General features: G+C 36.0%; 4 protein-coding genes and 1 pseudogene across 5 annotated transcripts; 3 read left to right on the forward strand and 2 right to left on the reverse strand.

The window, feature by feature from the left end:
- Nucleotides 1–5,490: 5,490 nt before the first annotated feature.
- On the forward strand, nucleotides 5,491–5,927 carry LOC140795958 (uncharacterized). Its single transcript, XM_073148789.1, has one exon. The coding sequence runs from the start codon at nucleotides 5,594–5,596 to the stop codon at nucleotides 5,795–5,797; it is 204 nt and encodes a 67-aa protein (XP_073004890.1). The 5' UTR covers nucleotides 5,491–5,593; the 3' UTR covers nucleotides 5,798–5,927.
- An 8,115-nt stretch (nucleotides 5,928–14,042) lies between these two features.
- LOC140791437 (zinc finger CCCH domain-containing protein 40-like) lies at nucleotides 14,043–25,561 on the forward strand. Its single transcript, XM_073142009.1, has 4 exons — nucleotides 14,043–14,256; nucleotides 16,597–16,866; nucleotides 19,308–19,531; nucleotides 24,536–25,561. Exons 1-4 carry the CDS (start codon nucleotides 14,152–14,154, stop codon nucleotides 25,356–25,358), a joined length of 1,422 nt encoding a protein of 473 aa, XP_072998110.1. The 5' UTR covers nucleotides 14,043–14,151; the 3' UTR covers nucleotides 25,359–25,561.
- Nucleotides 25,562–47,003: 21,442 nt separating this feature from the next.
- LOC140784545 (calcium-transporting ATPase 5, plasma membrane-type-like) lies at nucleotides 47,004–95,849 on the forward strand. Its single transcript, XM_073132026.1, has 35 exons — nucleotides 47,004–47,176; nucleotides 47,273–47,424; nucleotides 51,315–51,431; nucleotides 51,511–51,553; nucleotides 51,913–52,025; nucleotides 52,118–52,249; nucleotides 52,360–52,449; nucleotides 53,224–53,293; nucleotides 58,905–58,975; nucleotides 59,087–59,170; nucleotides 59,260–59,337; nucleotides 59,425–59,496; nucleotides 69,993–70,076; nucleotides 70,167–70,249; nucleotides 70,322–70,430; nucleotides 70,510–70,565; nucleotides 70,656–70,698; nucleotides 70,776–70,859; nucleotides 71,009–71,146; nucleotides 78,496–78,561; nucleotides 78,640–78,738; nucleotides 85,165–85,275; nucleotides 85,347–85,514; nucleotides 87,154–87,213; nucleotides 89,088–89,252; nucleotides 92,221–92,337; nucleotides 92,445–92,543; nucleotides 92,621–92,758; nucleotides 93,070–93,170; nucleotides 93,690–93,735; nucleotides 93,845–93,979; nucleotides 94,646–94,753; nucleotides 94,830–94,921; nucleotides 95,269–95,366; nucleotides 95,472–95,849. Exons 2-35 carry the CDS (start codon nucleotides 47,299–47,301, stop codon nucleotides 95,501–95,503), a joined length of 3,228 nt encoding a protein of 1,075 aa, XP_072988127.1. The 5' UTR covers nucleotides 47,004–47,176; nucleotides 47,273–47,298; the 3' UTR covers nucleotides 95,504–95,849.
- LOC140784569 (uncharacterized) lies at nucleotides 74,678–76,009 on the reverse strand (annotated as a pseudogene).
- Nucleotides 95,850–97,067: 1,218 nt separating the features above from the next.
- LOC140784554 (uncharacterized) lies at nucleotides 97,068–115,676 on the reverse strand. Of its 2 annotated transcripts, none has more exons than XM_073132038.1 (13): nucleotides 115,256–115,676; nucleotides 113,403–113,515; nucleotides 113,181–113,296; nucleotides 109,860–109,889; nucleotides 109,585–109,727; nucleotides 106,406–106,582; nucleotides 106,185–106,248; nucleotides 105,978–106,085; nucleotides 105,384–105,537; nucleotides 104,166–104,255; nucleotides 100,209–100,264; nucleotides 99,040–99,097; nucleotides 97,068–97,676 (listed from the first exon to the last, which is right to left on the reverse strand). In XM_073132038.1, the coding sequence occupies exons 2-13, from the start codon at nucleotides 113,482–113,484 to the stop codon at nucleotides 97,384–97,386; spliced, it is 1,371 nt and encodes a 456-aa protein (XP_072988139.1). In that variant the 5' UTR covers nucleotides 113,485–113,515; nucleotides 115,256–115,676; the 3' UTR covers nucleotides 97,068–97,383. The 2 variants fall into 2 exon arrangements, with proteins under 2 accessions (XP_072988139.1, XP_072988147.1); XM_073132046.1 differs by having other exon boundaries at nucleotides 106,406–106,577; nucleotides 115,256–115,612.
- Between the last annotated feature and the right edge of the window lie 28,503 nt (nucleotides 115,677–144,179).

Genomic DNA, 144,179 nt, shown 5'->3' on the forward strand with positions numbered 1-144,179 from the left:
CAGTGGTGGTGAGTAGTCTTATCCCCTAGACGTCTTTCTCAAATTAGGATATATTATATCTTATGTACACGCATGTTTTAGCCTCTAGCATGATTATATGACTTTATATAGAGATGATTTCAGTCAAGCATATTTTATCATGCATTTGATTACGCTGATCTGAGATATGAGTGCATTGGTGATATATATAGAGATGATGATACTGTTATGGTTTTATGTCGTGATAATCTCTATCATGAGTATGCATATGATAGACTAGCAAAAGTATACGTGTTAGATACATGGTTAGAGTCGGCATTGCATCATTTTTCTCTTGGCTTCTTTACCACCTAAATTCTTGAGTTGCATGATCTGTTACAGTACTGGATATATGCATATGATTTATCATGTATAGGAAATCATAAAAGTACATGTATATGTGATGTGATGTGATATGATGTGATGGCTGGAACGGTGATGGTTGATGGTTTTACATGTGTATGGTGATGGTTGATGGTTGTACTCTTACCGTATGATAGGGTATAACTATTATTGATATACCCTTAGCGTATGATAGGGTATGATTACTTTCTTCTGAGATACCCTTAGCATATGGCAGGGTATGATTTATCTACAGAGATACCCTTAGCGTATGACAGGGTATGCTTTATCTATAAAGATACTTTTAGCGTATGACAGGGTATGCTATGAGCTTGTGACATGATGTGTATCGAGTTTGGGGCCAAGTTTCGTAGTCCAGCATGGTGGATGATATTTAGAGTTGAGACGGATGATTGTGATAGTGAGAGATATGTGAATTATATTTGGCTCTGACATATACGATTATCTAGTGGTTGGCATGCATCATGCATCATCATTGATGTGACTAGTATCATGGGATCATAATCGTTATACATGATATGTAATCGGTGATGTTATATGGTAATTTTATCATGTGATATATTTTTAGTTGAGGATATAATATGCTCATTTATGAGAATTGATTTTATTTATATATAGGCATCATGCTGCTTCCTAATTCATATTATCCAGTACATAATTTATTCTTTGTTTAGCATTATTGATTCGGGGTAAAGTCTAATCACTAAGCCTTTAGCTCATGACTCTCTTTGTCTTCTCTTTTCCAAAAACCCAAGTGTACGAGTGGAGCAGGATACTCCCTTAGAAACCTTGCTAATAGGTGAAGAGTAGTGTGTGGTTAGTGTTTTACGCTATATAAGTTATCTTATTTGATGTATTAGTAGACATTCTCCAAAGTGTGTCTTTATCCTTGCTTTATGTTCTAGCAGGTGACTTTGTACTTGTATAATGATGTATATATCACTGTTGTGTGTATGTTACGGTGAAAAGCTCTTGATAATATGTTGTGGCCTGTGTGGGGCCTAAGTAGGGTTATCCGTGTGTTGTTGACAGTTAAACTTATTTTATTCTTAGTTTAAATGTCGTGAATAATTTATGATGTTGATACAGGTTTGTTTGATTGTTAGTAACTAAGCAAATGGTCAGGTGCCATGCACGTGCCATGTGGGCTCGTGCCATGCACATGTTTAGGGTTGTGGGTGTTACACGTTGCATGGTGGAGTAGCCGAAACTAAAGAAAGCCTATGAATTATGAGGTTTTCTCAGTTTGACGGGTACAACAATCACTTTGTGGCTGGATATGGGAAGATAGCCACTCTATTGACCACTCTATTGAGGAAGGATGGGTTTTTATGGGGAGAAAAGGCCATGGCGGCCTGAGGAGCTCAAATCAGCCATGATCATAGCCTGTGTGCTTGCCTTGCCGGACTTCTCCAAGCAATTTGCCATCGAGTGTAATGCATAGAGTGCTAGAATAGGAGTAGTGTTGATGCAAAAAGAAGATCAGTGGCATATTTGAGCAAAACCTTGTTCGAGAGACCAAGATAATTGTCTACTTATGAGCGAGAGTTGGCGATACTTCACATGATCACCAAGAGGCGTCCTTACCTCATTGGATAATGTTTTGTGATTCATACAGATCAATAGAGCCTTCTGTATTTATTGGGGGCAACAAATACACACTCCCGCAGAATAGAGATAGGTATCTAAGTTGATGGGATACGACTATGAGATGGTGTATAAGAAGGGGATCAAAAATCTGGTTGCTGATGCTCTATCACGTAACTTGATGCCGGCCGAACTTGCAACGTTCTCTGCTCCTACATTTTCCTTTTTGGAGGACCTAAGGCATGCAGGTACAATTGACCAAGATTATTTTGAGCTATTACAAGAGATCATGGTTGACTTGATGCAACATCCGGAGCTTAAGGTGCGCAATGTGCTAATTTTGGACCGTGGGCACATTTGCATGCCCGCAGGCTTGGAGGCATGCCGCTGACTGTTGGAGCACTTCCATGACACTCCAACAGCGGGCCACGAAGGGGGTGTTAAAGTCCTATAAGTGGCTTTCCCAAAGTTGTACATAGATGGGAATGAACGCATATGTAAAGCGCTACGTCAAGGAATGCCAAATTTGTTGACAAGTGAAGACGGAGTCTCTGAAGCCAGCTAGAAACTCCAACCATTGTTGATTCTAGAGCAGATTTGGGAAGACATTTTATAGAGTGGCTGAGGTTAACCCTCCATCGCTTCTCTCTCCTTACTCCAACGACCAACGATACCTGGAAGCTCCCTTCTCCACCCTTATCTTGTTCAAGATACCATTCCACTCACCATAGCCATTATCCTCTTCCATAACCCTAACTACATCACCAACTTTCATCATCGACGTCCATCCTGCCATCTTGTGAATTTTAGTAAGTTGGATTCCTCACTTCTAGAGAAACAACATATTTGAATCTTATGTCATTCCAACGATTAGATTGATCTCTATTGCCTTTGAAATGTCGGTGTTCAGCTCTATCCAGCACTATGACTCAGATCGCAATCTTCTTCTGCAAGGGTGATTGCAACACTATTTTAAGGTTGTGATTTGTATAATATGAGATATTGTACATATTGGGCCATATTTTAATTCAAGTATTAGTTGTGAACTTAATGATTTATCAAGAGCTACGAGTGTCATGTCAGATTTTGTAGTTATTAGTATCGTTGATATATATATATATATATATATATATACACTCACACACATATACATGGACTCTTGTGCTAAAAAGTCTAATAGGATCTTAGTATAATTTACTTCTAAAATAGATTGTTTTGAGTATAGATTTATTTTTATACGTCCAACCTCTCTGTCCTATCATATGCGTGCGTGTGCATGTGGCTGATGGATATTTCAACATATGTCTAAATAGGACCATGTGAACTCGCCTAGTTTTTACTAAATTGGGCCTCCTTAAAAACTTATCTACTGATCTCATTTATGAACGAAACTTAATAACCTAGAAGGGTCTCTTTTTAGCCACTTTACATGGCATGTCATAAGCTGTCTACAAAATTGTTTGAATTGTTCATCATTTTTAGATAGAAGTGAAATTTTGAAATAGTCATTGATTTACTCTTTTTGGTAAATTTTGAACCGTTCAGCATTAGGTTGCGTCACACTCTTTGCAGAAACAAGCAATTAACCTTTGCATGTACATCAACCCCATTACAACTGAGATCTACTCGTCATCCTTGCCATGTTTGCTTCGTCGGACCTATTTTGTGTTGGTAATTTCATGTATTTGACATAAATTTTTATTAATTTTGAGCTAAGTTTTAAGTGGGGGGCCCACCCATTATTAATGATAGTTTAATGGTGGAATTAATTTAGCTCAAAGTGTACTTTATTATCAAATATTCACTTAGTCAAATCCATGAGAAGAAGTGAATGAAAATTGGCTCTAAAGTGGGTATCATGGCAATGAAAAATAAAGAAAAGTGAGTTTAGTACTATATTGGATATTTGAGAAATATTAGTATAGTATATAAGTAACAAACTTCTTATGGGCTTTGGGCCCCAAAAGGGGTACCTATTTTATGGGTAAATGTTACTATGCAACTTAACTCACACACGCGTACCGCCCGGCCCGGCTCGGTGACTTTTTGCGTCTTTTCGTCGAGCCTGTGCTAGGAGGCCGACGTCCACTGTTCCGGAAGCAATTGGTGGAGGACGAATTGGTCTTAAGGAGATAGTGTCCAACACTAGACTCGACTATTCAGAATTTTATATTCTGTAATATGTAAGTTTATTTAATTCATTTTGATCGAATTTTTTGTAACTTTTTAGAATCATATTGTAACCTCCAACATTTTGAACTAACCAGATCTTGGCGAAGACTTCATCAGTCCTCAGATCGACCATGAACTTTACAGCAGCCACCATACCAAGATCTTGGCAAAGTTGACGAAGTTGGCAATCCCCTAACTTTACGTGGCCCTAAGGAAAGTAGTAGACATTAAAGTTCACAGCCGCCATCTGAACCATTCCACTGGCATATGCGTGCCAAAGCTGGGAGCTAGTCCAAGCATTTTGATCACAATGTCCTTCAAAGGAATATTTTTAACAATATACTCAGTAACAGGAAGGCCTTGAAAGGCTCTTGTGCCATCTGCAACTTGCAACTTATAAATGGCTGATCCAAAGCTCTCCCCTCTATTCCAACATCCTTCATTTAGTTCCTTTGTCGGTTCACCATATATGATCATGAAGAAATTCTCACCATCTTTTCAAAGAATGCAGCAAGAAAAGAGTTCTCAAAGGATTAAAAAATGGCAGTCCCACAAATAATCTAATGCCACCACCACCACCAAAGGAGGCGTACTACCTTTAACTTTAAGCGATTTTTGATATATTTAAAACGCTAACTAGTTTACCATTTATCTTAGCAGCTTATGGTTTAAAACAAAAAGATTCAGGTATTGAGTACCGATAGAAAAATAAGATTTATGTCGTACGAAGCTCAGATATATATCGGATCGAGTCCGATATTATTCGACCCGTTTTCACCCATCCAAAGAGATCTTTCCAGAAGCTATCAAGCAGTTAATAGTCTTGATTGCGACTATTTTTGCACCAACTCGTTTTGAGGATTTAGAAATGTCGATAGTCCGATTCAGAGAAGTCGCTTTCTAGAATGCACTAGACGGCTTGAGTTAACGGCGAAAATATCTAGTTCTAGAAACTCATGAGATAGAAAGGGATCCTATACTCTACAGACAATCGACTACCCCAATAACTACCCAACCAGGGGTTTGCCCATCAAACTCTATTTGCTCATGGGTCAACGTTGGCCACTTGGCATTAAAATGAAATATATATATATATATATATCTGTAAAAATAGTAATACGGCGACGAGTTAGATAAGACTATCATGATTTAAATTGAAAAAATATATAAATATATACGTTAAGAACTGCAAAATTGCTACAACGAGTTAATCTTTAAGGTGTAATATATATATATATATATATATATATTTTTTCAGTTTTCAGTTTTTAAATTAATTAGCTCTGTTTAATTTTTTTAATTAATTAGTTAAAGAATATAGTAGAAGGAGCCATGCATAGGATCCCAGAACTTTCCTTTCCTATATAAACTTCCGCCGAGGTGAGATCACCGAGCGAGCGAGAGCGAGAGCGAGAGCGCGAGCGCGAGAGAAGAAGGGAATAATACTGGAAAGATGTGCTTGGTGGTGTTGTGCGACGAGGAGGAGAGGGTGCTGGGGAGGCAAGAAGCACCGGGGCGGTGCCCATACTGCGGGGGGACGGTGGTGGCCACCGACGTGGAGAGCTCCTGCCTGTTCTGCTTCGTGCCGCTCTGTTTCAAGGCGAAGAGGAGGTTCCACTGCACCCTCTGTTCTCGCCGTTTGGTCACTAATCCTTGATCAATCTTAATTAAATAACTCTTGTTATATATGTTCTCTTCTTGCTTTTCTTTAATTTTGGATCCCCTCCTTTGTTTCTGTTTGATTGGGCATGGGCGTGAAATAATTTGCTTCAAGGATCAACTCATCATACACCTACTTAATTTGTTCTGGAAAGCCCAAAAGAAAGAAAAGAAAGGAGGAGTACAAAGAACATCGGCAAGAGACTCCTCCTCTGGCCTCCTGACTCCTCCTCCTTTTGAGATGGCCTCATGGAGCAACAAACATCACAGCCGTGGGATTAATAGGAGAGGGAGTATCGCCACCGTTATCATACCTCTTACTGTTGGCCTGCTTCAATTGCTTCTCTCGCTCCATGATAGATCCACTGTTCTATTTCTCCCTCTCTATAACCAAACAAAAAAGAAAAAGAAAGGAAAGTTAGTATACGTACGTAACCATGGTTGGATTCTTTCTAGGATAGCTAGTTCTAAGCACGCACGTGTACTCGCCATAAGACACGTGCCTAACAACTGGGATTGCCTCATGGACGTGTTAAAAGCTAGGGGGGTGTTAGTGTTATCGAACCGAACAGGATCGACCCGAGCTCTATTCAAGCTGCTTGGAATTAGTTTCGAGCCTTGAATTGATTAAATTTAATTCGAGCTGAACTCTGAGCCTATTTTGAGATGCTTTGATACATATAATTAGTCACATACGGTACTTGTAAGCTCTTTTTTTTTTTGCCCCAGCAGTGTAATACATAAAAATAAATAAAAATAAAAAAGCACAAGCCAATCTGGTGCTCTCCGGTCTCTTTTTTTTCCTCACTCTTCTTACGTCGTCTTAAGCCAAACAAATCCTAACCTCCGCTCTCATCTATAGATACAAAAGTTATTATCTTGTACTCCACTATCCTGTATAGATACAAAAGTTATTATCTTAGTGACTGACTTTCACTTATCTGTCAATCTTCTGTTTACTCTCTCTTATCCATAGTTTTTGATGATAATTACTTATCCCCAGATCATTATTAGATGACGCCACCATCAGACTCGTCGATATAAGCTTTTCATCCTTGCTATTTTTATTTTATTTTATTCTCATGTGTTTCACTTAGACGTGATCATCGGGTCCAGCCCGCCCGTGCTCGGCCCGGACTCGGTTTAGACCGGGCCAAGCCTGAGCCCGAACTACCAACGGGCGGCACGGGCCAACCCTCTGCCCGCCCGGCCCGGCCTGAAAGCCCACTCGTTAGGCCCGCTCGTTCGGCTCGCCTGCTAAAGTGAAAACTAATGGGAAATTTTGTACATGTACTGTTTTATAATTTTTTTAGCCCATCTATCCCATTACATATCAGCCCAAGTATAACTCTTTAAAATTTTTAGCCCACCTCTCCCATCACATATCAACACAACATATACTATTTAAATTTTTTTAATATACTTAAAAAAACAGAGAAGAACATAAATATTTTTAAAAAAATATGTAACGGTAAAAAATATTCTAAAAATAGCTAAAATATTCTAAAAATTAGCAAAATAGGACCTCCACTTTTTTTTACCATTCTATCCTTTTAACTGAAATAAACAACTAGTTTATAGGGGTATTTTGGTAATTTTAATTTATCATGCTTATAAATAGATGATAAATTTTCTAAATTCATCACACATTCTCAAATTCTCTAATCTCTCAAGTTCTTTCCAAATTAAAGGTTTCAAGAATTTTAATATTCAAATTAGTAAATTCTCTCTAATATAGATTCTTTTGATAATTATATAGAATCGCAATTGGAGGACGAAAATTCAATTAATCCTACAACCGCATCTCAACCTCAATCTGATCTGAAAACTCTGGCTTCGGCTTCATCATCAGACGGTTCTAAGAGATTAAAGTCCGAAGTTTGGAAGTATTTCAAAAGGATTGAAACGAAAGATGGTAAAGGTTATGTTATAGATTATAGAGCTAAATGTCTTTAATGTAATCATAATTTTTCTGCATTAGCTAAAAATGACACTACTCACCTAATAAGACATATTAAAGACAAGCATAAAAAAGTCAACTTGATATTGGTGAAATGTTGCTCAATCAAGGTGCTTTTGGAAATATTTCTAATTTTTAATGGAATAATAAAAATGCTCGTAAAGAAATAATTAAATATATTATTTGTAGAAATAAACCTTTTGCTATGGGTGATGATTCGAAACTTGAAGGTTATTTACAAAGAGGTTTTAATTAGGCTTTTAAAAGAATTTCTTGTCGTACAATTAGAAGAGATGTTTTAAAATATTTTGCTGAAGAAAAAAAAATTATTTTCAAATTTTGAAAAGTTAAAATCTAGAATTTCATTTACTAGTGATATTTGGACTTCATGCCAACGTTGGTCTTTTATGGAAAATATAAAAATAAATAATTTCTTTTCGAAAGCTTGATGAGAGTCATACTAGTGAATATCTTTCTCGTATTATTATTCAAGAGTGAATAAATTATAATATCCAAAATAAGATTTTTTTTTCTTTCACTCTTGATAATGCATCTAATAATGATTCCACAATTTTTAATCTTCAACGTTGTCTTCCTTTACTTTGTAATGGTGAATTGTTACATAATAGATGCATGTGTCATATTATAAATTTAACTGTATAAAGTGGTCTAAAAGAAATTGCTGAGCTAATTCATAAAATTAGAGAAATTATACATCATATCATTTTTAATGATAAAAGAGTTAGAACATTTGTAAATATGTATAAAAGTGTGGATTAAAAGCTAAAAAATTTCAATTAGATGTACAACATAGATGGAACTCTACTTATGAAATGTTAGAATTAGTACTTGAATATCAAAAAACTATAATTTCTTATGTTTCTTTAGATATTAATAATGAACTAGAATGTCCTACTGATTTAGAATGGAAAATACAGAAAAAATAAAAGATTTTTTAAAATTATTTTTTGATGCTACTAATATGTTATCAAGCTCTTATTCTCCTACAATTACAATCGTTGGTATGTAACTTGTTAATATTGTTCAACTTTTTATTGCTTTTAAAAATGATCGGACTTTATATAATGTTTTACAAAAAATAGAAACTAAATATGCTAAATATTTTGAACATTTTCCTTTACTTATTAGTTTTGGCATTTTATTAGAACTTCAACTTAAAAAGACCGGCCTTTTTGATATTTTTAATGGTTTATATGAAGATAAACAAGATGACTATGTTTTCTGTGCGGTGAGGCTTTCTAATGATTATTCTATTATATATGGTTCTTCCTCTACTCCTACACCTTTTATTATTCCTCCTAAAATTGGTAGTAATAAGAAGTCATTGTTTGCCCGACTTAAAATAAGGAGAACTTCATCAGTATTGGGGGGAATCACTAAGCTTCAAGCATATTACAATCATTCCGTAAGTGAGGATGAAATAGATACTTTAGTATGGTGGAAGGCAAATGAGAGAAGATTTCCAATTGTTGCTGCCATGGCCCGTGATATATTGACTATTCCTATGTCTACTGTACCTTCAAAATCTGCTTTCAATATAAATAGGCAATTGATTGATCAACATAGATCATGTTTAGGAAAAAAAAACAATTGAAGCGCTGATGTGTCTACAAGATTGATATGCTGCCAAATCTAGATCGCAAATGGACGACCAGTTTGCAATAGAAAATATAGGATTTGTGTTTTTAAATCTCAATGACTAATGTAATTTTATTTTATTTTTTATAATTAATGGATAGATTATGCAAATGATAGATAGGTGGGTAGGTGCCAAGTGCCAACCTAGTTGGGATGTGCTCATTTTGTAGTGATGCAAAAAAAAAATCCTCCTAATTTTGGTGTAACTATTTGTTTAATTATAAAAATATTTCTATTTACTCATTTGTTTAACTATTTTTTTTACATCTGCTTATTTATTTCTATTTATTTTAATTCTAATTTTTCATTTACTTTATTTATTTTTTTGTTAAGAGTTATAGTGTATAAATTTGGATGAATAATAATAATGGTGAAATATGGGGTGTTTTTTTATAAATCTCTTAAAAAAATCCCTTTTATAAACCTCTAACTCTTAGATAGTCAAACTATCAAAGACAAAGGCCAAGTGGTTGAGTAAAAAAAAAAAGGCCAAGTGGCCACAACCCACAAGTAGTGGCTGTAGCCAGTAGCTTGCTTGTAGTGCACCAGCGTAGTAAAGCGGTAGCGCCTATTATGGGCGCTGGCCAGTGGCCACAAGCGGCGCCCCAATAGCTGAGCGCTAACCGCTGGCCAACAGCCAAGTAAGTGGCGTCGAGCCAGTGTTAGAGGAGGAAAGAACCACCATCGCCACTCGAAGCGGCTAGTTGTGCTCAAGAATGGCGTCAGAGACATCGAGGATGTGCAAGTTGCGCACTACTGTCGACATTGAGGATGTGTAGCACCCAAACCCTAAACACGTGCATGGCATGAGCCTACATGGCACGTGCATGGTACTTGACCATTTAGTTAGTTACTGACAAATAAATAAACCTGTATAAACATCATAATTTTATCCACAATATCTAAACTAAGAATAACTCAAGTCTAACTGTCAACAACATACAAATAACCATACTTGGGCCCCACACGTGCCACAACACATCATCAAGAGTTTTTCACAACTACATATACACAACGGTGATATATACACATAATTATATAAGTACAAAGTCACCTGCTAAATATAAGACAAGAATACATACACACTTGGAGGATGTCCACTAATACATCAGACAAGATAACTTATCTAGCATATAACACTAACCACACTCTACTCCTTACTCACCGGCAATGCCTCTAAGAAAGTATCCTGCTCCACTCGTTCACTTGGGTTATTGGAAAGGAGAAAACAAGAAAAGTCATGAGCTAAAGACACAGTGAATAGACCTTACCCCGAATCAGTGAAGCTAAATAGAGAGTAAATCATGTACTGGATAATATGAATAAGAAAGAGCATCATGTCATGAATGAGTATATGAATGCATCCTCAATAATATATAAGTGAAAAATAGATAACATGTCATAACTAATAAAAATACATAATCCTCGACACTAAATAAATATGTCACCACGTCATACGATCATCATAACTCTCTCTCGAATATGACACATGGTGCATGCCGACCATGACGATGCTATGACATCAAATGCAACTATATATGATGTATATTGACCACTCAATAATCAGGTAATCAGATGATAATAAAATTATATGCATTTCTCAACATTACGATAATCATCGACATCTCGGTATAATATCATCATACTAGACCACTGTGCATAGTCAACACCTCGTACCCGGTCTCAAGATCATGTCCGAAGGCCCAGAGCATACTCCGCCACTCGCAAGAGTACATCAAATATAACCATACTCCGCCACCCGCTAGGGTATCAACATCCATCCAAACCGGGCACCCTTCCTAGCTGATGGAAACCTCGTGAGGATAACTCGCCACATATGCCCTAGCGAATGGCATATGTCCGAATGTCTGCTGCGCACACATACTAACGATCTTGGACATAAGGCCAATAGGATTGTGACTATGTCGAGCGATCAATCATCCACCAAGCGCGTTCTAACCCTCACGCCCACTCGGGTATCCTCATGCTTTCTATCAATTATCCTATCAATCACATTTTATGCTTTCCTTCTAAATAACAGATCATATGCATATATTCAGTATGATAATTAGTTAATGCATAACAGGAATTTAGGTGGAATAGGAATCAAGAGAAAATGATGCAATGTAGTCTCCAATTGTATCGTCAACACATGCATACTCATGCTAATCTATTACATGCATACTCATCCTATAGATCAACTCAGTATACAATCATAACAGTAGAATAATCTCCAATCATCTCTATATATATCACCAATGTACTCATATTCCAGATCAGCATAATCAAATGCATGATAAAATATGCTCGATTGTAATCATCTCTAGATAAAATCATATAATCATGCTGGAGGCCAAAAACATACATGTACATAATATATAATATAACCTAATTTGAGAAAGATGTCTAGGGGATAAGACTACTCACCACCACTGCAAATACCAAACAACCACTCATTCATGTTGTTACGACAACGATCAAGCATCGATAGCTAGGTCCACAGGGTCTTGAACAGGGCGGTCGGGATCTAAAATTATTTATAACAAATAATATCAGTCTTTCTATTCATTAAAATTAACCCGACAAAAAGATAGTTTCTTGTTGTAATTATGTACTCTTCATTTTTATATTTGTTTTGTTATTTATTAACCACAATTATATTATTTAATAGTGTATTTAAAACATAATTATATATCTATTATTCTCTTTGATAATTAAGAAAGTAAGAATTAAGTTGCTGTAAATAATTACGTAAGAATATACGTACATAACCCTAATAATTATTATTACTTACCTAGGATTAAAATAGTAATTTATATTGCAGGTCTTTTGCTAAACATGATATAATTATAATTATATACTAACTATGATATAATTATATTTAATTTATATAAATTAAATACATTAAATTAACTAAACTAATTGAATAATTAATAACATAATCAAATATAATTAGAAATAAATAATGTGCATATATATATATATATTTATATATAAAAATAATAATACATATTGCTGGGTTGAGCCCAGCACCATGCACAACAGGGCGCTGGGCCGAGCCCAACACCACTTGTACGATGCAGTCCAAGAGGAAAGAAGGGAAGAAGGAGGAGGAGGAGAAGAAGAAGAAGAAGAGGAAAGAAGAAGCAGGAAGAAAGAAGAAGGAAGAAGAGGGTTGGGCCGTGGGGGAGGGGTGCGGCCGCTGGTGGCCACTCAGTGGTCGGCCTCTCGCCGATAGCTCAATCCTCCGGCGGCCGGCCTCTCGCCGATGGCTCAATCCTCCGGCGGTCTCGGGAGGAAACCGACAAAGAGAGAGAGAGAGAGAGAGAGAGAGAGAGAGAGAGAGAGGGAGGGAGGCTCACCTGTGTTAGTGGAGGTGGCGACGGCAGCGGCAGGGCGACGAAGTGACGGCGGTAGCGGGTAAAGAGAGAGAGAAAGAGTCCGAAAGAGAAAGAGAGAGAGAGAAAGAGTCCGAAAGAGAGAAGAGAGAGAGAGAGAGAGAGAGAGAGAGAGAGAGAGAGAGAGGAAGAAAAGGAAGAGAGGCGGTGGGGAGGAGGGAGGTTGCGGCGGCGGCGGCGGTAGGGGCCAACTGGTTCGGCCAAGTTGGCCGGGCCAGCGCGTGGCGCCCTTCCCCGCTACCACTGCATGACACGAGTTGTCGTGCCATGTAGTGAAGGAATTTTTTTTGGTTGTTACAGGATGTGTGCCACAAGGTTGCCATCATGCGCCATTTGCCTCGGAATCCTAGTATCGTGAGCTTGAAGGAGGCATGCGAGGACTGGAAGACGAGAGCGCGGTGCATTTGGTCATGGAGCTCTACGAGGGCGGCGAGCTCTTTGATCGGATCGTGACGAGGGAGCATTACGTGAAGAGAGCCGCCGTCACCATCACGAGGACCATCATCGAGGTTGTGCATCTCTGCCATCGGCATGACGTAGTCCACCACGACTTCAAGTCGGAAAATTTCCTCTTTGCGATGAGAACTCGTCGCTGAAAATCTTAATCAGCAGAGCTCGACCCGGCCCAGATAACTCGATATCTCACGGGCCGACGGGCGGTAACAGGCTAGACTTAAAAAAATATTAGGATATTTTAAAAAAAAATATAGTGGCAATTATGATATTTAAAAAGTTTTTAGGGACAATTATCTATGAATCCCCCCACCCTGCGATGCCCCCGATCCTCCCTACCCCAAAACTTTTATAAAAGATAAAAGAACAAAAGAGAGTTTTTGACCCAACTAGACTTGTTCTAATATATTTTTATCAAAATAGACAACTTCTTAAACTTATTACCAACTGTGGTCTAATTTACTATAGCTCTAATAAAAATACTGAACTAATCAGCATTTTATCTCTAAATAAAAATGCTAATCAGTTTAATATTTTTGTTTGGTTCTAAAACGCTGAACTGATGTTTTATGTATATAAATTCTTTTAACTTAATCTTTTAGTAGTTAATAAAAAAATTGATAAATAATAAAAATGCTGATTAGTTTAGCATTTTTATTAGAGCTACAGTAAATATGACGTCATAAATTTAGGAGATAATATATTTTGATAAAAAAATAAAAATAAATCTAGTTCGGTAAAAAAACTCAACAAAAGATGGATAGGATCGTTCGTGTAGCCGGCTGAGCAGTGATCACGCGGGTACCTGACCACGCCCTTGTTTCAAATAGAGAAGACTACAAGTTTCAGTGTTTTAACCCTCTAGTGTTTCTCTCTCGTTCGATGGCTCATCGGCTGCTCAGAGATGCGCAAGCGGAAGGTTGGGAGCGGTCGGATTTTCCCCTAATCTGCGAGTCCTGCCTCGGCGACAACCCCTACGTCCGGATGGTGCGTTATCTCTCTTTCCCCTTTCTACCATCTCTTTCTTGATTCGCGAATCGAAGTTTATGAGTCGAAACCTTACTCTCTTCCTCAGGGGAATCAAACCCTACCCTTAATTTGCTTTGATATGTCCTTTATGAGGCGAAACGAGACTTTTTGATTGGTTTCCGCGTCACTGGGATTTCGTGCTTTGTTTCTGAGTAATTTGTTCTTTGCGAATCAAAATAGGGGGATTTCGTGCTTTTTTCCGTGCTAAGGGAGCATTGCATGATTACTTATGATGCCGCTAAGAATGATCAACAAACCTAACGGAAGTTAAGACAATAGATAAGAGAAAACCCCTGAACTAAGATGATATGACTTGAATTACTTAGATAAAACTTAAGATTCATTTATGTGATCAATCCACACTTACTTAATATAGCTTGGGACACTCTTCAATCATAAATATTGTTCATATATTAAAAGGGTTGTTATGAAAACATGGAAAAGGAGAGCTGCCCTTGGTTTGTATAGCTTGTTAAGCATCCATGGCTGAATGGTTAAACCTAAACTAAGGATTTTTTGGGGAAGCTGGATAGCCAAATGTACATACTTCTTCAAATTCGTATAACATTTTAACCATAATTCTGACCCAGATGATCTTGGACTTGTTGAAAAGAATATGGGAGAATATCCAACTGTTATTCTGGTGGTTTTCCCAAATTCTATCATTTAAGAATCCACAAATCAAGCATCAGAAGTGGTCAGAAGTTACTCCAGTGCGGAGATAATTTGTATTATGCAATTATCTGACAGCTTCAGATGGATCACATATCAACTTCCTTTCTCTGAAGATGTTGAAGAAAAGAGTTTTCGCATGGATAGCCAAACTAAGATGAGATTTGAGATTCCATGTACTTAAAATTATTCTGCAGTGATTAAGCCAGCCTTATGACTTAGCAGCTATTTATTGAAAATGCTTGAATGGCTTCCAGTAAGTTATTACAATTGCATCACTCAATGTTACTTTTGACCATTAGAGACATGTTAGTGTTAACGTGGTGATTTGAAAACTTCTATCAGTGACATTGGTTCTGCAGTCTAGATGACATGACATCCTTATTTGAGAGACTCTGCCTCTTCAAGCGGGTTATTGTTCAAGCAGAAGATAATCTAGGAGATTCATGCATTCTTTATTTTAGTAAACCCATATATCCTTGCTTTTTAGGGGCAAATAATAATTTGTCCTCAAGTACGGAAACATTTGTCTGCAAGAACTGGTTGCATTCGTTCTGATGAAATCTAGAACCAGTTGACAACATTAGTAGTTTCCCCAATGGCATAGATTGCACCCTTGCCCCATAATACCTAGCTAAAAGGTGCCTTTTTATCCAGTTAATAGTTAATACTTCTTTTGTGTTTCCTTCTCTAGTTGAGATTATTCCAATTTGTTGTAAATGGTCACAATTATAATTTCTACTACTTTAGCATGCTGTCTCATGTTCTGTATATGGTTTGAGTTTCGGCCGATCCTGATCTAGGCCAAAACCAGTTTGCTGGTTTCGACCGTACAGGCGGCTGCTAGCTGTAGCTGTCAGCTGCTGCTGATAGCAGCAGCTAGAGAGAGAAAGGGAGCAGCTAGAGAGAGAAAGGGAAAGAGGAAGAGAGAGTGAGGGAGAGAGAAAGGGAGAGAGAGAGAGAGAGAGAGAGAGAGAGAGAGAGAGAGAGAGAGAGAGAGAGAGAGAAGGAAAAAGGAAGAGAGAGTGAGGGAGAGAGAGGGAAAGATTAAAAAAAAAGAGGGTGAGGGAGGGAGGGAGAGAGAGAGAGAGAGGGAGAGATAGAAAGAAAGAGAAAGTGTGGGAGAGTGTGGATACTTTAGACTAACAGTTAGAGGGATAGGAAAGAAGAGAGGGAGGAAGAGAGATTTTTACTTTTTAGGTTTTATATGTGAGTAATTATTATTTATTATTTTCTTACAAATTTTTCTAAATTTTTAGAAATTTCTCAACATTTTTAAATAATATTTAGAATTTTATTTAATTAAAATAGTCCGATCCGATACAGGCGGTCGATATGGCCGATACGTATCGTTTTTCCGGACGGCCGATCCCGATCCCAATACCGATTTTTGGAACCTTAGTTTGGACCACTGGTCATTATTTCTAAATGGTCATAATTATAATATTCCTGCATTTCATTGTCTTTTCTAAAGCTTGAAGTTTTGGGGATTTGTCCTAGCATGATCTGTAATTGGGAGTCTAACGCTTGTGTAGTGATCTTATAGTTTTTAGTAAGTTGATTTGATCATTAAGTATGTGATTTGGGAATGGTTTTTGAATTTTGATCTTTTCCTTGATTTCTCAGACCAGGGCAGATTATGACAAGGAGTGTAAAATCTGCACCCGTCCATTTACAGTCTTTCGCTGGAGACCTGGTCGTGATGCAAGGTACAAAAAGTCAGAGGTCTGCCAGACATGCAGTAAGCTGAAGAATGTGTGCCAGGTCTGTCTCTTGGATCTTGAATATGGGTTGCCAGTTCAGGTTCGAGACACTGCTCTAGCTATCAATTCCAATGATGCTATCCCAAAGAGTGATGTGAACAGGGAATTCTTTGCTGAAGAGCATGATCGGAGGGTATGTTGGCATTACTTACCTTTATCTTTTACTCATGTGCTCTATACATTGTTGTTATACACCTCATTTCTATTCTATTAGTTTCTGCCATAGACAATTTTGCTCCTAGCTTTGCTGTCACCTTCACATAGCAGTGCACATGCAATCACATGATAGTCAAATTATAAAAGCAGAAAAGATGGAGAAAGAAAGACCAATGAGTCTTTTCAGCTGCTACTAGTGATGGTTGGCTTGTTGTTAAAGCAAGAGAGACTTTTTTGTTAGTCTATTTATGGGTCAAAAATAGGAAAATAAACTTGATAGTAAAGATTGCCTTGCCGCTGGCACGTGCCATGCCAGTTGGCACGGCTAAGAAGAAAGAAAAGAAAAGGAAAGGATAGAGGAGAAAAAAGAGAAAGAAGAGAGGAGAATAGAGAGAAAGGAGAGATGGAGACTACTTACAGTGCTGCTGTCCCCCTGCCCTCGCTCGTTTTCGCTTCGCCGTACCCTAGCATCGGGAGGAAAAAGATGGATTAAAGTTTCTATTAGGTTCTCTTTATTTGAGTTCACTTGATAGGCTTAGAAGATTTTAGCACTTTTAATGTGATTAAATAAGACTACCACTGAGCAGTCTGTTCTATTATTGACTTTCTATGAGAATACTAGAGTTATTATTTCCTCAGGTATTTATCCATTGAATTTGATCCGTTTGGAAGGTCATCTTAAGATTTGAGCCCTTTTTTATAGCCTTGCAGAGAGTTTTGTGATCAGGACCTTTTCTTCATTGGAGAGTTTAGGTTTTCAATTGGTGTCCTTGTTTTGCAGTAGCCATATTTCCTACATTATAGGAATGGAAAGGTGAATGAAGTGATGCTTTGATAATACATTCTTATAATCTGTTGGGACCAAGGTTCAAAAAATCGAGATTGGTCTTCCGAAAAAACGATACGGAGATTGGCCATATCGGTTGCTTGGATTGGATCAAAATTTTTTTAATTACATAAATTTTAAATATTATTTAAAAATGCAAAAAAATGAAAATAAAGTAAATAAAGAAAGAAAAAATATGGTGTAGTGAAAACTGAAAAGAAGAGATTAGAAAGAGAGCGAGTGGAAAAAAAATCAAATAAAAAAAAAGAAAAACTATGGTGCAATGAAGAAGAAGAAGAAAAGGAGATAGAGAGTGGAAGAAATGAAAAAACTGAGAGGGAAATAAAAAAATTAAATTAAAAAATTACATACCGGAGTTCACGGGAGTTTGTTGGAGCTAGATCTCTCCGTAAAAGAAATAATGACCATATGGTAAGGAGAGAGAGAGAGAGAGAGAGAGTCGGCTGATCCTGTGAACATAGTTGGGACCGCCAAGCTATTTTCAACAACTATCTTCCATGAAACAAGGTAGTGGATTGAGAAAAAAATATATTTTACATTGTCAAAATCAATGTGGGAAATTAGCATGATGCCTATTATTTTGATAGAAAGCTAGGAAGATTAGGATGTCCAAAGATCAATCATTAACTACAGAGATTACATAATTTTTTCATAGACAAGTTATACTTTTTATCGATGTTCTGTGGCTTTTTTGTTCTTGAAAGTTTCTGATCTTTTAATGAGACTGATTTTCTGAATTACAAAAGGCCCTGGAGAATCCTTCTGAAATTGTAGATAGCTTCCTGATTTTTCATATCCTAGAGTTCACCACTATCTTGCACATGGTTAGGGTTAAGTTAGAGGATGTGAAACAGAGAATACCTGAACACCTCAGAACCCAGACCATGCATTACTGCACTATAATGAGGCAGCTGGAAGGCACTGCTGAGATTTGAGCTTTGCAGTTGGAAATGTGTTATGTCCTTTAGGAAAGTATGTGGTCCATTTCAGATTCTGAAGGAGCTTGCCGCCAATGCCTACATCTTTTCCTTAATGCACATCAGAGTAATGATTACTATACCTGTCCTGTAGCTGTTACTTCTTGCATTTAACTTCCTACTGTCTGGTGTTACAGTGAGCACCAAATCAAAAAGAATTGGGTCCCCTTGTATGAGGCTCCTGCTTATATGAGGTCTTGGGGAGGGCTAGATGTATGCAAAGCACAAGCTATACTTGCAATTGTCCTTGATAAGTATCATGATTAAAGGACACTCTGAACTGGAAGATTTTAGGTGTTCTTTTCCTTCAAAAAGAAAAAAAAGGGCAAAGAATTTCTTTTTCGACTGTAATGTCCAAGAGAGATTTCTCGATTACATATCTGATGGAGCTATCACTATTATTTTCTTAGTGGCTTTCTTCTTGTTCACATCTATCTAGTATTGCAATACTGTTGTCATAGTCAAATTACAATCTTGGTGCTTACTGTTCATCTATTTCTAGTGGCACTGTCTTCTCTTATTTTATCTAGTGTTTATGAAGGAAATGGTCATTGTTGACTCACTACCTTTGACAAATATTATTCTCTTTCACAGGCCAGAGCTGGAATAGATTATGAGTCTTCATATGGAAAGGTGAGGCCCAGTGATACCATCTTGAAGCTTCAGCGGACAACACCATATTACAAGAGGAACCGTGCACATGTTTGTAGTTTCTATGCGCGTGGCGAATGCACACGTGGTGCTGAATGTCCCTATAGGCATGAGATGCCTGAAACTGGAGAATTATCTAAGCAGAATATCAAAGATCGTTACTATGGGTATGTATGCAACATTTTGATAAGTTGGTTCCTGTCTTTGTTTGTTCAGTTATTTGTCTCATTTTTTTATGTAACTCTATATCTGTTATTACTTTTATTCTTCGGTGATTGAACATTAGCACAGTCTACTGGTTCTTTAAATCTTTTTGGTATTTGGGATCCATGTTATCATTACTGAATACATAACTGTCATAAGAGCATTGGTGTCTTATTGACCAAATCATGCAAGTTTCTTCTACATGTATTCTTCTATTATGCTGTTGTAACTATCCATTATATGCAAATAACAACTAGGATCCTTGATCAATCGGACATAAGAATCACGGGCCTGAATTCTGTAGGATTAGCTCTTGCATAATTAGGACTGGTTGAAAGTATGACTGGATACATTGATAACTTGACTATAAGCGTGTTTGGTTGCTGGGAAGTGAAACTAGAGAAAGTGATCTGAGTAGTGAAAGTTCTAGGGAAGTTATTTCCTAGTGTTTGGTGAAAATAGAGTGTGATATTGGAATGAATATCTTAACACTTTTTCTTGTTTGGTTGAGGATAGTGAGACATGTAGAGCATCACAACTTCAAAAGCCAACAATAAGATAATATATCCAATAGAGTAGAGTGTTGGAAAGAATTTACAGACTCTGATAATCTCTTTTATGCTGTTGTGCTGCTTGTGCATAAAGGAGGGAGAAGGGATTGCACAATTGTTATTAGAGAAGAGATGGGTTGAGATGGGTTTTAGAAACTTAGTGGTCATATGCAAAGCATGTGATAGGAGTGAAAATAGATCAGATACAGACCGGATAGTGCTCATCTCATATGCATATGCATATCTATATTTTTAGTTCAAATATGAATATTTGATGAATAGCAAAATTTAAAACCGTATTCTAATTAAACGGACAATATTTTAAAAGGAGACCGTTGGTGGCGGGCGGTCACCCCACCGCTTAGTACCTAGCTTAAGGTGGTGACAAGATAAGTGGCAAGATGGTCTAGCATTTTTAATGTTAAAAAAATATAAATAAACATATATAATACAGATATATATTATATAATATACATTATACACCTATATGTAAGTTGTAACCAATATAGCATATACAAAAAATTTAATTGTGCACTACACTCATCTAGTTGTATGAGCAAGTATTTGGGGGCTTCTTCATAAATTTGTATGTAAGAATAGGGGAACTGAAAAAAAAAAAAGGGATAATGACAAGTGGAGAACAACATGGCCCACTTGTCATCCTTGTACTTTGGGCGGTAAAATCATCTCCCTACCTAACACCTCCAATCCCAGGTCACCTCTCCATTCTTCTTCTTCTTCCTCCTCCCATTTCTCCCCTAAAACTCACCACGCTCTCCTCTTTTGAGTTGCCTGTCTCGTTTCCACTGTGCTGCATCAGCATAAGGGAGGCCAAAGCTTCGGCCCGCCTTTCACTGGCATCAATCTTCTTATTTGGCGACCGGTGCGCCGCCCCATTCTTTGTCATCCTCCCATTTCTCCCTCAAAACTCATGACGTTCTCCTCCTACTTCGAGCTACTCATCTCATTTTCGCTGCAATGCATCAACACAAGGGAGGACAAAACTCCGGTCAGCCTTTCGTTGGCGCCAATCTGTTTAGTGGGGCGGCTGCCACATCTGCCATTAAAAACAATGTAAACAAATACATATAATTTTCGGATGCAAATCAGATAATTTTCAGATACAGATCAGATAATTTTCGGATATGAATTGGATTTTAAACAAATAAAATTGGATCATAAATGGATACAGATAAGATCATAAACAAATTATAACTTTTATTTTAGAAACAATTAACGCAGAAGACTATTGCGAAAAGAAAGCTTTGATAACAAGAGAAAGCTTGAAGCCTTCAATAATAGAAAAGTCAAAGCACACTTCACTTGCTCCTGAAATAACAAGAGAAAGCTTTGATAACAAGTCAAAGCACACTTCACCAGTGTTTTGAACATTGGTTTTGGCGGCTGCCATGGCGGGGTGATGCTCCGACCGCCCCACTATGTGGGTTGGCGTCGGCATGGGGCGGCTAGCCGCCATTGTAGGCCACCTAGGTACTAAAAAGAGCTAGGTGGGCCGGGCAGACTATACATATCCGGATATTTAACTAAAAGTCCATCCGTATCTAGATCGGGTAGTAGGTCGAGGGTCGGACTTAATTTTCACCCTTATATGTGATAAGTAGTGTTTTGAAGTGTCTCTCCTCCGGAGAGAGTGGATTGGCCAAAAATAAGTCTGATAATTTGGAAAAGTTAGATATTATTTCCTAATTCACTTCCTGCAACCAAATAATAAAAAGTGGGGCGATTCCAGAAAATAATTATTTAGTTCCCTCATTTCTCAAAGCCCAAACCGGCCCATAGGTGGTCTTGGTAGCGTCTTTATATATCTTTCTTTGGACATCCATGTCCAAGACAAGTTAATTAGCATGTATTCTTCTATTATGCTGTTGTAACTATCCATTTTATGCAAATAAAAACTAGGATCCTTGATCAATAGGACATAAGAATCACTGACCTGAATTCTATAGGATTGGCTCTTGCATAATTAGGAATGGTTGAAAATATGGCTAGATACACTGATGACTTGATTATAGGGCATGTTTGGTCGCTGGGAAGGTAAAGTAGAGAAAGTGATTTGGGAAGTGAAAGTTCTAGGGAAGTTACTTCCTAGTATTTGGTGAGAATAGTGAGTGTGATATTAGAACTAAGATTTTTGCAGTTTTTCTTGTTTGGTTGAGGATAATGAGAAATAAAGAGCATCACAACTTCAAATGCCAACAATAAAATAATATATTCAATAGAATAGATTGTTGGAAAGAATTTACAGAGACTTTGATAATCTCTCTGATGCTGTTGTGCTACTTATGCATAAAGGAGGAAGGAGAAGCGATTGCATGATTGTTATTAGAGAAGAGATGGGTTGAGATGGCTTTTAGAAACTTAACGGTCACATGCAAAACATGTGATTAATAAGTAGGGTTGAGAAGTGGCTCTCCTCGGGAGAGAGTGGATGGGGCAAAAATAAGTCTGATAATTTGGGGAAGTTGAAAATTTTACTTTCTAATTCTCTTCCTGCAGCCAAAGAGTAAAAAGTGGGGGCAATTCCAAAGAAAATAATTATTTAGTTCTCTCATTTCTCAAAACCCAAACCCGCCCATAGGTGTTCGTGGTAGCATATTTATGTTATGTTCTTTGAACATCCATGTCCAAGGGAAGTTAATTAGCATCTTAAATGGTATCATGGGTGTTATGAACTGACTTCAGCTACCCGATCAAGCTCGGATGCGGGGAAGCAGTCCGCAGAGTCGGAGGAAAATATTCATTAAATATTCTCTCGTAGCCAGAAAATTACGAAACCAAATGGTTTGTTTCGTATCTTCCTGACCTACGTTTTTGTATTTATGCCTTTTGCAGATTTGAACTGTAACTAGGGCAGAAATTGGCAGAGTTATGATGGAGATGAAGATGAAGATGATGGATAGTAGTGATGAAGGTGATGATAAATGTGATGATGGAGTGGACGTAGGTTATAGGTAGGATTTGCATGAGGTGCTGTTAGGTGAGGGAAGAGTGGAAAGAAGGTGGTCGGTATCCTAAGGAAGGAAGGTCTGATAGTTGATGGAGGCTGGGGGTAACCGGCGTCAAGGTGGCACGCGGCTAGGGTTTGAGCGAGGAGGCAGAAGTTCCAGATTAGAGGGGAGAAGATAGGTTAACTCAATAATTCATTCCATAATTTCATAATAAGGTTGCTAATCACATATTTAGAGGCTAACCTATCAATCAAGCAATTAAAGTAACTAGGCCTAATACAAGCTTTCTTGCCGGTGCGTTCAAATAGAGTCGAGCATGTTCGAATGGGCAATTTACGTTCTCTGTATGTGTGAACGTATGCAAGCGTTCGAACGGGCAGCCTAATACAAGCTTTCTCGCTAGGTGCGTTCGAATAGGGTCAAGCACATTCGAACGAGCAATTTATGTTCTCTATATGTGCGAACGTATGCAAGCATTTGAACGACCCATTCGAACGCGATAGCCAGAATTCTTATTCTTCAAGAAAATTAAGAAACCATAACCTACTAAGACTTGACTAAATTATATAAGTATAATAATTAAGATAATTAGACGAGATCCATCGAGCCTAATGTCTTTCGAGGTGATCTGATCCGGTCTGAATCACATCAATGGGCAATTAGGTAATGTTTCACAAGAAAAAATAGCAAAAGATGTCGAAAGTTGAATGAATCATCATTCATATAATGATGGGTTAAATATTCAATCATTGATGTGTCAACCCTGTAGGGAGAAAGTACTACATAGAGAGCCAGATTCTTTATGGATGGAACTTTCATCCGCTAAGACAATTTTCTTATTCTTTTTAGAAATGAAATAGAAAAAAATAATATGCTGCTGACTTCTTTATTCATTATCTGTAGGCTCTGTAAATAGTTGCAAGAAGTGATTGATGTCATGATAGCTTAGAGGCTAGAGCTAGAATTAACATTTTATTACAGATTTAGTCTGGATTTCAATTATCATTCTCATTTTAGTTAATACAATCTATGAATTTAAGAGTCAAATGAATAGTAAACTATAGCTACTCAGTTGGGTTGAGTCAAGTGCCAATCACCTAGTGCAACCTATCCATATTTGTTCTGTTAGGAAATGTAAGCCTGTGGAGCATTGGGTTGCCTATTTTGAAATCTTCTGTAGCCAATTCTTTGCTGTAACATTGTTCATAAACGTTTGTGATATAGTGACTTTAATGCAAATTTAAAAGTCGGATAAGCCAAGCTAAACCTTTGAGCTATATCAGCATCTGAAATAAGGTCTCTGCAAACCTATGCACATACAATTGATTTAATTATATTCTTGTCATGAACTCGAGTGTATTGGGGTTCTGTTTGTTTTTCTTTTTTATGAGTTACCTTTTCTTTTGTAAAGATTTTTTTCCAATGTAATATCATCTCCCCCTTGCAGAGTGAATGACCCAGTTGCTCTAAAGCTCCTAGGTAAGGCAGGTGAGATGCCTTCTCTGACTCCTCCAGATGATGAGAGTATTAGGACCCTATATGTTGGTGGTCTTGATGCCCGTATTACCGAGCAGGATCTGAGGGACCAATTCTATGCTCATGGTGAGATTGAGTCCGTCAGAATGGTGCCTCAACGAGCTTGTGCATTTGTAACATACACCACCAGAGAAGCTGCGGAAAAGGCTGCAGAACAGCTTGCTAACAAGCTAGTCATCAAGGGTCTGCGTCTGAAACTGATGTGGGGTAGGCCACAAGCCCCGAAACTGGAGGAAGATGAGGCAGCTGCAAGGGAAGGGCTTGTGTCCCATGGAGGATTGCTTCCTAGAGCTGTTATATCTCAGCAGCAGACTAACCAGGAGCCACAGCCACCAGGCACAGAGGGTCAACATCAACCAGCACTGCACTATTTCAACATTCCGACATTTCCTCCTGCAGAGCGGACTGTCTATCCATCAATGGATCCTCGGAGAATGGGTGCTTTAGTACCCTCTCATGAGGATGGTAACAAAGGGGCATTGGAGAAGCAGCCGCAACCTCAGGTTCAGCTGCAAGGACCAAGCAGTTCTGGTCATGGCTACCCTCCTGTACCACCACCACATTTTCAATCCCAGTATCCACATTACTATCCCCCGTATGGGTACAGGGCCCCTCCTCCTATGACTTACGGACAGCAATATCCTCCATATCAGTCGGTGATGGCTCCACCCCCTCCACCTCCGCATCCGCCCCAGCAAGCTGCAGTGCAGCAGCGCCCACCAGCACCGCATTGATTGCCCTCTTAATGCTGAATTTCTTTTGGATGCCTTATCTTCCTCCTATATGAGTTCCATTTGATTCTCAGAATCAGACCCCTTATTAATATGTTTCATCTTGGTTGTACTTTTATGATAAAATCAAAGTGCTTGTTGTTTCTATCATCATACTAGTCAGTGGAAGAGCTATTTGGAAATGAGGATACTGCTCTATTTGGTTACCTAGGCTAGAAGTTTACAAGTCTAATTTTCTGAGAGTTCATATCTTATTGAAAGTCTGACAGGGCTGGAAGCATTTTACAGTCACAGGAGTTCTTTTTTTCTTTACTAATGATGCTATTATGCTACTATAATAAATCTCCTTCTGCTATTTACTTAGAGGACCTTTCTTACACTAATATTCAATTCTAAGCTGGCTGTATTTTGAGACCCTTTTTAGGAGAGTCAGTTCAAGTATTTTGCTGCATGAAACCTGCCATCTTTCTATTTAGATGACAGCTTGAATCTTGCTGTTGATCTCTCTACTCGAATTCAGGTTCATCTGCACGATTCTCTTTGTTTCCTTCAGAAGAATTCTTACATAGGTCAAAAATCTATTCATTATTCATGCATGAACTGATCCCCTAATTCTTGTCTTGTATTGATTGATACCGTATACATTTTATTGAAACGTTTTTTTTTTCTTTTTCTTTTGTGTTTTAAGATGGAAAAGACAATCTTCAATGTGAGTGTTATCTAACAGATAAGAGTTCGGTCTAGCATGCGTTTCAGAACATAGATGAAATTGAAGATGCTGTTATACACTTGAGATAATTGAAGTATGGGTGTTAGAAATGAATTCACTTAATTCCTTATTCTTCCTATTATTTTTTGTTTTAAAGAAGTAGGAATATAATAGTGTTCTAATTAGCGTTCGGATTTGAAATCATGAGTATTTGTATAACATGAGTCCTTTTTAACCATTTGAGCATACCTCATTCGCACAGTCTTCCTAAGGTTAATTAGGCCGTCCGGATTTGAAACCATAGATAGTCACAAGAGCCCCTATTAAGTATAACCCCATTGGAATATTCTTTCAAAGGTTAGTGACACACCCCCTTAATTGTCAGTTTCAACATACTCTAAGCATAGTTATTAGAATTGAACCGGATATGGACCCGATTAGGGGTCGGATCACTGGCTATTGGTTCAAGTAGTAAGGTTGCTAGTTTTTTAAAAATATTTAAATAATATATAAATAGATCTAAATAACTCTCTCTCTCTCTCTCTCTCTCTCTCTCTCTCTCTCTATATATATATATATATATATATATTTCTCAAAACAAATGTTATTTATATAGATACCATGTTTACTTTCAAGTTAAGTTATTTAATATAAAAGGATAAAAACACTATTAACTAAGAGAAATACTCTAAATAGGAATAAGAATATTTTTGTCTTTTTATATTTAGATTGTTCAAATTTTAATGGTAGTTTATTCCTAGTAATATTCACATAAAAAATAAGGATTTTAAAAGGTATACGTGTAAAAAATTTATATTTTGAGAGATATACATGTAAATATGAAATTTAGATAGACATACAAGCAAATAAAATATTTTTCAAGGATTTATGTGCAAAAGCCTAATTAAAAAATAATAGATATACTATAAACTAAATATTTTTAAAATTTTAGGACTAAAATACTATTAAGATATAGAATAGAATAATTAAATATTAAGGATAATTATGTAATTTTGTAAAAATAATTGACCCGACCAGTTCGTCGAAAACCAGGCTGGTTGCACGGTTCACCAGTTTGTTGATCGGTTCATCGGTTTATTAGTTCGACCAGCGGGTCTGATCCGGTTCTGATAACTATGCTTCTAAGTTCTTTATGCATTACAATGTCACGTCTTAATATGGATTTACTATAAATAACCACTTCTTTTACTGTCTTCTATCTTGGTAAACTTCATTTGAGAATCTATACAAAATAAAAAGTAAAGATTTTTTACAAATCACACCTTACATTTTATCTATTCTGTGATTCACACCCCTGTCTTTAAGGATTTTATAACCCAACTCCTTCTTTTCTCCTATAATTCTCATTTAACATTGTGAGTTACTTAGACGGTACTAAAAAAGAAATATTCTATTATAATATATAAAATAATTTATAAATATCTAAATTATTTTTATTTTTTTTAATGAGAGAGAATAGTAGGGGTATTTTTAAACTAACTTAAAGTAACGTAAATGTGTTAAATAAGAACAATAGGAAAAAAAATAAGGGATCGAGTCCTCAAAGACACGGTGAATTATAAAATAGGTGTAACATAAGATGTGATTTATAAAAAAGAGTAATACCCGATGTAAGGAAACTTGGTGTAAGATCAATTTGAGTACAAAGAATAATGGACTGACATGCCCTTGTTCAATCTCTTCTTCCCTCGACTCCTTTTACCTTCCCTCTCATTAATATTTCTAATTAGTTTAATCTAGAACATGATGAGGTGGCATCCTTATATGGATATTATTAATTAGGTCTATTTCGTCAATGTTGCTATGAGTTTCACTTAAACCCATAATCTAAGATTTACTTTAAATAATAAATTAATTAAGGGGGACATTGTAATTAAAAAAAGGCAGCAATAACTCGCGAGGTGTAAATGCAATTAATCAATTTTTTTTTCCAGAGAAGTATTTTTTTTAGAGTTTAACAAGGAGCTTTTAATTATTTTAAGTTTGATCACTAAACGTTGGTTGTACTCAAATAAATGAGTTCCAAATATCGTTATAAGTTGCTGAATGGAAGAGTAGTTTGCCTACAAATTTATATTTTAAAACTGAGTTTTGTGCATGCTATGATAATGGGAGAATTACGAAGTTCTTGGCATTTCTCTTTGTGCGTATTTAATTTTCTTGAAAGATAGAGTGGAAAAACTGGTCTACCATCCATTAAAAGATGTGAAAGGAGAATTCTACCGAGTCCAACTATACTTCCTCTTGGTAGGGAAAATAAATCACTTTTCATACAACTTCAGAATTATCTCATTTCCTACTAAACTTAATATGTATATATATATATATATGTAAGAATAATTTAATAATTAGTGGGCTCATATGTTTAATAAAATGCACATGCCTACTATTTATGTTAAGCTCACTTAAGTAAGTTTAAATTTGTTTTGGGTTCTAGATATACAATTAAGTTAATATGGTTCTAAATGTGTATAAGCCCATGTCACAATTGATGAGCTTGTGACAATAAAATTTATTGTGTTGTGATTCATAAGGGTGGTTTTAATAAATACATGTTTAGTTCATATTTCCCATTATGTTGTGAAACTGAAAAACGCGAAATCCGTACCTTAGAAATTTTCAACCATCTCCTTCGTCTTATTTGCGGCGTCAATGGCAATGACAATCGATTCACGTTAGATTTAATTATTTTAATATATTTAGAAGCGGCGTTGAATTATATTGATATAATTTCTCAGAATTAAGATTTCCATTGTATTATTTTTTTTTTGAATTTTGGAAATTATGGTTCATTCTCCACAATATATGGAAATGAAAAATAGTTTTTCTAGAAGATTCAAGCAAATTATCAATTATTAAATCTTGGATTTATTCCTTGGTTCAGAAAATGGGATGTTGTTTTATCTTATATGGATGTATACACCAAATAATTTTCTTTTTACTATGAATCCATGTTTCATAAAGAGAGTTAAAAAAAAGGAATGCTTTACTGAATGTTTAATCAGAATCGATTTAGAGTAAAGCATGGGGGTTGTGTAATCTCTACAATGAGGAAGGTCGCACAAAGTTGCGTTGATGCATGACCATCTGTCGACGGGACTCGCACACTGCAGCAGTGGTGTTGCTGCAATTTTAGTTTGCAACAGTTAGGTTTTAAAATCCTAATTGCCATTATAGACGACGGGGTTTGGTTGCAATTACTGAAATTGCAACTTAAGATTTTAAAGTTAAAAAATTATTTAAGTTAATCCTTTTATTATAAAATCTAAAAGAGTTAAATGCATTTTATCCCCCTTATGACATATGCCCAAGATCACTTTATCCCTCTGTACTTTAAAAAATTTCAAACCAATCCCTATACTTATGACTAAAGTAAAACTATTAGTTTTTTTCGTTAAACTTAATTAAATAATATCAAAATGACCAAAATACCCTTATCATATTTGTTAAAGAAGACATGTAAATGCAACAAAATTATCAAAATAGCTACGGTAGTGATACGATCTCTCCTTAGGCCAAGGCTCGATCTATCTCGATTTTCAGATCTGGATAGGATCTCACACGGAACTTTGAAAATAGATTTTGAAAGATGCAGCTGTCTGATCGATATGAAATTTTGCTATGTTGTAGCCTCGGAAAAGAAATTTCCAACAAATTTAGCTTCAGGCGAATCAGACAGTGAGATCTCGAGATATCGTCCGATTAAAAGACGAACATCAGGGAGTCCATCTTTGGATCCGTGGATGGAGGCACGAGATCCTTGATGATGGTGGAGGGTGGTGGGCCGGCGATAATGGGGTGGCACTAGTGAGTAAGTGGAGGTGGAAGGGTTACAGATGATGGAAGCGGTTAGGGCAAAGTGATAGGTAGATTAGAAGAGGGGAAACTAGATGATGGAATTGGTTACGGATGGTGGACCGGCAATAATGAGGTGGCACTCCACCTACGTTCGAACGCGACATATAAAAAACTTATTTTTCTATGAATTAAACAATAAAATAAGAGTAAAAGATACCCCTAAAGTGTATCCATGCTCGAAATGACATCGGTGAAGTCTGAATCGTATCAGGTACTCGGTTAAATTTCACAAAAAAGTAATAGTCTCACTTTAGTCATAAGTACAAGGACTGGGTTGAGATTTTATGAAGTACATAGGTGTAAAGTAATTTTAAACATAAGTACAAGAGGGTTAAATGTATTTAACCCTTTCTAAAAAAGGACTTCAAACCTTCAAAATTTCATAACTAAGATGTCAAAATTTTGGATTTTAAGGATTAACTCATAATTATTCAAAAAATATAATTCAAAATTGGTTAGTTGAAACAATATGTCGCCAAAGTGATTGCTATTGTGCAGATTATCTATTGTGAATAATCAATATGTATGTATGCTTATTCATGCATGTATTAGTTGGCCCAAAGAAAAGTTAAAATTTGGCTAAATTGCATAAACAGTTGTGGTAATAAACATATGACGATTATGAGGTTTCTATGTGATTAGTAAATCTATCCAAAGATGGAGTTCTTATTTATTGTCAATGTTTGTTCACTACGATAAGAGTACTTTGATATTAATGTTATGCTAGGTCTCTTATAATGTGTCCACACACACACATACACACACACACACACACACATTTATATATACTCTGCTTCTAGAATATACATGCTTGAAATAATAATTGTGAGTTTTCTTTGTTTTATTTTGTGCAGCAAACTTAATATCTGCTAATGCTAATAATATCCCTATACTTAATTGCACAAATTTCAAGAAATAGAAAGAATACGTTATGATCGTGTTGGGCTGCATGGATCTTGACTATGCATTCAGGCATGATTGCGCTGCAGGTCTAAACGAAGAAAGAATTACTAAATAGAAAACTGCATTTGAGAAATGGGAGCGATCTAATCGCATGAGTTCTATTCCAGCTCAATTTTTGAAGATGAAAATGCCAAACCTTCCCTCAAATAGATTGCGGACCGATTCACTACGAATGAAAAGATTGAGACAAACATTATTATGACTAAGCTTGTCTCAATATGGTATTGAGGAAAGGAAAGTATCCGTGAGTATATTATGAGGATGTCGAATCTCGTGTAAGACTTAAGGCATTAAAGTTAGAGATATCTGATGATATACTTGTGCACTTAGTTTTGATATTTCTTCCTTGTAGTTAGATCAAAATCAGTTATAACACACAAAAAAAACATGGACTTTGAGTAAGCTTATAGCTTAGTGTGTGCAGGAGGAGGAGAGACTAAAGCATAAGACATTTGAGAGTGCTCATTTTTGGCATTCACCTCAAAGAACCCAAACAAGAAAAGAAAGAGGACAAACAATAAAAATAAAGGTAAGAAAAATACAAAAAAAAAACAGGTTCATGCCATAAAGAACAAAAGAAAAAGAATTAGAAATTTAATTTTTTCTTCCATAGGAAGGCGGGCCACATAATAAAATATTGCCCAGTGTATGCCAAATAGCGTGTAAAGAGAGGTATGCTTCTCAACTTTGTTAGTTCAGAAGTTAATTTAGCAATTATGCTTAATAACACTTGGTGGTTAGATACTAGTGTTATCACTCACATAAGTGTTATTATGCAGGGTTATTTGAGGAGCTGGCAGCAAACTGATGGTGAAAGATATATTTTTACAAAAAATGGCGAAAGGGATGAAGTAGATGCTATATGTGTTCTTAGGCTTTGTTTAGGAACTAATGTATTTCTAAATTTAGAAAATACTATCGTCTTTTTGGCGAAATCTTGTTTCTATCTCATATTTGGACAAATTCGATTACTCTTGTTCATTTGGAAATAGAAAATTTAGTATTTTTTAAAATTCAATTCTGGTTAGTACAAGTTTCTTAATTGATAAATGTTAAACACTTTAACTTGTAATGACAAGAAAATTATACATACAAGTAATATAAGTATAAAATGAAAATTGATAAATGAGAATTCTTTTATATTGTGACATAGACGTTTAGGACATATATCAAAAAGACACCCGAAAGGGTTGATGCCACAAGAAATTATTGAATCTCTTGATATGTCAGACTTTGATATTTGCATAGAATCTATTATATGGAAAACTACTGATAAACGAAATAAAGGTGCAAACATGTGGAATGACGTCTTAGAACCCTTGATATGTGGACCATTCTCTAAAGCTTTATGGAATAGTTAATCATACTTTATTACGTTTATAGATGATTATTCACGCTGTGGTTACTTGTACCTAATATATGAGAAGTCGCAATCTCTAAACATGTTTAAGTTCTTCAAAGCCGAAGTTGAGAACCAACTAGGTAAGAAGATCAAAGCTATGTAGTCTGACCATGGTGGTGAATACTATAGCAGATATGACAGATCATGAGAATAATATCCTAAGCCTTTTGCACAGTACCTTGCCAAGTGAGGTGTCATTGCTCAATATACTATGCCAAGAAAATCAAATCAAAATAGTGTAGCTGAGCGACGAAATTGAATCTTGAAGGACATGGTAAGAAGCATGATGAGTTATTTTTATGAGGGTTAGCCAATAAAGACTGCACTTTACTTACTAAATAGAGTATCAGGTAAAGTAAGGACAAAAAACTCTTATAAGTTATAGACATGCAAAAAGCCTAGTATTAGATATTTGCATTTCTGGGGATGTCCAGCTGAGGCTAGGCCTTATAAATCGAATGAAAGAAAATTTAACTTAAGAACTATCTCCTGCTATTTGTGGGTTATTCTGAATGATCGAGGGGTTTCAAGTTCTAACTCCTCAAATAGGTTCTGTTTCAAACGAATGCCAAGTTTATTGAGGACAATGAGAGTACTAAAGTAAGGAATATAGTCTTTGAGGAAAATATCAACTTTTCTATTATTGACTACTATTGCTATAGAAGGTGATCAGATAACCATTCTTATCACTATCGTTGTAGCAAATGCAAATCCGGACAATGTTCTGATCTTAGACACTCCTGTGCTACTTGCAACTCAGTTGAAGAAAATATCCACTCATATTGAGGGATCGCTTTCAATAATATCAGAAGCATATCAACTACCTCAAACCATAGTGTCTTTAAGGAGATCTATTAGAGAAAGAAGATCAATAATTTCTGATAATTATATTGTCTATCTCTAAGAATATGAGTTTGATACATGATTGGAAAATGATCTTACATCTTTCAATCAAGCTAGACTATGTGCTAGCTCCGAAAGTAGATCGAAGCTGTGAAGGAAGAGATGAAATTTATGGAAGATCGAAGCTAGAATTGCTTGAAGGTATGAAACCGATTGGTTGCAAATGGGTTTTCAAAACCAAATGGGATTCAAAAGGTAATATCGAAAAATATAAAACACGTCTTGTTGCTAAAAACTTCACTAAAAATGAATGCATTGATTACAAGGAAACTTTCTCACCTATTCAAAGAAGATTCCTTTAGAGTAATCATGATATTTGTGGCTCATTATGACTTGGAGTTATACCAATTGGGTTGTTTCTCAATGGAGACATTGAGGAGACAATTTGCATTGTGCAACCATAGAATTTTGAGTATAAGAATTCAAAACACCTAGAATGTAAACTAAAAAAGTCCATTATAGTTTAAAGCAGACATCCCATTAGTGCTACCTGAAATTTGATCAAGTGATTACTCCTTTTAATTTTCAAAAGAATACCGTTGATCAATGTATATATCTATTGTTTATCAGGAGAAAATTTATTATTTGATGCTTTATGTAGATGACATATTACTGGCAAATAGTGATAAGGCTTTATTATATAAAACTAATAAATTCCTATTTGGTCACTTTAAAATGAAGGATTGGTGATGCATTTTTTGTGTTGGGTATATAGATCCATCATGATTATTCAAGGAGTATAATTGGGTTATCACAAAGAGTCTATATTGAAAAGGTGCTTAGTATGTACGATATATAGAATTGTGCACCTTGAAGATACATTTGTGATAAAAGGTGATAAATTTAGTTTATAATAGTGTCCTAAAATTAAACTTAAGATAAAAAAATAAAGAAATTATCTTACGCTTTTGTTATAAGGAGTCTCATGTATGCTCAAATATGTAGGCATCCGGGTATAACGTACATAGTAGGGATGTTGGGTAGATATCTGAGTAACTTTGAATTGAATCAACAAAAAGTAGCAAAATGGGTTATGCAGTATTTGTAAAGAGCGAAGGATTTTATGCTCACACATAAGAGATCTAATTATTTAGAGGTTGTTGATTATTCAAACTTCGACTTTGCTAGGTGCTTGTATAGCAAAAGATCCACTTCAGATTATATTTTCATGTTAACAAGTGGGACTATTTCTTAAAAAATATCAAACAAACACTTATAGCTACTTTCATCATGGAAGCAATATTTATAGCTTATTATGAGATATGGCTGTAGAACTTTATCATCAGGCTGCAAATTGTTAATAGTTTTGATAAACCATTAAGGATCAATTGTTTGATAATAAAGTTGCTAAGTTGTATTCCAATAAAATCCATAGCTCGTCAAAGTTTTTAGTTGTGAAGGAAAAGGGTTCATAGTTTTTAGGTGTCAATTGAGTATATCAATATAAATTTTATGTAGCTGATCCACTCACGATAAGTTTGCCGCCCGAAATGTTTCATGAGCATGTGAATTGTATGAGAGTTCTCCTTTTAGATAATACTCCAAATTAGTGAGAGCTTGTAATATTTTTATCTTTTAATTATTTGACACATATTGAACAATAAATTTTTTTTTCTTTTGCTTATTGTACGTACTAAAGTTTAAGAATAATCTATATGTTCGTCTTGATAATTATAACATAAAATTCATGATTTACTATTGTTGTTTAGCATATGGTGCTTGTAAATATGATTATTGGACCTTTTGAGTCATAAAGAGGATCAATTGGAAATAAGCATAGGTAGATCACTTTTTTATGTAATTTTATGCGACACATCCATATTTGATATATGTCATTAATTGCATTAATATTGATTATTAATTTAGCCATGCTACATATATAGTAGCAAAGACCAATTTAGTCCTATACTTATTCAATTAATGGACCAGATTATTTAAATGGTATTTCTATTATTGAATGGTAATTTTTTTTAACACAATACAGTTTATTTTTGCCATGTGCATTGTCCGGTGATATATGTAGCCTCAGTGGGAGATTGCTAGTAATTTGATAATTAGTGGGCTCATATGTTTAATAAAATATACATGAACATGCCATCTATGTTAAGCCCACTTAAGTGATTTATAAGTTTATATGGGCTATAAAAATACAAATAAGTTGATACGATTCCAAATGTGTAGAAGCTCATTTTATAATGATGATAAAACTTATTGAGTTGTGATCCCTAAGGGTGGCTTTAATAAATAAACGTTCATTACATATTCTATTTTGTTGTGAAACTAAAAATCGTGAAATACATCCCTTAGAAGTTCCCAACCATCTCCTTACAATGGCAATGACAATTTATTCAGATTAGTTTTAATCATTTTAACATGTTTAGAATTATATTAAGATGATTCAACTGATCCTGTTTTAGATTTAAGAAATTTGTTTCACAATATTGTCTAAGATGACATTTGGTCCAAGTTTTAGGGCTTATAATTCTATGGCAACTTGTGCATTGGATGTCATTACTATCTCATGTGAGGTTGTTTAGTTTTGTTGGGAATTTTATATAATTGCCGGTAGAAAAGTACTTTAAAATATTGTAATTGTCATTATATTTTGTAAAATGTCATAATTGCATTGAAAATTATTGAGCCCATTTGAAAATGTCATTCTGTCACTTAAATATAACTAATAATAATTAAAATTAAACTTAGATTAAGAAATGACTATTTTAGTTTTGAAGGCTATCTAATATTAATTAAATCATAGTACAAAGGAAGAAAATCTATCTTTATATAAAAATCAGCAATATATGTTTACACTCGAAATTTCTATAAATAAGGGTATTTTAGTTGTTTATATTTCTATTTGTTAAAAACTATCAATTTGGAATGTTTCTATAAATATTTTATTAAAAAACTAATAATATTGACAATTAACAAAGAATTAAAGATTTCAGACAATTGTGGCATTTCAAAAAATATAGTGGTAATTATGATATTTTAGAAATTTGTAGTGACAATTATGTACAAAAAAAAAAATTCTTACATATGTATATTAGAACATACATGAATATATATATATAAATACTGGATGGCATCCAAAAATTTAACATAACATTTGCTTCGACTTCAAATTCTCTTTTAAATATAGTTTGCAATCAAATATATATTTATGTGCATTTTAGTCAAATCATATATAATATATGTCATGTGATCAATTATTTACAGAATCATAGCATAAGTGAAAGGGTCCAATAAAATTGGGTATGTTTCTAAATAAGACTTTTTTTAATAAAAACTAATTAAAATACACTCTTATGTACCTAACTCCTTTTCACTTTCGTCTACTTCTACGAACCTAGAAAGTATGAACTTGAGTAGGCACATGAGTTAAATAGAAATCGTAGTGTTGTTCTAAAATACTTGTGATTTATTAAAAGTGACTAGCAATATATATTCTCTTCTTATAGCAAAGTTGTAACTATTTCTCTTCTTCCATTTAGATTCACACTCTCTTTATGAGAGCATTTTAGTATTTTTATATTAAAATGACCTTATCAATTATACTTATTCATAATTTAGTAATGAAATATAAGTTTGTACATACATTTATTTAAGTTAATCATTATAGTTTTATCTATATTTTACAACAAAATAAAGTTATATGGTACTTAATTTGCATTTAAGGTTCGATGTTTATCTCTTTTTTTTTAATGTTAATTCAAATCTATTTTTCTAGATAGCGAAGTCAGAATTTCGGTATAACGAACATAATATTATATTCATTCTTAAGCCATGTCAGATTAAAGGACTATTAAGTTCTAACAAGTCCTTTAATCTGACATGGCTTAAGAATGAAATAAAGTAAACTATAAGACGATCCACTAATAATGAAATAAAGTATAGGTAGAGATAATCACTTAAACATAATTCCAAATCAATAATAATCTCACTCTAAACTAAAAGAGATAGCATCCAAATAGGAAGAACAATGTATCCTAGAGGAAGATGATCATCTCACATTATTAGAACAAAAGAGAATAAGATTTGGTAGAGAAAATATCAAACAAATAAATGAATCCTATCCAAAAGCTCTTTTTTTGAATTTATGCAGTAGCCCTTCACCTCTATATCTCCTCTTTTGTGATGATGATGTAATATTCCTTGAAAGACATCAATACTAAACCAATATCTAATAGCCCCTACAAATACCTAAGATATATTTTACTACCTACCAACACTCCTTGTTTGTATTAGCCATGTAACAACTAACAACACTAAACACCTAAGAAATGTCCAGACAGATAAATACCGTGGTATACATAATACTGCCAACACCATTTGAGTAAGGAACATATGTCATACTCTTCTTTTGCCTCAGTCTGTGATGGTAATGCTGCTGTAAGCTTGAAATGAGCTGCAAATGAAGTACTCACAAGCTTTGCATTCGTCACTCCAAAACGGTCAACATTGTGCTTAATATACTTCTTTCGCGACAAGTATAGCTATCCTGCCTTGCGATCCCTTTGAATCTCCGTACCCAAAATCTTTTTCATTGTAACCAAGTTTTTTTATCTCAAATTTTGCATTCAACTTAGGCCTTTAATTTTCAATCTCTAATTTATCCATAGTGGCTATGATCATGTCATCAAGATAAAGAAGCAAGTAGATATACAAATCATCTAGCAATCTCCTATAGTACATACAACTATCATAACTACTCCAAGAGTAGTCATATCCAATTATAAAGTTGTCAAATCTCTCATACCATTATCTTGGTGACTTCTTAAATCGTATAACGACCTCTTCAACTGACAGACATGATCTTATGTTTTCCTTCAACTTTGTAATCTTTTGGTTGCTGCATATATAGATGGTTTCCTCATACTTAGCATGTTATAAAGTAATGTTCACATCAAGTTGCTCCAGCTCCATATCAAAACAAGTAATAATGGCGAGCAAGACACTTATAGATCTACGATTCACGAGTGGAAAGAAAACATCATTAAATTTAATGCCCACTCTCTGGCTGTAACCCTCTATGACTAACCATTCCTTGTATTTTGCATCTTCAATTCAAGGGATACCTCTTTTTTTCACTTAAAAACCTATTTGCAGCCAACTATCTTCAATACCTTAGGCAATTTTACTACTTGCCATATCCGATTCTTGCATAAAAATCCAATCTCCGCGTTCATAGCAAAAATCTACTATGTAGACTCTAGTCCTGTTTGACTCCTATATCTCAATCTGCTCTGCTAAAGTGAGAGGAAACGCTACCAAGTCTTTATATTAGTATCACTACGATGCTCTAATTTGTCTCCTCAGCTTGCTAATTGCCATACTCTCATTCTGCTCCATATGACTACTTGACCCAAATTGACATTTTTTTTATAAGAGTCTAATTCATCTGTTCAATGACCATTTTTTGATATGGAGTATGTTGAATTGTCTGATGCTGTGCATGTCTTCATTTTTGTATTATTTATCAAATTCAACACTACAAATTTCTACGTCATTATCTATTTATACACGCTTGATCTTCTTTCCTATCTACTTCTTAGTCAAAGTTTTTTACTGTTGAAAACTGTGAAGACATCACTTTTATATTTCGTTGGATGTACCCATGGTCTCTTCAAATAATCATGATATAATATCTCACACAACCCTTCAAAAGAACAAGAGAGGAACCGACACATCTGAATGGAAGTATTCAAGTATGGTCTTGGTCCTATGTACTGCCGTACTGAATTTGATCTATCTTTCATCAAATGACTCTTAGATCAACTGATCGCTAAATCGATCTCTGATTCATCTAAGCTTCCATCCGCAACTCCTGTAATTGTTGAAGAAGTAGATTCCTTGCCTTTCCCTCCCTTATCCTTCAATTTAGAGCATTCATTTCTTATAGTGTTCAAGCATTGGCAATAGTAGCTCTTAACATTCTTTTCCAGTCTTCACTATGATTGCCCTTTGATATACCTTTACTATTATTCGAATCCCTCTCACCATGCTAACCTTTAGAGTTGAAAATGTTCTCTAAATAGTCTTTAATGTGCAACCCTTCATATGAACCTCCATCTTTAGCAACATTCAATTTTTCCCTTAGCTCTTTTAATAACAAAGCTAACTTGATATTTATTAAGGACAAAAACTCCATGCAATTAAGCATATACTTATTGAAGTTCTCCAAAGATTCTAGTAGTGAGTACAACACACTAAGAGCTTGGTTTTCATTGTTAAGCTTGATGTCAATGTTCTTCAAGTCTATGATGATTTTATTTAACTCCTCCAAATGCTCTTGAATGGGCATTTCTTTCCACATCTTCAAGGTCTACAATAGCTGCTTCAAGTGCTAACGATTTGTGAGTGATTTCTTCCTGTAGAGAGCTTCATGTTTCTTCCGTAATATAGACGCTTTCTCATCATTTGCTATCTCCCTCGATACCTCTTATTAAATAGATGACAAAATTGTATTGTTGGCTTTCTCTAATTTTGTCCCATCTTTGTCTAACATGCTCTCCAATAAAATATTGTCCAACACCTTTCACAACTTGTGTTGCCTCACAATGCTCATACCTTCGCCACATGCCAAAATTATTCTATCTATTGAACTTCTCTATCTCAAACTATATTGTACTAGTATAAGTTTGTAGTAACTAACACTATGTGCATGCGGAATTGAAGCGACCCAAATTGACGATCAGGAGATAGAGATATAATAGGAATAACATAGAATACAATCAAACTAAATACAAGCAATGCAAACAAGAGAAGTTTATATGATTTATCTTATAGCCTACATCCACGCGCGAAGAAGATAAGAGGATCCACTATTAATAAAATACAGTGCAGATGGAGATAATTAATCAAACTCAATTCCAAATTAATATTAGTCCCATCTAAAGTAAAAGATAATATCCAAATAGAAAGAACAAACTATCCTAAAGCAAGTTGATCTCCTCTCATCGTTTAGAACAAAAAGGGAAAAAATTGGTAGAGAAAATATCAAATAAATAGATGAATCCAATTCAAAAGCTACTCCTTCGAATCTATATAGTAGCCCTTCACCTCTCTATCTCCTCTTTTATGATATTTTAACTCTAGAAATTTCTTAAATATATTTCAAAGTAAGAATTAAAGTTGGACCCAAACTTCTTTTGAGTGCTATACATATATATAACCCATCAAGTTTTATCATTTCTTTAACACCCTAGGATGAGTAGAAATATTTGATGCCTGTTCAAGTCCATTTGAATGCCTATTAAATGTCTGCACTTTGAATATTGTATACCTAATACCCGAAGGCCTATTCGAATGCATGGAATAATTATAAACATTGGTCTCATTTAAACATCTGGATGATCGTTCAAATATTTATTTTGAAATAAGTCTGATTTGTCTTCATAAAAAAAAGGTCTCGATATTATGTCAAAGTTATCAGATTTAACTAAAATCTTCTATTCTTAATTGTGCCAAGGAGAAGGATGAGATGTTGGGTGATCATATAGAATTTGATTGTCATGATCAATACAGAAATCACTTATATAAGCATGCCATATAATCTAACGTAGAAGACTATAAAATTGGACAGTTTTAACGCTAAATGCTAAACCAACTACTACGAGTATATAGAGTCAATTTAATACTTTTTATTGGAAGAAAAGGGCAATAACCTATTATAGGCCTTTCCTTGTTGACTGAACATTATTGATTTTCCAAGCTTGAAGAGTATTCCAAGAAATTAAGCCAATCTTTGATGACTAACTTGAGAGATAAATGATTGTATAAGCATTTTATTAACTCACATTAGAAAAAGATGTGATTGACCGATTCTGATTTCTCATTGCAAATGGCACTGATAGAATTAGTACCCATGTCTTCTTCATAATCTCCTTCTCTCCCATTATCCTCATCGTCTTCACCATCTCATCATGCCCAAGCTAAGGGTTTTAATTTCAAAATTGGAGTCGATTTAGATGATTGGCTCACTCCATCTTCTTCGGTGAACCTTGATTGGAGCAAGGATATGTAGAAGAATAAGAAGAAGAAAGAGAAGACGAAGGAAGGTAGCAGCGACGATGATGATGGGAGGAGGTGGTTGGGGAAAGATGGTGGAGGGATAGAGAGGAAGGGAGGGGCATGGGGGTATTTTAGTAACTTGGTCAACGTCAAGTTAGTCAAAATAACGTGATAGTGTTTAATAAAAGTTATAGAAAAAAAATGAGGGATTAGGTTACAAAATTCTCAGAGACGAGTGCGAATCACAAAATAGATAAATTATAAAGTGTAATTTGTAAAATTTCCTTAGAAATAATATTTGTTGATGCCTTGGGCATAGGTGAAAACGGGTTGGATTAAGTCTGACCCGACCCGCTATCTGATCCGGATCGGATACGGATAGGAAAATCCTATCCGATCCGAATACGGATACGGATAGCTATTTACAAAAATGTTCGGATACGGATAGCCTTTTAGAAAAATATCCGGATAAGAATACGGATACAGATACGGATATGGATACGGGTATAGTTGATTTTATCGAACACGGATTCGGATAATGAATATCCGTTTACCCGCTTAATAAATACCTAACTAAAGTTACTAAACCTTACCCTCTATCTCTCATCTACTCACCATCTCCCCCAAATCTCCTCGATCCACATTGCCCTCACTGCCCGCCACGGTGCCGCCTCCATCTAAAGACTAAAACCATCATTGCCATCACCACCCTCCCTCGTCGAGCTCGGCTCTCCTCCACCGGCCTCACTCAGGGGTCCTCGATCCACATCGCCATCACCACCACCTCTATCTAAAATCCATCATCGCCATCACCGCCCTCCCTCTTCCGGCCCTCCCTCGTCGAGCTCGGCCTCCTCTACCGGCCCTCCCTCCACCAGTCCTTCCTCCTCCACCAGCCCTCCTTCCACGGGTCCTCCCTCCTCCATCGGCCCTCCCTCCACTCCACCGGTCAAGTACTATCATTCATAGTCACTTTCTTTTTTACTATTAGATAATTGATTCATCTTTTTTACTATCACATGCAAAGATATGTTAATCAGGGATAGGATAAGCCCTAGAGATACTATGCTCTCCTTTTGTTACAGATGTGATGCATACATAGCAACAGATGTGATCATGTGATGCATATGACAATGTGATGTGATGCATTGTCATATGATGCATATTCTATAACAAATGTGATGCATACATAGCAACAGATGTGATCATGTGATGCATATGACAATGCATAGTTGTGTATGATGATAATGTTTATGAAGTACATGCAGAGTAATGCTTTTGCTATGATTTTAGACTTGATTGATATTCGCAGTAAGTTCATATTGATTTTTTAAAATTTGATACGTATCCGTTTAAGATCTGAAAATTTATCCGAACACTATCCGATCCGTATCCGAAAACTATCCGATCCGTATCTAAAAATTATCCATATCCATTTTCTTAGGATATAGTTTTAATTTTTGCTATCCGTTAAATATCCATATCCGAATCCGTATCTGGATAAAAAATATGGATCCGGATATGGGTTGAGCACTATCCGATCCATATCCAATCCATTTTCACCCCTACCTAGGCACAATTCTGAGTAGGAACTTTCTAAGAATAACACCAAAATGCAATAACATATTTTCTATGCGTCTATGTATGAACTTGACCTACTTTTACACTAATATAAATATGACTTTTCAAAAACAAGGAGCCCTTTCTCAGTGGGGCCTAGGCGGGCGCCGTCGTTGGCTTGGTGTTGAGCTAGTCTGCAAGAATAAGCATATAATACAAAAGCCAGAAGATTCATCGTCCAACAACCTTGGCTCTTTAACGAGAAATTTATCAGAAAAGTTTACTTCATTATTATATATCTTTGAAATGTTTGGCCTAACTACACGTTATCGCTGATACGTACCATTCTTGACAGATTCGAATGACTCAGAGAATATATATGTCTACGTGACTTGCACTTCCATAGAAAGAAGAGTTTGTATCATAGAGGTCTAATGCATTAATATATTATTCTCCTCGTGAATCATGCATGCATGATGCATGCATTCTTTTTCTTTCTCCAACTACGTTTTAGTCACAAAAAAAAAAAAAAAGGAAAAGAAAAAGAAAAAGAATTAATGCACTTGTACCTTAAAAGCTTTATCTCATTCGTGAGAGGTTTTACATGGGTTAATCTTTTAATTGGTGTCACTGTCGTTGATATTCGCGTCGACCTCGGTTGATATCTCCTGGCATGAAAGTTATAAAGACGATATTTTAGTCCCCTTAGTATCCTGTTTGATAAAAGAGTTAAGATATAGATAGATATTTAAGACTAGAGACCTGTCACATATTTATAGGATAGGTAATAGATATCATAATCTATCACATTGGATTAGATTTTTATTTAATCTTATTTTTATAGGATAAATCAATCTAATGATTATTATTAATTTAGACTACTAAGAGATAAAAGTCTTAACATTTAGTTCCTCTCTCTCTTGGATCATTACATAAACCAAACCAAGGGTCTCTTCTTGCTTCTTATCAATGGCATACAAATAGAGGAGGATCACTTACTACTTAGTAGTGATCTTAACTAAAGTTAATAACTGTAATCATGGAGATGAGGATTGCATAACAACGCCAATTTTCATGTTTAGACAAAATCTATATCTTTGCATGCATGGCCATTGCAATAAAATAAATGCTAAAATATGAATATAGTGTGCTCGTGCCTCTGGCCAGCTAGCTAAGTGAATAATTATAAATTGGAAACTTGTTGTTCCTTTGCCTAGTCCGTTGATAGATAATTCATCAAGTTATACTTGACTAATTATTGTTCAATTTACAATAATGAAATAGGATGACAATCCTAAAACAAGTACTATACTTGACTAATTGTAAATTGAACAATAATGAAATAGGATGACAATCCTAAAACAAGTATAGTAGGTGGAGAAATAGGATAACAAATATACTTGACTAATTGTAGGTGGAGAAATAGGATGACAATCCTAAAACAAGTACTATACTTGACTAATAAATTGAACAATAATGAAACTAGAGTAGCAAGCGCATAACAAATATACAAGTACTCAAGCAAAATAGAAAATGGAAGGGATAGGGTATTAGCCCTAAAACAAGCCTCCATCTTAGCCAACGGAGGCAGCACAACACACAGTTGCAAGAGACTAGAACTCGAAGAGCAATAAATTAAGTCATTTGGCTCTTCTTGTCCACACTAGACCAAACACAGTGACCAATCAACCTAACCAAGTAACCAACCTAATCACAATAGGCCATTTAGAATAAGCTACTTTAGGAACCCTAGAGGGGACAACCCCTAAGAGGTGGCGGATGCCCCTTGCCATGATAGCTGCCCCAAAATAGGGGAGGCATGGATGAAAGGGAAACCCAAGGATGTGGTAAAGCAAGGTAGGTGGTGGAGCTGCTGGCAGAAAGCTAGGTCGTCAAAAGTTGTAGGCTTCAGGTCTGAGTAGATCGAATGAGCTGACGGCCATAGCGATAGAGGAGGACGGTAGCGGTGAAGAATTAGCTAACCGATTGACCATGTTGGGGTGATATGCAATCAATTGTAATAATTGGGAAGGATGGTTGATATGGTGGCAACATTATTGAGTGGGAGAAGGGAAGATATAGGTAGGAGGAGAGTTGAGATTAGACAAAGGGAAAAGAAGGATGAGGGAAGAGATGGTTTAGGTCTAAAATGGTGACGGAGTCTGACCATGTTGGATTGAGCTCCACAACTCGTCGCACCGGACCTGATGATGGGGACACACTAAGGTTTAACGAAGGCAAAAGTAGGAGGGGCATAGTGTTTTGGGTCCAAAATAGTGACAGGGCTTGACCTTGTTAGATCAAGCTTCACTGCTCCTTGCAAAAACCCCATGATAGGGACCTGATAAACTCAACTGCCAACGAAGAAGAAAGGGAAGAAAAAGGGAAGACAAAGGAAAACAACATGGAAAGAGGAGAGGAAAAAGAAAAGGGAAGAGGGAAAGCCATGCAAGAGGAAATAAGTGTGAAGCCCCTCTCTCGAGAGGGGAAGATGGCTACCTAGCAAAGTTAGGGTCGATGCTAGGGAGATTCTAAACTACTTCCTCACTCTAGGTATTGTCACTCATATCAATATATACTGTAGCATATCAAAACCAGAGGTCTTTGTTTGTTTGTTTATTTGCTTATTATAAAATTTCCCATAGAGTTAGCTTCAAATTGGCATATTTGCAAATTGCTTCTTTCTTTCAAGGAATTAATAGCTGTGAAAAGATTGTTCAAAATATCTGTAATATATTCTCTTTTTTATTATACTTGCAAAAATGTTTTAATTTATTAATCTACGATAGCCTACATTTATTCCTCTGCATGTATATATCCCTACTTGGTCTAATCACTCCGAAATTTGCAAAAGAACACAATAGCTTTTTATTTTTATTTTTTCACTCAAGCTCGTTTTCAATTTCCTTTGCGGATAATCTATTTTTTCTATCTAATTTTTTTCTCTCATTTAGTGTCTCATTAAATATTATAGGACACCACAAGAAAGAGAATTTGCCTCATACTTTTTTTTCTTATTTCTTCTTATTCTTTATCTATCTCTTAATCTTTTTTTTTTCTATACAAGTCTCTTTAATCACTCTTTAATTAATAAAATAAGAAATAGAAAATTTTTGAAATTCATAGATAAACTATGAAATTCGAAAATTAACTATGTACATAATATGAAATTATATAGTAAAATAAATATTTGTTACTTTCTTTTAGCTATTCATAGCACCAATGTTCCACATTTTTAAAATGTTGATAATATATTAACTATTTCAATGGGGAAAAATTTCATCTACACTTAAAAAATTATGTTTGATTAAAAATAATTCTCATAACTATTAAAAAAACATTAGTAATTATTAAATATCTTCAAAATTTGAACATGTTAGTATCTCCCTCCTTTTTATAAACGTAATTCATAGTTTATTTATAATTTTTTACTTAATTAAAAAAGTTATTACTCTACCCTTATTCTACTTATTCATCTATATTTCACTCAATTCATCACATTATTTCTCTTGTATTATAGGCTTGCATAAAATTATTTTGAGTGGAAAAAAAGAACTTAATAAATATAACAACACAATTTATAGATTAATTACGAAATTTATAAATTAATAATGAAATTCTTAGATTAACTACGAAATCAGTAACTTAAGTATAAAAATTATAAATTAAATATGTTCCTAGTATGAAATCATACAATAAATAAATACTTCCCCCTTTCTTTTAGATACTCGTAACACTAATGTTCTCTATTTTTAAAAAGTTGATTATAATATTTAATTATTTTATCTCTTTTAATTGAGAAAAAATCTCATCTACACTTAAGAATTTATGTCAGATTAAAACTAGTACTCATAACTACTAAAAGTATATTATCGATTATAAAATGTCTTTGAATAAGATAGAGATAGTATCCCTTTTATTTCTTTATTAGTTATCTATAAATTCTTTTATCTCACTCTTCTTCTACTTATTTTTATATATTTCACTCATTAACCATCCTATTTGGTGGGTAAAAAATTTTTAGAACGGTGCTAGTTTGGTAAAAAAACTCTATATTTGAAACCGAAGGTGCACTCATTGGCGGAAGCTGTACGACCATCGATATCACTGTCTTGTCTACGGGTAATCAAACCACTAACTTATTCCGAATAGTAATTTTTCTGTACGCTCGTAGGAAACGATTCGTTGCCTATTTAAAGGTGAGGCGAGAAGCGAAGGTACCGCGAAATTTCCCACTTTTTACTCCTCGTTAATCCCGCTCGGCCTCTCCCATCGAGAGAAGAAGAGAGAAGGAGAGGAGAGAGGGAGAGGTAGAGAGACGAAACGAGAGATCAGCTTCTCTCTCTCAACCTCTATCTCCATCTCTAACTCATTCGCCGCTCAAAACCGAAGGTGACTAATTAGAGCTTCTCTTCTCTCTCTCTCTCTCTCTCCTTTTCCGTTATTGTAGTGGGTTGCGGAGCGTCTGATGCTGATTGGGCGGTCCAGATTTGCTCGGGGTGGGAGGGAAGGAGATGGAGAGTCACCAGCGGTTGTACGACGAGGAGTACGGCGGCGGCGACGTGGAGATCTGCTCGTCCAGCGACACCTTCGACATCCCGGCCAAGAACGCCTCCCTCGACCGCCTACGGCGGTGGAGAGTACGTCCCTCCTCCTCCTCCTTCGACCTTTCTTGATTAGAATCTGAATTTACTCGAGACAAAATGCAATGCGTGAATCTTTTCTTAGGACAAGTGATTCCTTGTGTCACTCTTTGTACAATTAAATTTGAATTAGAAAAAAAAATAAACATGCAAAGTGATCGTTTAACAACTGTCGATCGATCTCTATTTCGAAGTTCTTATTTCTTATTGAAACATGCATGCATTTATTATTATTATTTAATTTGTTTTTTTTTTTTTGGAAAGCATGCCGTTATTTAAACGGAAGTCCGGAAGCTACGCACGCTCTCCCTTTCTCTGGAAATTTCCACATAACACCCTACATTTTTCATAATTCTTTTATTAACACCCGTCTTTAGAATTTTGCAACGCAACCGCTACTTATTTCTGTATATTTTAGGTCTACGTATTCAAACAGAACATAAGGTTATCAATCAAGGAATATTCTACTAGAATACTAAGGATTATTTCTAAAATACTTAACTTATCCATTCCTTTCTTCTCCATGTTTTTTTAAGGGCTTATATCCAACATATAACAGTCAATAACCTCTTTCCCATTTTAGTGGGTATGAGTTTGTTTAGGGAAAGAGACTAGATATTGTTTGGGGCATAATGGAGAGAATTTTGATTTGGTCGAGTAGGATCAATAGGGTGATTATGTATAATAAAAAGTTTATGATTTGGTGGGGTGGGCTAGGGTGGGATATGGTTTAGAGAGAGTCTAGTTAGTAAATGGATCTAGGTCAACTTTTTTTTTTCCAAGGGAATTGTAGTAATTTAATCTTTAGAGTTGTATAAATTATAGAGTTGATAGTTACTCGAACTAATAATAGGGTTTTAGATGGAAAATATAGGAAAACATAAGGGGTCGAGTCTCGAGTGGCGAAGCTAGGATTTTCACTAAGGGGGCCTGAAATATTATATTAATTTTTAATTTGTCACATTATATCATTATTAAAATCTAAAAAATAAAAATATATTAAATATATAATAGGAATACAAAGAAGCACATAATAATGCATAAAATATGGCAAGATATATTTATAAAAAGGAGATATAAGATATATAATCTAATTTTAACAATAAATTTATAGCACAACATTAAAGCAAAAAAAACAACTAAGATTTACTAGATAAATCAACTTGAAGCATAATAATAACACCTTAACACTATTCACCCACAAAATGTGACAAAGTTTAGGAGCAAGATAGTTCCAATATCTAGGATTCTCCAAAATTTGAAATCACTTTAAATATTTTCTAGGAATGTAGAGTTGTTTTAGGAAAAATTTAGTATACGGTTACGTCCTATAATAAATATGGAAATGGTTTTGTTGCATGCTTGCTGCCGTTTATGCTTTAACATTCTCCTTATCTTTTGTGTTTTAACATTCTCTTGCTACTGAGTTTGAGACATTCTTGAACCTAAGAAGTAAAATTGTCTTAAATGTGAGGATGTTTGTCTTAATTTAATTGGCAAAGTTGACCTATTGAATTTTGAAATTAAGATCTCTTGCTTTTATATTATGTTAACTCACCAACTACTATAAGCCCCGTTCACTTCAAGAATAACAAAAATTCTTATTCCAGAATACATCCTCTTATTCCAGAATAATAGCTAAACATCACAATAGCCATATTCCAGAATATAAACACTATTTATCAAAATTATAACTTATACCACACACTAATCCAATTAATAATTTACCCTTGATTTGACTACAATCTCTCTTAAAAATTTTATTATAATTTATCATTTATACTTTCTCTTTCAAACATCTTATCATAATTCATTACTTCTCTCTTTTCTCTCTTAAATATCTTATCAACATCTACCATAATTTATCACTCCTCTCTACTCTCCCTCCTCTCTTATCATATATTTTTTTTATTTTATACTAAATAAATAAATTTTAATTTAAACAGCATAAATATCAATAATTTAATATTTTATAAAAATAAACACATTTTAAAAAGTATTACAATTATTTAATATTATTTTTTGTAAATATAAATATTATAAAAATCTTAATAATATAGTATTTAATTGATATAATAATTATTTTATAAATTATATTATTATTAAAATAATTTTTATATGTACTAATAACATCAAAAATATAATATTAATAAACTAATATTTTATCAAATTAAATATTAACTCATAGATAAAATAATATATTTTCTATTTAAATTATGTATTAATCTAATTAAATATTTTTAATAAAAATAAAATATAAAATTTGGGAAAAATTAATATTATATTATTAATAATCTCATGTTTTAAGCTAAAATAAAACATATAAAATTATAAATATTTTAATACTATTAATAATCACATTTTGCAAAAATTATTAAAAAATATATATTCCATGTAAAATAAAATTTTAATATTTTTTACTATTAAATATGATAATATTTAAATATAACATATTATTTTTGACTAGAAATATGTAGTATTAAATATAACAAAAGATTAATATAAATAAACTAATATTTTAATATATTACATATGTACCAGCATACAATATATAGGTACGCTCCCACTATAGTAATAGGTGCTAGTAGATAGGTAAAGCATGATAATAATTAGTATTGCTTGTCACAATGTAATGTATTACATACGTACTAGCACATAATGCATAGGTACGCTTCCACTATAGTAATGAGTGTTGGTAGATAGGTAAAGCATGCTAATGATTGATATTGTTTGCCAAAATATAATGCATTACATACGTACTAGCACACAATGCATAGGTATGCTTTCACTATAGTAATAAGCGCCGGTAGATAAGTAAAGCATAATAATGATTGATATTGCTTGCCAAAAAGTAATGTATTATATACGTACTAGCACACAATGCATATATATGCTCCTAACATAGTAATAGGCGCGGGTAATAAGTAAATCATGGTAATAATTAATATTGCTTGTCAAAAGATAATGCATTACATACGTACAAGCACACAATGCATATGAACGCTCTCACTATAATAATACGCATTGGTAGATGCATAAAGCATGATAATGCAATATTTCATGCATGCATTGCATACTTATAATATTATAAACTTCTCTCCCTCTATCCTATCAATCTATTTTAAATCCAATTGAAGGGTATTATAGTAATTTTTCTCATCATTTCATTCACTTTATATCACATCAAAAATAATTATTACACCTTTATTCCAGAATATAGGTAAACATAGGAATAACTATTCCTAGAATACAACCATCTTTTTGGGAATAACAAATTAGGTTTTGCTATTCTTATTCCTCCCTATTCTAGATGTGAACAGGGCCTAAAAGTTTAAGCTGTTAAAGAACAATAGTTTTAATTCTTTATATTTAAAACTTACATTATAAAAGATAGAGATCACCATTTTCTAACAACTTAAGTTTTTAAAGTAGTTGGAAAGTTAATATAATATCAAAGTAGGGGCCCTAAATACGAATCTCAGGAGACTTGGGGGTGCTATTATAAAAGATAAAAACCTCTATTCTGACATGATTTCCTATCTTGTGCATTACCCTCAATTTTATTTTTATAAATTTAATGATCTAAGTTTTCACTTCTTATTATACCAATGAATTTACTCAAAATTTAGCTTTCTTTAAATATTAACATTTTGACTGTCAAATCTTTTTCTCTGTAAATTTATTACTCACTTTTAGTTCTTGTTATGTTACCTAGCATTCTACATATTTTCCTAGTAACATTGTCACCAAATGTTTTTATATGTGGATGCAACACTAGTGCGACATTTATTTATGTTTTTTTAAAGAAAAATGAAAGTTTAATACCAGAATGGCTAAAAGATCTTGCAAATATGATAACAAATATGATTCCTTTCTTTTCATTTCAGCAAGCTTCTCTTGTGTTGAATGCGTCCCGTCGATTTAGATACACTCTGGACTTAAGAAAGGGGGAAGAGAAAGAGAAAACAAGAAGAAAGATCCGGGCTCATGCCCAAGTTATACGGGTATCAGTTTTAAGATAGGTTCCGCGATTTATACAGAGATTGGAATGCTTTTTTATATTCTAAAATGTGGATTCTCCAGGCAGCATTTCTTTTCAAGGAGGCTGGGAAAAGAGAGGCACCAGGTAGTTCACCCTCGAGTACTTCTGTTTATTCCTTGCTAACTTAAAGCTCTTCAACTTGCTATCTGCCCAAACACACAAGTTGGAAATCTTAGAAAATCAGTATACGTGTTTGCTCTTTAAACTCTTTTCATTAAAACATTAAAATGAAAATTACCTGCAATTATAGTTTCCCCCCTATATTTGTTTTTGCAGCTGCTTTTACACACCTTTTTCTTAATATTGTCAACTTTGACTCATACTGTTCCTTACTTAATTGCTTGTATAGATTTCGTGTTGCTATCATTCTTTGGGGACATAATTCTGCTCATAACATTGTGTCTAATACTTGTGTTCATATGTCTTTTGCGTCACTCAAATAGATATTGTTGCAGTAAGACCAGTGGATCCTGCTGCTGGTTTTCTAATTGGAGTGGAACAACTTAATACGCTGACCAGGGAGCATGATATATCTGCTCTTCAGGAATATGGAGGGGCAAGTACTTTTAAAATTTAAATCTTTCTATGGTTAGTATTTGATATCCAACATATATGAATATGTTTCAGCAAAAATACAATTATGATCAGGTTAAGGGTCTGTCAGTTATGCTAAAGACTGATGTAGATAGAGGGGTGAGTGGGGATGATGCAGAACTATCACATCGGAGAGCTGTATTTGGTGCTAACACATATCCTCGAAAGAAAGGAAGAAGTTTCTTGGTATATTTTTCTGCTTCTGGCTTATAATGCTATATCATGTGCGGTATAAATATTGTTGTTGAGATCTCATTATGCCCACATATAATGTCCTCTCCCTTTGTCATATGTAGCGTTTATTATGGGAGGCTTCACACGATCTAACTCTTAACATTCTGATGGTAGCGGCAGTTCTATCATTGACATTGGGCATGATCACAGAGGTAAGCTTTACTGGACAACCTCCTATTTACTGTTACTTCATCCTGCTAAAAACTTCTTTTGTGCTTTATTTTCATACTACTTCTGTTTTGTTATCCATGGTTTTCTTTAATTTGGTTGGTAAACTATTCTCTTCTTTTTCTCTTTACCTTTCTATCCAAATCCAAATAGTCAAACTTGTGCTTATGCAAGCATGATTTGTTTATTCTAGAAATCACCCTTTTGACCTCTCAAAATTTGTAAATATTGTACCTCCAAACAAGTAACATAACTTTCATTAATTAATTGACACTGCCCAAGAATATTTTGGTCTGTGTGTAGAATTGCATTATCTTCTCAGAGGATTGAGGCCTCTATCCTACTATGTCAAATTTATTGATGGTGCTTGTGCATAAAACTCCTGTACTGTTTTGTTTCCGTGCCAATGACATGTGTCCTATCGCGATCGAATCATGTGTATTTCTGTTATAAACTTAGTGAAGAAAACTGGCATAGTATAACATAGTCTTGTCTAAGACCCTTTACAATTTCAAGTTCACTAAGTAAAGAATGCTTTAAGAATGCAACATATCAATACCAAAGTCCCTAAACTACACTGGTAATCTGTTGATCCAAGATGGTCTAGAAATGTTGAAAAAATGTTTGGCTGACATCCTCTGTGCAATGTAATCTGATGTTTGTATTCTTCTTGCTATTACCAACTTCTAAGAATATCAGTGCATTATAGAATGGCCTGTCTATATCTTGTTTATTTTCCTGTGTTTTCTGTAATTTAGGGTGTAAGTCAAGGATGGTATGATGGTGGAAGCATTTCCTTTGCTATTATTCTTGTTATATTGGTGACAGGTAATTTTTCAGACCCAATACTCAACTTCCAATCATTCAATTTATATCTCTGTATTCATTATTTTCTTTTCGTTGAGAAAAATGGTGCTAATGCCATTAAATTTGTTGAGAATCATGAAGTTTACAAAAGAGTAGGTGAGCGGATGGAAGATTTTGCAAACTACTTGAGAACTCTCTTTAATACCACCTGGATGTGTGCTTCTTTCTTGAAGATTTTGTCGTTCCTTTCAGAGAAGCCACCATAACATGCAAACCAAATTTTCCCATAAAAAACTCCAGTCTTTACGAATTATGCTAGTCCTCCACCCCCTTCAAGAGCAACAATGTTCTCAGGTGGAGAGCTGAGAGTGTATGATGGTATGAGGGAGGTCCAGATCATCTTGGAGTAGGAAGGACCTTTCTAACCAGCAAGATGCTCGATCTATTCCAGAGTTTTCTCATAGAACAGGAAGGACCTTTCTAATTGCCTACAAAAAGACTGCAGTTTTGTTTCTTGTAGGGAAAGTTTAGCTTTCCTAACCCAAATAGTTAGCACTAAATGTTTGATGTTTGCTATTGCTATAAAAAAGCGCTTAGCATAAAATCTAGAATAGTGGACTGTCTTACTGCTATTGGGCTCCCCTGAAAGCAAGACAACCTAGCTGCCTTTGGTGTCCCCAGTTTGTCTGAAATAAACATGTATCCTTAAAATTACTTATTTTTTTCCTATATTCCTCTTATGTTGATTGGATTTTAAAGATCTGGTGATGATTTATCTTTGTGATTACTGGGATTTAATTCTAGGAGAAGCGGACTGCTAATTTTCATTATGCAGGCCTCAATCTCTTTTGAAATAACTGGAATTAGAAAAAAAAAAGTATCATTTACAAGTATTATTCATTTAAGTAGTGATGACTAATATTTTTATTGAATTAATTCTACAATATCTGGAGTTATCATTGAATGATCAGTATAGATGAAGGCAAAAAAGTCAGACGTGTTACCTTCATAATCTTAATTTATGTCTATTTAAGTAGTTTTAATTGGTCTGCTGGATGCATGGTTTTCAGTTTCTGCTGATCTGGATTCCACCCCGAAACTACTCTTATTGACTAGTTTTGGTGGGGTATCAATCGGATCGGCTAGTTTCGGCTGAAACAAACCGAATCAAGAGAGAGAGGGAGAAAGAGAAGGAGGATAGCAAGAAAGAGAGAGAGAGATAAAAGAGAGTGAAGAACTCATCGGAGAGAGCTTGATGGAGCCAAATCTACGTCGGAAGAGTTCGCCAGAGGTCGACGGAGCCGGATCTACGTCTATTGACTAGTTTCGGTGGGGTATCAACCAAGTTTCGGTCGTTTCAATCGAAACAAACCGAATCGAGAGAAAGAAAGGGAAAAATAGAGGGAGAATATCAAGGAAGAAAGGGAGAAAGAGAGAAGATAGTGAAGAACTTATCGGAGAGAGGTTGACGGAGCCAAATATATGTCAAAAGAGTTTGTTAGAGGTCAACAGAGCCAGATCTATGTCAGAGAAGTTCGTTGGAAGTTGATGGAGGTCAGAACAACGTCAGAAAAGCATCGCTTAGGTGAGAGAGAGGGAGTAGGAGAGGAAGATGAGAGTGCGTGGGAGAGAGAGGTGGAGGGAAGGAGAGGGAGAGAAAGGGGGAGGGGGAGAGAGAGGGAGGAGAGGGAGAGAGGGATTGGGAGAGGGAGAGGTTGGGATCAGAGGTTTTTTTAAGAGGAGAGTGAGAATAGAGATAAGGAAGAGATGAGAGAGAGAGAGATAGTGGGAGAGTTAGTGGGAGAGAGAGAGTTAGTGGCGGAGAGAGTTAGTGGGAGAGAATTAGAATTCATATATGAATCATTTATATTTATATCATATTATTATTTTTTCTTAAATTTTTTTTGTATTTTACAATTATTTTAAAAGACAGGCCAATACGGCCGATATGAATTGTTTTTTTAGATGGCCGATTCTAATTCCGATTTCGATCACAATCCCATTCCTGATACTTGGAATCTTCACTGGATGCAAAGATTGTCGTGCCAGTCTACATGCCCTTTGTCAAGCGACACTTGCTGTGTTAGTGTGCCGTGCCATGCTAACCAGAATGCCTTCACGCTAGTCCATGCCAAACTCATACTACTGATACAGGTCCAATATAAGGCAACACCCATTATGTGCTACCCAAAACCTATTGTGCTATGTCAAAGAGGCTCAAAATAATAGATCTAGCTTAATTTTGCTAGATCTATCATTGTGAGTCATTCTATATAAATTTAATATTTTGGTGCTATATTTATAAAAAATACTCTTCAAAATATAGGGATTAAGAGATAATTTGATTTCTCCCAAATTTTGGCTCATATTTAAAAAAAACCAAAATTACTATGTCAAATTTATTTAAATTGGGTCAAAATTGGTGTAGAAATATGTCAGATTATCTCTCTATGAATTTGATTTGAACCTAGATTTTATGATTTTGAGCTAAAGTTTTAGCATAGTTAGAAATTATTTGATATTTGTTTTTGCAAATTATTGAAAACGAACGCCTTAATCATATTATTTATTGAATCATATTTCTAGTTGATTATTTCTATTTCTTCAACAAAAATAGGTTCTTTTTAATATTATTTGGGGATAAAAAAAGACTCTTGTTTAGGCTTTAATATATATGTATATATATATATATTAAAACTAAAGATATATATAAAAATCCTAAAGTTGACTGAAAATTAGCACTTAAATCTTAGTCTTTCTAGATTAGATAGTCATTTAGTTGAATCTTTCCCTTCTATTGTTGAATCTACACATCTGGATCGAAATTTGACGAAGAGACCCTTTTATATATTTTCTTTTATCCTACCAACTTATTTGTTGTAACCAACGATGGCCGTGCCAGTCGGCATGGGGCGTGCTGACTGGCACACATTTAACACATTTTTAATAAAAAATTTAAGATATTTAGAGACGTTTTTAGGTCTTCGGCATGTCAATCTTTGATTGCTGGTTTAAATATATGTATTAAAAACCTACATTATAGTGTTTATCTTTAGATTAGTTTTTGTAGATGGCCTATTTTCATTAAAGATTAAACAAGAGTCAAATAAATTTTATTCAACAATTAATATGACATTTGTTAAAACTAATTCTATTGATTGAACACTCCATAATATGATTGAATACTCCATAATATAATTAAACACATAATATTAATTGATAATAGTTTAATAATTAAAACTAATATCTAGTTGAACGTAGAATAACAGAGAGGATTAAAGACTTCATTTTATGATGATTAATGGAAATAGAATTTTTTTTAAAAAAAGCTCCACATCGGCACTTAGTAGTGTCGGAACAATACGGCTCGACACTAGGTTGTGCCTTTGGCACACCCCGTGTCAGGTGTTGTGCCACCACCGGCATAGCCATCCTTGATTAACCTTTGCCAATAACAAAGTATAGCTACTTACATTGCACACATAATTAGATTTGTCCTTGTCGTTAATTGTTTGTTACAATACCATAATAGTAGTAAATGGTCAAATAATAACAACTTGAACTATCAATTCAGTACTAGAATTTAAAGTTTGGAATAATAGTAAAATTCTGGGGGAGATAGAGATTCTTAATTTGACTAGGTTTAGAGATATGGAAAATAAAAGTTCAAGTCAAGTTAGTCAAACACCAAATAAATGATTTGGTATAGGAAAATCGAATCCTACTAGGTTTAGAAAAACAATTAAGAATCAAATTTTAAAAACCAAAATCTAGAAGGAGATATAAATCTGAATACTATTCAAACTATGAAAATCAAACTCAAGCCAGCAAGCAAAAAACTGAATAAAAGTATAAATGAAAAACCCATAATGAATAGGAAAAGTAAAACACGACAAACACTATGACACGTCTTTTAATGCGAAAAACTTCTCTCACATAGTGAGAAGAAAAGTCAAAAACCACGAATCCGCGCAAAGCCTATCGATCTATTTCACCAAGTGATAGAAAGAAGATTTACAAGTTACAACCCCTCCTGACACTCCAATACTTAAGTGTTCTTAAGTAACCTCTTGAACACGACAACATGAACTAGTTTGGTGAATTACCAAAATAGTTCTTGTGGTCTTGAATTACTAAAATATTTTGGTGAATTACCAAAATATTTTGGTAATGCAAGAGCTTACCAAAGGTCTCTCTTTGGTAAGCTCTTGCATTGAGGATCAACCTCTCGCACAAGTATCGCTGTTTGGTAGATGTTGATGTAGACAATTTTTTCTAGCTCTTTCGATGCTCGATGAGCAATCTTTGATATAGCAACAATAATCAGAGATATTTAGGTGGCTTTCCTCACACTCAATGAGAAATTTGCTCCCTGAGGAAAATCGAGAACTTTTCAAAGTATGAAGCTTGATCTTCCTTAACTTCTTCTTGGGTTGGATCCTCCAACTTGTAAATAATTGCTGATGATTCAATTCGGCTTCTCCAAACGCTTTAAGACATATTCTGAAAAGGGCAAGCACTTAGACAAGTAATTTCTCATACAATGATAGAAAGTGAAGCTCTTTTAGATGAGGGATCCTTAGATGGACGGATCTTTCGTTCTGCCTCTAGATCCCTTAAATAAATGTGGCGGAACCTCTGCAATTCATACTAGGAAAATCATCGAAGGAAAAACCAAATTTGAAACAGCTGCTGAACTTGTTTTTCTTTGCTTGATTTCATTACATGATCTAATCTTCCATAAGCTATGCGACTTGACTGTACACTTGAATCTACTTTGTACAACTCTAATACCTGCGATTTTGTTCATGAATTTGCCATTATAAAAATATTATCAATAGAACACAAAATAGTCTTAAGAACTTCCTAGAAAGAAAACAGAGTTATGAAATTTAATGTCATTTTTGACAAAACAAAAAATTCTACAAGGTTATAGGATGAGAAAGACAAATTGAATTGAAAAGATAATTCAAAAAATGCAAACAAAGAGATATTGCTATGATAGAATAAAGGTTGCAATTAGTAGCTCTGCACAATAAATTTAGGAAGTAGGTTTTAACATATAGTGGTACATGAGAATCTGTTATCTTATGATTTATAATTGTAATGCTAATTTCTTCCTTTGTAGAAATACTTCTACATTATTATTTTATTTATTATGTAGAATTGTTAATTTCACATGAGTATGAAATTGAAGATTGCAAATTTCCAACAATGTGATTATTATGTGAGTCAAAGGTCTCCTTTCATGTGCATTTAGAGTGAATTGCTATGATGGGTTTGAATCATGTTAGGCTTGTAAGATTTGCTTTGAGTTATTAGGCTTGGATTCTGTCCAGGCATGTCCATCCTGGTTGGTCCTTGTGGGCCCTTAGATGTGTTATAGCACATCAAGCAAGTTGCACAAATGGGGTAGACTGGAAAACAAGAGGCCTTCTATTCATAATCAAGCATGTATTCCAGCCATCTACATTCGTGCTTAACACGCTGTCGCACATCCGACTCTGCAAGAACTGACCTAGGTGGAAGTGCTAGGGTTGAATCCCGAGCTGATGTTGTTGTCTGTTAGGTGTATGTTATTTATATACATCATTGGACTCCAATGTTCTTCTTCCTTTTTTTTCCTCTTTAGCAACAAGCGACTATCGGCAATCTCTTCAATTCCAACATCTCAATGAGGAGAAGCAAAATATACACCTGGAGGTATGTAATGTTCACATGAAGATGCTTTGCTAAAATTTGATTCCTCTTCAAGTTTCAAATGCTGAGTTCAGTAGGTGATACTGCTTAATGATCTAGTGAAGTAATAATTAGGTAATCAGAGGTGGTAGAAGAGTCAAAGCTTCAATATTTGATCTTGTGGTTGGTGACATTGTTCCCCTTAAAATTGGCAATCAAGTAAGTAGGCATGTTACAATTTTAAGAACCAAGTTCTACTCTTGCATTTTGTATGCTCAAAAGAATTGGCTTGTTTTATATTTTTTTAGGTCCCTGCTGATGGTCTAATGATTTTTGGTCATTCTCTTGCTTTTGATGAATCAAGTATGACAGGGGAGACCAAGATCGTGAGTTGTATTAGTACTTTCTGTTTTCTGTATCATAATTTTGTAAATTAGTTTAAGTGTTATATTTAAGTCAATATTATGTTTCAGGTCCCTAAGGATAAGAGGACACCTTTTCTGATGTCTGGTTGCAAAGTTGCAGATGGCTATGGCACCATGTTGGTGAGTATATAAATTTTCAATTCTTTTTACAGATATGCTATTGTTAGTCATTAGTAGAAGCATGTAGAAAAGCTGAGAATATATTTTGAATACTGTGTCCATTATGGCCTTGTTTACCATGCAAAATTTGATCTCTGATTGATGTACCATTAGGTAGCATATACATTGTAATTCTCCTAAATCTAATTGGAACCAGAGGTATATAGTCATACATCATGGAACTGCTTAATATAGTTATCTGAGCCTTTTGTAGCATGAATATTAGTAGACTGCTGTGCCTCACCTTACTGCACTAGTTGCTTATTTCTCACTACTTGCGGTTGTGGTCTGCTTCAATAAGAACTAGATATGATTGATTAACTGAAAGTTGAATTTAGTTATCGCATTGTATAGTTCAAAAGCATATGTAATATATAAATGGTTTGCTAATTTGTTTAATTATTTAATTGGATTGAATACTAATATGTCACGATCCAGTTACGTAATCATGATTGATCATGTACCTCAATACACTTGAGATATAAGAAGTTATAATTTCTAACTAATATTTTTTCTAAGTCCAACATAACATAAATTTAATATGAATATTTAACACCAATAGCTATGATCCAACAATAAAAATAATAACCAAATCTCCTCACTAATGTGTTTCCAATCAAACTGAAATAATAGATGATTTAGAATATAATATCTAATATAACTGAGGGATAAAACAATAAAATTCTAAGTGGAGATAAGGATCCCAGTTCATCTTGCTCAGTCGTCACGTGCTAACTAGTACTTGAAATATTAGAAAAGGGATCTCATGAGCTAACAGCTAAGTGAGTGGAATTCATTCAAAAGCTAAATAAATTTGAAATCCATAGACATAATTTTAATTAAACCCTAGTCCAGCAATAGAAAATAATAATTTCACTTAGCATGCTCATAATAGTAGTAATAACAACTACACAGGTAATAATAATGTAAATCATATCTTATAATGCTTCGTGTCAATATACTGAATTTTTTTCGATTTAATAATGCCATATGTCTCATTTGGGTTAATACCCTATGGATCCACATCAACTAGAAGTCTTCTCAAGATGACGCTCATTTCTTTTTTCCTTATAGCTGATCCGGTTAGAATCACTAAGAATTGTTACTATATGATTAGTGCACCCTGTCTCTTCTACTAACCATTGAGAGATATTAGAGTTATCTCCGAAAATCCTTTATATAATCTAGAATTGCTCCCTAACCCCACCAGAGTTACCTAAAAAAGTTATCGCAGTGATCTAAAATAAGACTCCTCGAGATGACGGTGCCCATAGCTTTGGCATATCGATGCTCTAGAGTGTAGCACTCGTTACACCAAAAGCATAACCCTTTGGCCTATTTTTCATCTACCTATGCTTGTGACAAGGCTCAGCCCTTGGGTTGTGTGCCCCCACCTCTGAGAAAGGTGGTCGGTCTCGATGTAACCCACCACCTAAAGGAGGATGTCAGTGGTCTCAGTGTAGAGCTTGAACTGCCGTTCGCGACGTATACCGGCTGTCCTTAGATATCCAACTAGCCCTCATAGCACTTTTCAAGGCAGTATACTTCTGCTCCATCCTAATGGCAATCTCAAAGGCTTCCATCAAGGTCTGCGGCTGCATGGAATAGACGTCGGCCTTGATCTCTCGCGTAGCCCCGTCAAAAATGTCAACGCCTCTTGCAGCCACCTTGGAATGCAATGACTACTAAGGCACTCAAAATCTTCTTGATATGCTGCCACCATAGTGTTTTGTGTCAATTTGGAGAGTGTAGCACCATAATCTTCATATCTAACAGTCCCAAACCATTGAGCTAATGTAAAAGTGAATGCCGGCCAATTGTCGAATGACTGGTGGGCATGTACCAATTGGTACCAATGTAAGGTTGCATCCTCCATATGAAAGCTCACAATAGGCACCCTAGCCTCTTCTGTCGTGCCATGACATTCAAAGTACTGTTCAGCACAAAAAATCAAATCAATAAGATTACCACCGTTAAACTTTGAAAATTCCAACTGAGTGGGTCGCCCTCTCATGTCGTGCTCACGTCCACCATTGTCGAAGAGATGCTCTAGGGGGACTATTGGTGGGTGCACCGGGTGTATTTCTTGCTCTTGGCCATGCACCTCAATATGTAGTTCCTAAGTGAACAATAGCAAAATTAAATAAATGAAGAAGATTTGCTTTATTAAATTTAAAACTAATTGCAATAAATATAAAATAATGTTATTATTTTTAAGTCTCTAAACGAAATAAAATTTAACATTTAATCGAAAGCATAAAATTTAAAAGAGCGAAAAAATAAATAGGTGGATCCTAAGTGGAGGTAAAGTCCAGGTACGTCTCACTCAGTCACCACGCTGACTATTACCTGAGATAGATAAATAAATAAATAAAATAAATCTATGAGCCAACAACTATAGCTCAGTGAGTGGAATCCACTCGAAAACCAAATAGTTTCAAAAAACTAAAATCAACAATATACATAATAATTTGCATTAGGCATGCTCTTTAAATAATGACAATGATAACAATAGAGAGTCACAACTTGTAACCTTGCACAGTTTCAACATATTAACATCTTTTTAATATTTATGCTGTCATATGTCTCAATAGGTCTAAACCCTGTGGATCCACATCAACTAGATGTCACCTCGAGATGACGCTCGAGACTTTTCTTCATAGCTGATCTGGTTAGGGTCATCAGATGGTATCACTATGTGATCAACACACTCTATCTTTTCCACTAACCGTTACGAGAAGTTAGAGTCACCTAGGAATTTCTCGTTCATCCTAGGACTGTTCTCTAACCCCGCCAGAGTCACCTAAGAAAGTCACTGCAGTGATCTGATTTAGGATTTTCCCCTGGACTTCCAGATAGACATGAGTCACCACGGAAAACCGCAAACGATTTATACTGTGACTGTTCTCGAATTCGTACCAATACTAGTCTAATTTTTTTTTCACTAAATTTAATATTTGCACAAAGTACGGTGATGCACTGAGTATAATGATTAAATGCACACAGAAAATGTAACAATTAAATTTTACACGTAAGGATGAAATAAATAAATTTGCACACAAAAAATTTACATGGTCTGACAAAGGTACAAAATATAATAAAATAAATATGTGAGTGAACCCACTCACCTGAGTCTAGGCAAGATAACTGAATCTCAAATCCTTAGCTCACGTGCTAAAAATCACCCCCTTTAATAATAAATAACAATAACATTTTTAAATAAAAATTATTAAAAAATTTCTATAATTTAACTCAAAAATTAATAATTTGGGTCAAAATAAGCCCAAATCAGTTGGGTTGGGCTGCAGTTGGCCCGCAGTCCACCCAACTAACACTTAAATGGCCCAATCCAATTAACTAATGGAACCGGGTCGGGTTCCTTGGATTCGGATCCAACCCGACCCGAATCCAAAAACATAAAGGGAGAAGGCCAACCCGAGTTTGCCTTCTCCAAACTGAAAGAAATTGAAGGGCGAGAGAGAAAGAGAGAGAGAAAGTCCATCGGCGACCGCCGCCGTCGGCGGGTCGCTAGCCACACCCTAAGCTCTCGTCCCTCACAATCATGGCCACAGCAAACACACAAGGTGGAGGAGAAGTTGCCGTCGACGACGACGACCACACTCCAACTAACGGTCGACGGTGATTAGAGCCACAAGGGCCCTCCCAGAAGGCAACCATGGCGCAAGGTCAACGGCTTGGAGCTCTTGAGCATGAGCAGCAGCAGCCTGAAGCCGCCGGCCGGCGTGAGTTGCCAGCGAAGCCAAAATCCCACAAATTAGGTATTTTCATTTTACCTTATTAAACTGAAATTAAATTTGAGGGGTGGGAGAGGGCTTACTAAGGAGTCACGTGGTGGTCTCCGTTGGCTCCGGCGGCACTCCGGAAGGCCGATTCTACGGCGTGACTCCGACGGTGAGAAAGAAGAGAGCGAAGGATGAGAGGAAGAAGAAAAGGGAAATAGAGGCTGGGGGGTTTGAGGAGAGAGAGAGAATTAGGGTTTAAATTTATAGATTAAAAGAAAAATCCAGATCTAATCTGATCCGGATTAGGCATGATTTCTCCTTGCGCCTCGTCGCGTGCGGGATAGGGAGAGGGAAGGGGGTTGCACATACACCCTCCTCTCTCAACCCTTTCTTTTCTGGTTCTTACAACTATTCCCAACAAAAAGAAATTTCGTCCTCGAAATTAAAATTAGTGTAATAAAAGGATAAAGTAATACTGTAATAGTCGCTATGAAGATTAAGGAAATAGCTCCGGATGTTTCTCCCTCATTTCATCTTCACGCTCCCAAGTTGCTTCTTCCGGCTTGTGGTTTTGCCATAAAATCTTCACGAAAGAGATTACCCTATTGCGAAGAGTTCTTTTCTGAGTCTCTAAAATTTTCACAGGTTGCTCCTCATAAGATAGATTTTCTCAGATCTCCAAAGGCTCGAAGTCGATCACATGGTCTGCACTAGGCACATACTTTCTCAACATAGATACATGGAAGACATTATGTACTTTATATCAAGGTTCCAAAAATCGATATCGGGATCGGGATCGACAGTCCGGAAAAACGATACGTATCGGCCGTATCGGCCGCCTGTATCGGATCGGACTATTTTAATTAAATAAAATTCTAAATATTATTAAAAATGTTGAGAAATTTCTAAAAATTTAGAAAAAATTATAAGAAAATAAGAAATAATAATTACTCACTTATAAAGCCTAAAAAGTAAAAATCTTTCTTCCTCCCTCTCTTCTTTCCTATTTCTCTAACTGTTAGTCTGAAATATCCATTCTCTCCTATACTCTTTTTCTATCTTTCTCTCTCTCTTTTCTCACCCTCTTTTTTTTTATCTTTCCCTCTCACTCACTCTCTCTTCCTTTTTCTCTCTCTTTCTCTTACCCTCCTTTTTTTAATGTTTCCCTCTCCCTCACTCTCTCTTCGGCTGGTTTCGGCCTGGCCGATCCCCGATCTTGATCCGTTTCGGCCGATCCCACTCGGGATCGGCCGAAATTGGAAACTATGCTTTAGATAACCTAGGTGGCAATGCTATTTGGTATGCCACCTCTCCAATGCGCTCCAACACCTCAAAAGGTCCAATAAAGCGAGGACTCAACTTGCCTTTCTTACCAAACCTGATCAATCATTTTCAAGGTGACACCTTTAGGAAAACCATATCGCCCACTTGAAACTCAAGGTTTCTTCTCCGGTTATCAACATAGCTCTTTTGACGGCTTTGAGTTGTAAGAAGCTTTTTCTTGATTTTAATGATTTTCTGTGTGGCATCTTGTACTATATATGATCCCAATAACTGTCTTTCACCAACCTCAAATCAACAAAGTGGAGATCTGCATTTTCTACCATACAACGCCTCGTAAGGTGCTAGCCCTAAACTCGAATGGTAGCTATTATTGTATGAGAACTCGATGGAGATGGAGTCCGGGTACGTCTCACTCAGTCGTCATGCTGACTATTACTTGAGATAGATAAATAAATAAAAAAAACAAATCCATAAGCCAACAACTATAGCTCAGTGAGTGGAATCCACTCGAAAACCAAATAAATTCTAAATTATATTAATGTTGAATAAAATTAAACTAAATCAACAATATCCATAACAATTTGCAATAGACATGCTCTTTAAATAATGACAATGATAAAAATAGCGAGTCATAATTTATAACCTTGCACAATTTCAACATACTAATATCTTTTCAATATTTATACTGTCATATGTCTCAATGGTTTTATACCTTGTGGATCCACATCAACTAGAAATCACCTCGAGATGACGCTCGGGACTTTTCTTCATAGCTAATCCGGTTAGGGTCATCAGATGTTATCACTATGTGATCAACATACTCTGTATTTTTCACTAACCGTTGAGAGAAGTTAGGATCACCTAGGAAATTTCTCATTCTTCGTAGGACTGTTCCCTAACCCCGCCAGAATCACCAAAGAAAATCACCGCAGTGATTAGATTTATGACTTTCTCCTAGATTTCAGATAGATTTAAGTCACCATGGAAAACTGCAAGCGATTTATACTGGGAATGTTCTCTACGTCGTACCAATATTAGTCTCATTTTTCTTTTCACTAAAATTTAATATTTGCACAAGGTATGGCGATGCATTGAGTATAATGATTAAATGCACACAAAAAATATAACAATTAAATTTGCACGTAAGGATGAAATAAATAATTTTTGCACACAGAAAATTGCATGGTCTGACAAAGGTACAAAATATAATAAAAATAAATATGTGAGTGAACCTACTCACCTGAGTCTAGACAAGACAACCGAAATCTCAAATCTCTAGTTCACGTACTAAAAATCACTACCTTTAATAATAAATAATAATAAAATTTTCAATTTGAATAATATCAATATTTCTAAAATTAAAAAAAACTAAAAAGAACTAAAATGGGTCAAATTACCCATTGGATTGGGTTAGGCTGCTGCTGGCTCGGCCCATTCCAAAAATAGAACTAATCAGGCTGGGCCAAGGCCCAGCCAAAATAATGGATTGGGCTACGGGCTAACCCGCAGCCCATCCAATTTAATTGGTTCAGGTCGGGTCTTTGGATCCGAAATCCAAACCCGAACTCGTAAGAAAAAGGGGTTGGCTCGAGTTAAACCTGAGCCCAACCAAACCCTTTTCTTTTTCTTTTTTTTTCTCGCGACTGGCGCGAGAAAGAGAAGAATCGAGGGAGAGAGTAACCGCCGGCGACCCCGCCGACGGCGATTCACGACCACCCTCAAGCCCCTCGGCTCTCTCTCTCTCTCTCTCTCTACTTCGTTGTCCTCACGAGGTGGAGGAGAACCCACTACAATGGCCGACTCCGAAAGCCGACGACGACTGGACCCATGAGGGCTTTCCCAGAAGGCAACCATGGCGCAAGGCCAACGACTTGGAGCTCTCGAGCACGAGCAGCAGTAGCCTGAAGCCGCCGGTCACTCTGATTTGCCGATGAAGCCGCAAAACCCAATTTAGGTATTTTCAATTTACCTTATTAAACTTTAATTAAAATTGGGGGGTGGGAGAGGGCTTACCAAGGAGTCACGTGGTGATCTCCGATGGCTCCGGCGGCACTCCGGCAGGCCGATTCCACGGCGTGACTCTGATGGTGAGAAAGAAGAAAACAAAGGAGGAGAAGAAGAAAAGGGAAAATGAGGCTAGGGGTTTTGAGGAGAGAGAGAATTAGGGTTTAATTTATAGATTAAAAAAATCCAAATCTAATTTGATTCGGATTTAGCGAGATCTCCGTTGCGCCTCGTCGCGTGCCGGAGAGGGAGAGGGGAGGGAGTTGCACGTGCAAAGCACATGCACCCTCCTCTCTCAACCCTTTTTTTTTCTGGTTCTTACAATATTCATGATTAAAAATTGCTATTTGCACGACGTATAGCATGCATCGAGTCTTATATTTTGCACACAGAGATAAAATAATTAAATTGCACACAGAAATATGATATTTAATTTGCATATAGAAAATACGTGATCATAAAAAAGTATAAAGTACAAGACGGATAAAAATGTGAGTGAACTCACTCACTTGAGTTTAAGTCAAATGACTGAAATCTCTAATCTACCCATTACAGCAAATTACGACTGGTGAGAAAAGTGGTGGTCTTCGATTGCTCTGGTGGTCCAATCCCACAACATGATTCCAATAGTAAATAGAAGAAGAACAGGGGAGGGAGGAGGAGGAGAGAGAAGCTGTAGTTAGAGAAGGTGAAATTAGGGTTTTTTATAGGAAGAAACCAAATTTTTATTTCAGTTTGGATTAGGTCAAAACAGTGATGGCTGTGTCAGTGGCACGTGCCGTGCCGTGCGACCATCGGCACGGCACGCCCCCCTCGTGCCAGTGGCACACATTTATAATATTTTTAATAATTTTTTGGTCTTTGGTATGTCAATATTTGATTTTTTTATCTAAATATATGTATTAAATTTAAAATCTACATTATAATATTTTATCTTTAGATTATTTTTTTGTAAATAACCTATTTTATTAAAGATAAAATAACAGTTGAATATAAATATTATTCTACACATAATATGATTGAATACATTCATTAAAATTAATATTAATGATTAAACACTCCATAATATGATTGAATACTCCATAAGATAATTGAACACATGATAACATTCAATACATAATTGATCATTCAATATATAATTGATAATAGTTCAATAATTAAAACTAATATCTAGTTGAACGTAGAATGACGAGGAGGATTAAAGACTTCATTTGCTGGCACAAAAATAACACCGAAATGTTGCATTAAATACTGTCGATATTCTTCAAAACTCATCTACTGATAATATTGCTCGTTATAACATCTCATATAGTCTTCATACAAATAAGAATTTTGTAATTCTTTGATGATATGATATGAATATTGAATATGCATGGGAATGACCGGCACCGACATAGGCACAGGCACAAACACACCATAAGCATATACAGATTGTGGATATGGAGTATAATAAGGTGTTGCGGCTTTAGTAGGTGTGATTGAAATGATGGTAATGATGATGAACTCATATCATTCTGTGGGCGCACCTCTCCTGATGTCGTGCTATCTATAGACTCAAGTCCTTTCCTCATCTGACTGTATCATATTGAGCTTGAGATGGTCCCTTTTTTTTCTTCTGTCTCTGATAAATTCGGTTTTGTGGTTGTCTAGGTCTGGCAAATGAGTTGTCATTCTAATTTTAAAAAATGACAAATAAGTTGTCATTTCAAAAATGACAAAAGTTAATTGATGAAAATGAGAAAAAGTTAAAAAAAAATAGGTTTCACATGTCATATCATGGTTGTTAAGAAAATAAGTAAAGTTGATTTGATAAAAAATGATGGAAATAGAAAATTTTTAAAAAAAATGTCTCTACATTGGCACATGACCGGCACGAGGCCGTGCCGGATGGCACGTGGTCGTGCCGGACCGGCACGGCACGGCACACCCGCCGGTCGGCACGGCTCGACACGGGGGTGTGCCACTGGCACACCCCATGCCAAGTGCCGTGCCTCTACTGGCACGGCAAGTGCCGATCGGCACGGGGCATGCCGACCAGCACGGCCATCCTTGGGTCAAAAAACTCACGGCCATATTGTTGCGTAACAATGAAGGAGAGAGTGATGGGTGAACACGTGTGCTCCGCTCCCAGAGTTTTTTTTTTTCGGTTCTTACAAATGCAATTAGATTTCACTTATTTTCAGTATTTGGCTTATATGTTCCTTGAAAATAAACATAGTCCCTATTCTTAAAAGTTATCATTCTCTATGCTGTTAAGCTTGTGCTGGTCGGCATTGATACAGGAGGATTATCTCGATACATCTTCATGGCCACTCATGTCATTGTGTGTTACTAGGAATTGGGTTTATTTATAAACAAATCTATTTTGGGGTCTCTTTCATCACTTCTGATATCTCTTTGCCTTATGATACGTGATCTATATAAAATTATACTTCAAATTGTTAGAAATCCAAGGGAAATTTCTGTTTTTTTGCAAGTTATCTGCCTCAACAAAGAGAGTTTGAGAAAAATTTGAGAAAAATCAGGAGATTAGAATTTAATTACAACTGTTTTTTGCAGGTATTTTAATTTAGCCCCAAATATCTATTTTAAGGCCTTAGAAATATTTAAAGATTGTTTTTTGTGCCATGTCAAGACTGTTTAATGTGCTAGCCAATGACACAATGGCTCAGTGCGGCTTGTGCCAATGATATGTACTGTGCCAAGTCAAGGTCGGCATGCCCTCTGCCACTGTCACGACATTTCTTGATGTTTAGTCATTCCATCCCATGTTAGGAGAGTATCAAGCGAATACTGTGATATAAAACTACATCCAGTAAGATATCTCTCCTAATTATCTTCACTACCAAATCCACTATTATACAAATGGTCAGCTTATCTGTATTTTGTGGAAGTATTTGACTTGAATCATGGAATGAATGTTGATATATTTATATTTCATTTAATTTTGCTCTTTGCTTTTATGCCCCTTAAAACTGAACATAATTCCTATTCTACAAAAGATCTATTTTTCTAATTGGCAGTTTACATGTATCTATGAATAGGCTTCTAAATTGCTTGCACATTAGGCAATCACTATGTTTAGGGTACATGACCCAGCTCATACTCATTGATAGAAGTTTCTTCCAGATAAGTAGTCATCTCCCTCAAAAGGTTCACCTATATCTCTGGCTACTAATCCATGAGAGAACTATACTTTCAAGCCAAAGTTTGATGAAACATATTTCTCTTTTAATTACATCTCCATGATCAATCTTTGAGGATTTCTGTTCATGTCCTAAATTACTCTTAACTTCAATATTCATTTCAGTTGCATTCCATATCTTTTTGATCAGTCACTATCTTGTTGATTGCACATTTCTTTTTTGTGCTTCTTCTACAAGTTATTAAAGTTAAGTCTTCTTTTTTTTCTTGAATTAAATCAAGGTAACTGCTGTTGGAATCAATACTGAATGGGGTCTATTAATGGCCAATATATCTACGGATAATGGTGAAGAAACTCCTTTGCAGGTTTGTGTTGCTCTTTGAATACTTATTAAGTAAAGAAAAAGAGATTAAACTTTGTTGCTTGTTACACATCCTCTTTTCCCTCTGAAATAGGTGCGCTTGAGTGGTGTTACTAATTTCATTGGTATACTAGGATCTACAGTTGCTGGTGTGGTCCTTCTCGTCCTTTGGATTAGGTATGTGGTTTGTTGGTGAAGGAAGTCATAGTTTTGATGTATTCTAACTATTTTCATTCTCATTCTACAAAGATACTTTACTGGAAATACCAAGAATGATGATGGAACTCCTCAGTTTGTAAACCATCAGACGGGATTTAAAGAAGCATTCAGTGGAGCACTTAGATTATTGACTGTTGCAGTATGTTTTTTCATATTCATATTAGAGTATAGAATATTATTATGCTTATAGTGCTAAATTTTTTCTGCTCTCTCACTAGGTCACTATTGTGGTTGTTGCGGTGCCTGAAGGGCTTCCTTTGGCCGTGACCTTGACGTATGCATCTGCTATCTGATTATGAATTATATTCTTGAATCTTCCTCTGTACTTCTGGCCTCTATGTGATACTTTGTTTTTACCCTCCAGACTAGCGTATTCGATGCGAAAGATGATGAATGACAAGGCTTTGGTAAATATAATTCCTGATTTTGCACAACATTCTTAAACTACAAAGCAACTCCTAAATTTTAAGGGGTGTCCCCACAGGTCCGGAGGCTTTCATCTTGTGAAACAATGGGGTCAGCAACAACTATTTGCAGTGACAAGACTGGAACTCTGACCATGAATCAGGTTTGCATCAGTTAGCTTTCTAATGGCGCATATCTTTTATGTTCAAATGATTACGTTGCTTATCTGTAAAACTATTTGACTAAGAATTTTTGAAACATGTAAAAGTATTACAATTGTCAAAGAATAGAATGATTATATAAATGATGCAGATGACAGTTGTGGAGGCATATCTAGGCGGAATGAAGTTGGATCCTCCAGACAATGTTAAAATGATGTCAGCTACTGCATCAACTTTACTAATTGAAGGTATTTCACAAAATACAACAGGCAGTGTATTTTTGCCGGAGGTAAGTTGCTGTTCTTTTGATTAAGCTTTTAATGGGTTAATTTAATGTGTTTATTTCTTTCTGCCTTGCCTAACTGTTTGTCGGTAGCTAGAAACTTGGTCACAATCTACCTCTTGTGAAGAAGATTTGTCAATTTGAATATATGCCAATTTCAACCCTAATAACCAAATCAGAATCTCTAACTAGAATTAGATTTAACCTATATGACCGATATCAGAGGGAGGTGTTGTACTTGCATTATAAGAGAGAACAATTTAGGACAACATGAAATTCTTATGGACAGACCCAGATTGGTTAACCCAATCACTTGGATTCGGCGCATGAGGAGGGTTAGGAGCTTTTACATTCCGCCCTTGGCTATTTATCTATTTATTTTATCCTTGTATTAGCTTTTAGTCAACGATGGCTATGCCTGTCACAAGCTGAGATAGGAATCATGACCGGCCGTACACCTCAATATGCTTGAGATACACGAAGTCTTACTAATACTTCCTAAGTGTACAATAGCAAGAATAAATAAACAAAGAAGATCTGCTTTATTAAATTTAAAACTAATTGCAATAAATATAAAATAATGTTATTGTTTTTGAGTCTCTAAACGAAATAAATTTATCTTCTAATCTAAAGCATAAAATTCAAAAGAGCGAAAAAGTAAATAGGTGGATCCTAAGTGGAGGTAGAGTTCAGGTACATCTCGCTCAGTCGCCCAGCTGACTATTACCTGAGATAGATAAATAAATAAATAAAATAAATCTATGAGCCAACAACTATAGCTCAGTGAGTGGAATCCACTCGAAAACCAAATAGTTTCAAAAAACTAAAATCAACAATATACATAATAATTTGCATTAGGCATGCTCTTTAAATAATGACAATGATAACAATAGAGAGTCACAACTTGTAACCTTGCACAGTTTCAACATATTAACATCTTTTTAATATTTATGCTGTCATATGTCTCAATAGGTCTAAACCCTGTGGATCCACATCAACTAGATGTCACCTCGAGATGACGCTCGAGACTTTTCTTCATAGCTGATCCGGTTAGGGTCATCAGATGGTATCACTATGTGATCAACACACTCTGTCTTTTCCACTAACCATTAAGAGAAGTTAGAGTCACCCAGAAATTTCTCGTTCATCCTAGGACTGTTCCCTAACCCCATCAGAGTCACCTAAGAAAGTCACCGCAGTGATCTGATTTAGAACTTTCCCCTGGACTTCCAGATAGACTTGAGTCACTATCACGACCCAAATTAGGAATCATGACCGGCCATGCATCTCAATATGCTTGAGATGCACGAAGCCTTAACAATACTCTCTACGTATACGATGATAAGATAAATAATTAAAATGAGAAATTGCTTATTTAAAAAAAAATACTTTATTACTAAAATGCAATAAAAAAAAAAACAATGTTAATGTTTTTAAGTCTCTAAACTAAAATAAACTAAAATAAAACTTCTATATCTAAAGCACAAAATCTAAAAGAGCGGAAAGGTAAATGGGTGGATCCTAAGTGGAGGTGGAATCCGGGTACATCACGCTCAGGCGCCCCGCTGACTATTACCTGAAATAAATAAACAAATACAAAAAAAAACAATAGAACTCGTGAGCCAACAACTATAGCTCAGTGAGTGGAATCCACTCGAACCAAATAAATTTTTACTGCATAATAATGCTGAGTAAATTAAACAAAAAGTAACAATATCATAATATGCAATATGCATGCTCTCTAAATAATAACAAGATAACAATAGAGAAATGTCACAATTTGTAACCTTGCATGTTTTCCACATATCAACATCCTTTTGATATTTAAAATGTCATATGTCTCAATGGGTTTAAACCCTGTGGATCCACATCAACTAGAAGTCACCTCGAGATGACGCTCGGGACTTTTCTTCGTAGCTGATCCGGTTAGGGTCATCAGAGGGTATCACCCTGTGATCAACACACTCTGTCTTTTCCTCTAACCGTTGAGAGAAGTTAGAGTCACCTAGGAAATTTTGTCATTTTTCATAGGACTGTTCCCTAACCCCGCGAGAGTCACTTAAGAAAGTCACCGCAGTGATCTAATTTAGGACTTTCCCCTGGACTTCCAAATAGACTTGAGTCACAACGGAAAAACCGGGACTGTTCTCTAAGTCATAACAATACTAGTCTCATTTTCTTTTCAAAATTCTCAATATTAGCACGAAGTATGGTGATGCACTGAATATATTAATTAAATGCACACAGAAAATAAAGCAATTAAATTTTTACACATGAGGGTGAAATAAATAATTTGCACGTAGAAGATTTACATGGTCTGGCAAAAATACAAAATACAATAAAATAAACACGTGAGTGAACCCACTCACCTGAGTCTAGGCAAGACAACCAAAATCTCAAATCTCTAGCCCACGTACTAAAAATCACCACCTTAAATAACAAATAACAATATCATTTTTTTTTAATCAAAACAATTATTAAAAATGTTTATACAATTTAACCTAAGAATAATTAATTTGGGCTAAAATAAGCCCAAATCAATTGGGCTGGGCTGCTGGCCCGACCCAATCCAAAAGAAATCAACTAAATCGGATTGGGTCGAGGCCCAGCCGAATTAATTGAATTGGGCTCGGGCTAACCCGCAGCCCACCAACTTAAGTGGTTCGGTTCGGGTTTGTGGATCCGAAATCTAAACCCGAACCGAACCCGACTTAAAAGGAAAAGGTGGTTGGCTCGGGTGAAACCCGAGCCCAGCCAACCCTTTTCTCCCCCCCCTCGCGACCGACGCGAGAAGATGGCTGAGGGAGAGGGTGACCGCCGGCGACCTCTCGCCGGCGACCCCTTCACGACCACCTTTAACCTCTCCTCTCCCTCTCACCCTTCCTCTGTCGTCCTCATGAGGTGAAGGAAGACTCAGCACCGATGGCCGACGCGAAATCCAACGCCGATCAGAGCCACGAGGGCCTCGTAGAAGACATCTCCGACAACTGGCTTGAAGCACGAAGCCTCCGGTGACGATGCGGTTGCGACTCGAAGCCGCCGGCCGGCCAGATTTGCCGACGAGGCCGAATTCCGCGAATTAGGTATTTCAGATTTACCTATTTAATCTTTAATTAAATTAGAGGGGTGGAAGAGGGCTTACGGGGGAGTCGTGTGGTGGTCTCTGCTGGCTCCGGCGATGCTCCGGCTGGCCGATTCCACGGTGACGACTCCGTCGGTGAAGGAGGAAGAAAAGAGGGAGAGAGAGAGAGAGAGAGAGAGAAAAGAGGGCTTCCCCGGTTCCAGAGAGAGAGAGGATTAGGGCTAAATATAGATTAGGAGAGGATTAAATCTAATCCAATTCGGATTAGATGAAATCCCCCCTAATCAGCTGCGTGCTGGAGAGGGAGAGGGGAGGGGCTGCACGTGCACCCACCTCTATTTTTTTTTTTTTTTTTTTTTTTTTTTGGTTTTGACAACTATTCCCAACAAAAAGAAATTTCGTCATCGAAATTAAGATTAGTGTAATATAAGAATAAGGTAATACCGTAATAGTCGCTATGAAGATTGAGGAAATAGCTCCGGATGCTTTTCCCTCATCTCATCTTCACGTTCCCAAGTTGCTTCTTCCGGCTTATGGTTTTGCCATAAAATCTTCACGAATGAAATTACCCTATTGCGAAGAGTTCTTTGCTGAGTCTCTAGAATTTCCACAGGTTGCTCCTCATAAGATAGATTTTCTCGGATCTCCAAAGGCTCGAAGTCGATCACATGATCTGCACTGGGCACATACTTTCTCAACATAGATACATGAAAGACATTATGCACTTTAGATAACCTAGGTGGTAGTGCTATCTGGTATGCCACCTCTCCAATGCGACCTAACACCTCAAAAGGTCCAATAAAGCGAGGACTTAACTTGCCTTTCTTACCAAACCTGATCAATCCTTTCCATGGCGACACCTTTAGGAAAACCATGTCACCCACCTGAAACTCAAGGTTTCTTCTCCGGTTATCAGCATAGCTCTTTTGACGGCTTTGAGCTGCAAGAAGCTTTTCCTTGATTTTAACAATTTTCTGCGTGGCATCTTGTACCATATCAGGTCCCAATAACTGTTTTTCACCAACCTCAAACCAACAAAGTGGAGATCTACATTTTCTACCATACAACGCCTCGTAAGGTGCTAACCCCAAACTCGAATGGTAGCTATTATTATATGAGAACTCCATGAGTGGAAGATGATCATCCCAATTTCCTTTCCATTCCAAAGAACATGCTCGCAACATATCCTCAAGGGTTTGAATAGTCCTTTCGGATTGTCCATCAGTTTGCGGGTGATATGCTGAACTGAATCTCAATCGTGTGCCCATAGCTGAATGAAGGCTCCGCCAGAATTTAGAAACAAAACGAGGATCTCGATCAGATACGATAGACAAAGGTGCGCCATGGAGTCGAATAATCTCTCTAATATAAAGCTGTGCAAGACGATCTAAAGAGTAAGTCATACGAATGGCCAAAAAGTGAGCAGACTTAGTAAGTCTGTCCACGATCACCCAAATTGCATCATGATTCGATCTAGTGCGGGGGAGTCCCGAGACAAAGTCCATAGTCACATCCTCCCACTTCCATTCCGATAAAGGCAAAGGCTGTAACATCTCTGCAGGCTTTTGGTGCTCAACCTTGACTTGCTGACAAGTGAGACATCTGGCCACAAAGTTTGCTATGTCCTTTTTCATGCCATTCCACTAGAAGTTTTCTCGCAAATCTCTATACATTTTTGTACTGCCTGGGTGGATACTGAATCCTGAACTATGAGCCTCTGACATAATTTCATTCTTTAACTCCTCACTAGCTGGGACGCAGATTCGATTTTGGTACTTGACTAGTCCTTCATCTGATCTCGAATAGCTAGGAACTTCTCCCTTTTCTAATCCTTCTAAGATCTTCTTGAGGTTGGCATCCTCTAATTGAGCAGCCTGGATGCGATCTAAAAGTGTAGGTTTGACCACTAGCCGGTTGCAAATAGCTACTCTCTCTGGGTTTGATGTTACTTCAATCTTCAGGCGTCTAAATTCTTCAATAATACACTGCTGACAAGTAAGTGCTGATAAGTGCCCCTCTGATGATTTCCTGCTCAAAGCATCGGCTACCACATTTGCCTTCCCAGGATGGTAATTAATACTAACATCATAATCCTTGATTAACTCTAGCCACCTGCGCTGCCTCAAATTAAGTTCTTTCTGAGTGAAAATATACTTGAGGCTTTTGTGATCAGTGAAAATTTCACAAGATTCTCCATAGAGATAGTGACGCCAAATCTTTAGTGCAAAAATCACTGCAGCCAACTCGAGATCATGAGTAGGATAATTCTTCTCATGAATCTTAAGTTGTCTAGATGCATAAGCTATTACCTTTCCATGCTGCATCAAAACACAACCGAGACCCTGTCGGGATGCATCACTGTAAATCACAAAATTGCCACCCTCTGACGGAAGTGAAAGGATATAATCTTTAATTAAATTAGAGGGGTGGAAGAGGGCTTACGGGGGAGTCGTGTGGTGGTCTCTGCTGGCTCCGGCGATGCTCCGGCTGGCCGATTCCACGGTGACGACTCCGTCGGTGAAGGAGGAAGAAAAGAGGGGGAGAGAGAGAGAGAGAGAGAAAAGAGGGCTTCCCCGGTTCCAGAGAGAGAGGATTAGGGCTAAATATAGATTAGGAGAGGATTAAATCTAATCCAATTCGGATTAGATGAAATCCCCCCAAATCAGCTGCGTGCTGGAGAGGGAGAGGGGAGGGGCTGCACGCGATTTTGGTTTTGACAGTCACCATGGAAAATCGCAAGCGATTTATACCGGGATTGTTCTCTAAGTCTTACCAATACTAGTCTAATTTTTTTTTTCACTAAATTTAATATTTGCACAAAGTATGGTGATGCACTGAGTATAGTGATTAAATGCACATAGAAAATATAATAATTAAATTTTTGCACGTAAGGATGAAATAAATAAATTTGCACACAGAAAATTTACATGATCTGACAAAAGTACGAAATATAATAAAATGAATATGTGAATGAACCCACTCATCTAAGTCTAGGCAAGACAATCAAAATCTCAAATCTCTAGCCCACGTACTAAAAATCACCACGGGGGAGTCGTGTGGTGGTCACTGCTGGCTCCGGCTGGCCGATTCCACGGTGACGACTCCGTCGGTGAAGGAGGAAGAAAAGAGGGAGAGAGAGAGAGAGAGAGAGAGAGAGAGAGAAAAGAGGGCTTAGGGTTCCAGAGAGAGAGGATTAGGGCTAATTATAGATTAGGAGAGGATTAAATCTAATCCAATTCGGATTAGATGAAATCCCCCCAAATCAGCTACGTGCTGGAGAGGGAGAGGGGAGGGGCTGCACGTGCAGAGCACGTGCACCCACCTCTATTTTTTTTTTTGGTTTTGACATACTCTGATAGATTTGTTCCTCCATCTCGAATCTATCAAAACACAACCACGTGTCCGTCTAACCATCTTAACCCTGACGATTCACGTTTACCCGAACTTTCTCCATGAAAGTCAAAACCCAATTCCAATTATGGATTTGGACTTGCAATGATCCTGGGAGTAGGAAAGACATTTGTATCATAAATCTTAGCTTATATTATGGAATTCCATAGATAGCGGAATTAGGGAGCTTCATTTATTATAGTTTTCCACTTTCTTTCCAATTTGGAAGAGAGTATGCCAAATGAGAAACTACAGCCCTGATTGGAGAGATCAGGAGACAGAGAACAAATAAAGAGTGTGACAGAGGATAATGTAAGGAGGAAGAAAGGAATGCCACAATAATCACCCTCTATCCCCAGGTCGCCACCATCAGCGACCTCTTAGAGCTTTACTAATAACCATCGACCTTAAAGAAGAACATTTTTAGGTAGGTAATGGGGAAGAAAGGAAAGGACGGAGAAGATTTGGTCGCCAAAGGCATGGAACTTGTGCGGATATACACGTAGTAGCATGCAGTATTGAGCATGACAGAGCTCAAACATATAAACTTAGAAGCTCAGGATGCTACATTTTTTAAAACAGTTTTGACTTGCTAGTGACTGCAGATTGCACTATATTCTTTCAACTCTTAAATTATGTAAAGTTCTTCTAAAACTTTGTTAATTTGGAAGAGTCAATATTTAGGATCAACAGCCAAATGTGGAAATATTTAGGATCAACTTTTAGCGATAATAATTGTCTTAACATGTAACTGATGGTAAATTAACTTTTTTTTTGTATACAAATGTTAGAATACATTTTTAGTGAATATCTATCATTTAAAAATTTAGTAAAATTGACAAAAAGTACATATTTGATTTATATTGAAGCACCTCTTTGGCAGGATGGTGCTGCTGTCGAGATCACAGGCTCACCTACTGAGAAAGCGATCCTTTCTTGGGGCGTCAAGGTACACATTAGTATTTCTTATTCATTTCCTTGTCATTTTGTTAGAGATATTGAACATTATTGGCACTTCCTTTTGTAGATGGGGATTGATTTCCATGACGTGAGGTCAAAATCTTCTATCCTTCATGCCATTCCTTTCAACTCCGAGAAGAAACGTGGTGGTGTTGCAGTTCAGCTGGTATGCATTTTTGAAATTAAATCAGCTGACCAAATTAGTTTAACTTTTTGATGGATATCTCACAAAATGTGTCATAACCCGAGATAGGAATCATGACTGGCCATGCATGTCACGACCCAAAATAGGAATCATGACCGGCCATGCATCTCAATATGCTTGAGATGCACGAAGCCTTATTAATACTCTCTACGTGTACGATGGCAAAATAAATAAATAAATAAGAATGTGCTATATTAAATTTTATAACTAATTGCAATAAAAATATAAAACAATGTTAATGTTTTTGAGTCTCTAAACTAAATAAATAAAATGTCTAATCTAAAGTATAAAATCAAAAGAGTGGAAAGTTAAATAGGTGAATCCTAAGTGGAGGTGGAGTCCGGGTACATCTCGCTCAGTCGCCCCGCTGACTAATACCTGAAATAAATAAACAAATACAAAAAAAAATAAAAGAACCCGTGAGCCAACAACTATAGCTCAGTGAGTGAAATCCACTCACTAACCTAATAAATTTTAATTCATATTAATGCTGAATAAATTAAACTAAAAGCAATAATATCCATCACAATATGCAATAGGCATGCTCTCTAAATAATAATAATGATAACAATAGAGAGAGATGTTACTACTTGTAACCTTGCACGTTTTCAACATATTAACATATTTTAATATTTGTACTGTCATATGTCTCAATGGGTCTAAACCCTGTGGATCCACAACAACTAGAAGTCGCCTCGAGATGACACTCGGGACTTTTCTTCATAGCTGATCCGGTTAGGGTCATCAGAGGGTATCACCCTGTGATCAACACACTCTGTCTTTTCCTCTAACCGTTGAGAGAAGTTAGAGTCACCTAGGAAATTTTCTCATTTTTTTTTTCTAGGACTGTTCCCTAACCTCGCCAGAGTCACCTAAGAAAGTCACCGCAGTGATCTAATTTAGTACTTTCCCCTGGACTTCCAGATAGACTTGAGTCACCACGGAAAATTGCAAACGATTTATACCGAGACTGTTCTCTAAGTCATATCAATACTAGTCTCATTTTTCTTTTCACAAATTTTAATATTAGCACGAAGTATGGTGATGCACTGAATATAATAATTAAATGCACACAGAAAATAAAACAATTAAATTTTCGCACGTACGGATGAAATAAATAGACTTGCACACAGAAATTGCAACAATTTAATTTTTATACATGAGGGTGAAATAAATAATTTGCACACAGAAAATTTACATGGTTTGACAAAAATACGAAATATAATAAAATAAACACGTGAGTGAACCCACTCACCTGAGTCTAGGCAAGACAACCGAAACCTCAGATCTCTAGCTCACGTACTAGAATTCACCACCTTAAATAATAAATAATATTCAAATTTTTAATTTGAATAATAACAATATTTTTAAAATTTAAAAACCAAAAATAACTAAAGTGGGTTTAAAATTACCTATTGGATTGGGTTGGGCTGCTGGCCCGGCCCAATCCAAAAGACATCAACTAAATCGGATTGGGCCGAGGCCCAGCCGAATTAATTGAATTGGGCTCGGGCTAACCCGCAGCCCACCAACTTAAGTGGTTCGGTTCGGGTTTGTGGATTCGAAATCCAAACCCGAACCGAACCCGACTTAAAAAGGAAAAGGTGGTTGGCTCAGGTTTCACCCGAGCCCAGCCAACCCTTTTCTTCCCCCTCTCGCGACCGACGCGAGAAGATGACTGAGGGAGAGGGTGACCGCCGGCGACCTCTCGCCGGCGACCCCTTCACGACCACCTTCAACCTCTCCTCTCCCTCTCACCCTTCCTCTATCGTCCTCACGAGGTGGAGGAGGACTCATCACCGACGGCCGACGCGGAATCCAACGCCGATCAGAGCCACAAGGGCCCCGTAGAAGACATCTCCGACACTAGGCTCGGAGCACGAAGCCTCTGGTGACGATGCGGTTGCGACTCGAAGCCGCCGGCCGGCCAGATTTGCCGACGAGGCCGAATTCCGCAAATTAGGTATTTCGGATTTACCTATTTAATTTTAAATTAAACTAGAGGGATGAGAGAGGGCTCACCGGGGAGGAGTGTGGTGGTTCCAATTTCCTCTGAGGACGCTCCGGCTGGCCAATTCCACAGCGACGACTCCGACGGTGAGGAAGAAGCGAAAGAAGGGAGGAAGGAGAGAGAGGAGAGGGCTGGGGGTTGAAGAGAGAGAGGATTAGGGCTAATTTATAGATTAGAAGAGGATTAAATCTAATCCGATTCGGATTAGATGAAATCCCCCCTTATCAGCCTCGACGCGTGCTGGAGAGGGAGAGGAGAGGGGCTGCACGTGCACCCTCCTCTCTCAACCCCTATTTTTTTTTTTTAATTTATTCTGGTTTTGACAATGCACCTCAATATGCTTGAGATACTCGAAGCCTTACTAATACTTCCTAAGTGTACAATGGCAAGAATAAATAAATGAAGAAGATCCAAAAGAGCAAAAAGGTAAATAAATATAAAATAATGTCATTATTTTTAAATCTCTAAACGAAATAAATTTAACATTTAATCTAAAGCATAAAATCCAAAGGAGCTGAAAGGTAAATAGGTGGGTCCTAAGTGGAGGTGGGGTCTGTGTACGTCTCACTCAATCGCCAGGCTGACTATTACCTGAGATAATTAAAAAAAAGAAAAAAGAAATCTATGAGCCAACTACTATAGCTCAGTGAGTGAAACCCACTCGAAAACCAAATAAATTCTAAAATTTATTAGTGTTGAATAAAACCTAAGATTAACGATATACATAAAATTTGCAATAGGCATGCTCTTAAATAATGACAATGATAACAATAAAGAGTCATAACATGTAACTTTGTATAGTTTCAACATATTAACATCTTTCTAATATTTATACTGTCATTTGTCTCACTGGGTCTATACCCTGTGGATCCACATCAACTACATGTCACCTCGAGATAACGCTCGAGACTTTTCTTCATAGCTGATCCGGTTAGGGTCATCAGATGGTATCACTATGTGATTAACACACCTTGTCTTTTCCACTAACCGTTGAGAGAGGTTAGAGTCACCTAGGAAATTTCTCATTCTTCCTAGGACTGTTCTCTAACCCCGCTAGAGTCACCTAAGAAAGTCACCGCAGTAATCTGATTTATAGTTTTCCCCTGGACTTCCAGATAGACTTGAGTCATCACGGAAAATCGTAAGCGATCTATACTGGGACTGTTTTTTAAGTCGTACCAATACTAGTCTCATTTTTTTTCACTTAAATTTAATATTTGCACAAGGTATGGCGATGCACTGAGTGTAATGATTAAATGCACATAGAAAATATAACAATTAAATTTGCACGGAAGGATGAAATAAATAAATTTGCACACAGTAAATTACATGGTCTGACAAAGGTACGAAATATAATAAAAATAAATATGTGAGTGAACCCACTGACCTGAGTCTAGGCAAGACAACCGAAATCTCAAATCTCTCGCTCACGTGCTAAAAATCACCACCTTTAATAATAAATAAATTTTTTTTAATTTGAATAATATTAATATTTCTAAAATTTAAAAACTAAAAAGAATATAAATGTGTTAAATTACCCATTGGATTAGGCTGGGCTACTGCTGGTCCGGCCCACTCCAAAAAAAATTAATCGGGCTGGGCCTTGGCCCAGCCAAAACAATGGACTGAGCTACGGGCTAACCTGCAGCCCACCCAATTTAAGTGGTTCGGGTTGGGTCTTTGGATTCGAAATCCAAACCCGAACCCTAACCCGAAATTCATAAGAAAAGGGTTGACTCGGGTTAAACCCGAGCCCAACCAAATCCTTTCCTTCCCGCGACCAACGCGAGGAAGAGAAGAATTGAGGGAGAGAGTGACCGCCGGCGACCCTGTTGGCGACGGTTCAACAACCACACCTCAAGCTCCTCGACTCTCTCTTGTGACTTTGCCGTCCTCATGAGGTGGAGGAGAACCCACCATAGACGGCCAACTCAATAGCCGACAACGACTGGAGCTCGAGGGCTCCAAAGGCGAACACCCATGGCACGAGACCAACGACAAGAGACTTCTAGTGGAGGAGAGACAGCGGCTCGAAGCCGCCGGCCGGCGTGACTCGCCGGCGAAGCTGAAATCTCACAAATTAGGTATTTCTATTTTAACCTATTAAATTGAAATTAAGGTTGAGGGGTGGGAGAGGGTTTACCAAGAAGTCACGTGGTGGTCTCCGATGGCTCCGATGGCACTCCGGCAGGCTGATTCCACGGCATGACTCCGATGGTGAGAAAGAAGAAAACGAATGAGGAGAAGAAGAAAAGGGAAATGACTGGGGGGGAGGGGTTAAGGAGAGAGAAAATTAAGGTTTAATTATAGAAAAAAATCCAAATCTAATTTGATTCGGATTTGGCGAGATCTCCGCTGCGCCTCGTCGCGTGCCAGAGAGGGAGGGGGGAGGGGGTTGCACATGCAGAGCATGTGCACCCTCCTCTCTCAACCCTTTTTTCGGTTCTCACAAAATGACATTTGTCATTGTTGATCATCCTTTACCTTTGTCAACAAAAATATTTCTTGAGATAATTTCTTGTTTAACAAAAACAAATCCTTTGTAATGTTGCTTTGAGATTTAACGCATTAATGTAGTTCTTACCAATTATTATGATAGTTTATTTACTAGATTGATTTGCACATCGAGAAAGTATATGAATAGAAACCTTTCTCCCATGGAAGTTATGCCTTTTCCCTCGTTGTCAATACTGAGTTTCAGAACCTTTATTTTATATTTCAAATGACATAGGCCCAATGGGATTCGAACTCAAGACCTTTTGTTCTAATACCATGTTAAATGACCAACTACTCTAAGAATTAAACTATTTAAATAAATTTTCGGAGTACTAATTTCAGGATGGGGATCGGGTGTTAAAAAGCATGATACATATCAGCCTTATTAGCTATATCGACCATCCATGTTGGCTGATCCATTTTGGCAATATGTATTAGAATCGACCGATACTTCAATTCATGATTTGGATGCATTGCTATAATGTGTTTGAATCATGTTAGGGACCCAAAATCGACGTTTTATCTTTTTATATTCTAACAGCCCAAAATCCATATACGTTTTTAGGAGTCCATATAATTAATTCCAAGGATGAGCGTGCTGGTCAGCATGGGGCGTGCCGAGTAGCACGCCCTGCCGTGCCACTCAGCACGCCCTGCCTTGCCACTAGCATGTATTTATAATATTTTAATAAACTTTTTAAGTTATTGGTCTTTGATATGTCAATATTTAGTTTTTGGTTTAAATATATGTATTAAAAATTCAAAACCTACATTATAATGCTTTATCTTTAGATTATTTTTGTAAATGAACTATTTTATTAAAGATAAAATAACAGCTAAATATAAATATTATTCAACACATACTATGATTAAAGATATTTATTAGAACTAATATTAATGATTGAACACTTCATAATATAATTGAATACTCCATAATATAATTGAATACATAATATTAATTAATAATAATTTAATAATTAAAATTAATATATAGTTGAACGTAATATGATGAGGAGGATCAAAGATTTTATTTGCCGGCACAAGAATAACACGAGAATGTTATATTAAATAATATCGATATTTTTCAAAACCTATTCCTAATAGTATTGCTCGTAATAATGTCTTACATAGTTTTCATACAAATAGAAATTTTATAATTTTCCTATGATATGATATAGATATTAAATATGCACGAGAATGATTAGCACTGCACAGGCACAGACACACCATAAGCGCATATGCATATTGTCGATATAGAATATAATGAGAGTGTTCTGACTCTGGTGGGTGTGATTAATATGATGGTAATTATGATGAATACATTATCCTATAGGTATACCTATCCTGATGTTCTGCTACTTACAAACTCAAGTCCTTTGTAAAAATAATACTTCTCTAAGAAAATTGTGTAACATAAACGTAACCGTATGTTTCATCTCTATCATCACTGCCACCAAACTAAGTCTCAATATTATCATCATCACCATCATCATTATTATCTCTAGTCTTATTATTATCAATTTTATCTAGGCCTTCTAAATGATCAACTAATTAGTTGTTTTAATAATGATTGATAAAAATAAGAAAAAAAAATTTAAAAGAAGGGCTCCACATAGCACATTGACCGGCAAGCGGTCCGGCATAGCTCGGCATGGCCATCCATGATTTACTTTTCTTCTTTATCAATGGACAATATCTAATCTTCCTTGTCTTAGTAGCCACTGTGGATGTTCAATGTCTTACTTTCGTGGACTCTGATGTTCAATATCTTACTTTTCTCCATTTTCACTTGTCTTCCCAATGCAATTGGCATTCTATTGTGTGAGTATCTTGGCGGTATTAAAATTTAAGATTACGGGTGTGACATTTTGTGCTCGCAGCCAGACAGGAATGTTCATATCCATTGGAAAGGTGCTGCTGAACTTGTCCTAGCTTCCTGTAATAGCTGGCTTTCTCTGGATGGTTTGGTTCAACCAATGAGTTCTGACAAGGTACAGGCTATCTAGTTTTGTTTTGCAAATCTATAGTCGTAATTTTGTTTCTAAGCTCCTAAACGTTGCAGGTGAATGAATATAAGCAAGCAATCGAAGATATGGCAGTATCTAGCCTACGCTGTGTTGCATTTGCATATCTTCCCTATAATCTTGAAAATGTTCCACACGAGGAAGAAATAGAAAAGTGGGAGTTGCCTGAGGACGAACTTATTCTGCTTGGGGTTGTTGGAATAAAGGTGCCTGCTTAGATATGTATTTCTTGGTTTTGATCTTTGTTTCATCTTTGTGAGCATCTCACACTTAACTGAAACTTGTGAAAAAGATGTGACAGAAGAAACATGACATGATAAAGTCCTTCAAATTATAGGGTTGTGTAAATATGAATGTGAGCAAGATAAAATGCACAGGGAGAATACTAAAAAAATAAAGTTCTTTGTGAAATGGTAATGTTTTCTGAATTCTGCTATCTACTTGCCATTATACTTCCCTTTTAGTGATTGTTGCTCATTTTAACTCTTTGGAGGTTGCTAAAAGTTGATTAGCATTTCCATCATTCAGTAGTGTAATGTATGAACCAATTACTTTCTTAAGGGACAAGAAAAAATAAATTAGCAGCTATTTTTATTGTTCAAGGACTTGGCCATAGAACTTGTACCATTGGAGATGAGTTCTTTCCTAGTGAACTGATACAAATAACCACTCTTAGGAAAGATATATTTTCTCTGTTGCACTTTTGAAGAAAGTTTAGTACCTTTCTAACCATTGAATGCACACAAGGGTTTGCAAATGCACATCCTAAGGTAAGAAGTAAGGAATTTGTCCTGCTTCATACTACCATTTGCAGACACCAAGGTTGACTCAATGCACAAAAAGAAGTTAAAACTTTTTTAAAGTTCTAATCAAACTTGGTGTATTTGTGCGCGTGCATGCATATTTGTGTCTTTTTCCAAGGATGGTTGTGCTGAAGGCACGCATCAATCTCCGGTTGGCATGCCTTCGGCACGCCCTTGTGTACCTCTCGCACATCTTTGACACATCCCTAATGAATTTTTGAGAGTATTTAAGATGTTTTGGTATCTTCAACACAACAATCATTAGTTTTTATTTTGAATATATGTATTAAAGCCTACATTAGAATATTTTCTCCATAGATAATATTGTAAATGACCTATTTTATAAATATAACAATAGACAACTAGAAACATAATTGAATACATTCATTAATTGACAATAATTAAATCAAAACCTTGTTGAACATAGTTAATCTAACACGTTCATATATCAAATTTGACTCAATTTGATATGAATTTGATATATTAATTTCAGATTTTTATGAAATTTGGGACAAAATTGGGGAAAGCATAATTACGCTGAAATTTTAGCTAAAAATAATAAATTTAGTTTCAAATCCACTCATATGGATAATCTAATATGTTCATAACTTCCTATACTAATTTTGACTCAATTTGGATAATTTGGTGTATTAATTTTTTTATGTTTTTGAAATTTAGTGAAATTTTGGGAGAAATCACATTTTTCCTTTTCATTCCTACATTTTAAAGAGTAGTTTCGTAGATCTAGCACTAAAATGCTTGATCTATTTAGAAAGATCCTTATGAATAATAAATCGAACAAATTGAGATAGATCTATCATTTGTACATCCCAAATTTGTTTTTATAGTGTGAAATAATAAAAAGTAAGAAACCCGTGCGGACCAGCACGGTTCAGCACAAGGCTATGCCATTGGCATAGCCCGTTCAAGTGTCATGACATCATCAGCACAGGGCATGCCGGAAGGCATGGTCATAATTACAATTCCCTAATAAATCTTTTCACTATAGCTATTTTGCTCAAATTTCTTTCTCATCTTGTAGGATCCTTGTCGTCCAGGAGTAAAGGATGCTGTAAAATTATGCTCTACTGCAGGTGTCAAGGTATCATCTCCAATGACTTGTTTTATATCCTATAATGCATACATGCTTGTAAAGAGGAGTCTGCTAATAATCTGACCGCTGTCATGCTGCACTGAATTATTTTGTTCATGTTCAGTGGTATGACTTCCTGATTTTCTTCTCCTGTTTTATTGCTAAAGGCTTATGTACTATTTGTGCATGGTTTTGATCGGAAGTGCTTTTCACAGAGATCTGTAGTTTTTCACAGTTTGCTTTCATAAAACTATTAATCTCCTAGAAATTGTATGCTTGAATGTTATATCCATCCACTAAGTACTCAGCCTTTATCATAATAGTCTGTTTATATTCTATTCAGTTACTCTTTTGCCAGTTGTCAGAATGTTGTGTGATGTTTTCAAGCTTGTAAAGTATTTTCTTCTTTTGAAAAAAGAAGTTAATCTTCGTTGTTCTTTATTCTTTTTCTTTTCTCTTTTGTTCATTGAAAAAGAAATTTAGGACACTAGGTCTTATGTTAACTTTCTCCAATAGAGGTAAAAAGAATCTATATGAATATTTGAGCACCAAATGGTTGAATTTTTTCGTATCATGCAGTTTATAATTTAGATCTCCAAAAATTTGGATAACAAAATATTTGTTTTAGACTTTGTAATAGTCTATTTTGTCCAATTACTCTAAAAATTTAAGTTGTCAGAGAAATATGATTTTTATCATAATTTGCAAGATCGGCCAAACCCAATCCCGATCCAAGCCCGATCCAAACTCTCTCTCTTTGTCTTTCTCTCTCTCTCACTCACTCTTTCTTTCTTTTTTCTCTCCGTACTATATAGCCATTGTTTTTCTTACGAAGAGATCTAGCTCCGACAATCTCTGGTGACACAGATCTAACTTCGGCAAACTCTGACAAACTCCAGTATGTAATTTTTTAATTTTATTTATTTATTTCTCTCTCAGTTTTTTTTTTTTTTATTTTTTTCTTCTTCACTACACCATAGTTCTTCTTACTTTTGTTTGATTTCCTTCCACTCGCTCTCTCTCTAATCTCTTTTTCTTTTCAGTTTTCCTTGCACCATAGTTTTTCTTTCTTTATTTTCTTATTTTTGTCATTTTATTTTTCTATATTTTTAAATAATATTTAGAATTTGTGTAATTAAAAAAATTCAATCCAATCCAGGCGACCAATACGGCCAATATAGTCGATACATATCATTTTTTTAGAATGATCCTGATCCCCATCCCGATTTTTCGAACCTTGATTTTTAATATTTTTAATATTCTATATTATAAAAATCCCCCTCAATCCTAGTCTTGAGACATTTTGATTGGCCCTAGTAGTGGAATTACTTAAATGGATGGAGTCATTTTAAATGGGCAGGCAAGCCTGGTGGGATTCGAATTCAGGACTTCTTGTCTAATACCATGTATTGGATTTCTTTCCATTTTTTTCCCCTTCCCTTTTGCTTTTGTTTTTCACATTCTTCTGCTTGAAATTGCAACCCAGCATTACAATTTTAATGTCTACTCCTTTGCTCTATCTTGTTTCTTCTTGATCGCAAACTAATATAAGCTGACTAGGTTACAATTAAATCTAACTTATCAATTCCCTGTAGAAGGTATACAATATCCAGAAGTGAAAATTTTGAAACTATTTCAATTTTTAATGATCAAACAACATAGAAAATAGAAATGTTTAGGTACTCACTAAGACAACGATAGGCAAATGAATATAGCTACTTTTATGAAGCATCACGATATGTTTTTACAGATTGTTACCACATTATGTTTCAGGAAGAAATGCATGTCTGTTTGTTTCTTACTTTCTTCATATTTAGAATTTCAGCTGTATAATGCGTAAACTGTCAACCTTGATGCTAGACTTATTGTCCATTACCTGTTAGGTTCGTATGGTCACTGGGGATAATATCCAGACAGCTAAGGCCATAGCCTTGGAGTGTGGGATACTTGACTCTGGAATTGCTGCCACAGAACCAACCGTGATAGAGGGAAAAGCATTCCGTGCCATGCCGGAAGAAGCCAGAGTTGCAATGGCTGAGAAGATAACTGTATGTTAAACTTACCACAAGTTGTTTAGACTTTAGATGCATTGATTTCTTTCAAGCACTGAGTCCCTATAACATCTGACTACATTATTTACCAATAAACTATGAAATCCTTGTTTTACTTGCCTGAAAATACTACTTGCAGAAAATTTTTGGTAAGAGTTTTATACATGGATTTATATAAAGTTGTGAAATTCTCATCCTTGCCCATATATTCTCTTTTTCTGCAACTTCTAAAATTGCTGGCTACCTGCTCTTGTTTTCAGTTGAACCTTTTGTTTACCGGCTAATAGATAGACTAAAAGTCTGTGGTTTGTCCATCGGATTTGTGGGAATACTAGATTCATTTCATTTTAAAAGACCACAAAAAGGTTCTATACTTTATAAATTCTCAATATTGGTTATTTGCATTTTTTTTTTATTGATCATATAATGAAGTGCATAGAATCTGGATGATCTTCTTCATTGATTTGTAATTTCATCCTTTTTCTAGTACTTACCACTTTAGTATTTTTTATGTCTTAATATTGCATTAGGTCACCAGATGACTTCTTCATAAAGTCTTTGTAGAACTATGACAAAGTATCGGACATTGTCCTTGGTCATGTGAATTTGGGTCTTGATTCTCTAATATGGAGGCCTTATTTATGAACATAAGCACCCTTATTAAGACCAAAAACCTTTTGAAATGTTTTGATAACTGTTAAGTAACATACCAACAATATAACAAGCTTCCTCACATGCATCCCTATATATTGTGTGCAGACAAATAAAAGGTGCAGCTTTGCACACTGCACAAGAATAAATAATAGAAAAGAGAGATTAAATGACATTAAATAAGGTTTAAACTCTAGACCTCAGGAAAACCAAGCTTTGTTACCATGTTAGATAATCAATTAGCTTAAGAAAATTTATAAGCTATCATATAATGGACCAACAATGTCATACTTTTAACAATAACAAACCCCAATTATTCTAGGTCAAAGTGTAATTATCACTGACTTATTAGGATAAAGAGTTTGGAAAATTGATAAGGTAAATTGGTTAATTCATTTTTTTAACTTTTCATACAGTTAATAATGTACAACATAATGAAACTATCATTCTTTATCAACTTTAGTTTTTAGAGTAGCTGACGAGTTAATATGTTATAAGAGCAGAGGTTCTGAGTTTAAATCTTATCAGGCTCATCTATTATTTAAAATATAAAATTTTTACTCATTTATGTTGTATACTTCTTGGGCCCCTTAAAAGTGTCTCGACTCTTGAACCCAGAAGTGAAGGAGAGTGTTAAAGTATGATAAAATAAAACTATTATTCTCTATTAGCTTAAGTTTTAGAACAGTTGATGAGTTAATACTCACTGCACAATTTTAAGGGCATCTTCGACATTTGTAATAAAGTCATCTTTTTGAACTTTCTCTAAGATATCATCATACTAGCTTATCCCACCCTCCAATCCAAATGCGCATATGGTGGATAGGTGATATTCACCCCACTTAATACATCGTTTTATTTTTTTATTTTTCTTGTTAGCTCACGTATTTCTCTAGAATCTTAAGATATTTTAATGAGTCCAAGAAGTCAATTTAAATTAAACTATTGGAGAATTGAACCAAGTACCTCTTGCTTTGATAACATATTAACTCAAAATTTTGTTGTACTAGATTAAAATAACTAGCGAACAGTGATTGGCACCGCTCAGTCTGTTGTAGTCAGCCTCTCGATGTGCCCAACTAGCGAGTGTGTCATATCCACCCCCTTTGCGGGCTGCTCTTCATCAAGGCCTGGGAGTGCCGACCTTCTCAAAAGAAAGGAGAGAAAAAATTGAATGACAAAGACAAATAGCTACATGCAAATTCTCGCCAATTAATCTAAAAGATTAAGCTATTAAAAATTGGTAGTCTTAATCTATATTCTAACATTCTTTATTGTACCTTGGTTTGTATTCAATAAGCTCCCTTTCTTTCGACTAAAATAAGTCTTAAATTAAAAATTAAAAGACAACTAGGAATAGTTTAATGGTAATGTACTGTAATCGCTCTAGCTATTTTACTGTTACAATACAAGTTTTCTCAAACCAGAGATTGAAGACAACTAACATGAAAGTTGAGGAAGTAATGGTTCACATTAAATTACTGGAACGTTAAAATTAGACAAAGAGCACATCTCAATGAACTGACAATAAATAGCACTATAAAAGATAAACTGTGGATTCCTCTTTAATGAGAAATTTTCAAATTGGTCACTCATGGAAAATTTGAAGAAAAGTCAAGGGAAACTTTGAAAATGATCTTAGAGATTTTGATTTGAGAAAATTTGATGTTATAACGTAAAGAGAACTTAACAATCATGATCATGGCCATTTTCTTATAACCTTTTTAATCTTAACTAAAATAAGTTCAGTTTGATGCACTAAAACTATTCTTCAAATGAAGGGTGAGATCTAGTTGTATATAGTCTATCTGTACTTAATTTACAGAATATCTTTACTTTCTCCATGCCAAGAGGAATTTCACAATCTATATATTACTTAAATAATGTCTCTTATGTGAATTTTACAGTATAATACTCTTAATGAATAAGATGACAACAAATTAGTGCATAGTAAATTAAATTATTGAATATCCATCTTAAGAACAAATCAAGTATTTAACTAACTTAAAGTAACTTCTAATAAGTTTTAACTATCCCTCACCCCTTACGTCCCTCCCTGCAGAATATGATTAATAATTGCACCCTTATGCAAGTATTGACCTGCCAAATTTCAAATGAATTAACATTTCTTGTTATTAACTACTAAACATCTTGTTTCTACTAGGTACTAACTTTATGGTGTCCTCTTATTTTTAAGAATCAATTGCCTCATCTTTTCCAAAAGAAAATCAGAATAGAAGTGTCTTTTTATTCCATCTTCAGTCATATCAATTCTAGGTAGCAATTAGATAAGATGCAATTACTCAATGTCCAGGTAATGGGACGCTCCTCTCCTAATGACAAACTTCTGCTTGTCCAAGCTTTAAGGAGGAAGGGTCATGTGGTTGCTGTTACTGGAGATGGCACTAATGATGCTCCTGCACTGCACGAGGTTTGGTATAGCGATTCATGCCTGTTTGTTTTGTTGAAGTGCTGAGTACTAGTGTGAACTTTTGTCTTTCATTTTCTTATGTATTCAAACTCTTTGTTGTTCTTTAGGCAGATATAGGTCTTGCCATGGGTATTCAAGGGACAGAAGTTGCAAAAGAAAGTTCAGATATCATTATACTGGATGACAATTTTGCCACAGTTGTTAAGGTTTGTTTTACATTTTAATGATCCATTCTGACTGGTAAAAAGCATGAAGATACTTAGGATTTCCTCACCTATTGTAGGTTGTCCGCTGGGGACGATCCGTGTATGCAAATATTCAAAAGTTTATCCAGTTCCAGCTCACTGTCAATGTTGCAGCACTTGTAATTAATGTGATTGCTTCTATGTCATCTGGTGATGTACCTCTAAATGCTGTTCAGGTTGGATATAATCTTTTCATGGATCTGGAGGCAAAGTTTCATGCCCCAGAATAAGTTTCTCAGATATAGTTTCACATATGCAATTGTCCTTTGAGTTTTACATAATGCAGCTGTTAAATGACATAATTTTGTGATTGGAATAGTACATTTGCTTTCTTTTGAAAGTACAAAAAATAATTTTATGATTTACTTATATTTCTGAATTTGACTACATGAAAATTTGTTAGAATATTCTTTATATTCCTTTTCTCTGTTCACCATTTTTTCCATTTATTTTTGTGTATGAATTTAGCATTTATTCCCTGTAACAGCTACTCTGGATCAACCTCATTATGGACACACTTGGAGCTCTTGCATTGGCGACTGAACCACCAACAGACAAGCTTATGAAAAGAAACCCTGTTGGTCGAAGGTTGGGAAACCTTTTTCCTCTGCTGATCTATGAGAATTCTTGTCAGGCGTATGGGTGCATTTTCTTGCTAAATCAAATTTCTGGTTGTTCTTATCCCATTGATGTTTGTTTTAGGAATTATTTCTCTTTACATAGCCTGTTAGGTCATATGGAGCAAAGAAACTCTATCAGTTCGTCGGCGATGCCTTAGTGTAAATATAAAAGCCTATGTAGTTGTGCATCCTGTAAACCATACCCCAGCTATCAAGATTTCTCCTACTTTAAATATTTGAAAAGCATGTCTACCTTCTTGCTTGGTCCTTCCAATCATTTTTCTATACCCAGCAGGCTAGAAGGAAGCAGCTACATGTTGATTCAGACATGTTGGTTGACATTTGGTTGAGCTCTCATTTTCCCTGTCCAAATATGGCACTTAGGAGATGTTATTCTTCTTATATTATGCATTATATTATTGCAGATTCTTTATGCTTACATGCACAATTTCTTCTGAATACTGATAATGATTCACTTACTCTGAAGGGAACCTCTCATAACAAATATAATGTGGCGAAATTTATTCATACAGGTGAATCTAAATTTATATGTAGAAGACAAGCATGCATGCAGTCTTCATATTTGCAGACTGCATTTCTTAAAACCAGTTTCCTCATCTGATTTTATGAATGTAACTGCAGGCTGTTTATCAGGTGACCATCCTCCAAGTTTTTAACTTCAGAGGCAGGACCATACTACATTTGAACCATGAAAGTCGAGATCATGCTGAGAAAGTGAAGAATACCTTCATCTTTAATACATTCGTTCTATGCCAAGTATGTAAGATAATTTGCACTTCATGTCTTAATGTTAAACCAACATCTCACCACCAAAGAATTCATTTACATCTTTTCTTGGCATATTCATTCTTCATTTAAAAAGTCATCTGGCTTTGAGATCAAAAGCTTCTTAGAGCAGAAAGAATCTTAATTTAGCTGGAAGATCCTTTCGTCCTCATATCCACCATGAGAGTCTATAGAGGCATTTCTGGGACACTCACGTTATGAAAGATTTTCCCTTCCCCAATATATTTATTTCGATTTTGCCTATGTACACCCTTCAAAAATCCCTTATCTGCGTTTATATCCCTCTTCCCGAAATTGTGTACCCTAGAAATGGTATTCATGCGGATACCACTTAAAGTTCCTCTAGAATAAACTCATGTTTTTATAATTGATTCGATCCCTCAATCCAATTAGGGAAAACACCTAGAAAAGATTGCTTATTTGCGAAATTGTTCCTTGGATTTAGTTGCATTACTATGTCACCCCATGAGATGTCTGACCATTTGTGTTGGTTCTGATGGGAGTCATTGCTTTGTATTAGCTTTTCATTCTACTTTTAAGATCCTTTTGTTTCTCATGGGATGCAGTGCTTTTTAAGTTAAATTTGTAAGTTTAAAATGAGATTTTTATTCTTTCATGACTTCTTTGTATTATTAGATCTTCAATGAGTTCAATGCTCGAAAACCAGATGAAAAGAATGTCTTCAGAGGAGTCACAAACAACAAGTTCTTCATGGGCATAATAGGGATAACCTTTATATTTCAGGTAACTAGATCTTGCACAGGTGCTAAAAGTTTCTTTGTTATCTGTGATTCCAGTAACAAAGCTGCTCTTTTGGTAGGTCTTGATTATCGAATTTCTTGGGAAATTTACTTCAACTGTGAGGCTTAACTGGAAGCTGTGGCTGGTTTCAATTGGCATTGGCCTTGTAAGGTATGAGTGTATGACCTTAATTGTTCTCTTTCAGCCACTAGTAATCTTGTTCCTTATGTGTCTTGAAATAAAACTATGAAGTTTAACATTTGTTGAACACCATAATCATTCCTGGAGGAGTTCTATTATTCTCCCAGTTTCATGGTTATGTATTGCACCTTCAGCTGTGTCAGTTGTGACCTGAAACTGTTAGCAGTGGAAATTTAAAAGATGAACCACGATGTTAGTATCGAAGCCCGTCCATAGGAGCATGTTAGCTCTTGACTGGAAATTATCCTCACAAGTTTGGGTTATTTACCTGCTTCTTCACATTTGGAACGAGCCAAAATGATTTTCTCTTATTTCAGTTGGCCTCTTGATCTTGCGGGAAAGCATATTCCAGTCCCCAATATTCCTTATCTGGAATGTTTCAGCCAGTGTTTTCGTAGGAAGAATCCATCCCAAGGTACTCTTTCCTGCACAGGGCAACATAACGTCAAGCACTTGTTGTATATCAGGAACAAAAAATAATTGGGTTAGATCAACATGTTCATGTATCTCACTCTTGCAGATGAAGAAGCTGAGAGGCTGGAAAGCACATAGATCTGAGATGGAGCAGGTGGACAGTGTGAATATGTTGCTAGCTAACAAGTTGCTATGAATTTCTTAACATACTGACGGTAGCCGTACGCCTAACTCCGTATGTTGGTTGAACTTTAATATGCAGCTGATATCAGATAGATACAAATGTAAGTACAAGTACATGTTTCGTACTTGTAACAAACACCTAAACTGAGTTCTGCGTTCTTTCAACAATTAATCATGAGAATTATCGTTAGTATCTATATAAATCTTATGAGCAATCTGTTGTCAGAATTGCCTAAAGACTGGTCGTTATTTGTAAACATGCTTTATCTTATAATGACAGAACATCTCCTGTGGTTTTTAACTGGTTACCATTGCTAAGCTGTAATCGATGAATTCCTAGTGCAATCAACGTAAAATATTGAACACCGGTGAGTCGAGAGCAGTACAAGCATACATTGTGTTGGAATCAAGAGCTTGACATTCTTTTTGCTCGACTTTAAACCATTCTAATATTGGATGAATTTGGCATTATGCATGCAGATTTACTACTTATAGCCATTTTACATGTACTCAACTCAAAATTGTTATTCGAGGAGAAGTTTCTCAGGACTCTGTAGTTTATCTACAGTAAATGAATGCTGTATTTTGAGCCCATGGGATCATTAAGCTAAATCTCATGATTCTAATATGTTCTTTCCTAGATTAGGCATGGACTACAGCAGTTGAGTCTCATGCAGGAAGGTAAGCATTCTTGTAGAAACTGTATACGATTTATTGATGATTGTTTGAATCCAGCTACCAAAATAGTTACTGCTATGCAAAGGTTAAGTGCTCCCTTGTAAATGGAAACAAAATAATCCACTCATGATCAATCACCTCGTCAGAATGAAGCCTCAATGCTCAGAGCTCCAGATTTCTAGAAGTGTTTATAGTTTCTACCATCTTCCTTCTTTCCTTTTCCTTATTTTTGGATAAAAGTGCGGCCCATGAGTTGATTGATTAGCAAATGCAAACAGAAGTATGGAAAGGGGATTATAAGAAAGAAATATCAGAGAAGAAAACTGGTAGTTTTAGTGTGGAATTGCTCATTATAATTTGATTTAATCTGTTTATGACCTGACTTGCCAATCAATTAATGACCCAATAATCAAAAATATATATGGAACTGCTATAAAGGGAACGACCTTCCGAGTCAAAGCAGCTTGAAAACAAAACCGGAACCGCAATTTTCAACTGGAGAAACAAACCAACTCCAAGAGACAACTCACAAGTCCAGCAATCCAAACCTATAGCTATGGGAGGAAAGAGATTATGTCTAATTTATGAAATATAAGAACATCATTTTAAGTAGACAGAATATTCTACTTCTTATTTTATCAAAGTTAAAACTTTCTCCTGATTTGTTTTTGCAACAAAGAGGGGCTCGATTAATAAATAATTAAAAGAGAACTTTATTTGTAATATAATAGGGCATTATTTAAAAAATGTCCGATAATAATAAAGAGGCTCAGCGACGCTACCACATACAAAGTATCTGGGGATGGAAGAATAATGATACAATTGCAACAGGTGATCCTGATTGTGGGAAATATCTGGGTCTTTATAACTGAAAATGCTCGGTAAACATTGTGAGAGAAAAGCTATAAATATCAAAACTTCCCTTAAAGGAATAAACATTTCTAGTTATACACTCATTTATCATTTTCAAACAAAAAAAGAACATAAAATTAAAATGCTCTCTCAAATCGCTTCCAGGATTGCTGCCCAGTTGTCTAGATTTCCAACCAATGCTTATGGATATTCATGTATACCAGCTTCTGAGAATACAATCCACAGCTTCCTGCTCAATTTTGGTGTCAACCTAGTCTTCATAGCAGTGAGATATCAACAAGTTATCATGCGCCACTCTTTCCGAGAGACTGTTTTTTGCTCTTCTGCTTACTCTTTTTGCTCCGATCTCCTGCTGGTTTTCTTTTTTTCGAAGCTGGCAGTTCGTTGCTATCTTCAGGTTCTACAACTTCACTTACTTGATCGTCATCTTTGACCTTTGTTTTCTTTTTCTTTGCACTGTCTTGGTTTCGCCTCTTATTCTTGGACTTGATTCTCTCATGTTCTAATTCATTGACAATTTCACCATCATGGGCAATTGCTTCCTGACTTGGCTTCTTAGCATCAGTCACTCCGGATTCTGAAGAAAATGAAAAGATAGCAAATGATCAGATGATGGTCTCCAGACTCTCATATTCTGCTTATGTGAATATTGCATGGTGAGATGGGGCCACCCAGCCATCCTATTAATACAAGCTATTGGAGACAAAAAATACTTAATAGGATCAAACTCCATTAAAGAGAAAAGTTTGTGATAAATCTTAGGACCAAGTGTGGTCAACCTTGAGGTATGTGTACTAAACACTCTTACCAACAAGAGACCTGTTAAGTGGTGAAAAGAGTTACCTTTTCTTTTCTTTTTTTTTAATCTTTCTTTCCTTCTCCTTTTTCTTTTTCTTCATGTGAAACCCTATTCTTCTAATGGCAGATCTCATACAAAATAGGAGAAACAACCTGAAAAATCAAACTCCTACAATGTAGATCTTTGGAAATGATGATATAAGGCTCTAAAACACAGAGACAACAAAAGAAAGTCAACATGAAAATGTGGTACTCCTTTACATCTGCTTTTAAACTTGTCATCTCCAATTGACGTTGGAAATTTTAGATTGATGCTACACAAGCTTGTTTCATTGGTCTCTACCCATCATATTTTAAGTCATGGAACCTTACTGATAACCTTCCTAAGAAAAATACTGCTGCTAATTCAATGATTCACCATAAGTGATACTCCTAGAGGAGGCATTACCTTAGAATAATGGATACCTGCACACAAGTGTTTGAGATAACTTAAAGTGAAACTAACATGACGAATGTAAAATAAAAGGAAAAATAAGTATACGATATGCTCGGGCTCAACTCATTTATATCCAAGCCAAGCCTAAGTCTGAGTCGAGCCCGAGCCGAGCTCGAGCTACTCGTTTATTTTGATAGCTTATATAACATGTACACGAATACGGATATAATATGACACAAATATGTTGATACAACAAATCTTAAAAAATATACAATATGATTAGGATAGGTAGCTCATAAATTTTAATTGGTTTTTTGATGGGTTTGATTTCCCCTTTTCGTCTGGTTTTTGTTTCTCTGTTCTTCGTGGTGGTTGGCCAATATTGTTTCACGCTTGTCTCAGCCATTTCAGGATTCAAAATGAGCAAAACCCACCCAGGACTACTTAACCAAAAGATGCACGGACTGTCGGGATATAATATTACAGAATAGTCTTGTGTTTTTCCATTGTCAATGAATATTAGAACTAGTCAATCAACTTATTCATGCTTCTTTCTTAAAATTCTATGTAAAAGCTTAAAAAAAGGACAGCTAAACTGAAATGTGAGTTTGGCTCGTACGAGTTACAGTTCAGAGTAAATAGCAAAAAGAAGGCTGTGAATGCTTAAACTAGAATGGACGAAAAAAGAAGAAAGAAAACCATTTACCTTCACCAGAGAAATGTGAATCAATCACTACATTTGTCAGGTTCTGCTTGAGGAAGACCTGCTCTCAACCATAAATGAAATTAATGTATAGGAGAAGAAACATATTAACAAAAGAAAACTAAAGGTGAATAATCTGCAAACATGACGAACTATCATTCTTCATCATGAATCAATTATACATGACTCCAGCAAGTTAAGTTCAGAATGCCCTGGAAATCTAATTACTAGAAATCTAACTTTGAGAACATGATATATGAACAGCATGCAGAAGAGAAATTAAGACCACAAAGATCAGTCGTCCCAGGGCAGGACACTCTCACAGTCCCAATAATTCATGGTAATGGGAGAGCAAGATGTATGCAACCTTTCAAATCATGACACTCCATTACTTGATTTTCATAGATGGCTTATAACATTATAGATTATATTTTAGCTCCATATCCAAATAAATAGATGATATTTAATATAGTATTGCAAAAAAAATTTGTCATAAACACCTCTCAAAAACCTTGATTACTTTGAATTGGAAAGACAGAATAATTTCTGATAGAAAAGATATTAATCATCTATCAGGTTTTTACCGCAACAAGCAGCATTTACTGCATTCATCAACAGTAAATAATACTACAAAAGAAGTGACGGATAAAGCTCATGACAGACAGACAGTTCCATCAACAAATGGCATCTCTGTGTCAAATCAACACAGGCAGCAATCTGAGCCATAAATATAGATATTTACATAGAATTTTATGGGAGGGAAAGAAAAGATTTTCATTAAGAAGATCCAAAATATGAGGCTCTGTTGTTGCTCTTCATGGTGCAGAGTCAAGAGAAAGTTAAAAAGAAATTGAGTACTCAATTTCTCTATCTGGCAATTTTTCGAAAGTGTAATCCTACCTGCAAATCCTAGCCCAGAAGTGGGGGGGGAACATGGAAGTCTACAGATAAAGAATGATTTTGCTATCACTGTTAAAACATCCAAAGAAATAAGGTCTGTTGAACTACCCATGTTGTCAATGACTCAGTAATCAGTATCTATGGAAAAGGAAGATTTTTTAGACATCAAACTACTAAAGTACAAATCATAGACATGAAAAATCTGATATCTGTTTGGTTTAGAAATACAATAATTTTCATTGATCTAAGCAGTAAAAGTAAATCTGACATACTGCCGAAAGAAGTTGTCGAGTCTTTGCATCCCAGAATCGCAGATAGCTGTCAAGTCCTAAAACAACACAATTAGCTACTTAGTTCCCAAGAAGCGACTTTAAGCTCATGAATCTATATCATAAAATTAAGCCATCTTATCATTAAGTGCTTATAGAATAAAGCTGCACCCACTTGTGACTAGCATGACAGTGTGACTAAATACTGAAGCTAGAATAGCAGACTATTTGTATCAATCTTGTCAAACATTTCTTACAAAGAAAACAACAGAACACACAGCATACACTTATATAGTCAGACAACTCATGTGTGCCAAGATCCAAGAAAAGAAGGAAGAACCTTTACTTTTTACCTGCTGTTACTGGTAACCAATTCAGAAACATCCCCAAAACAGAATGAGTTAAAATAGATGTCAAGAGGTGACCAAGGATAAAGAAACATTCGTTAAGACAAAAGGCAGTTTCAGTTAAGGCTGGTCAATATTTTAAGAAACTGTAGGTGGTAGGCAGTAGACAGCCAGCCAGGGATCGCCTAGCACCTAATTGCACGTAACTATCGACTGCCGAAAAAGAAGATATGTAATGGCCGTATTGATCATATCGGTTATTTCGCCAATCAATATCAGATTTCAGTATCAGACTATTTATTAATTATATTAAATTCTCAAAAATTATTTTGAAATACAGAAAATACTCAAAATTTTAGAAATTAATAATAGATATATATAATCATGGATGGCCGTGCCGACCGGCACGGGGCGTGCCGGCGGCGTACCAGCATGTGGCACAAGGGGTGCCGCACGGCACCCCTCCTAATAGCTTCGCCATCGACCTCGTTGTTGTTCGCCCGAGCTCGCATCGGGTGCCCTAGCCGAGGGAGGGGAAGAAAGAGATCGAGAGGGAGAGAGAGAGAGAGAGAGAGAGAGAGAGAGAGAGAGAGAGAGAGAGAGGTTTATCGGTTAAAACTTAAGTTGCAAATCCAGATCTGAATCCGCAACTTAAGTTTTAACCGATAAACCCTCTTTCTCTTTGCAACTTAAGTTTTAACCAATAAACCCTGTCTCCCCTCCCTCGGCTAGGGCACCCGACGCGGGCTCATGCGAGCGGCGACAGCAACCGGGAGCGGCGACAGCAACCGGGAGCGGCGACGGCCAAGGTGGTATATTTTTCTCTCCTTTTGCCGTGTCGTGCCGACAGGCGGTCGGCACGGCCATCGTTGTATATAATAACTTTCATATAAATTAAAAAATTAAAAAAGTACTACTCTTTCCCACTCACTCTCTCTCATTAATGAAACAATTCTCTCCCACTATCCCTATTGCTCTCCCTCCCATCTTTTTTATTCTTTCAATCACTCCCTCTTTGTTCTTTCTCAAGCCTCTCCTCTCATCTATCTTTCTTTCTCAATCACTTAAAGCATCCCTCTTTCTCCCCCTCTTGTTCTCTGTTACTGTAGCAAAAGGACTGCTACAGTAACAGAGTCAAAGAGAGGGAGGAAGAGAATGAAACAAAAAGAGAGGAGATGGTAGCGAGAGAGAGGGAGTGGAGGACTCGGATAAAAAGAGAGAATATAGAAGAAAAAAAACAGAAGATAAAAGGAAAGAAAAACATACTCAAACTCGTCGAAGGTGGTAGCCGGATCTTCATTAGAGGAGCTTGTCGAACATCAACCGAGGCCTGATTCGCCTTCGATGGCTTGAGAGAGAAAGAGAAAAGCTTTCTCTATCATCCTACATCTCGGGTCAGGATCAGAATCGGTTATCGCCAATCCCCATATTGTGATCCATGCTACTAAGCTTTCGTTGCGGGCTTGGAAACATTTAAGTCTGCAAGCCCAATTAAATCTACAAGCCCGGTTAGGTCCACAATAGCTTTACTAAGATTCTTTTTCTTCTTGGAAAGAAGTCCGTGGATCTACTAAACTTTTTTTGCGGACTTAGTAACATTTAAGTCCTCAAGGCCGATACTAAGCTTTCGTTTTAAGTAAATTAGAATAAGAGTGTCATTTTTACCTTTGATATGACATAAAAATGTAGAAAAAAAAATCTTTCATTTGGAGTAAACTGAGGATGTGAGAGATTAATTATCTTCGATGTGACAAAAAAAGTATAAAGAATATTTTTGGAGAAAAATTAAGGATGTCATGTAAATGGACTAAAATATTATTATTAAATTTGTAAAAAGTCAAATGCACATCAGTTCAGGGATAAATCTGTAATTTGAGAATTTATTTTACTAGGAATTAAAAAAGAATAAAAGGAAATTATGCTTATAAAGGATAACCATAACCTAATTAGTGGATTAAGATCATAGTCAGAAGGATCGACCGATCTCAATCTAGGCTCGATCCTAGTTAATCAATTGGGATCCGACAGGATTGGCTTCGATCAGCTGACCTAGATTCAGATCAAGATCGATAGGTTGGAATTAACCAGACCAGATCCATAACTAATTTGACTTGTATACGATGAGGGGACATCAATTATTGATGTCCCAATCCATCATAGTCTTCCTATTCCCACTCTCTCGTTCACTTTTTCACTCTCTTTTTTCCTTCCCTACTATATAACCATTGTTTCTTCGACGGAGAGATCTAGCTCTGGCGACGTAGATTCAACTCCGGCAAACTCCAACAACCTCGGGTATGTAATTTTTAATTTTATGCTTTCTTTCTCTCAGTTTTTTTCATTTCTTTCACTTTCTCTTTCTTCTACTTCTTCACTGCACAACAATTTTTTTTTCTTTTTTGTTTGGTTTCCGAGACTCCTGGTGTTACAAGCCTTACGACAAAGTTTGACAAAATCGAACCGATGGATACATATCTTGATAAAAAGAAAATATCGTACACAAACCACTATCAAGACAGCTCTCAAAAAAATAAAAAATATAAAAAACATATTAGCAAGGTCATCTTTAAATCCTTCTTTTACAATTATATTTCTTTCAATGTAGCTAATAGTCTCTATTATCATACTAAAGTGGATGTTATTTACTCAATTAAGTCTGGTGTTTCACCTTCTAATTCAAAAGATATTATTACTAAATATCTTGAATCAGAGATAAATAAGTTTCACTCATATTGAGACATTTAAAAAGTTTGAAAAAAAAATTAGTTGTGGAAGAAAATCAAACAAAAGAAAGAAAAATCATGGTGCAATGAAGAAGAAGAAAAAGAAGAAAAGAGAAGAAAAAAGAAGAAAGTGGAAGAAATAACTGGGAGAGAAATAAAGAAATAAATTAAAAAATTATAGACCGGAGTTCGTCGGAGTTCGCTAATCCCGATCCGGCCAACCATGGGTGTATCCATTAAGTCAAGAAACATCCTTAGAAGCCTTTGAACTATGAAATTGCTTTATTATCATAAGGTCATGGCAGTAAGAAACAGGAGCATTAAAATAATACGACACGATACTTTCAAAGTTCAATAATATATGGCTGCACATACTTTCAAAGTTCAATAATATATGGCTGCACAAGGCCAAGTGTTGGCATGACAGATTGCCAGAAGTTCCCCATGGTTATCAAACATTTATTGGGACATGCTACCATTGCACATAAGACAATCAAACAAGACAATCGAAGGGATTTGAGACTGTATGAAGCAGAAATAGAATGACAGTGCATGAGGCTCCAGTGAACGGGAGCTAGGGAGGGAAAGATATAAGCAGCCTTACCCTTATTGTAGGACAAGGAGGTTTCTATTTTGCAATGATCACTTGGGTACTAGGAGGAAAGACTTATAGTCCAACTAAGTGACAGCCTCGTACAATCACAAGTCAAAAGAAAGAAGAATATCACACTGTGTTATGCTACCAGAAGAGGATCACATGGTATCGAAATTACTTGTACTATACAATTTAAAATGAATAACAAGGAAAACATTCTAGACATTATATAAGAAAGGATCAGATATCTAATGCATCTAAAGAGTTATGAGTCATATGAAGAATAGGGAATCACCACATGATGCTATTACAGGTAACTCTGGATGCCTGGCTATTGATCTAATGCTTCCACAACACTTTCCAACATAGCATCCAAGCAATTTTCCTGGAAAATGGTGAACTTAAGTTACAAGTTTGCAATTAACCACATTGATCAGCAAGCACTTTACATGACGGAACAATTAATTACTTAATAGAAAACATATAATATTCTGACTGCAAAAACTCAACATTTTGAATTTTTGATATGTTGTTTAATCAGTAGACTAGCTGATGAGGAATATGAAATAGGCCATAATAATAGAATTGTAGAACACACCACAATATCACATTGTTAGCTCGTATTTAAGCTATAATAAAACTTCTGCAACATCACCAGGTTTGAAGTAAATAATATCTCAAATTGAGTTCCGGATATCTTAGAGAAAAGCTTAATTAGCTAAATATCACAAAATAAAGTTCACCAAGGCATACCTGATATCATTAAACAAGCTTATCCATCTAAACAAGTTTGTTTTACGATCTCAAGTAGATGCTGGACTATGGTTTCGGCTGCTTACATATTGGTCTTTTGTTAACATATAAAAAGTTCTCTTTGAGACAAAATGAGTTATTTTATCTTATGCACCTAGGATTGTACCACATTTTATGACAACAGCTATTATCTTCAGTGGCAGGCAGTGTGACCTCATGCTACAAATTCGAACATAGAGCATTTACAATTGATGGGAATAGAAATTAGACAGGACTCCCAAGATTGTGAAGTTTTCTGGGTCAGTTTGTATGATAAAGCTAAATGTCTTGTAACATTATTGTGCTTAAAAAATAATCATTTCATTTATTTCAAATGGGAAAATCTAGCAACATTTTGTATGATTGAATCTACATCCACAAATGATTAACACATGGAATGTTATAGAAAGAATTAAATCATCTCCGGAAATATATTGATAGTTCTCGGTAATAGATAGTAAAAGTAATCATATTATGGTATTATCTATTAAGAATGCCATTGTCATATTTGCTATGAGTACAGAAAGCAAGCATACCCACAGTAGTCAGAGAACCTCTAAAATGTTCCATAGATAATTTACTAATTTTTGACTGATTCAATTCTTCAGTCAACAATTTGCCTGTGATCCATTTAATATTGAAAACTATGGAAGAATACTTATGGTTGTCACAAAAGAAACTTATGGCTGTGTAAGAATATTTCTACCACGTTTAACATTACCTGTTCTCATGTCAAAGGAAGCAAGGTCGCCAGATCCAGTCCCTATATAGACAGTATAGCCATCTAGATCTTCAGTGACTGCCTTTATCGGCGATTCACGAAAATCAATCGAAATAACAGGTCTTCTTTGGGCAGAAATATCATAAAGACGAATCTGAAACAGATACCCTTACTACATAAGAATACTCATTTATAAAATTCTTAGAGGGAGATGGATAATGAAGACATGAAACAAAAGTTTCCATTAATTATGTGAATCTAGAAATATTCACATCAAGTAGTGGACAAGCAGAAGGCAAAGTGAGGGCTACAATACTATCCAGTAAGAATTTTCAGCAATTTAATTTGCTAAAAGTGACAAATAGACTCTATTTACAATAGATCAACAAGTCAAACTGTTGCATATGCAACCTCTGATTCCAACGAAGAGGTTAAGCAATTGTAGCTTGACACCAAATTACTTGAGGATATTCCACACTAATCCCCATGACCAGGATATCTTGACCCCACAGCTTTCATGTGCTTTATATAGCTTGAAAACATACAGTGTATCTTCTGTCTTGGCACTAAAACCAAAAAAAATTTACACTATACCTGATGATTGTTGGTGCCAGCTACTATTTTACGATGATCATCCTTGTTTAGAAAAGTTGCAGCAGTGAAACATGTTGGAGTGAATATACCCAGGCTGTTAGATGGAGGCTTCAAAGAGGCCGAGGTCACACATTAAAATCCAATTGACTCAGAAAAAATATGAAAATTTTCCTTTCTGATGTGTACTAGAACAAAGAGAAGGCTTACAGATTTAGCAGTCCATGTCTTTGTACAGTTGGCAAGGTCCCACAGATTTACTTCGACACCCTTCCTGAGATAAAAAGGACAACATTCATTATTAAATCTAAGAAGTCAGCCAAGCATTTATATATTTTTTAGTACAAGAGAACTGATTAGGATCATATATCATATGATAAACCTCCTCGAGAATACAGGAGAACATCCAATTCTGATTTGAGCAAACTCACCCTCCAAATAAAGCATAGCTCTCATTCCCGTCCACTGAAGAACATAATATTCTACCAGAATTGCTGATACTCCATGTTTGAGGAGAATCAGTAGGAAAGTTTGCTGCTGAATCTTTCGTTGCAATGGATCTCAAGCATACTTTTCCTTTTTCTGTACATGAAAGTAACACACCTAACCTAATACAGAAAGGTAAAGGCATTGTTATGAGTATTAAGGAATTGTTATGAGTATGTACAAACCATTTTATTATAACACCTCTAAAACTCTATACATGTACAAAGTACAAACCCTGCAAGAGATGACATCACTTAATAATTAGCATAACACCACACAAGTAAATATAATTCTGCTCTTAGTCCCTAAGTTGCCCAGTAGATGGATCTATTTCATTTAATGAGATTTGGATTTAATGCAATAGCCATAATCAACTATCAAATGAAAAAAAAGAAGTTTATTACAAAATGCAGAAAGAAATATAACACAAGACCTTATGTTAAGAGACCCGTCATCTCCATGAAATTTAATTATCCATTGGAGAGATGTTAACAGAATCTAGATGTAATGAGCGAACTAAACAAATTGTTACCTACAATTTTCATCATGTTGAATTGTAATTCAATAAATATATACTTATATAGGATCATAGATAGCTGGAATCAAAGGCTTTATTGTTGTTGCATCTGATGCCAATTACAGCTTTTCAAATGTAGTTAGCTGCATATTTCAGATTGATAAAACCAAATTTCTTCCTTATGAAGGGAACAGAAGGCTGATTTCTACATAATTTTACAAGTAAGTTACAAATTGTTGGTTTTACCAAACCAACAAAATTACCCTAAAGTGTCATACATAATTTTACATGTATGTTACAAAACTTTGTTGGTTTTACAAAACCAACAAAATTACCCTGAAGTGTCATCCATGGTCAGTCATTCCCTAACAACTAGCTAATGTAGGATGCTACACCCAACTAGCTAATGTAAGAAGCTACAGATGTGGAGTGAGTTACACAACTTTGCTACTTGCACCAAGTAATCAAGTAGCAACATTAATTCAAGGCTGGTATGTTCCTGAGTAGGATCAGCAGAAACAAATCAGGGCCAATGCATTCAAGCCAGTTTCGGTCAGATCAGGTTCGATTATTTCGGCCAAAACAGCCCAATAAGAGTTGTTTAAATATTTAGGTCGGATCCAAAATATAAGACATTGGTAATTGATGTCTCAAACTACTTTCTTTTTAAATTTTTCAATTTATTTTCTCTTTCTCCCCTCCCATCCCTTCCACTTGACTAAGCTCATCCAACGAGCTCCTCTAATGACTCCGCACTATGGTGAATTCAGGTGAGTGTTTTTTTTTTCTTTTGTTCTTTTTTCCATTTCATCTCTTTTTCTCCCCCTCTTTCTCCCTCTTTTACTATTATAGAACATCAGTGGAGAGAGAAACCGCTCTCTTAATCTCACCTCTACAACACTATTTTACGATCATAGAATTTTATCAAACCCAACTCAAAATTCATCATCATTTTGAGTGAACACTTTTTAAAATTTTTAGACTTCATATGTGAGTAATTTTTACTTTTATATGTTTTCTATCATTTTTTATAAATTTTTAGAAATTATCCTACATTTTTGAATAATTTTTAAAATTTTACATATTAAAAAATAGTTTGATACCATATCGGCTGACACCGACAGCTGACATGGCCAACTCTTATCATTTTTTCTGACAACCGATCCCAATTCTGACATTGCCAGGCAAAAATAGTTACTTAATTGTTAGTAAATTCCTAGCAATTAGTTAGAGAATATTACGACGTAAGCAAGACGGAGAGAGGTAGAAATTGCGCAACAATCTACTTCTCCTCTGCCATGTAGTACATATCACATTGGCTTCAAATAGAGAATCCACAGAAGACGAGACTGGAAGACCATCATATAGAACAAAATTAATAAATCACACAAAAATCTGGAGAACTCAATTATGGATACACCTGACCAAAACCATGGCATTTTAGTCACAACATTAGAGCTTCTACCAAAACTAAAATACAATGAATAGTAGCAAAATTCAATATGCAATACATTTATTGAAGATAATCTTACCATAGCTTCCATTACAACACACAGACATAGTTGCCAATAATGGAGATATAAGTAAGCCCACTAAAGCAATAGACAAGCTCCTATTGTGGTCACATCCAGATGAAGCAATCAAGCAACTCTCGTTAAAAAAGTTATACTTCAACTTTGTATACCTTAATGTGGTTAGTCAGCAGTTTCAGACAACACTTAGATGAAGAAACACAAAACTGGGGCAAGTCAGGTAATTTGATTTCAAGCATAGTAAGAGTCAACAGATCAAGTAATAGTTCGTCAACCCTGTTATGTAATCATCAAAATTTCAAGGAGAAAAAAGATTTTACAGTGAACGATTAAAGAAAAACATAATTTATGTCCTTTATTACATCATAGTAGCAGATCAAGAAAATTTATGGTTTCACAATGATGATGCCTTGAATTTTATTGGGCATAGGAAGACGTTAAACAGCACAAGCTATTCTAACAACAGCTTTTTGGAATCATACTACAGCTAAAATTTATGATTAGAAGTTCAAACAAGACTGGATCTTTTTTAGCAGCTAGAACCATTGATGGTTGCCAAACAACCTCTGTCATAAAAAATAATTATTAAAATTATCAGCTTATATGAAAATTATAGAGCTTAAATAGTGTACACAAACCAAATTAGACACCTCACAAATACTAGTTTCACACTTTTAGCTTGCTAAACATTATAGTGCAAAACAATTCCAAACTTGCAACACAAAAGAATTGTCAAAATTAGCAACTAAAACAGTAAAACATAGAGTTTGGAGATACTTTCATGCAAAAGTCCCCAAATTGCTGTAACAATCAACTTTAAATAGGGAATGAGAGATTTCAGTAAAGAATAAAGAGGTACAGACTCGATAGAATATTAGCAAATATGCAATGAAGCCACTCATTGGCATTCAATTTTTCTATTGTACAACAAGAATTTTATAGTATGATTGTTATTTTAATTACTTAGAGAGTACTGTATGAGTGGTGTCATACTACTATAATGCAAAAACATGTATGTTTTTACTTAAGATTGGATAAGTAGAAACATAATAAAAATTTGAACAAAAGAGGTTACATTGAAGATGAATCCAGCCTCCTTGTTCTGAAAAGATGCAACCCAATAAGAGGATCATCCTCTGAAACATGATCGCTGGTCCCCAATTCATTAACTTGTATATTGGCCAAAGCATCTCCATTTAAAGGATTCAGAAACTCAATCTATGGTTCAATAAACAGAAATATGTCAGATAAGATAGAAAAGACTGATGAAAGTGTCCAGTATAGGAAAGAGTAAAAAGAATAGAAGAAATAAGCACTTGAACTATTTCATGATTTCAAAGAGTAACTTACCAAACCATTCTTCCGTGCAATAGCCAAAAGCTGCATAAGAGACAAGCCAAAATCATAATCCGACCAAAAGACGTACTTTCCATTTATGGAAAGTTTTAGAAAAATCCAATTAATATGTCAAATTCATTCAAATTGGGTGAAAATTGATATAGGAAAATGTTGGATTAACTACGTTAAACTAAGTTTTGGTTTTAATAATTGAGCTATTGTCAATAAATTAATGTATTTAATTATATGTATTGAATCATGTTTCTACTTGACTATTACTACATCTTTAATAAAATAGGTCAATTACAATATTATTTCAAGATAAAAGACTCTAATATAGGCTTTAATATGCATATTCAAACCAAAAACATGTAATAAAGACCCTAAAAATATATATCAGAGGCATGTCACTGGCACGTAGAGTCGTGCTCACCAAATTTCAACATGGCACATACCTTTAGCACGGCCATCCTTTGTTTTGACCCAGACACATAAAACCCTAATTTATCTTATACTAAACGCACTCGAACAAACTAAATCAAATTTCGAGTTCTACACCGAAGGATATTAGCAAAAAAATACTTTCCTAAAATAGCAAAATTTCGCATTCTACACCAAAGTCTACTAAACTTTTTCTATCACATGTCTAATTTACTTAGAAATTTAAATACGAGACTTGGTAAATAACAAAACCATTGCTGGGATCAATATTTTCAAAGACGGCCGCAAGTGGCGGGCGGTCACCCAACCGCCTAGCGCCAAGGCGAAAGACGGGTGACAAGGCAGTATAGTATTTTCAATTTATAAATATATAAATTAAATCATATATAATATAGAATATTTACTAAATTATTAATATAGTACATATATATATTTTACAAGAGCACTACACCAATAGTATACTAAAATAGTATACAAAAGTTACTAATATAATATACAAATTTTTAATATATAATAATATAGTATATAGAAAATAATAAATAATACCTCCACTAGTGAGACATACCCACTTAGTCCACTGACAATATGACACCCTCTCTCATCTCTATTTTTTCTTTAACTTACACGTCCATTTTCCAACTCTTCATTGGTTCCTCCAGATGAAACCACCATAGAGCTTTCATATCCTTCCAATCTTCTTCATTTTCCATTTTTCACTTCACTTCCCTCAACCAAACTGGTGGGAGTATGAAGAGAGAGAGAGAGAGAGAGAGAGAGAGAGCGAAAGTCAGAGGCCGGTGGCCACCGGTTGGGATGTGAAAAGAGAGCGAGTGAGATTGTGAGAGAGAAATCGCGGCCACCTTCTTCATGCTATTGCTACTTTGCCGCCCGCTTGCCGCTGATCGAGAGGGAGTTTGCCCCATGCCACTTGTCGCTTGCCACCAATCGAGAGAGGAGGTTGGTTTAGGGCTCAAATCATGGGAAAAGGGACATATAGAGGATTGGGAATTTTTTTAAAGGAAAGTTATCAAACCTATTACCCGCACCCGACCCGCTAGCCCGATTAGACCTATTTATTCCGCCGAAGCGAGCTGCTCAGCCCGCCAAGGACGCCACGTCAGCCCAAACGCCATTACATTATCGCATTGCCACTATGCAGGGCAGCCGGTGCTCCACACTGCCAAGGTGGCCGACAAGGCCACCTTTCAAAACACTGGCTGGGGCGTCAACTTCCAATTATGAATTAATAACTTATATAGAAATTTCTCCCCTAAGACTTAATTTAGCAATTTTCAAATTTTCATATAAATCATTGATCTAATCAGGGACTTATATTTAGAAGTCATCGTCCTGATCAGCGGTTATGCTAATGTGGCAAAACAAATATTGATCTATTCAAGTTTTGAAGTGCACTAACCGCGTGAAAAAAAGTTTGGAAAGGCTAGTTTGGTCAAAACTCTGATTTTAAGATCTAAATAATTGAATTTGGTCGAAATCCACTTTAGGTAATAACAACCGTTGGTTCTAATGAATTTTGATCAAAATCACATCTTTTTTTCAAAAATTGTATCTCATTCACTTCTAAGATCTTCAAAACTCGCTTTCCCATTCAAAAGTGAATTCCTTTACCTTTTGATACAAATATCTCTGTAAGATTTGATTACTGATCGTTCTCTTAAATAGATCAGTAGATCAGATTTTAATATTGGATCTTTGAGTAGACCGAATTTCCCTTTTTCTTCTCAAACATCAATTACCTAATATATGTGTGTTCAATATTCAAAAAAAGATGCAAAAAGAGGAGTTGATTTTAGCAGTAAATGAAAAATAACTTAAAAACAAAGTAAAATATATATAGCGGTTAATAGCATAAAAAATGCCAAAAAGGGGAAGGACTATACAAATGAACAGTAATCTGTAAATGCACTATCACTTTGTAATGATCAAGTGTGTGAGCATGGCCAAGTTCATACTTCTATCCGCTTTACATTATCTTCCATTAAATCTGCATACAATGATACAAGTCCAATAATACTAGGAGTAACAAAGATAGTAATTTTCTCAGTCTCTGTACCTTCTCCATCACATAATTTAAGTGACAAAATATAAATGTCAATCCCCTTTCTTCATATTATCCAAGATCATTAATCATCCGTCTATATCTATTTTCTCCCTATTCCTCCTTTTGCCAATGATCAGATGGCATAGAAGTTCTTTAACATATTATCTTGAAAAACTTAATTTTTTCTCCTATGAGTAAAACATTCCAGTTTCCACAACTGAATGCAGATCCTAAATATAGTAATGTATATCAATGAAGCTGATACCACTCAGATCAAGCAAACAGGAGAAGGACATGCTTACGAATTTTCTGTGTCAAACTTCTCAAGTTCGTGAGATGCTAAATCTTCAAAAAAATTAAGGGTTCAAGAACTAACTTTTTGATAGGTCTATGATATCAAAAAAAAATTCTTTTTTCCCTCAGAATACCAATAAAAGTATAGTATTCCAGAAAAATAGTGATGTATAGGCAATATGAGATGCTAAGCCCTGAAGGAACTGCAGCTAAAATGATGAACCCAACCAATAACTTCCCAAGCTCACTTCCCACCAATATGCAAGTACAGTTTTGCTCTTTTTATCTCCCCTATTTGCAAAAGATTTTCTTATGATGTTTAGCGCAAATAAATTAGTTCATTCCGAGATCCAAATTTTCCTATGTTCTAGGTCTCAATAAATAGATCCCTAGCAACTTCTACAACCAAAGAACATGAAATTAAAAACTTATCAACTCTCCTTTCCTCTCACTCCAGAACAAATTGGCAACTAGACAACATTAAGGACTAAGCAACACTTGGAGGCACAACTAGAGACAAAGATTAATGATATTACCGGGTCCTTCTGACGATCAACAAAGGATGCCGCAACCACGCATCGTGAAGCGTCAGGCGGGCCCCATGTCTCAACCACCTTTGGCGTCGCAATGACCTTCCCCCGGGCTTCAATGACTACAAAGAGATATATGCACACATCATCAACTCATAGCACAATAAAAGATAGAAATCAGCAAAGTACACTTTAAACCAACAATCCCTAGGGAAACTAAAGCATCACCTTTAACAAGGCCAAGAACATCCGTGGTTAAAGCTCTCAAAGGAGGGCAACCAAGGCACTCCATTGCACTTGTCCGCGGCATCTGTCCAATTCACTTAAAAACCCTAGTTTACCTAAAAAAACAAACGGCAATTTAATAAAAATTTAGAAGTAGACGATTATGACAGATTTAATAAAAAAACAAAAGGCAATTTTGATCAAGATTTTGAAATTTATTAAATGTTTTGGAAAGTGCCCACAGTATGCAAGTGGTCACCCACCGCATAGTGGGTAGGCAGTATCCAGGTGCCTATACAGTTTAGTTTTTCTAATATATAAAAATAATTATATATGACATATAATATATTATATGAAAAGATTTATTAGTAATAAACCAATATACGTATAAAAGTTGTAAATAAATAACATGGTCAAAATGAAATGCTATCACACATTTGCACTAATTCAAATAATCAAATGATAGTAAATTACAATATTACACAATTAAATAACTCTATTACAGTAACATGATTCACATAATTGGACTAATTACTTTTAGCATCTATGTGACGCACCATACAGAGGTTGGAGGTAGTGGCGACTTGTAGATCTAAAGGAAAAGACTAGTAATAAGTAGAGTGGTGGAGATTCGCAGAAAGAGGAAGGTAAGAGGTGGCGATATGCTAGGGCAGGAGAGAAGGACGATAGGTGGCGGTTGGTGAGAGGGAGAATGGTGACTATCGCAATGTGTGGAGGGGGTTAATGTGCAATGGGAAGGAAGAGGAGAGAGAAGATTGGAGGGTGAGGTAGAGATAGAGAGTGTGTGTGTGTGTACCGCTAATAGGGTGAAAACGGAGCAGATACGGATCGGATAGTGTTCAACCCATATCCAAATCTATATTTTTAGTCCAGATATGGATTCAAATACGGATATTGGATGGATAGCTAAATTTAAAATTGTATCCTAACTAAATAATACGGATAATTTTCAAACACAAGTTGGATAATTTTCGGATATAGATTGAATAATTTTTGGCCACTGATTGGGTCTTAAATGGATACACATTGGATGTTAAATGAATACCTTTATTTTAGACACAATTAATACAAAATACTAACAGTTTCAAAAAAAGTGTCGCCCTTTGCTTATAGATTATCAGAAGTTCAATATATAGCTGAAATACAAACTAGGATGTTTTCAAAAGTCCTGAAACTATTTTAAGATGGATCAATAGTTCCATCTCAGTAAATACTGAATAAAATTAAGATAATTATTTTAACCTGAAGATTAATCAAAGCCTGAAGTCAATTAGCTAGTTTATAACTGATGACCTTAGTTATAAACTAGGCATTTGCTGATATTAAGACCGAAACAAGATAATTTAACTTAAATCAAGATAGTAATTTATTGTTATAAAAGGCAAAATCTTTAATCCATTGAAGCAAGGACTTGTAAGCTGGATAACTGATAACAAGAAGCATGTCCCATCAGTAAAAACCCATGTCCAAACATTTTGGGTACGATCATCTAATTTCCCAGAGTAACTGGCCCGAAGCCCTTCAACAACTTCTTTACTCTACTTAAGGTGAATCATAAATATTGCCTTCACCTTCTGAAGTGTGGCATACACAATTACATTCCCAATTACTTTGGCTATATACCAGGTTTATTAAAATCCACAGGTGAAAGAAACAATGCCGTATGGCAATCATTATAATTAAGCATATAAAATGCATGTTCCTGCTTTGTAGTTGCAAACAAACGAAAAGTATCCTATAACTTTAACAGCTAGATCATCGAGAACTTGCACACTATATAAATCGAAGTCTATACCATGAATCCTCCAAAAATAAGAGGTGTGGTGGTGTAATACCTTTCTATCGTTATCGGTTGGCTTGGTGACGACGAGCTGGAGGAGGGAGGAGGCGGAGCTTGCTGACGCGACGGGGAGTGGAGATGGCAGCGCAGCTTGGTGATGTGATGTAATACCTTCCTATCGTTACCGGTGTGCTTGGTGACGACGAGCTCGAGGAGGGAGGAGGCTTGGCAACAATGAGGCCGAGGAGGGAGGAGGCGGAGCTTGGTGACGCAACGGGGAGTGGAGATGGCAGCGCTGCTTGGTGATGGCGGAGAGGCGATGGCGGCGGAGAGCCAGATAGGTGATGGCGACGGAAGAAGAATTGAAGACGGTGATGGACGATGGAGAGGTTTTTCACTTTTCGGTGGAGGCAGCGGATGAAATGCGATTTGGGGAAAGAGATGGAGAAGACAAGGGTAGGGTTAGTGTTAGTGGTAGTGGTAACTGGTTGGGTTGGGCATTTTATGCGGTTAAATATTTGGATCCGAATCCGACATAATTATATATACTTGTATCTGTATCCGTATCCAGATGGTTTCCAAAAAAATATTCAGATCCAGGTTTTTTCTAAAGAACTATTTATATCTATATTTGTATCCGGATCCGGTAAATTTTTTATCCGTATCCAATTCGAGTTAAGTCAAACTTAATCCGACCCATTTTTACTCCTAAGTTCATTAGCAGTCTAGAGGAGAGGAACCACCACTTTCAAGATGGGAGACTAAAGTATTGAATTGAGATTTATATTAAGGATTTAGTAAGGCTAAAGTATAGCTCGCATCTGCTGTCACAGTTCTGACTACTATTGTGCGATTGCGTCGCTAAAAAATAAAAATTATACAGCCTAGTTACATTGCTAGGATGCGAGGCAATCCACAAGGCAAACCACCTAAGCACAATGCGGTTGGCCGCAAAAGCTTTCTAGTACTGAGTCTGCTTGGTTTGAATCTAAGTGTCAAAAGTGACTAGTAGACCTTATTTCTTAGTTATAATTTAGGTATATTAAATTAAGTTAAGAAACATGGTGTTTGGTTATTAACTATATTGCAATGTAATTACTATTTTTGATGTGATGTGAAAAAAAAAATAGTTTTCAAGAGAAATATATGATATATAAAATTAATAAACTAAAATACCATTCAATTAATGATAAATTTTAAAATTACTATTTTTTAATAATAAAAAAAATTACTGATTTGCAGGCTTATGTGCTCAATTAAGCTCATGAGAGCTTGCATATAAGGGGCTTACATTTTTTTTTTCTAAAAGAGCATAAGGTTAATGTTGGTTTTTTACTTTTCTTAAGTAATAAATAAGATTACTATTTTTTTTTCTAAGGCTATATTTTTTTAATATATTTTAAGAAGTTTTTTGTATTGTAAATTTCATTAAAAAAAGAAAATAAATTACCGCAGGTTTAAAACTTAAAAACTCACAATGCACAACCATTCTATAATTTAATTTGGATTTAGTCAGTTTTAATTTTTTTTAGGAAAATATATTTCTTTTGAAGGAAAATTGGAGATTAATAAGAGATGATTTAAAATATTTATATAATTATTATTTTTGTAACGCCCCCATCCGGCACAAGCACGTGCACGCCCATGCGCCCACACAATACGCGCGGCATGGTGAGCGGGACCCGTCACGCACAGATACTTTCCTGTGCACATATAATTATGACACCATCAAATAAATCCTACTAGTCTATCTATGATCACATAATCCATCACCAAATAAATCATACTATTAACCAAATAAACTTATTAACATATGAATATCCAAGTCCACAATAATATACACTAGATCACTACATAATTTGGTAGGACCCACACAAGCCACAATAAACCATTAATATACAATTAAAATAACTAATATAAGAGTACACTATGATTTGACCTGTATTATACAAGTCATCGTCTAATACAAAAGAGTACAAATATCAAATACTCGTATAACTCAATTTTTATATAAACTATCATCTATACAATCTCGCATCTATAACTCACCTCATCATCGCTCTAAAATATCTTCTCAAGATATCTCAAGTCGCTATCACGTACCACATATCTAAAAAAGGTCAGAAAAGAAATAAAAAGAGAGTCATGAGCACAAGGCTTAGTGAATAGATCTTACTCCAAATCAGTGATGTCAAACATAAAGTAAATCATATACTGGATAATATGAATCAAAAAGAGCATCATGTCATAAATAAGTATATGAATGTATCCTCAATAATACATAAATAAAAAGTAGATAATATGTCATAACTAATAAATTGTATAATCCTCGACAATGAATAAATAAATCTTCATGTCATACTATCATCATAACTCTCTCTCAAATATGACACATGATGCATGCTGACCATGACAATGCTATGATATTAAATGCAACCAAATATGATATATATTGACTACTCGATAATTAGGTAATTAGATGATAATAAAATCATATACATTTCTCAACATCTCAGTCATCAATATCCGTTTTATATGTCATCATCATACTAGACCACTGTGCATAGTCAACACCTAATACCCAATTTCAACATCATGTTCGAAGGCTTAGAGCATACTCCGCCACCAGCAAAAGTTTATAATCTTCGACAATGAGTAGATAATATGTCATAACTGATAAAAGTTTATAATCTTCGACAATGAGTAAATAAATCTCTATGTCATACTATTATCATAACTCTTTCTCTCAAATATGACACATGATGCATGCTGACCATGATCATGCTATAATATCAAATGCAACTATATTTGATGTATATTGATCACTCGATAATTAGGTAATCAAATGATAATGAAATCATATACATTTCTTAATATCTCAGTCATCAATGTCCGCTCTATATGTCATCATCATACTAGACCACTATGCATAGTAAACATCTAGTACTCGGTCTCAACATCATGTCCAAAGGCTCAGAACATACTCCGCCACCCGCAAGGGTATCAACATCCATCCAAACCGAACACCCTTCCAAGCTGATAGAAACCTCATTAGGATAGCTCGCCACATATTCCCTAGCGAACGGCATGTGTCCGAATGTCTGCTACGCATACAGACTAATGACCTCGGACGTAAGGCTAATAGGATCGCGACTATGTCGAGCGATCAATCATCTCCAAGCATGCCCTAACCCTCGCGCCTATTCGCGTATCCTCATGCTTCCTATCAACTATCCTATCAATCACATTTCATGCTTTCCTTCTAAATGACAGATCATATGCATATATCCAGTACGATAACAAGTCACTGCATAACAAGAATTTAGGTGGAATAGGAATCAAGAGAAAAATGATACAATGTAGTCTCCAACTATGTAGTCAACATATGCATACTCATGCTAATATATTACATGCATACTCATATTATAGATCATCTTGGTATACAATCATAACAATAGAATTTTCTCCAATCATCTGTATTTATCATCATCATACTAATATTCAAGATCAGCCTAATTATATGCATGATAAAAATATGCTCGGCTGTAATTATCTCTAGATAAAGTCATATAATCATGCTGGAGGTAAAAACATGCATATATATAATATATAATATAACCTAATTTGATAAAAGCGTCTAGGAAATAAGACTACTCACACTGATCGAAAGACGCAAACCATGTATCCCTTACATCCGCCAATCAACTGAGTGACACTTATCACTAGCAAGGTCCACGGGTCTCAAATAAGGAGTTCATGATCTAAAAATGTTTAAGTAACATAAAGTTAGTTGTTTATCCGACTATAATCCGTTCGAGTAAAATATGATATTTTATTAGGTTTAAAATTGATTAGATTCATAGGATAAGTTCAATTGTGATAATATTAATATGCTATTACCATAATTTATATTTATTTACTAAAAATCTTAGTTTGCTAATTATAGAATAAGTAATAAGTAAATAGTAATTTATCTCCTTTTTGTAAATAACCAAGACGACTATATATATATATATAATTTAATAAAAATAATATTATTAATACTTATTTTGTAATACCTACTTTTATTTAATTAATCATAAATTATACGCAAAATAGTCATTATCCTATTATACTAAAATAATATGCAAGTCTAGTATTCCATTTTATACAAACTATTAGACAATAATAATATACTAAAAATAGTTATAAAATATAAATTTAAATATAAGATTATTATGAATGAGACTAAATATATTAATCTAATTAATAATAACTAAATTATAAATAAATTTATAGGCCATGTTTATAATTAAAATTAATAAATTATTATACTAAAAATATTAGTAAAATTATATTAGTGAGTGTAAATTATTAAAATAATCAATTATCTAAGACTGATTGGGATATTAACATCATTTTAAAGATACTCTATGAGATCAGCTACGTCCAACTCCAGCACTAGGTTTTCCACTCCAAATCTAGCTGCAACCCTCAATGCTACTAGTGTTCCCTTTGCCTCAAAGCTCTAGGGTTTCCATTAGAAGCCCTTAGGATGAACCCAGCTCCACCACATTGGATCAAAAGAGCATAGAACCATCAACATTGGCTTTTGTCCAATTTAGTGCATGTACATAATATGAAAAACCCCTTGACACAAGTATGTATCTAAATACTAGGCAATGATATCACTCGTTCACTTAAATAAAAGTCCGTAGAAATATTAAGAATGAAAGCAGAGATGAACACCAAGATTTTAACGTGGAAAAACCCAAACGGGAAAAAAAAACTATGGATCCAAACTCGGATCAAAACCAATCACTAGTATAGTAGCAGTTACAAGACTAACTCACAAAACAACCCGTCGATCTAAACGACTTTGTTCCCCTCAGTCTTGCTCGCTAGAACCCACGATTCACTGCTTCTCGTGATTGAAGTCCAACCTCAGTAGCCCTCGAGATTGATCTTTCGTCTAGATAGCCCTTAAGACGAAAGATTAAATTTTGTAAATGAGTGGAACCTTGATAGTTGAAGAACCGATGTAGCCTCAAGAAGTCTCCTTCAATAATGCTTCTTTAACCACCCTAGAGATAGGGCATCACAATCCTTATATATGATCTCCAAGATAGAGTTAAATCTAAGTCTTATCCGAACTCACGAGAATTTAATATTTTCAAACTTCGTTGGTGCGCTCGAACGCGGCCCGGGTGCGTTCGAACGGCCTAACTTGATCTCAGGTGCGTTCGAACGGGCCCTAGTGCATTCGAACACGACAACTTGAATTCTTTAGGTTGCGTTCGAACGCGTTTGTGAACGCAACTCTCGGTCTGTGTGAACATAGTACCCGCGTTCGAATGCGTTTGTGAACGCAATGTGAACTCAACAGCTTTTCTCCAATAATCTTGCAATTCTTCAAAACAGAGATATTCTAAACTTGTATAAAATTCATATACATGTAAAAATATACCTAGAATATTTTGTACAAAATTGCCAACAATTAAAAACCTAACATAATATATAATATATCCTAATTCGAGAAAGCGTTTATGGGATAAGACTACTTACCACCACTGCAAATACCAAACAACCACTCGCTCATGTTGTTATGACAACAATCAAGTCTCGATAGCTAAATCCACGGGGTCTTGAACCGAAGGGTCGGGATCTGAATTTATTTGTAACAAATAATGTCAGTCTTTCTATTAATTAAAATTAACCTGTCTAGAAAATAATTTCTTGTTGTAATCATGTACTCTTCCTTTCTATATTTGTTTTGTTATTTATTAACCATAATTATATTATTTAATAGTATATTAAAAACATAATTATCTGTCTATTATTCTCTTTAATAATTAAGAAAAATAAGAATTAAGTTAATGCAATTAATTACGCAGGAATATACGTACATAACCCTAATAATTATTATTACCTACCTAGGATTAATATAGTAATTTATGTTGCAGGTATTTTATTAAACATGATATAATTTGATTTATTTACTAACTATGGCGTAATTAGATATAATTAATTTATATAAATTAAATACATTAGATTAACTAAACTAATTAAATAATTAATAACATAATCAAATATAATTTTAATAATTTTAATAATTTTAATAATATGCATATATATATATATATGTACATATATATATATATATTATATATTATATACAGTGTTGGGCTCAGCCCAGCACCAGCGCTGCAGGGTGCTGGGCCCAGCACCTTGCACCGAGAGGAGAAAGAAGGGAAAGAGGAGGAGGAGAAGAAGAGGAAGAAGAAGAAAACGAAGAAAGAAGAAGGAAGAAGAAAGAGGATTGGGCCGTAGGGGAGGGGTACGGCCGCTAGTAGCCACTCAATGGCCGGCCTCTCACCGGCAGCTCAAACCTTCGGCGATCCTGAGAGATAGATAGATAGATAGATAGATAGATAGATAGATAGAGAGGAATGGGAGGAAAGGAAGGCTCACCGGCGTTAGTGGAGGTGGCGGCGGCAGCGGCAGCGGCAGGCCGGCGGAGTGGCGGCGATAGTAGATAGAGAGAGAGAAAGAGTGTTTGAGAGAGAGAGAGAAAGAGAGAAAAGTGAGAGAGAGACCGAAAGAGAGAAAGAGAGAGAAATAAAAGGGAGAGAGGTGGTGGGGAGGGAGGCCATGGCGGGGCCCATCGCGCCAGCTGGCCCGGCCAAGTTGGCCGGGCTGACGCTTGGGGCGCGTGGCGCCCTCCCCATCTGCCACTGCATGGCACGAGGCTATTGTGCCATGTAGTGAAGTTTTTTTTAATAAGATTGGGTTATTACATTTTTCTTCCCCCTTATAAAAATTTCGACCTTGAAATTTACATACCTCTAAATAATTCTGGATATTTAGATCGTATCTCATCTTCACATTCCTAAGAAGCCAATTCTACTGCATGGTTTCTCCACAAGATTTTTACTAAAATTATAACTTTTGTTCTTAGTATTTTATCTCTTCTAGCAAGGACTTTCACAGGCTGCTCTTCATATAATAGATTTTGCTGCAGCTGAATTGGTTCATAATAAATCACATGCGATGGATTTGATATATATTTTCTTAATACTGGCACATGGAACACATTATGAATTTGTGCTAAGTCAGGTGGTAAAGCTATAGGCCATACTCGTCCAAGAATCTCATAAGGTCCTATATACCTAGGACTTAACTTTCCTTTCTTTCCAAAGCGAAACACACCCTTCTAGGGTGAAACTCTTAAGAATACTTTGTCCCCAACCTGAAACTCCGAATCATGCCTCATATTATCAGCATAACTTTTTTGTCTACTTTGTGCCACCTTGATATATTCTCTAATTGTCTTTATCTTCTCTATTGTAGCTTGCACTAGTATTGAGTTTTCAACCGTCTTTTCTCCAACTTCTTCCCAATCAATTGGTGATCTGCATTTCCTGGCATATAATGCTTCATAGGGAGGCATACCGATGCTAGCATGATAACTATTATTATAAGCAAACTCTACCAATGGTAAATATTTATCCCAACCCAATCCAAAATTAATTACACATGCTCTCAGCATATCCTCTAATGATTGAATAGTACGCTCAGATTGACCATCTGTTTGAGAATGATAAGCTGTACTACACTGTAGTTTTATTCCAAAAGAATGATGAAACTACTTTCAAAATTTGGACAGAAAACGAGGATCTCTATCTGAAGTGATACTAACAGGAATTCCATGGTAAGTAATAATTTCATCTCTAAACAAGATAGCTAACTTTTCCATTGAATCAGTAGTACTAACGGGTAAAAAGTGTGCTGATTTGGTTAATCTATTAATAATCTCCCAAATTGCATTCTTCCCTTTTTGTGTCTTTGGTAATCCTGTCACAAAATCCATATTAATATGTTCCCATTTCCATTCAGGAATCTGCAAGCCTTTGGTGCTCAATCTTGACTTGCTAACAAGTCAAACACTTAGCCACAAATTCCCTAATATTTCTTTTCATTCCTTCCCACCAGAATTTCTTCTTCAACTCATGATACATTTTTGTTCCCCCGGGGTGCATAGCATAAGCAGAAGTATGAGCTTCATTTAAAATTTCATTTCTAAGTTCTTTGCAATTAGGAACATATAATCTGCCTCTAAAACACAATATCCCAATAGAGTCTATAGAGAAATCTGGTTTACTAGAATTCTGTACTTGTTTTACAATTTGCATAGCCTTAATATTAGTCTTTTGAGATGCACTAATTCTATCTATCAATGTAGGTTTGATAGTAAATTGTGCTAGTAAACTGACTCCAGTACCCTTGGTCACAATTGGAACTTCTAGCCTTTGCAGATCCTTAAGATTCATAGTTTGTTGGGTAAGTAAAATGCTAAACTCCTAGCTGACTTCCTACTTAAGGCATCTATAACAACATTTGCTTTACCTGGATGATAATTTATGGTACAATCATAATCCTTCACTAATTCCAACAATCTCCTTTGCCGCAAATTAAGTTATTTATGAGTAAATAAATATTTAAGACTTTTATGATATGTAAAAATTTCACATTTTTCCCCATATAGATAATGTCGCCAAATTTTTAGAGCAAACACTATAGCAGCCAATTCCAAATCATGAGTAAGATAATTCTGTTCATAATCTTTCAACTGTTTAGATGCATATGCCACTACATTAGCATTCTGCATTAAGACACAACCCAATTCCTTGCGTGAGGCATCACAATACACTTGGAATCCTATTCCACTACAAAGAATAATCAGAATTGGTGAACAAGTCAATCTTCTTTTTAATTCTTGAAAACTATTTTCACTCTTCATTCCACTCAAACCTTTGATTCTTCCAAGTCAACCTGGTAAGAGGCATAGTTATTTTTGCATATCCTTCTACAAACCTCCTATAATACCCAGCCAGACTAAGAAAACTATGCTCTTCCGTGATATTAGTTGGTTGACTCCATTTCAATACAACATCTATTTTGGACTGATCCACATTGATCCCTTCCTGTGATACTACATTTCAAAAATTTCAAAAATTTGGCAAATAACTTCTTCTCTCTCAAGATCTGGAGAATTAACCTCAAGTGATACTCATGTTCTTCCTCACTAGCTGAATATATTAGTATATCATCAATGAAAACTATTACAAATTGATCCAAATAAGGTTGAAAAACTCTATTCATCAGATCCATGAAAACAATTGGAGCACCTTGCACCGAGAGGAGAAAGAAGGGAAGGAGGAGGAGAAGAAGAATAAGAGGAAGAAGAAGAAAAAGAAGAAAGAAGAAAGAAGAAAGAAGAAAGAAGAAAGAAGAAAGAAGAAAGAAGAAAGAAGAAAGAAGAAAGAACGAGGATTGGGCCGCTTTCTGATTTATTTACTCTCTATTTGGTATCACTAATTCGGGGTAAGATCTATTCACTGAGTCTTTTGCTCATGACTCTCTTTATTTTATTTTCTAATCCTCTTAGATATGTGGTACGTGATAGCGACTTGAGATATCCCAAGAAGATATTTTAGATTGATGATGTGAGCTATAAGTGCGAGAGGGTATAGATGATGGTTTGTATAAAAATTGAGTTGTATCGTTGTTTGTTATATTTGTACTTTATTGTATCAGACGATGATTTGTATAATACATGTCAGATTATATTGTACTCGTATATCAATTGTTTAGTTGTATCTCGATGGTTTGTCGTGGCTTGTGTGGGTCCTGCTAGATTATGTAGTGGTTTAGTGTATATTATTATGGACTTGGATATTCATACGTTAACATGTTTATTTGGTTGATAATATAATTTATTTGGTGTTGGATTATGTGAGCATGGATATATTAGCAGGTAGTATTTGATAATGCCATGATTGTATGTACACAGAAGTGTATTTGTGCGTGACGGGCCCCGCTCGACTTGTCACGTGCGCCGCGTGTGCCGTGTGGGCGCATGGGCATGCACGTGCCCGTGCCGGGCGTGGGTGTTACACAGTGAGGGGGTGTTGGGGGTGGTGGCAGTCGGGGGTGTGGCGCCCTTAGTGCATGCTAGTGCCAAAAAATTTCTTTTGGTGGGCCACGTCGTGCCATGAATTATTTAATTTTAACTTTTTTTTGCGATAGGTTGTTACATTTATTTTGAGAAAAGTATTGTATATGAGTTATGATCCCTTGTGAACTATATTATATTTATCATTTATTGATTTATATTGTATATCCCTTGAGAAAAATATTATATATGAGTTATCAAACATATTCATACATAGAGTGAGATTACTTGCTGAGCATCGAGCTTACTAAACATCTATTTTTTTTCAAGAGCAGATCAGAATAATTTAAAGTTGGACTCTGGAAACAAAGCTTGTAATTAAAATTCTCTACATTAGGAGTCTATGAATTAGAATTTAGATATTTCGATTTTCTATTCATGTCAAATTAGTAGTTGTTGAATTTTATGAATTATCATTGACTTTATGTCTCTTGAGATTATTTTCTCGATTACATGGCATGTCATGTCTCTAAGTGGGGTGTGATATCATCTATAACCAGTACCCACTAAGGCTTGAAATTTATTCATAGAGACATAAAAAAGGATGACATTCCGGTCTAGCTAGCCTTGCAATAAGTTTTCTCCAAAATCCATTAATACAATTAAGGTTTTACTGTAGAATCGAGTAGTATCTTTGGAGTCTTTTTAATGGCTGATTTGATATGATAGCTTAGGAATTCTTTGATTATGACTAAAGAAGAAATTGAGAAAGAGAATGAGATTAGAGACAAGACAAAACTATTTCAATAGGAGAGTCAGCAACGACTGGTGAAGAGGAAGGAAGGAGACTGGCCGGTGACCACGATGAGAGGAAAGAGAGGAGGCTGCTAGGGTTAAGCAAAATAATTTCTTAATAATGAAAATTAGGTTAGTATCGCACATCGATACTACCATCCGAGCCCTCGGCTCTACTTCATTGCACTACCGTGCGAAAATCATGAGTCGTCGCTCACGAGCGCCCTCACCCTGCGTCATTGGGTACGGCTAGGTCTATGTCATTCTAATATTTTTTCTCTCTCTATCTATCTTAAATACCCTAAAAGGTACGACTATCGTCGATCGACAATAAGTCACCATTGCCCTACAAAACGGTTGCCTGATTGTCTGGGATCAACAGACTAAGATCTCAGGCGTGGGCCCTAATATATATAAGTATAAGAATATCCTCCGCCCCTAATCTTGGATGGGGAGGTGTCGAGTACTGTCGAGACGCAGAAGTCACCCCTTTATTATCGTGCACATGTACAAGTGACATGATACTATCCAACACAGCAAGCATAATGTGACACCCATCATTATCGTGTTTTGCATGCTAAACACATGATCATGCCTAATAAGTATGCGAAAACATCATAATATGTGAAATCTTACCGAACCGCAAAATATAATTACTATACATGATATGTAATAATAACGGTAAGAAAAACATATGCACATGCATGATATGGATATGATGATTTTATAAAGTATGATATTTCATTCTCTACACTACTCTAGATTACAGAAATTTTACTTGCCTGAACCGCTTTCCTAATACTAGCTTCAACTACGCCACGAGATCATCCTCGTAGGATACGAAGTCCACATCGATAAGAAAAGTAAATAAAAAGCATAAGCACAACAATCCTATCACTAATTAGTTAAATAATCTTACTGACGTTTACTACAGGCTTGGGTATGTCCATCTCATAATTTCTACCTTTATTAATCAGGTAGAGCTGGCACAGCTGTACCAAATCCTGACGTGTTATTAAACGTAATAAAAATATTCTCATCAAATTATCGCCCAAATCACTATTATTAAATTTATGAAAGATCGCATAGATAATATTTAATTAATAAGCTTCGTCAAATAATGCAACTTGCTTGATATCATTTTCCTTCATTTATCTGTATTAATTTTTCGATAGGAACAATTAATACAGATACACCCGAACCACCGACTCCTTTGATAAAATTGAATAAGCCCAAAATTATAATCAGCAAAAGTTAATATCCACTTGGAGCTAATTTGTGATGTGTAATTTGTAACGGCACTCTCAGGCCATGGTCTAGCTCATTAAGATTATTTTATAGAACAATTAATGTAGAGAACACTACTATCAGCTAAAAACATTGATTAATTAAGGCTCATAGTCTAATTCAATAATATTGATTTACATCCATAATATGTCTAACAAGCAACCCTCTAAACTAGTTAAAAACATTTATCGTTGACATCCATAATTAGACCAAGGATTTGAGATTATATTAAAATAAACGAAAAGCAATTGACCTATTTAAATCAGGCCTAAAAAAAGGGGGTTGGGCTGCAACCAACCCAAAGACCACCAACTTGACCCACTAAGATATGGACCCCAAGCCTACACTATCCACTAAAGCCACATGGGCCAAGCTACACCCACAATTTAGGGCTAGGCTGCGTGCAACCCCAACCCACCACACACTTGGGAGGGCACCGGCCGCTATTGGCCAGCCAGCGGTCGGCCTCTTGCCGGTAGCTCGTGTAACGCCCCTACCCGGCACGAGCACGTGCCCACATGGCACGCGCGGCGCACGTGACAGGTCGGGCGGGGCCCGTTACGCACCGATAGTCTCCTGTACACATATAATCATGACATCATCAAATAAAACCTGCTAACCTATCGATGATTAGATAATCCATCACCAAATAAATCATACTATTAACATATGAATATCCCAGTCCATAATAATATACATTAAACCAATACATAATCTGGCAGGACCCACACAGGCCACAATAAACCATCAAGGTACAACTAAAATAACTAATACAAGAGTACACTATGATTCGACCTGTATGATAGAAGTCATCGTCTAATATAAAAAAGTACAAATATCGAGTACTGGTACAAGTCAATATCTGATTAAACTATCATCTATACCATCTCGCATCTATAACTCACCTCATCATCGTTCTAAAATATCTTCTCAAGGTATCTCAAGACGCTATCACGTACCACATATCTGAGAGGGTTAGAAAAGAAAAATAAAGAGAGTTATGAGCAAAAGGCTCAGTGAATAGACTTTATTCCGAATCAGTGATGCCAAACAAAGAGTAAATCATGTACTGGAATAATATGAATCGAAATCAACATGATGCAATGTATGAACATGTATATATGTATCATCAATGACATATATATGAATGAAATTAATTCTCATGAATTCTTATTTATTATATCCTCAACCAAAAATATATCACATAATGAAATTACCATATAACATCACCGAATATATCGACATATCATAGATAACAATTATGATCCAATGATACTAGTCACATCAATGGTGATGCATGATGCATGCCAACTACTAGATAATTGTATATGCCGAGCCCAGATATAATCCTCTCTCACTATCACAATCATCCGTCTCAACTCTAAATATCATCCACCACGCTGGACTACGGTACCCGGCCCTAGACTCGATACACAATATGTCACAAGCTCAGAGCATACCATGTCATACGCTAAGAGTATATCTGTAGATAAATCATACCCTGCCATACGCTAAGAGTATCTCTGTAGATAAATCATACCCTGGCATACACTAAGGGTATCTTAGAATAAAGTAATCATACCCTACTATACGCTAAGGGTATAACAATGATAGTTATATCCTGTCATACCCTAGGAGTACAACCATCAGCCATCAGCCATCACCATACTCTGCCATACGCTAAGAGTATGTCTAGTACCAGTTCAGACCAGATACCGTTCCAGCCATCACATCATATCACATCACATCACATGTACTTTTATGATTTTCTATACATGATAAATTATATGTATATATCCAATACAACAACGGATCATGTAACTCAAGAATTTAGGTGGTAAATAAGCCAAGAGAAAAATGATGCAATGTCGACTCTAACCATGTATATAACACATGTATACTTTTGCTAGTCTATCACATGCATACTCATGATAGAGATCATCTCGACATAAAACCATAACATTATAATCATTTCTATATATCACCAATGTACTCATATCTTAGATCAGCCTAATCAAATTAATGATAAAATATGGTCGACTGTAATCATCAATAGATAAAGTCATATAATCATGCTGGAGGCCAAAACATGCATTCACATAATATATAATATAACCTAATTTGAGAAAGACGTCTAGGGGATAAGACTACACATAGTTTGATCAGAAGATACAAACCACGAATCTCTCACGTTCGTCAGATAACCACGGATCTCTCAAATAAGGGGGTTCGGGATCTGAAAATATTCAAGTAATATTAATTAGTCGTTTATCCAATTAAAATTAGTTCAAGTAGAATATAAAGGTTTGTTTGATTTAAAATCACTTCTTTTACTTTGTACATAACTAGATTCACATTATAGGTACGATTCAAATATTATGACATACTATTATTATAAAATGCTAGTTATAATATACGGAGAAATGTTCATTCCTTTTTATTTAATATTCTAAATATATAATTATAAAGTAAAAGCTAACCAATTATAAATGGGATATAAGTATAGATAAGATCTATTTATAATAAATTTATATTTCTTAGTCTATTTTGATTAATTAGAAGTTATATAGTATTTACTTAATTATGCAAATTAATTAATTAATTAATAAGACTAGTATCTTATTCTACACATGATAGTATATAATAAATTTTTAAGATTACTTAAATTGCATATATTATGAATATTAGTACATAAATCTGATAATTATAATTTACAACACTATCTATTAATCTAATAGAAATATAAAAACATAGTTACATCAAAATAAGTATTATCTATATTTATGCATAATATTTTATAACCTAGTTAATCATTAATTATACTAATTATAATTAATAATCATCATGTTGAAGAATATATATTATTATTAAAATAATTAATGTCTAAATAATTTATCTACATTAATTAAGGAATTAATAACTAAATAAATAAATAAATATAAACTAAAGTAGATTAAAAAATAATGCCACTAGTGCTGGGCTCGGCCCAGCACTGCCTGCTATAGTGCTGGACTGAGCCCAGCACTGTGTAGAGAAAGAAAGGAGTAGAAGCCGAGGAGGAAGAAGAAAAAGAAAGAAAGCAGAAGAAGAAGAAAAAGAAAGAAAGCAAAAGAAGAAGAAGAAGAAGAAGAAGAAGAAGAAGGAGAGGAGGAGGAGCAGGAGAAGAAGAAGAAGAAGAAGAAGAAGAAGAAGAAGGAGGAGAAGGAGAAGAAGAAGAGAGAATGGGAGCTGAGGGAAAAGAAAGGAGAAAGGAAGAAGAAATAAGAAATAAGAAGAAAGAAGAAAGAAGAAAGAAGAAAGAAGAAGAAGAAGAAGAAGAAGAAGAAGAAGAAGAAGAAGAAGAAGAAGAAGAAGAAGAAGAAGAAGAGAAGAGGAAGAGAAGAAAGAGAGGAGGTGAGGGAGGAGCTTGCAGACCCGGACTGGCGGGGAGGGCACCGACCACTGCTGGCCAGCCAGCGGTCGGCCTCTCGCTGGCGGCCCGGCTCCAACGAGCCCGAGCTCGGGCGAGAGAGAGAGAGAGAGAGAGAGAGAGAGAGAGAGAGAGAGAGAGAGAGAGAGAGAGAGAGAGAGGAAGAAAAGGAAAGAGAGGGGCGCGCGGCAACGGCAGCTAGGGCGCGTGGTGCACCCCCCTCCCCCCACGCAAGCTGCTCACGCAGCTTGCATGGGCACGAGGCTGGCCACGTCGTGCCCAAATTTTTTTTAAGGTCGGGTTGTTACATAATCCTTCACAAATTCGAACTACAATTGGGACGAAAATATGTAAGAGTGGGGGTGATGGTGGTGATGATAGGTGGAGGTGATGATCTGGTTATGAATGATAATGGAGATGAGGGTGGATGGTTGATAAGGATGAAGGGAGAGAAGTGGTCGAGATCCCAAGGAGAAGGGAGGACTCGACAAACGACGGAGATTAGAAGATAGATGAGATCTTGTCAACGGTAGAGTTGGCTATTTGATGAAGAGGGAGGAGGGAGATTAGGGTAGAGAGATGAAAGAGAGGATAGAGAAAGATAGAAATTAATATTCATTCATCATAATAATTTTGGTTGCCATCTACACTATTTAAGAGGCTAACCAACAAGCCAAAATAATAATTATTCACTCTAATACTAGTAGACTCTTGCCAATTGCGTTCGAACGGGGTTGACCATGCGTTTGAATGCACAAAATACATTCTCTGTGGATGTGAATAGATGCATGTAGAGAGGTGGCTGGTTGGTGAAGAGAGAGGAAGGATATTAGAGTAGAGAGACAAGAGAGAGGATAAAGAAATATAGAAATCAAGATTTATTTATCATAATGATTTTGGTTGCCATCCATACCATAAGAGGCTAACCAAATAAGCTAAAATGACAATTATTAATCCTAAAAATAGTGGACTCTCGCCAGTCGCGTTCAAACGCACAAAATACGTTCTCTATTGATGTGAACGTATGCAAACGTTCACACATAGGAGTTTGAACGTGGTGGAGCACGTTCGAATGCATAATTTGCGTTCTCTGTCGATGTGAACGATTGTAGGCGTTCACAAAGGCGTTTGAACGTGCCCCCTCCCCTGTTTGAACACGACCTATAGAAACTTTTTTTTGTTGAAAATAAGCAACTAGTACAATAAGAAAAGACTACAACAAGGTGTATCAATGCACCATGTTTCCCCTACCTTGTCCTCATGGTGCAAAGTTGGGGAAACGCTCCAAGATGTCTGTCTCCAGCTCCATGTCGCCTCGTCGGATGGTTTTCCAAGTTGCTCGACTAGAACCTTCATCTCCAATCTGATACCATGACATCGTCGATGCCTCGCAAATACATGAACCGGCTCCACAATCGTTCTCTCCTCCAATGGCTCCGGTAGATTCGATCCAACGACCTGGTGATCCCTAATCCGCTCCCTTAGCTATAAAATATAAAAGATCGGATGTACTTTCGACACCTTAGGTAGCTCCAAGCGATATGCAACCAGACTGATACGCTCTAACACCCAAAATAGACCAAAGTAGTGATGTGCTAACTTCTGGTTTCGCTTCAGACGCAAGGCCACCTGTCGGTACGGTTGCACCCTCACAAACAACCAACTGCCGATGTTGAACTTCTACACCCGGTGGCTGCGATCATAAACTTGCTTCATGTGGTTTTGAGAAAGTTTAAGATGGACACGCAACCTCCTTAATGTGACATCTCTATCCATCAATGCCAAGTCCACCTTCGTCCGATCGGCAAATGCCATAGGATCATAGGCATGTAATGTCGGAGTCGTGCGCCCATACACCACCTCAAATGGAGTCATGCCAATATTGCTGTGGTGGGTGGTGTTGTAAGACCACTCTGCCCATGGTAAGAACTCTAACCAGTGCCTCTGCATCTCTCCCACAAAGCACCACAAATACTGCTTAATGCCTCGATTGACCACCTCAGTTTGGCCATCGTTTGTGGATAGTAGGACGAACTGAGTTTCAGTCGAGTCCCCTATAATATGAAAAACTTCATCCAAAAGTTGCCCATATATACACGATCACGATCGGAGACAACCGTGCATGGCATGTCATGCAAGCAACATCTCTCACAAAAATTTTAGCCACTGACTTGGTTGAAAATAGATGCGACAATGCAGAAAAGTGCGCATAGTTACTCAATCTGTCAACCACCACAAAAATAACTGAGTAGCCATGTACAAGCGGAGGACCTTCTCTGAAATCCATAGAAATGTCTTCCCAAACACGGTCTAGTATCGGTAAAGGCTGAAGTAATCCATCCGGTTTCAATGTGGTTGCTTTTGCCCTTTGATAGATTTCGCAAGCACGGATAAAACTCCTCACATTTCGCCTCAGTCTTGGCCACGTGCAGCTCTGTGATAGCCTCCTATAAGTCCTCAAGACACCCTCATGACCGGCCTTTAGAGTTTGGTAGAAGTGCTCCAACAATTTCTGCCGCAATTCATTATTCACGGGCACCCGGATGCACCCGCGGTCCAGCAGCAAACCGCTCCGATTTTTCAACTTCGGATGGTGCTCCGAATCATCCAACACCTCCTATAACAACCTCTTAGCATCTGGGTCAGATGTACATACATACCTCAGCTCGTCAAGAAAAGAAAACGTGGGAGAAGAAAAGGCTAAGAGCTCGGCAATATCGGATTGGCGCGATAGTGCATTCGCCGCTTTATTTTCTGTCCCCTTCTTATACTGAATTTCATAATCATACCGTAGCAATTTTGTGACCCATCTCTGCTGTGCCGTAGTGTGAATATGCTGTCCCATTAAGTATGGAAGACTTGATCGGTTCGAATAATAAATCGCCTATTAATCAAATAAGGCCTCCCTATAGGCACTTAGACTTCTTAATCTTTAGCTTGTTTTGCTTTAAGAAATTCAGCACATCCTCTAAATGTCGTCAATGCTCCATTTCATTCCTACTGTACACCAAAATATCGTCAAAGAATACCAAGACATACCATCGCAATAGAGGCCAAAAAATATTATTCATGAGGCCTTGAAAAGTTGCGGGAGCATTGGTGAGGCTGAATGGCATCACCCGGAACTCGTAATGTCCGTCACGAGTCTGAAATGCAGTTTTGTGCACATCCACAGAGTAAACTCTAATTTGATGATACCCAACCCTCAAATTAAGCTTGCTAAATATGGTTGCCCCGCGCAAGCTCATCCAGCAGCTCTTCTATTGTAATACCCTCGCCCGGCACGGGCACATGCACGCCCACGCGCTCGCACAGCACGCGCGATGCATGCGACATATCGGGCGGGGCCCATCACACACAAATACTCTCGTGTGCACATATAATTATGACATCATCAAATATAACTTGCTAATCTATCCATGATCACATAATTCACCACTAATAAATCCTACTATTAACCAAATAAACCTGTTAACATATGAATATCCAAGTCCATAATAATATACACTAGACCACTACGTAATCTGGCAAGACCCACACAGGCTACAACAAACCATCAAGATATAACTAAAACAACTAATACAAGAGTATATTATGATTCGACCTATTTTATACAAATCATCATCCAATACAAAAGAGTACCAATATCAAATATAAGTACAACTCAATTTCTATATAAAATATCATCTATACCGTCTCGCATCTATAGCTCAACTCATCATCGCTCTAAAATATCTTCTCAAGATATCTCAAGTTGCTATCATGTACCACATATTTGAGGAGGGTTAGAAAAAAAAATAAAGAGAGTCATGAGCAAAAGGCTCAGTGAATAAATCTTATCTCGAATTAGTGATGCCAAACAGAGAGTAAATTATATCCTGAATAATATGAATCAAAAAGAGCATCATGTCACAAATGAATATATGAATGTGTCCTCAATAATATATAAATGAAAAGTAGATAACATGTCATTACTTATAAAATATATAATCCTCGATAATAAGTAAACAAATCTCCATGTCATACTATCATCAAAACTCTCTCAAATATGGCACATGATGCATGCCGACCATGACCATGCTATGATATCAAATGCAACCATATATGATGTATATTGACTACTCGATAATCAGGTAATCAAATGATAATGAAATCATATGCATTTCTCAATATCTCAGTCATCAATGTCAGCTCTATATGTCATCATTATATTAGACCACTATGCATAATCAATACCAAATACCCGGTACCTAGTATCAACATCATGCTCGGAGGTTCAGAGCATACTCTGTCATTCGCAAAGAGTATCTCAAATATAATCATACCCTACCATCCGCTAAGGGTATCAATAACTATCTAGACCGGGCACCATTCTAGCTGATAGAAACCTCGTGAGGATAACTCGCCACATATGCCCTAACGAACGGCATATGTCCGAATATCTGCTGCGCACACAGACTAACGACCTCAGACGTAAAGCCAACAGGAATGCGACTATGCCGAGCGATCAATCATCCACCAAGCGCATCCTAACCCTCGCGCCTACTAGGGTATCCTAACGCTTTCTATCAACTATTCTATCAATCACATTTCATGCTTTCATTCTAAATGACAAATCATATGCATATATGCAGTACAATAACAAGTCAATGCATAATAGGAATTTAGATGGAATAGGAATCAAGAGAAAAATAATGCAATATAGTCTCCGATCATGTAATCAACACATGCATACTCATGCTAATTTATTACATACATACTCGTGCTATAGATCAACTGGACATAACAAATACATGATAAAATATGCTCGACTGTAATAATCTCTAGATAAAGTCATATAATCATGCTGGAGGCTAAAGTATGCATGTACATAATATATAATATAACCTAATTTGAGAAAGGCGTTTAAAGATTAAGACTACTCACACTGATCGGAAGACGCAAAGCACGTATCCCTTACATCTGCCAATCAATCGAGTGACACTCATTGCTAGCAAGGTCCATTGGGTTTCAAATAAGAGATTTCGGAATCTGAAAATATTTAAGTAGCATAAAGTTAGTCGTTTATCTAATTAAAATTAATTGAAGTAAAATATAACTGTTTATTAGATTTAGAATCACTTCTCTTTTATTTTTTGATACATAACTATGTCTATATTATAGATACGATTCAAATACTATAATTATATTATTATTATCATAAAATGTTAGTTATAAAATAATGAGAAGAGGTTTGTTTCCTTTTATATAAGAGTATTTCTAAATATATAATTATAAAATAAAATAAGATAAAAGAAAAGGCTAAATAACTATAAGTATAGACAAGGTCTAATTATAATTAATTTTATAATTCATACACTATCTTGATTAATTAGGGACAATGCAATCTTTACTCGATAAAATAATAAATAAATAACTAAATAAGCCTAGTATTTTATTTGTTGTAGAATAATCATATATAATAAATTAATAGAATTACTTAAAATGTATATCATAAGAATATTAGAAAAGAAATATAATAATTATAACTTACACATTTATCTATTAATCTAATATACATATAAGTAAATAATTAAATAAATAAATATAAGTATTACCTATATTTATGTGTAATAGTTTGTAACCTAATTAATCATTAATTAATTATAAATAAAAAAATCATATTGATGAATATATATTATTATTAAAATAAATAATGTCTAAATCTATTTGTAATAATTAAGACAGAAATACCTAAATAAATAAATAATAAAATAAAAATAAGAATTACTAGTACTCGTGCTGGGCTTGGTCCAGCACTAGCCTACTACAATGCTTGGTTGAGTCGAGCACTGTTTCAGAAAAATAAGAAGAGGAGAAGCAGCTAACGAGGAAGAAGAAGAAAGGAAGAAGAAAGAAGAAAGAAGAAGAAGAAGAAGAAGAAGAAGAAGAAGAGAAGAAGAGAAGAAAGAAAGGAGGTCAGGGAGGGGGGTTGTGGACTCGGGCTGGCGGGGAGGGCACTGGCCGCTGGTGGCCATCCAGCAGCCGACCTCTCATCGGCGGCTCAGCTCCGGCGAGCCCGAGCCCAAGGGCAAGAGGAAGAGAGCTAGATAGATAGATAGATAGATAGAGAGAGAGAGAGAGAGAGAGAGAGAGAGAGAGAGAGAGACTTACCCTAGTGGTGGTAGGCCGACGGGGCATGAGAAAAAGAGAGAGAAAGTTTGAGAGAGAGAGAGAGAGAGTTTGAAGGAAGGAGGAGAAAGAGAGAGAGATCGAAAGAGAGGGTGGGGAGAAGAAAAAAACTAAAGAGAGAGAGAGGGTGAGGAGGGAGGCTCCAGCGGCGACGGCGGTAAGCTGGCTTCGACGATAGAGGGAGAGAGATAGAGAGAGAGAGACCGAGAGAAAGAGAGATATAGAAGGAGAAAGAGAGCGGTGGAGGGCGGCGACATCGGGGCCTACCGCGGCCAGCTGGCCACAGCTAGTTGGCTGCGGCAGTAGGCGCATGGTGCCTCACCACGCAAGTTGTAACGCCCCCGCTCGGCACGGCATGTGCACGCCCACGCGCCCACACGGCACGCACGGCACACGCGACAAGTCAGGCGGGGCCCGTCACGCACAGATACTCTCCTATGCACATATAATCATGACATAATCAAATAAAACCTACTAACTTATCCATGATCACATAATCCATCGCCAAATAAATCATACTCTTAACCAAATAAACCTGTTAACATATGAATATCAAAGTCCACAATAATATACACTAGACTGCTACACAATCTGGCAGGGCCCACACAGGCCACAACAAACCATCAAGATATCATTAAACAACTGATACAAGAGTACACTATGATTCAACCTGTATTATACAAATCATCGTCTAATACAAAAGAGTACAAATATCAAATACTGGTACAACTCAATTTCTATATAAACCATCATCTATACCATCTCGCATCTATAGCTCACATCATCATCACTCTAAAATATCTTCTCAAGATAACTCAGGTCGCTATCACGTACCACAAATGTGAGGGGTTAGAAAAGAAATAAAGAGAGTCATGAGCAAAAGGCTCAGTGAATAGACCTTACCCCGAATCAGTGATGCCAAACAGAGAGTAAATCATGTACTGCATAATATGAATTAGAAAGCAACATCATGTCATGAATGAGTATATGAATGCATCCTCAATAATACATAATTGAAAAGTAGATAATATGTCATACTGATAAAAGTATACAATCCTCGACAATTAATAAACAAATCTACATGTCATATGATCATCATAACTCTCTATCAAATATGATATATGATGCATGCCGACCATGACCATGCTATGATATCAAATGCAACCATATATGATATATATTGACCACTCAATAATCAGGTATGTCAGATAAAAATAAAATCATATGCATTTCTTAACATCACGATCATCACCGCCATCTCGGTATAATATCATCGTACTAGACCACAGTGCACAGTCAATACCCGGTACCTGGTCTCAACATCATGTCCAACGGCTCAAAGCATACTCCGCCACCCGCAAGAGTATCTCTAATATAACCATACCCCGCCACCCGCTAGGGTATCAACATCCATCCGACCGGTTACCCACAGGGTGCCGGCTCTTGCTCCATGGTCTTGTCAGGAGATAAATTATGAGCCGCAACTCCTTGTCGACGACGACGCGTATACATATTGCCCCTTCAAGATTTATAAATAAGATAAGAATAATTTTACTGAATATAATAAATATTTCATAACGAACCTGAACTGATGCCACTAGACCTCCATACACAACTCTAAGGGTGATTTAGGATGACACAATTTTTATGCTCTGATACCAACATTGTCATGACCCAAAATAGTAATCATGACCGGCCATGCATTTCAATATGCTTGAGATGCACGAAGCCTTATTAATACTAAAAATATATATATAATAATTTAAATGAGAATGTGCTTTATTAAATTTTATATCTATTTTCAATAAAAATATAAAACAATATTAATGTTTTTGAGTCTCTAAACTAAAGAAATAAAATGTCTAATCTAAAGCATAAAATCAAAAGAGCGAAAAAGTAAATAGGTGAATCCTAAGTGGAGGTGGAGTTCGGGTACATCTCGCTCAGTCGCTCCACTGACTATTACCTGAAATAAATACAAAAACAATAGAACCAATGAGCCAACAACTATAGCTCAGTGAGTGGAATCCACTCACTAACCAAATAAATTTTTAATTCATATAAATGTTGAATAAATTAAACTAAAAGCAACAATATCTATCACAATATGCAATAGGCATGCTCTCTAAATAATAACAATGATAACAATAGAGAGAGATATTGCAACTTGTAATCTTGCACGTTTTCAACATATTAACATCTTTTGATATTTATACTGTCATATATCTCAATGGGTCTAAACCCTGTGGATCCACATAAACTAGAAGTCACATCGAGATGACGTTCGAGACTTTTCTTCATAACTGATTCGGTTAGGGTCATCAGAGGGTATCATCCTGTGATTAACACACTCTGTCTTTTCTTCTAACCGTTGAGAGAAGTTAGAGTCACCTAGGAATTTTTCTCATTCATCCAAAGACTGTTCCCTAACCCCGCCAGAGTCACCTAAGAAAGTCACCGCAGTGATCTAATTTAGGCCTTTCCCTAGACTTCCAAATAGACTTGAGTCACCACGAAAAATCGCAAACGATTTATACCGGGACTGTTCTCGAAGTCGTATCAATACTAATCTCATTTTTCTTTTCACAAATTTTAATATTTGCACGAAGTATAGTGATGCACTGAATATAATAATTAAATACACATAGAAAATAAAACAATTAAATTTTCGCACGTACGGATGAAATAAATAGATTTGCACAAAGAATTTGCAGCAATTTAATTTTTACAAATAAGGGTGAAATAAATAATTTGCACACAGAAAATTTACGTGGTCTGACAAAAATACGAAATATAATAAAATAAACATGTGAGTGAACCCACTCACCTAAGTCTAGGCAAGACAACCGAAATCTCAAATCTCTAGCTCACGTACTAGAAATCACCACCTTAAATAATAAATAATATTCAAAATTTTAATTTGAATAATATCAATATTTCTAAAATTTAAAAAACTAAAAGAAAAACTAAAATGGGTTTAACCCACCCATTGGATTGGGCTGGGCTACTGCTGGCCCGGCCCATTCCAAAAAAATAAGGCTAATCGGGTTGGGCCAAAGCCCAGCCAAAATAAACTAATCGGGCTGGGCCAAGGCCCAACCAAGAAAATGGATTGGGCTGCGGTTTAGCCCGCAGCCCATCCAATTTAATTGGTTCGGGTCGGGTCTGTGGATCCGAAATCCAAACCCGAACCCGATCCCAGTCCGAATTTAAAAGAAAAGGGGGTTGGCTCGGGTTAAACCCGAGCCCAACCCATCCCTTCTCTTTTCTCGCGTCTGACACGAGGAAGGGAGAAAGCTAGAGAGAGTGGTCGCCGGTGACTCCGTCGGCGATGGGTCACGACCGGCTCCCTCTCTCTCTCTCTCTCTCTCTCTCTCTCTCTGGAGGAGAACCCACTCACCGACGGCCGACGCCGAGGCCGAGGTCGATTGGAGCCACGAGGTTTCCCTAGAAGATATCGTCGACACCGGGCTTGGAGCGCGAAGCTTCCGGTGACGATGCCGTTGCGACCCGAAGCCGCCGGCTGGCCTGATTTGCCGAAGAAGCCGAGAACCCCAATTTTAGGTATTTTTGATTTACCCCTTTAAATTTAAATTAAACTAAAGAGATGAGAGAGGGCTCATTGGGGAGGAGTGTGGTGGTCCCAATTTCCTCTGGCGATACTCCAGCGATCCGATCCCATAGCGACGACAATGGCGGTGAGAAAAGAAAGAAAATGGTGGAAGAGAAGAAGGCTGTGGGGAGGGGGTTGAGGAGAGAGAGAGGATTAGGGTTTAATTTATAGATTAGAAGAGGATTAAATCTAATCCGATTTAGATTAGATGAAATCCCCCCTTATCTGTACCTCGTCGCGTGCTGGAGAGGGAGAGGGAGGGGCTGCACGTGCAGAGCACGTGCACCCTCCTCTCTCAACCCCTAAATTTTTTTTTTGTTTCTGGTTCTGACAACTATTCCCAACAAAAAAAAATTTCATCCTCGAAATTAAAATGAGCGTAAGGAAAAGATAAAAATAATACTGTAATATATGCTATGAAGATTGAGGAAATAGCACTGGATGCTTTTCTCTCATCTCATCTTCACGCTCCCAAGTTGCTTCTTCCGGCTTGTGGTTTTGCCATAAAATCTTCACGAAGGAGATTACCCTATTTCGAAGAGTTCTTTGTTGAGTCTCTAGAATTTCCATAGGTTGCTCTTCATAAGATAAATTTTCTTGGATTTCCAAAGGCTCGAAGTCGATCACATGATCTGCACTCGGCACATACTTTCTCAACATTGATACATGGAAGACATTAAGTATTTTAGATAATCTAGGAGGTAGTGCTATCTGGTATGCCACCTCTCCAATGCGCTCTAACACCTCAAAAGGTCCAATAAAGCGAGGACTTAACTTGCCTTTCTTACCAAACCTGATCAATCCTTTCCAAGGCGACACCTTTAGGAAAACCATGTCACCCACTTGAAAGTCAAGGTTTCCTTGATTTTGACAATTTTCTGAGTGGCATCTTGTACTATATCAGGTCCCAATAATTGTCTTTCACCAACCTCAAACCAACAAAGTGGAGATCGGCATTTCCTACCATACAACGCCTCGTAAGGTGCTAATCCCAAACTCGAATGGTAGCTATTATTATATGAGAACTCCATGAGTGGAAGATGATCATCCCAATTTCCTTTCCATTCCAAAGAACATGCTCGCAACATATCTTCAAGGGTTTGAATAGTCCTCTCGGATTGTCCATCAGTTTGCGGGTGATAAGCTGAACTGAATCTCAAACGTGTGCCCATAGCTGAATGAAGGCTCCGCCAGAATTTAGAAACAAAACGAGGATCTCGATCAGATATGATAGACAAAGGTGCGCCATGGAGTCGAATAATCTCTCTAATATAAAGCTGTGCAAGACGATCTAAAGAGTAAGTCATATGAATGGCCAAAAAGTGAGCAGATTTAGTTAGTCTGTCCACGATCACCCAAATTGCATCATGATTTGATCTAGTGCGGGGGAATCCCAAGACAAAGTCCATAGTCACATCCTCCCACTTCCATTCCGATAAGGGCAAAGGCTGTAACATCCTTGCAGGCTTTTGGTGCTCAACTTTGACTTGCTGACAAGTGAGACATCTGGCCACAAAGTTTGCTATGTCCTTTTTCATGCCATTCCACCAGAAGTTTTCTCGCAAATCTCTATACATTTTTGTGCTACCTGGGTGGATACTGAATCCTGAACTGTGAGCCTCTGACATAATTTCATTCTTTAACTCCTCACTAGCTGGGACGCAGACTTGATTCTGGTACTTGACTAGTCCTTCATCTGATCTCGAATAGCCAGGAGTTTCTCCTTTTTCTAATCCTTCCAAGATCTTCTTAAGGTTGGAATCCTCTAATTGAGCAGCCTGGATGCGATCTAAAAGTGTAGGTTTGACCACTAGCTGGCTACAAATAGCTACTCTCTCTGGATTTGATGTTACTTCAATCATCAGACGTCTGAATTCTTCAATAATACACTGCTGACAAGTAAGTGCTGATAAGTGACTCTCTGATGATTTCCTGCTCAAAGCATCAGCTACCATATTTGCCTTCCCAGGATGGTAATTAATACTAACATCATAATCCTTGATTAATTCTAGCCACCTGCGCTGCCTCAAATTAAGTTCTTTCTGAGTGAAAATATACTTGAGGCTCTTGTGATTAGTGAAAATTTCACAAGATTTTCCATAAAGATAGTGACGCCAAATCTTTAGTGCAAAAACCACTGCAGCCAACTCAAGATCATGATTAGGATAGTTCTTCTCATGAATTTTAAGTTGTCTAGATGCATAAGCTATCACATTTCCATGCTGCATCAAAACACAACCGAGACCCTGTCGGGATGCATCACTGTAAATTACAAAGTTACCGCCCTCTGTCGGAAGCGAAAGGATAGGAGCTGAAATCAATCTCTGCTTGAGCACTTGGAAGCTATTTTCACAATTATCTAACCACTCAAATTTCACCCCCTTTTTGGTGAGGTGAGTAAGTGGCAAGGCAATCCGTGAAAATCTCTCCACAAACCTCCTATAGTAGCCTGCCAATCCAAGAAAACTGCGTACTTCAGATACTGAAGTAGGCCTCGACCATTTGCTAACAGCCTCGATCTTCTTTTGATCCACCTTGATTCCATCCTTGCTGATTATATGTCCTAAGAACGCCACCTCATCCAACCAAAACTCACACTTCTAAAATTTGGCAAAAAGTTTTTCCTCATGAAGAGTTTGAAGTATGTTCTCAGATGTTCCTCATGCTTTTCTTTGCTCTTGGAATAGATCAATATATCATCAATGAATATCACAACAAACTGGTCCAAGAAGGTTTTGAAGATCCGATTCATTAAGTCCATAAAAGCTGCAGGTGCATTTGTAAGACCAAAAGGTATCACTAAGAACTCATAATGGCCATAGCGAGTCCTAAATGCTGTCTTTGCAATATCTTCATTCTTTATCTTCAATTGGTGATAACCAGACCTCAAATCGATTTTTGAGAATACCTGAGAGCCTTGTAATTGATCAAAAAGATCATCAATCCAAGGTAGTGGATACCTGTTCTTCACAGTGATTTTATTTAACTCCCGATAATCAATGCAAAGATGCATCAATCCATCTTTCTTCTTTACAAACAAAACTGGTGCTCCCCAAGGTGATTCAACTCGGACGAATAAAACCCAAATTCAGCAACTCTTGAAGTTGGGTCTGCAACTCTCTAAGTTCTACTGGTGCCATCCTGTAGGGTGCCTTTGATATTGGTTCAGTGCCAAGGTGCAAATCTATGGTGAAGTCTATCTCTCTATCAGGTGGAAGACCAGGTAGATCTTCAGGAAAAACATCTGGAAATTCATTTACCACTTGAAGTTCATGAATCTCCTGTTCTGCACGCTCCACGCCCACTACCGATGCTAAAAAGCCTGGGCATCCTTTCTTTATTAATCGATTTGCTTGAAGTGCTGAGATAATACTAGTCGTAGGAATCTTTCGCTCACCCTGGAAGAAAAATTCTTGCTTCTCTGGGATAGAAAATGTAAGCTTTTTCATTCTACAATCCACTATAGCATGATGTGCAGATAGCCAATCCATACCCTATATAACATCAAAATCATGCATGTGTAGACAAATAAGATCTACTTGAAATTTCTGACTGTCTATCTCTACTAAACAAGATCTGTAGATAAGATTTAAAAGTATGGTCCTCCCTATGGGTGTAGTTACTGCTAAATATGATTCCATAAACTCAGGTGCAATAGGTAATAAGGAGAGAAAATCAGGTGAACCAAAAGAATGAGAGGCTCCAGAGTCAAAAAGGACTTTAGCTAGTATGGAAGAAATAGATAAGGTACCTTGCACCACGGATGGTGA

The sequence above is a fragment of the Typha latifolia genome, chromosome 1 (assembly GCF_019914945.1).
Source record: "Typha latifolia isolate L0001 chromosome 1, TyphaL0001v2, whole genome shotgun sequence".
Classification (NCBI taxonomy): domain Eukaryota; kingdom Viridiplantae; phylum Streptophyta; class Magnoliopsida; order Poales; family Typhaceae; genus Typha; species Typha latifolia.

Excerpts from the sequence above, each read along its gene's own strand:
- LOC140791437 (XM_073142009.1), top strand. The coding sequence starts at position 14,152 with ATGGCTCATCGGCTGCTCAGAGATGCGCAAGCGGAAGGTTGGGAGCGG. Across the intron at positions 14,257-16,596 it reads ACAACCCCTACGTCCGGATG|ACCAGGGCAGATTATGACAA; the intron begins GTGCGTTATCTC and ends TTGATTTCTCAG. Across the intron at positions 19,532-24,535 it reads ATCAAAGATCGTTACTATGG|AGTGAATGACCCAGTTGCTC; the intron begins GTATGTATGCAA and ends TCCCCCTTGCAG.
- LOC140795958 (XM_073148789.1), top strand. The coding sequence starts at position 5,594 with ATGTGCTTGGTGGTGTTGTGCGACGAGGAGGAGAGGGTGCTGGGGAGG.
- LOC140784545 (XM_073132026.1), top strand. The coding sequence starts at position 47,299 with ATGGAGAGTCACCAGCGGTTGTACGACGAGGAGTACGGCGGCGGCGAC. Across the intron at positions 51,554-51,912 it reads TGGGAAAAGAGAGGCACCAG|ATATTGTTGCAGTAAGACCA; the intron begins GTAGTTCACCCT and ends TCACTCAAATAG. Across the intron at positions 93,171-93,689 it reads AGAAACCCTGTTGGTCGAAG|GGAACCTCTCATAACAAATA; the intron begins GTTGGGAAACCT and ends CTTACTCTGAAG.
- LOC140784554 (XM_073132038.1), bottom strand. The coding sequence starts at position 113,484 with ATGCCGCGGACAAGTGCAATGGAGTGCCTTGGTTGCCCTCCTTTGAGA. Across the intron at positions 105,538-105,977 it reads CTGGCACCAACAATCATCAG|ATTCGTCTTTATGATATTTC; the intron begins GTATAGTGTAAA and ends TATCTGTTTCAG. Across the intron at positions 97,677-99,039 it reads TTCACATTTCTCTGGTGAAG|AATCCGGAGTGACTGATGCT; the intron begins GTAAATGGTTTT and ends CATTTTCTTCAG.